The following is a 126454-nucleotide window of genomic DNA, read 5'->3' as shown; positions in this document are numbered from 1 at the left end:
GTTTTGTGGGGGCTTGAGGGCCTTCGGTTGGGGGTTCCTGCACTGACACCAGGGAACAGCCCTGCTGATCTCCAAGGCCGCTCCCATTCTAGGGATCTGTGAAGGGAATCCCTCCTCCCCCCCCCCCGTGTCTTATGGCCAATGTCAGCAGAACAGGAGGGCTCAGATGTACCCTCTGTGGAGGGCGATCTCTGCCATGGGGATCTCTTCGGAAGGGAGGAGGCAGCATCCCTCACTATGCCTGGCACCTCCAGGTGTTGAACCTGCGCACAGAGCCCATTCCGTGGATGGGGAGAGGGCAGGAGAGCCGGTAACCCACTTCCTGGCATGCTTCCTTGTAGGGGTCCAGAATCACCATGTTTAGGAGCGCAGCATTCCCCCGCCGCTCTGCCAGCAGATAGATGTGTCCATTGGCTGAGCTGCATCCTTCAAAGAACTTCTGAGCCAGGCCACCGTCCTCCACGGGGGTCCACTCGACGGTGCCGACGTCAAAGCGGAACACCACACACACACACCGATGGTGTAGAGGGTCCATTCAAGGCTGCCACACAGAGGTCATACCTGAAGGGAAGAGAAACAGGGCAGATGGGCGGGGTGGAGAGCACTGCTCTCTGGAGCTAGTTGGACCCACTGAAGGAGCTCCCCTGCCCCACAAAGGCAACCCCCCCCCCAGGGCCCTGGGTTGCCAGCAGCCAAAGAGCAGCTGTCGAGCTGTATGAAGAGAAGAGAAAGTAGAGTAGAATAGAATATAGAGTAGAATAGACCAGAATAGAATAACAGAGCTGGAAGGGACCTTGGAGGTCTTCTGGAGCACCCATTGGGGTGGCCTTTCAAACAGTAGCTTCGTTTACCTGAACCTGGCATGAGTAAGGAGTCTTTCCTCAAAACAGCACATCTGACGAAGGGCAGAAATGGCCCCATGGCCCCCTTTTGCCCTGACCTCTCCCCTTTGGCCACACAAGACACCAGGGAACCTCTAAGTCCCTCCACCCTCTGCAGCCCACACCCCTCCCTCAAAAGACCCCAGGAAAGCCGGCACAGCCTCACCTTGGCAGCGGTGAGAAACAACACCCCACATGTCCGTCTCTATGTCCAGCCGCTGAACTGCCCAGCAGACATCCCCAGTCTCATCCATGCCACGCACTGTAGATCCGTGTGCCCATACTGGTGGCTCCGGCTCGTTCCCCGGGGTGGATCAGGGGACTGGTGGGCTTCCAGGAGGAGTCCGCCAGGGCGAGGCGCTCGACACTGGGAGTGATGCCCTCTGGGGTGCTCCCCCCCCCATTACATGCAGGTGGAAGCCAACCCCCACTGTGGCAGGGGCTACTGCGAGCCTCCTCCATGACTGGCCCTCCAGCCAGCTGTCATCCCAGCTGTTGTAGATCCACACCCAGTCCACGGGGGCCCAGAAAAACTCCTCCCGGAAGTTCCCCCCCCCATGACAAAGAGCAGGCTGCCTGGTGGGGAGAAGGAAAGGCTCCCTCCGTTGCCCTCCCTGGGACCCTCGGCACATTCACAGGAGCACCCTGCTGAGCCTCCTCATGTGGGGCAGGCTGACTCCCACCCACCCACCCACCCACCGAGGGGGAGGGGGAGGAGCACTGTCTGGAGCCCAGGGTGCAAGGGGAGCCCCAGCTGTCCCCAAGGCCTGGCATCTCAAGGTGGGCTGCCTCAGAACAATCCCTTCCCTATTTGGCCAGGCACCTAATGGCCTCTCAAAGGGCTTCGAACTCCTTCGCTCTGACAATGAAAGGGACCCCCCTGATTTCTCCAGGCCCCACCCTGGCCAGCCACCTGCGGGGGGGGGGGGGGGGGCGCTCGAGCTCTGCCCTGCCGGCAACTGCCCAGAGCGCATTCAGAGACTCCCACTTGGGCACCTTCTAGCTTGCAGCCCCTACAGACTTGGAGCCAAGTCCCGAATTCAAATCCCAGCTCCCACTTCCTTCCAGGTCGTCCCTGGGCACTGGGAAGGGAGGCCAAAGGCCCACCAACCGTAAAGCAAGGAACCGGCTTCAGGGCAGGCAGCCCAAGAGCCTTTCCGATGAGAGCGAGGGGCCTTCTAGAGAGCAGAGCAAGCCAGGAGCTGCTCTGGCAGTTCTTCTCCCCTCCCCTCCCCTTGTTATGGGGCTGCAGCCCAGAGCCCACCCCGAGGGAAGGAGCGTTGCCCAGGACAGCCAAAACATACTGGGTGAGGTCTCTGCGCTTGAGTGGCGAGGAGGCCTGGCAGTGGAAGAGCTCCTGCTGCTCGTGGTCCCGTTTCCCGGCCATCACAAAGAGAGTCTCATACCTCCGGCTGGCAAGGGGGCTCGGACAGCATCCTGCCAGTTGGGGGGTGGGAAGCGGTCCAGCTCTTTCAGCAGCTGAGCCGGAGCGTCCAGCCCGGGGCGCTGGCTGCGCTTCACCAGGAGGCCAAGGGGAGGCTGAGGAAGGGGACCCACACCAGGCCCACCAACTCCAGGAAATCCATGGCCTGCCCGGGCAGCGCAGCCACTACCCACTGCATCACTGGGTCAAAGGCCACGTCCTCGTGAGCCACAAAGAGCTCATCGCTCTGCAGCAGCTCCATCAGAGTGGCTTTGGGCAGCTCCTCAACCTCGCCGTGGGTCATCACGTCGGCCCAGTGGCTGACGGCCACGTTGAGGGCAGCAGAGCCGAGTGCCGCGCAGGCAAAGTGCAGTGCGTAGGCCCCGAGGCCGAGGCAGTCGGAGACACGCAGCTCTTTCCAGAAAGGCCTCACAGGCGCCTCTTGGCAGCCTCCAGGGGCAGGAAGTCGGTCGTCTGCAGAAGGCTGGTGACATTGCCAGGGGCCATGCCAAGGCTGCCTGTCCGGGTGAAGTCCAGAAGTGCCTGGAAGGGCTCCCCCTCAACCCCCTGGGCCCAGATGTGCCGCTCTGCGCACTCCCAGACATGGCCTCAAAATAGCCGCTGTGGCGGGCCAGGGCCCACCGGTTGACTGGGAAGCACTCCCCCCCCCCATCTCCAGGACTGCGTCACACTCTGGCCTGAATTTCCGCCCACAGGGACGGATCCATGCAGGATGGCTGAAGCCAAACCCAGAATAAAACACCCTCCTCCTGTCCTGTGACCTTGGCTCCCATTCAAACCCCATGGTGAAAGGCCAGCAGAGCAGTGGCTGGGCCCGATACGGACACTCCAACCCTGAATACAGTAGAGACCAGCTTCCTTCACCCGGGGACCCACGTCCCAACCCCTCAACCCCACTGGCTGCCTGGTGCCAATCTCATTGGCCTGTCCGCATAGAGCAGTGGTTCTCAACCTCCCCAATGCCACGAACCTTTAATACAGTTCATGTTATGGTGACCCCCAACCATAAAATTGGTCTCTCAGTTCCTAAGACCATGGAAAATGTGTGTTTCCCGATGGTCTTTGGTGACCTCTGTGGCCCACAGGTTGAGAACTGCTGGCATAGAGCAAGGTATGACTGTTTCGATACAAGAGGAGGAGGAACACCACCAATCCTGGGGGTTAGAAATGGGTGATACGAGGCAACTAAGTGGGGAGCCGGTGTGGTATCGGGGTGAAGGTGTAAGGCCTAGAAACCATCAGTTCCAGTCCCGCCTTAGGCATGAGCACTGGCTGGATGACTTTTGCGCCTCTCTCTCTGACACGACAACACATCTCACAGGGCCGTTATGGGGGGGAAGAGGGAAAAGGGGCGGGAGTATTAAGAATGTGTGCCACACTTGAGTTGCATAACAGGGTGAAATGTCAATAGCTGCTCAGCTGAGTCTTTGACTCTTACCCAAACATTGCAGGGCCGGCATTTCAAGACTTAACCCTAGTGGGAAGGATGGGTTGGACTATGGCTGGGAGGCTACGTCTCCCTCCCAGCCACAGTCGGCCATGGAGCAGATCAAACTGCCCGAAAAACCATCTTTGACTGGCATTTGTGTTGTTCTCCTTTTTAACATCCTTATCTTTTGTGATTCAGCCTCCTTGGTGTTACCAAGTTTGTCCTCCGTTATAAAACTCTTAAAATTAGGAATCTTTTATGCAGCATCAGAGCAGTCAGCGACCTTCAGATCCTGTAAGAGCCTAAAGTGGATTTTAAAGGCTTTATTTTAAAGACCTCACTTTTACTCTCATTCAGACCGCACACCTTTCATGTTATTGGTCAGTGACAAAAGCTGGTAGGAAACCCCCTTAGAGATGAACCTCAATGGAAATTGGAAGGTGAGATTTCAGATTTTTCTTCCCTCAGGCTCTTTTACTCAGCAAAGTCATCCATTTTAGTGATTGTCCATTAAGTAGTCGGCTTAGTCCTCAACATGTTCTTCATCATAACCGTAATATGGTATTAAGTACAAAAATATTTACGGTCAAAAATTATCCCTCCATGAGTTGGCTTGGAAAATCTTGTATTTTGATATACACAATTGTTATCAACACACGTTGGGTTACTTTTCCAACAACTGCAGCCGGTGGGTATTTTTCTTTCAAACACAGGTTTTCACCACAGCCCTGTGACTGGCATGGAAGCCCTTGCTTGCCCTTGTCCCTTCCACAGAAACACAACTTGCTCAGAGAGAGGCGAGAAGTTGGAAAAGGAAGATCAGCCATTACTTGTTTGGCCCAGGATGTAAATGGAATAATTACCTTCTTGTGGTGGATCAAATTCTCACCCAACAAGGAAAGCTGGACAATTTGTTACCAAGCAAGCAGATCCAGGCCAGGTTCAAGATTCTGTCCCAGGAATCATTTGGAAGAAACAGCCGTTGTGACTCAAGCCCATTTAAATTGACACCATTTATATTTTTTTTCTCAATGTGCTCTTATCCAGGAGTTTCCACACTCTCCTACATTCAGCTTGTGAGAAGATTCAGGATGCGTTTTATTTGTCAAATAATAAACTCTCCTCCTTCAGTGAGGAATGAAAAGGAAGATGAATGATGACAAACAACACAAATTTTATCCCCTTTTCTTTATGACTAAATGTCCATGTGGCTGCTGGTCACTTGTCCTAGATGCCTTCCTGAGAAAACAGAGCTGTCAACCAAGATGAAGGCCCAGCGACACCGGACCAAACCAGGGAGCGGTCACATCGTTTATCCAGAAATTAAAGGAACGGGGACGGACCAGAATAGTCTGCCGTATTTTACCAAACCTTCCAATGTGCTTCCGATCGTTTACAGCAGAAAGAGGGTCCAAGCCTGCTGCAGACAAAAGGCATCGGCTCTCTTGTAAGACTTATTTCCTGGCCCACACACAGTCACACAAAATAAGGAAAAATATTATAAGGTCCTCCTCCTCCTCCTCCTATACAAAATGAGCATAAAAAAATAATTTCTCCTGCAAATGTGGCTCCTTTCCAGAAACCGCATTCCACTCCCCACAAGGTTTGAACCACAGACCGATTAGCCATCTTGCTGCTGAATGAAGGGGTTCGGAATGGCTTCCATCCCATCCTGCGGGCAGATGAGGACCACGGAGGTCCCTCTGCAGACCACCAGGCCCAGCTGCCGGGTGTCTTCCGTGAGTTTGTACTGGTCATCCGGATCTGAATGGGGAAGCGAATCAGAAAGCGTTAGGTGGGCAGGCAGACGCCAGGCTGGGGTCCCTGCCCTGGGCAAAGGCTCTGGCTCACAGAGGGGCAGATGCGGGAGCAGGAACTCCCCACCCGCCATGTCCCCCATGAGGCCACCTAGCTGGGTCATGAAGCGTCCGAGAGGGAAGCCCCTCCCCCGCCCGAGAGCGGCCAGGACCCCCCCCCATCTCCCGCCCCTCATGGGGAGAGCCGAAAGCCCCCTCCCCCCCGGGCCAGGGCCGCCTCCCTCCCTCCCTCCGGCCTGGAAGGACGGGGGGGGGCTCCGGGCACCCACCTCTCATGTACTCGATGGTGCCGTCCAGCACCAGGTTGAGCAGCGGATCGAAGCCTTTCAGGACGCCGCTGGCTGTGGGGAGAGAAAGGGAGAAATGCCCGGCACTCTCCGTGCGGCCCCAGGACGCCCATCCCACCGGCCGCCGCCGCCGCCGCCACTCACCTTCCCGGCCGCCCTGGAACTTGACGCGGATGGTCTTGTCGATGTACTTGGAGAGGTCCAAGATGCTCTCCTTCTTCTTCTTCTCCTTGTCCTGCGGGCGGAGCAGAAGGGCGTCAAGGTCCGGCGCCACCCGGAGGGGAGCAAAGCCTCCCTTCCCTCCCGCCCAAACACGCGCGCGCCCAGCGCCCCGCCGCCGCCGCCGCCGCCGCTCACCGCCATCTTGCTCTCGCCGGGGATCCCGCGCCCGGGGAACTCGTGGCGTCACTTCCGCCCACGGCTCCGCCGGGATTGCCCTCTCGCCTCTTCTCCAATTAGCGACGGGGAACGCGGTCACGTGGCCGGCAGTCGCCTCCGCGGGCCACCGAGACTTCCGGGGCTCTCGCGCGAGGCTGCTCGGGCCGACCCCCCGTTCCGCTCCGGCGCCGCGGCGAGACTGGAGAGGGGCTCCCGGGCCGCCCCGCCACGGCCCCCGCCTTCCCGCGCCCGGAAGCCTTCAGGGGAGGCCGCTCCGGCCGCGAAGAGGCGAAGCTCCCCGGCCGGCCGGGGAGGAGCTTCCTAGGTTGCTAAGTAACGGGCGTCCTCTTCCTCCCTAGCGCGGCTCTGCCTTCCTCTCCGCCGTTGCTGCCGCTGCTGCTGCCGCGGGAGACGAGAGGGGGAGGCGGCCATGGCGGCGGGCGGGCCGCGCGGGTGGGTGCTGGCGCTGCTGGTGGCCCAGGTGAGCCCCCCGGGAGGGGCAGGGGGGGGGAGAGGGCCCGTCCTTCCGTCCGGCGGGGCCCCGAGCTGTCCTGCCTCCCTCGCCCCAGGTCTCCGGAGAGTTCGGCGTGGTGCGCGTCTTCCCGGAGAAGGGCGGAGGCGGGAAGGACTACTGCATCCTCTTCAACTCGCAGTGGGCCCACCTGCCGCACGACCTGGGCAAGGCGGTGAGTGGGCGCCCGCGGGCGGAGGGCGGGCTGGGCGGAGGGAGGGAGGGGCCGGGACCCCGCCGGGCCGCCTGACGGAAGGGCTCCCCCCCCGGGGCCTCTCTCCCCTTCCTCCTCCCCTTCCTCCCCCGCAGTCCCTGCTGGCGCTGCAGGATCAGACGGTGTCGGTCTTGTGCGCGGCCTCCGAGGTGCCCGAGGGCGGCTTCGGCAACGCGGTGCCCATGGTGATGCGGGGCAACTGCACCTTCTACGAGAAGGTCCGCCTGGCGCAGGTGAACGGCGCCCGGGGGCTGCTGATCGTCAGCAAGGAGAGGCTGGTGAGTCTGCTGGCGGGGGGGGGGCCCTCCCGGTCTGGGGACCCTGACCTGAACCTTCCCCAGGAGGGAAGCGGGGGGGGGCTACCGTCCCCTTTGCCCTCTGTGATCTTGGATAAGGAAATGCTTCCACCAAGATGAAAGATGTAATGGAAGAAAGAAAGCAAGAAACTGTGGGAAGGTTAGAAAGCCAAAAGAAGACAAGAGATACCAAAGGAATGGCTTTCAGTTGCCCTACACAGCCTTGAAACTGTTTCCCCCGTGTCTGAGTTGCATCACGTGGCTCCCTTCTCCTCCTCAACTCCCAAGAATCGGTACACTCATCCCTTCGTTTTCATCCACTAGTAGCATGAAGTCCATGAAAGGTTTACCCAACCTTTTATAACAGTAGCTGTTCCTCTCTCCCTAATCAAACATCGGTTCAGCCGTTTCTGCAAGTTCTGCCGTGGTCGCAACCCTTTCGTGACGGTTTAAGGTGACTCTGTCCTGTCTGTATTGCCCTTTTCTTTGGTCTCCTCCTCGTGGCCTTGTGTTCATAAACACGCACGTCCTGTAACAATTTCAGCATCTTCGAGTCTCCCTATATACAGTAGGTTGAACAAAGCTGCCCTGATGCTTGTTAAATAGATGCTGGTGAGAGTAGATTTCGGGCCACAGAAATTGAGCTGGCGTTTCCTACGTGGAAACGTATTTAGGTGCTGCTTTCCTTTCTACTCTTCTCATCAGGTGCCCCCCGCTGGTAACCGGAGTCAGTATGAGGAAATTGACATCCCAGTGGCCCTGCTCAGCTATGCAGATATGCTGGACATAGGACAGGTGAGCCTTCTCCGTCTCTGTGTGCTCTTCCAGATAGCCGAGCATGAGGCCCTTCTAGGTAAAATGTTGGGGAAACTGAAAAGCAGGATCATTTTTTTCCAATGAAAGTAACATTGACCATTTAATTGATAAATGTTGGTAAATTGTGAAACAAATATAACCCCCCTCCCCAAGGAAAGAGTAGTGGTGGTTAAATAAATAGCACATCTTGGGGGGTTTCTTTTATTACTGGTAGGCTGTTGCCTTGCAGACTGGTAGGCCCTAAAGTATTGAATTGGAGAGATGACCATCCAGTTCCCCTTTGAAGTGGTTTGACTCTGATAGTGTCACCAGGTAAGCCTGGGGAGAATGATTTCCCCCTGCACCCCTGGAGGAGCACCGGAGGAGTCTAGCTGCAAAAATTGTGGGTTGCTTTAGTAGAGAGATGTCACTGCACTGCACAGTCCCTTTCTGGGACTGGCTGAGGTGGAGGTGTTGGGAGGTCCCTGCTGCCTCTCAACACCTTCACTGGACGGGTGGCCAAGGAGAGGGTTGCGCCCCTTCCTTTCTCTTTCATCTCTTAAAGTGAGAATAATAAACAACTCGGACTTTACAAATAAACATTTCTGACAGTTAAAAAAACAATCAGCATAGCCACCCTTCTTTTCAGTGACAGCCATAAGCCTTCCATGCATGGAGTCAGTTGGAGATGGGCTGGTTGTGCAGCAGCAGCAACCACAGCCCTCCCAGACGCAGTTCGGAGAGGTGTGTCTTGCTTTCCTTCACTGTAAAGAAGGTCCTCAATGGGAACCTCTAGGTCAGGTGAGGAAGGGGGGCCATGTCATTATTCTTCCACCTGTAAGGCCCTTTACTGGCTATAGCCACGCAGCGCGGCACTTCGGTCCATGCCATGGAGCGTAGAAATCATGGTCGCCTTGAAAGATGCAGACTTTTTCCTGCACCCACTACTGTTTGAAGAAAGTGTCTTTTAAAAAGTGGCAGTAGATTTAGGAGTTGATTTTGAGTTCCTTACCTCGGCCTTCCTTACCTCGGCCATGTCTCTGGGCACTCAAGGTAGGTTGCAGTTCTGAGATACGACACCACTGGAGGATGATGGGTTCCTGGCAACTTCACATTTGATTCTTCTCAAATCTTTGGCGTTTTTTTCTCAACACGTTTCTTTCAACCCTGTTGACTACTTGCAACAAAACACTTGATGGTTCTGTGATCGTACACCAAAATCTTAGCAATATCAAGGAATCTTCTGACCACCTCAGGCAAATGGATCCTCTGAAAGACTTTTTACAATTTTTGGCTTTTCAGAGTCCGTGAAATCTCTTTTTTGGCCCATTTTGCCTGAGGAAAAGAAGCTGCCTAATAATTATGCACACCTTGATACCGGCCGCTGAGCTCCTTGGGCCGTGAACACCCTCCCTCGTCACACAAATACGCATCACCTGACCTGCTTACTCCCACTAAGCCCGAGATCAAGCGTGCAGCCCACGGGCCGGATGCGTCACACATGCTGGCCACCCACCCCCGCTGTAGCAAAGGGGGGGGGGAAGTTGCCATATGCCACATGACGACAACATGTTGTTGTGAGTTTGATACCCCTGCACTTCCCAGTTCATACAGCTTGGAGATGGAAAACATGCATTAAAATGATGATATGGTCAAAATACTCACTTGCCTAATAATTGCGCCCACAGCATGCATACTTTGAATGTTGTAAGGCCCCCAGAGTCGTTTGAGGTGAGATGGGTGACAAACCAGTTTAATAAAAAGTAAAGTAGAATGAAATAAAAAAAAAGGTGGTGAAGGCTTGGAGGCTACCAGTCCTACCCAGAGGGGATAAAGGAACTGGGTCTGTTGAGGAAGAGGCGGCTGGGGAGGGACAGCAGCCTTCCAGTCCCGGGAGGGGGAGGAGGGGGGCGCCATTTTTCCCCCGGCGCCAAGGCGGACTTTTGAGATCCTAACTTGAGCTAAAGAGGCATATTTCCTTTGAGCTCTGAAGCCACGGAAGGAGCAGCCTCTCTCCTCCATCACTGGAGGTTACCCTGGCAGACCGGACAGCCATTGGCCTGGGGTGGTCAGGAGATCCCTGCCCTGGGAAAGGGGCTGGATGGGGAGTCCTCCGAGCTCTCTCAGGTTGATTCCCAGGGAGGAAAACAACATTGGCTCTGCGTTGCACTCGTTTACTCTTCCTTTCTCCTTCCCTCCCTCCCTGCCCTGTAGAGCTTTGGTCCTTCGGCCAAGGTAGCCATGTACGCCCCCGGCGAGCCCGTCCTGGACTATAACATGGTGATCATCTTTGTCATGGCGGTGGGCACGGTGGCCGTGGGTGGATACTGGGCCGGGAGCAGAGATGTGAAAAAGTAAGTGCAGAGGCGGCCCTGAAGGATGGGAGGGGGTGGGGCGTCTCGGTCTCCTGCCCCTTCGAACGGCCTCTCTTGGGATATTAGCTGCTCTGCCTCACGGTCTCCCCGCTGCTCTCGCTCGCTCGCTCGCACCTCTAACGGCCTGCGGGGGCCCTAAGCAGGACAGAAAGAAGCGTCTGTGTGTGTCCCCTCCTGTCCCTCATCCGGGGGAGGTGGGGGGTGTGTGTTGTTTCTGAACGGGGAGAGGGGTGTTAAGCCAGCAGGATTTCTGAGGCGCAGTTCGCCAGCTCAGCTGCGGGAAAGGAAGCGGTCAATGACTTCAGAAACTCCATGCATTTCGGCCCTGTGGAGCTCCCGTCCGGCCCGACTGTCTGGATCAAAGGGAGGGGGCCGCTGCCCGTCCAGCCACTACCGGGGGTTGACCAAACGCAGCAACAAAGCCGTCCTGCCGCAGCCACCAAGGGAAGAGCCGGGACTGTCCCCAAGGCAGGGCGGCAGCTGAATGGCCTCATGCCCGTAGTAGCGGGGCTAGCGGGAGGAGGAAGAGGCCGGCCGGAACCCCCAGCCTTCCTGGGCACAGGGGGAGGAGGAGGGGGGGACAGCCTCCTCTGAGGACCCCTCTCTTTTTCAGACGCTACATGAAACACAAGCGGGACGACGGGGCTGAGAAGCAAGAAGACGAGACGGTGGACGTCACTCCGGTCATGATCGGCGTCTTTGTGCTCATGTGTTGCTCCATGCTGATCCTCCTGTATTACTTCTATGACCAACTAGGTACCGACTGGGAGGCGGGTCTGGTCTCCGCGTCCTTTGGCCCCCGGGGTCTCTCTGGGTTCACCTGGGCTGGGGGGGAGGCTGGGATACTTTGGCCAGGACCCCCCCCCACCCCTTCAGGTCCCTGGGGGGGCTAAAAGGGAGGGAGGGAGGCCGCCTGGCCCGGGCAGCCCGGGCTTTGTCTGCTGCTGCTGGGACCAGGCCTGGTTCAGCCCCCGCGAGGGCGTCCCCTGGCGGAGTTCCACGGGCACCGTGGCCGGCAGTGGCCCTCCGGGTACTTCCCTGCCCTGCCAAAAGCGGCTGCTGGGGTTGAGGCCCGTTTCCTGCATCCAGACCGGAAGCCTCTCAAGGAGCCAGGATTCCTGGGAGCCTAAGCACCTGCAGTGCGTGCGTGTGGGGAGTGGGAGGGTGGGGGCGTCCATCTGTCCCCCCCCCCTGAGTGCCTGGCAAGGGGAATCCCTGGGGAGCTGCAGGTGCTTCCAGGAAGTGGCCAGGGCCCCTCCTGCTCCTCTGGTTGAGCTCCCTGGAAATAAGCCAACCTCCCTCTGGCCAAAATGTCCCCAGCCTGTCCGCCTCCCTCCCCACCTGTCAGGCCAGCCCTGCTTCCTCGGCTGACGTGGCTCCCTCCAGACACGGGGCCTTTGGCTCCCACCCGGTAGAGCAGCCCTGGGCCCCTTCAGCCGGGGGCAGAACCAAGGCCCACCCACCGCCAGGCTCTCCTGCTTGAGCGGACCGGAGCGTTGGCTTCACCCAGGGGAGGGGGGGAGGTGTAGGGCTGGGCGTTTGGGGTGGGAAGCAGGGCAGCTGGGCTCCCACCCTGCTATAAATGCCGGGGCCCCTCTGACCCCTGGCTTGGTCAGGCTCCCGGGGCCCCCTCCTCCTCCTCCTCCAAAGGCTTCCCCCCCCCGGTCTTCCTCTCCCCTCCAGTCTACGCCATCATTGGGATCTTCTGCCTGGCCGCTTCCATCGGCCTCTACAGCTGCCTTTCCCCCTTCGTCCGGAGGTTCCCCCTCGGGAAGTGCCGGTAGGTGGATGGCTGGTGGGGAAGGGTGGGGAGGGGGCTTCGGCCCAGCTCCTGCAGGGACCCTCCCTGGGCTCTGGCCTTTCAGCTGCCAGTGTGGGACCCTCGTGGCTTGGCTGTGGGCCCCGTCCAGACAAGGACGGCGTGGTTTGTAGCTGCCGCCTCTTCCCCAGTGGCGTGGAGCCTCCCCCCCCCCCCCGGGAGCCTTTTCCTAACCCACCTCCAGCTGCCCCAGACCGGGAGGCGGGCGGGATTCGATCTGAAGGAAGGTGCCGGGGGGAGGGGGTTGCAGGAAGCCCACCCACCCCTTTGGAAGTGCTTGGAGAGCGTTCCATGCACTAACACGCTCCTGCTGCACAGCCGGCTTCCGCCCCCTCCTCTGTGCCCACTGCTGCTGCCGGGCGATGCCCATGGCCTCCCTCTGCCTGCCTTCCAGCGTTCCCAGTAACAACTGGCCTTATTTCCACAAACGGCCCCAAGTCCGGATGCTGCTCCTTGCTGCCTTCTGCGTTGCTGTCAGCCTGGTCTGGGGTCTCTTCCGGAATGAAGACCAGTAAGCTCCCCTCTCCCCCCACCCCCGGGACTCCTTCCCAGCATGCTTTGGGTGAGGGCCAGCCTCCCTCCCTCTCTGCCGCACGACTTCTGTGCCCCTTGGCAGGAGGCAAAAGCGCAGAGGCTCCGGTGCCGCCGGGGATCGGCAACCCCCACGAAGACTCTGGTTGGGTCAGACCCAGAGAGCCCTGTGGTGCCCCTTGCGGAGTGGGTCCCCTGCGTGAGCCACGTGGTGGGGCTTGGAGGTGTGGCGCAAGGCCTCCACAGGGCAGGAAAGGTCAGCCACGTGTGGTGGGTCTTTCCCCTCCTCCCCCCCCCCTCCCAGGTGGGCCTGGATCCTCCAAGACGCTCTGGGCATCGCCTTCTGCCTCTACATGCTGAAGACCATCCGATTGCCAACGTTCAAGGTGAGGCAGCCATGACGCCCCCCCCCCGCCCGCCTTCTGCCCTCCCCAGCGGCTGCTGAGAACCTCTGGCTCCTCCTCCCTTCCCTCCCGGCAGCAACATGGGGGCACCAGACCCCAGGAAGGACACAGCTTGACAGCTCCGGCCGTCCTGGCTGGGGCAGGGCAGGGCAGGGCAGCAGACTTGCCAAGGACCGCTGGGGGTTTCCAGGGACTCCCCTCCCCCTCAGGAGGGGGCAGCTCCATAATGGTTACCGGTTGGCTACGGGAGATGAAGCAGAGCCGGGCAGGCAGCAGGCACAGGGGGGGACCCCAAGGCTTGTGGGGCGCCTCTCTGCTGCTCCGGAGCAAGAGAGCGGTGCTTGCAAACCAGATGTTCCTGCTTGATACAGAAGAGCAGAATTGACCGAGCCAGCTGCTCCCTGCAGAGCATCCCAGGGGGCCTGGAGCCGGATCTCCCCAGCCCTACCCCCCCCCCTTCAAAAGAGGCCTTGTTTTGACCCTTTCCGTCCCCAGGGCTGCACTTTGCTCCTCCTGGTCCTCTTCGTGTACGACGTCTTCTTCGTCTTCATCACCCCGTACCTGACCAAGGTGGGTGCACTGCTCCCCCCCCCCCCAAGCCCTTTGAGGAGCCGCCGTGCCTGTCGGGGAAGGAGAAGAGTTGGATTAAAAGCCCCCCTTTCACACGCCTGGCCTGCTGGGCAGCCCCGGAAGGCTTCCTGGACTGGGGAGGGGGAGGAGGAGGAGGGGGGGGGGGCAGAGGGCTGAGGGGCGGGCAGGAGAAGGGAGGAGCCAGAGCAGGCGTGGCTGGTGCTCTCCGGCTGCCTGGACTCCATTGTCCCGCCACCCCTTGCCAGATGCATCCATGCAAGCCAGAACTAACCAGGATGGGGAACCTGAGACACATCGGAAGGGCAGCCGGTTGAGAGGTCTGCCAGGGGGTCCCTGCCCTTCGGCCACCCCTCGGCTCTTCCGCTGGCTTAGAGGTTGAGGAGCTCAGCCCCCCAAGGGAGGGGGGGAAGGGGGACCCGGGGCTGGGTTCAGTGGGTTGGGCCGCTCTCCAGGCCGTCGGGAAGCTTTGGGGCCCACCCGGCTGACCTTGTCCTCCTTCCCGGCCCCTCCAGACAGGGGAGAGCATCATGGTGCAAGTGGCTGCTGGACCCACGGACTCCTCCACTCGTGAAAAGGCGAGTAGGGGCTGCTGCCGCCCCAGGGCAGGTGGGGAGGAGTCCTTGCTGAAAACGGGAAGGGGGGGGAAGGGTCCGGGATATGGGGGGTGGGGGAGGCCGGCTGGGCTTCCCTAAGAATGCCGAAGCCACAGTTGGTGCCAGGAAAGAGGGGGTTGGATGCGGCTTTGGGAGGACGGGGGTCTTGCTGGGTTTGCCAGTCCAAAAGGCCCTTGGGAGCCCCCCGCCCTGCTCCGAATGCAGCACACACAGACACACACACACACACACACAGCATTGTGTGTCCTGCCCTGGAGCCACCTCTGCGAAGGGGCCGGGCTCTCCTTCCTGGGAAGCTCCCTGGGTGGGGAGGCCGGATTCCGCTCACGGAGGATCCTCCGGGAGGGAGGCGCTTGGGAGCAGTGGGAGGAGGCTTCTCCGGAGGGGGCCGTTTTGTGTGGACTCGGTGAGGTGGGAACCGCCAAGGGCATCGCGGGAGAGTTGATCCACAGCCTCCGTCTGCCAGGAGCTTTTCATGCATCCGATGCCCTCCTCTCCCCTGGGCTGCTACCACTTTCACGCTCGCTCGCGAAGCCCCTGGAACGCCAGGCCCAAGCGCTGAACGCCCGGGGTGGGGGTTGGGGGGTGGGGAGAGACCCTGCAGAAGGGCGATTGCAAGCAGCGGTTGGCCGTGGGAGGGCCCTCCAGGGGGCCCCGGAAGACGGGTTGCAGGTGCAGGCAGCCCTTGTGGGGAGAAACCCACCTTTGGGTCAGTCGGGTCCTCCTTCCACCTTCCCCGTGGGGCAGGGGGACTGAGCACAAGGGGCTGGGTGGGCAACGTTTGGGGCAGGAGGGGGGTGTGTGGAGCTGCTTCCCCAGTAGAACCGGTGCCTCTTCCTTTTCCCTTCCCAAAGCTCCCCATGGTGCTGAAGGTTCCCCGGCTCAACTTCTCCCCACTGGCCCTCTGCGACAGGCCCTTCTCCCTCCTGGGGTTTGGGGACATCTTGGTGCCAGGTAGGAGACCCCAATCCCCGCAACTCCACCAACTCAGGGCAGCACGAGCCCCCGCTCCCTCCCTCCCACCCTCCCTGCTTGGCCAGGGGGGCTCTGGGTGAGGCTGCCCTGTGTGGCCGGCTGCCCCCTTCTTGGGCTTGGTGCCCTTGCTGGCCCTAGAACCAGGGTCTGGGGGGTTGGGGGGGGGAAGTGCACCCCAATGTCCCCAGCTGACTCTCCTCTGTGCGGGCTCCGCTGGGGGCTCCTGTGGGAAGGGAAGCCGACCCCTCCTCTCCTCTCCTCTCCCTGCGCAGGTCTGCTTGTCGCCTATTGCCACAGGTTTGACATCCAGGTCCAGTCGTCCAGAGTCTACTTCGTGGCTTGCACCATAGGTACGTTTGCCGCCACTGCCGCCTCCCTCTCTGGCTGGAGGCTGAGCGGCTGCCCCTCCCCAGGCCCAACCCAGCGGCCTTCGCCCGGCATCTTCCCCACCGACGGAGTGTTCCCTCCGGGTGAAGTCGCCCGACGGCCAGAAGGGCCTCCCAGTCTCATCCCCCAGAGCCTTGGGGGGCTGGGGCTTCCGAGAGGCTGGCAGAGAAGGGGGCTCCCCTCTGTTTTCCTTTTGGCCGGGGGGGGGTCTGGGTTCCTCGCCTCCGTTCCTGGCCTTCCAGCCGGGGTCTGCCCTGGCTGGAAGAGGGAGAGAGAGAGAGGGGGATCCCTGCCGCTTCCTCCTCCCTGCAGGTTACGGCATCGGCCTCCTGGCGACCTTTGCAGCCCTGGCCTGGATGCGGAAGGGCCAGCCGGCGCTCCTCTACCTGGTGCCCTGCACGCTCCTCACCAGCCTCCTCGTGGCCCTGTGGCGCCGGGAGCTGGCCACGTTCTGGACGGGCAGCGGCTTTGCGGTGAATACCAGTTTGATATGAACCTAGCGAGCCCCTAAGTAGAATTAAAGTTGAGTGGAGGTTTTGCCTCTTTGTTCTCCCTTCCTGTTCAGCTCCTCTGGGCTCGGCCTCTCTGCCCTCAAGGCCAGGCCTCCCTCCGCTCGGGGGGGGCAAGGGGCAGGAGGCTGGGGTGGAAAAGCTGTTCCCTGCAGGGCAGAGGGTGGGTGCCACCCCAAGGGTTTGTAAGTGGCCGGAGGGCGGGGGGGGGGAGCGGAGCAGGAGCTGCCCTCCGCTTCCCTTCCTTTCGGGGGCCCTTTTAGAAAGAACGGGGGGACCCCCCAAAAGAGCTGAAAATGGGGGCGTTTGCTGCAACTGCTGCTGCTGCTTCTGATGGATTTTAATGCATCTTATTTTTCAACATAGGCTGTCAAATAATTGTGATTTTGTGGACCTCCGGGGTGTGTGTGTGTGTGTCTTGGGGGACCCCCTCTGAGAAACCTGGCCTTAGAGGCTAGGGAGAGAAAGGTTTCAGCTGGGTCTCAGAAAAGACTCCCTAAGAGTCGCTGGGTGGTGGAGCCGGCTTCCTTGGCCGGGGGGTGGGTGGGTGGGGGGTGAGCTTTTCTGGAGGCAAGGGACGAGGAGAATCTCCAAGCCCCCTCACCCTCTGACCCTGCAGGGCAAGGCCTCCCTCCCTCCCTCCCTCCCTCCCTGACAGCAGCTGCCATTGCCAAAAGCCCAAGCCGCTTGGCGGGGAACATGGCAAACAGTGACAGACTGTGATTTGGGGCGGGGGAGGGGGGTTATGCGTGGTCCAGTGTGGAAGGCAAGCGGGCGGGAGGGGCTCGGGAAGGCCAAAATAGTGATCCTGTTGAAGAGGGAGGGGCCCTGGTGCACCACAGCCACCCCCTGACCTTAGAGGTTTCCCTGGGAAGGCATCCCTCCCCCACGGTCCCTCGTCAGCCGGACCCGATTGGGGATTTTTACCCAGCTATTATTGTAGGTTGCACGACTCAGGGTGGCTCACAACAGTCGAACGATAAGATCACTAAGCAGAAAGGGAATCCTGAGGGATTCCCTCTCTCTCTCTCTCTCTTTCCCCCTCTCCTCCTCCCTCCTCCTCCTCCCTCCCTCCTCCTCCCTCCCTCCTCCTCCATCCCGTCTTGTACTTTCTCAAGGGCTGCTATTGTGGCTGCCCTTCCCCCCCCCGCCTCTCTGACACACACACACACACACACACACACACACACACACACACGCCTTGAGGCTGCCATAGACTTGGTGCTGGCAGGGGTGGGGGTGGAGGTTTTATAAGAGCAAAGCTTGGTCAGTTTCTCCCTTTTGGGGATGAGCAATTCATTGGGACGAACCGTTCCTTAAATTGAGGAGTGGGCTTTCTGGCCAAAGGTTGAGGGGCTTGGTTGGCAGGCGAGAGCCCCTCCTGTTCCGCAGGAAGGTGAGATTCTTGAGGGGCTTCTGGGTGCTGAGAGCAGCAGAGCTGAACTGCCTGAGACCACTTCATTTAGTAACCCAGAAAGTTATCGTTTGGGGGGGGGGGAGGGACATGCCATGGTGAAAACCAGCCCGCCCCCTTCCTTCCACCCCGCCCCGTGGCTGGCGCTCTTCTTTCCTTCCCCTTCCGCTGCCAGGGAACGGCGGGAGGAGCCTAAAGGCTGAGCGGGGCTCTTGGGCTGCTGTTCCTGACGGAGGAGCCAGGATTTAGGGAGCGTCTGGAGAGCCTCTGCCCCCCCCCCCATGTCCAGACACCGTTGGGAGTCAGGACCCTCTGACCCTCTGCTTTTCTATACGCAGAAAGAGCTACCTCATCCTCCCTTAGTCGTCTCCCCCGCCAGCTGCCCTGCTCCCCCGAAGGGGGGGGTACCGCCAGCATCCCACCCAGAGGCCGACGGAGAAGCAGCCGCCGCCACTTCCCCCCCCAGAGAGCCCGCCAGCACCCCCGTGGGCCCCAAGGAGGAGGAGGAGGAGGAGGAGCCACACGCCCCTTTCCTGGAGGTGGAGCAAGAGCCGAAGGAAGAGGAGACGGATGCTGCTGAGCCCCAGCCTGGCCAGCCGACGGCCCAGCGGCCAGAGGGAGAGTCCCCAGGTGACCCTCTGAAGGACGACCCTCCGGGACAGATGAGCCCCCCAGCCGAGCATAGTCAGTCTGGCTAGACTCCCCCCCCCTCCCTGCCCCCCCTGCCCCCCAGTGCAGCTGAGGACTGGTTTGCTCCCCCCCCCGTGCGCTTGGGCCGTTAGGAGACGACTCCCAGGTTGGACTTTGGAGGGGGGGGGCGGCCCTCTGTGTTTTATACCAAATCCCTAATTCCGTTTTGAATATGGTGCTTTTACAACGGTTCGAATAGAATTTCAGCAACTGTGGAAGAGACAAATCAGGAAGCAGATGCCTTTCCTTCCCCCGTTTTAGTCTGCTGGTTAGTATTAATATCTTTATATTTAAAAAAAACAACAACTGTAGGCAGTAATTTGCACTCGTGTGGCCACGATAATCGCTTTAGCATACCTAGGGCTGCTGTGTGTGGGAAGACGCTCTTCTCCGGCGGTTTCCTCTTTTTAACACTCATCCCTCCGTGGGAGGCGCTCGGCAGGGCTGGTCGTCCTTCCCAGGGGCCCTCCGTTCCCCCCGTCCTCCATGAACGAGCCGGTCTCAGAAGAACCTCTCCACTCCGTCTCCACAGGCTTTCAGTTCTGTCCGTCTCTTCTGGGGGCTCGGGTGCCGGGAGAAAGGGGCGTCGGGGCCTGCAGACTAACACTAGGGGCCGGGCACCCTAAATTGCTGGCCCCTTAAGCTCCTCAGGAGGAGGTGGGGTGCCTTTCCCTGCTCTCTCGGGGGCTGTCGCTTCAGACCATCCAGGCCAGGCAGGGACCCGCAGCTCTTTGTGGAAGTGGCTGCCTCTGCCTGTGGCCGGCCTGCAGCTGCCCTGAGGCCACTTCCAGGGAACAAGGCCGTGCGAGAGGCAAGAGGTCTTCCTGCAAAGGGGCTGCCGGGGCCCCGCTTAGGCGCTGCAGCCCTGGGTCTTAGTCTGCTGAATCCCTGGAGGTGGAGGCAGTGGGCCGGGGTGAGTGGGGGCCCTTCTCTTCCTGGCCCCGCTGGGACTCGAGGAGAAGGTTCCTGACAGGCGGTTTGGGGAAGGAAGTGGCTGCAGCTCCCCCCTCTCCCGGCCCCCCTGGGGGTGGGGGGTGTGTGTGCCCATTGAGGCAGCAGGGGCCTGGCAGGTGGGGGAACCGGCAGCCTTCCAGGGACAATAGTCTTAAGACAGGGAGTGTTGGGTCCCCCTTCAGCTTCTCCGCCTCGGCATCCTGGGCCAGAGGGTTTCTGTGTTGTCTTTGTGTTTCAGTGTAGTGTGTTTGCATTCTTTTTTGTTGTTGTTGTTGTTCTTTGGACTGTAAAATGTAGCTTTACAAGCCTGCATATTAAACGTTGACTGGCTTCTGCTGAGTCGCTGGCTGGTCCCCTGCTTTTGGCTCTCAGCCGAGGAAGGGACACGGCAGCCTCGTTTCTCCCGATCTTTCGGGAGCAGTGGATGGAGCGGGCCCCGGGGGGGGCCTGGCTCTCTCTCTCTCTCATGCAGAACGACGGGCACTGTTTAGACACTACAGGATTTTGCCTTAATTTAAGCCATTTTATAAATAATGTACATGGAACTTTTATTTTACCGAAGCAGGTTAAAAATAAACTTGAAACTTGAGTTGCTCATTCCCAAATGTTACGCCTTAATTTTTTTTGGCTCAGCCTTCATGGAAGGAGGGTCTGTCAAGGGATGGAGAAGATTTGCAGGTTGCCCATATTTGGGGCCATGGAAGGACCCTTTTCCTGATTGTGGGTGGAGTGGAGGGCTCTGGGTGAGTTGGGGAGAGCAGCAGTGGGGGTCGGGGGACGCCGGGTCTCTGACATGGGAACAAGCAGGAGAAATCGGGGGCTGTCAGCTGGGCTCCCAAGACTCGCTACCCCTCCCACTTGGTTCCAGGTGGGGGCCTTCCCAGCCCTTGGATGTGATTCCAGCTGACTTGCAGTGACCCACCTCCTTCCTTTGTCTTCCGACTGGAGCCCTGGTCAGCAGCTGAAGAACGCCTCCTGAACTTGTGCCCCGAGGCTGTGGCCAAAGCATTCCTGCTCCTACCTGGGAGTAACCACGGGCAGGCTCTGGACCCCGGAGATTCAGGCGGTTCCCATCAGGCATCAAACACTTGGGAGTTCTCCCCCAGTGCAGGACCAGGTCGATGGGGGAGCCCATGTGGGCTATTGGATAGATTGGGTTTGCCCCCTGTTTAGGGGGTTTGCTGGTTCCATTATGCTCATGGCTTATCTTCACCTAGAACTAAGGAGAAACTTACAGTGAGAAGAATTAACCGGAGGAAGGCCTCCAGAACGTTTGGGTGTCCCATCACTGGATGCTTTTAAGAAGAGACTGGACAGCCACATAGGCCTGAAAATGGCATATGATCTCCTGCTCGAGCAGCGAGTTTCAAAGTCCCTTCCAACTCTGTAAGTCTGCTATCGTGTTTTGGTTTTTTTGCAAGAAATTTTTATTAAACAAACAACACACACACAAAAAATCATCTTACATTACATCTTGTAGAAAGTGTGTCAATTGGTTACAATTAGCTTTCGTGCATCTCTTCCACAGTCATATATATATATATATATCTTAAACACAAAATCATTTGCAATCTTCACAAGAAAGAGGTTCTGTTTTTCCCCCCTCTCCCAGTGCTGATAAGGCTCTCAAAGGACAGCTGTGGTAAACACTTTGTGCCCTTGGCTCTTATCACTTTTAGTTACGGAGTATTGAAGTACAAAGAGAGTGAAATCAAAGGAGAAATAGGAACAAATGCGTAGTTTCAAAAAACTAGCCTTTAGCCTCCGAGTAGCAGAATTCAATTATTTTCCTTTCACTCTCTTATGTTATCTCAGATTTAAGAGGGACAAAGTTCTTAAATGAAGTTTAATAGCAAATAATAGATGGTTTTTGTTAGAGTAGAGAGGGAGATTTTAATCCTTAGGTTGAAAAATAAAGCAAGAAAAAGTCGAAGAAAACCGGTCCGTTCACTTTAAGAAAAGGGGAGAAAGAAAGTTGCGAGCACTTCAATCCACAAAGTGTAATTACAAAAATAAAAGCATACTAACCAAAACAATCCAATGGAGATCAATTCCACCACTTACTACTTCTGCTTAAGGATTTAATTTAGCATAAAAAAGAAGTTCTTTTGGGCAACCTTTTTCAAAACAGAAAGGATTCACCAGATGATCACACTTTCTGTTTCCTTCCGTTCCTTAGCCGTCCCAACTTCATCACCCTAGGCTGCCTTTTATCACCAGCTTGAAGGCCTTCTCTTGTATCAATCAGAGACTTGCGTGGTCCCTGAGATCAGCAAGATGTGATCTTCCTGTTCACCGTCTCTTCGGGACGGTTTAGGTCCGATTGGACCACCCAGGGGCAAAAGTATCAGCAGCAGTCTCAGAGCATCGAGCCGGCATGTCAGTACCATTGGGACGTTGGTTCCTCCTGCTATCCTTTTTTGAGTGATTCATTTTATGGTAGCTTGCCATGGTAATCCTATTTTAGTTACAATTTGCAAATAGCTATATAAAATAATAAATACAAACCAAATTGAAAGACAAAAAGGACAAGTATAAAAAGTGGAAAGGGGGGCAAATAACTAAGGCAGAATATCAGCAAATAGCCTGAGCCTGTGAAGATGAAGGAGGAAAGCTAAGGCTCACAATGAAGAAAGGCGGCAAAAGTAAAAAATAAGAAAAAAAGCTTCTTCCAACATGTTAAAAACAAAAAAAGTCAAGGAAACAATTGGCCCATTGCTGGGAGAAGGTGACAAGCAACAGGGAGAAAGCAGAACTATTTAACTTGTTTTTTGCATCTATCTTTATATGAAGGGGAAAAACAGCCTATCAAAAACACCACCACAAAAAACAGATTAGGAACACATTAAAATAGGGAAGAAAATGGAGCCCCAGATCAGTTCAGATTACCAGGACCGGATAGATTACACCCCAAGGTTCTGAAGGAACTGGCAGACGAGATCTCGGATCCACTGAACAATATCTTTCAAAGATCCTGGAGCACCGGGGAACTGCCAGAGGACTGGAAAAGAGCTGATGTGGTTCCCATCTTCAAAAAAGGGGAAAGAGTAGATCCAGGAATCTACAGACTGATCAGCCTGACCTCAATAGCAGGGAAGATTCTGGAAAAGATAAGCAATGAATCAGCAAACACCTAGAAGCTAACAAAGTAATAACCAAAAGCCAACATTGGTTTGTCAAAAACAGATCATGCCGGACTAATCCTATTGTGTTCTTTGACAAAGTGACAAAATTAATGAACCATAAGAATACTGTTGATATAATTTACTTGGAGTTCATTAAGGCATTTGATAAAGTACACTGTAGCCTATACTAGATGTAGTAGAAGAATGTGGGTTGGACAGCATCACCACCAGATGGATTCGTAACTGGCTGACCAATCACACTCAACGTGTCGTCCTCAGTGGAGCTGCATCTACATGGAGGGAGGGATGCAGTGGGGGACCCCAAGGCTCTGTTTTGGGCCCAGGACTCTTCAACATCTTGATCAATGATTTGGATGAGGGGATAAATGGGGAACTCATCAACTTTGCAGATGACACCCAGCTGGCAGAAAGAGCCAACACTCCAGAAGACTTAAGGCTTAAGATACAGAAGGATCTGGACAGACTTGAACATTGGGCACTATCTAATAGAATGAAATTCAGTGGTGAAAAAAAGTAAGGTCCTACTTTTACGCAAGAAAAACAAAATGCACAGGTACAGCATATGTGGTACCTTGCTCAATAGTAGTAACTGTGAGAGGGATCTTGGAGTCCTAGTGGGCAACCGTTTAAATAGGAGCCAGCCGGGTGCAGCAGCTGCCAAAAAAGCCAACACAGTTCTAGGCTACATAAACAGAGGGATAGAATCAAGATCACGTGAAGGGTTAATGCCACTTTATGATGCCTTGGTGAGGCCACACTTGGAATACTGCACTCAGTTTTGGTCACCACAATGTAGAAAAGATGTGGAGACTCTAGAAAGAGTGCAGAGAAGAGCAACAATGATGATTAGGGGACTGGAGGCAGACATGACAGCAATGTTCCGATATGTCAGGGGCTGCCACAAAGAAGGGGGAGTCAAGCTATTCTCCAAGGCACCTGAGTGTAGAATAAAGAAGCAATGGGTGGAAACGAATCAAGGAGAGAAGCAACTTAGAACTAAGGAGAAATTAATTTCCTGACAGTTAATCAATTAATCAGTGGAATAATTTGCCTCCAGAAGTTGTGAATGCCACAACACTGGAAGTCTTTAAGAAGATGTTGGATAACCATTTGTCTGAAACGGTATAGGGTTTCCTGCCTAGGCAGGGGGTTGGACTACAAGACCTCCAAGGTCCCTTCCAACTCTGCTATTATATTATTCTATTCCATGGACAGAAGGCGGCAAACAAAGCAAAAGTGAGTGACTCCTGTTCTTTGTGTGCTAAGGTATCTGGCAGAATAAGTCACACAATGGTGCTGTGTGTGTGTGTGTAACAGTGCCCCAATATAATTGGTTAAGCCACCAACTCTTCATTATAATGCTGCCTTAAGGGACAGCCTTTTGTAGACTTGTGCGGCTGTGTCACAAATCTGCATGTTGAAGTATTTTCATTTGGCACTAGATTTTGGCAACGCAGTCAAGCCTTGTGGCAGGGGAACCGGGAGGGAGGGAGGGAGGGAGGGACACTAAGCCCCCAGTGCTGGCAGGCAGCTCTCTTCCTTCCACGTCCTGGGTTAGGCAGTGGTCAGACAGGCTGCCCTTTGGGGAGGGAGGGACAGCTGCTTTCTTCCTCAGACTCTGAGCTTGCCACCAGTGGCACTTAATTGGCTGTAGGCTGCGGAGGAAGCACCGTGCGCCCTGCCAGCCCCTCTGGTCCCATCTGGCCTCGCACCTGCAGAACCACGAATTCCCCTGGAAGGAAGCTCCTTGTAACCGGGAATGGCACCAAGCAGGGAGTGATCCAGCCCTGGCAGAGGACGGGTGTTTGTGCTGCCCTGGGATAAAAACCAGGTCTACCACGTGGCTGAGTTTGTACGTCAGGCCCAGATGAGCCAGGACAAGCCGCTGGTTGCCCAAATGGCTGTTCATCGGTGGGCTTATGGCTGCTCCAAAGGAGCCTATGCAGAGCCTGTTCCCAGTCAACCAATTTTAGGTAGTCAGGAGAACCTCTCGAAGAGGAAGGGAAATGGGGATGGGAAGCTCACCTTCCTTATCCCGGGGGGGGGGGGGTCAAAATTGTAGGGACCCCCTAGCTTGCTGGCTTTGTTATGAAGGGGACCTCTGCTCTCAGCAGAGCCCTGATTATGCTGGCTTATGGAGAGTCAGCCAGAGGACAACTTCAGTCTGGCTTCCTTTGGGGAGGGGGGACCCCTTCTGATTCCAATGGGAATTCACCTCCATGGATGGCAATCAGTTGCTTCAATGCAAAATGCAGCGAAGCCCCGTCCCCTGACTCCGGCAGCCTCAATAACCAGGCTGCTGGGGCCCACAGCATGCCTCCTCTGCTGGCACGGGTGGGGTGGGCCAATCCCAGTGGGGTGAGATGGTCCCTCGGGTAACCTGGACCCATTGCCATGGAGGGTTTTAAAGGTGATCACCAACACCTTGACTAACACCAGGAAGCAAATCGGCAGCCAAGCAGTGGTGCCATTCTTTGGGCTCCAAGAACCGCTCGCACCACCATACGGTATCAGCTGCAGCTTCCAAATGCTCTTCAACGGTAGCCCCATGTAGAGCGCATTACAGTAGTCCAGCCGTCAGATGACCTGAATGGCCGAATGCAGGGAACCCTGATCCAGGAGAGGACGCAACTGAAACCGAAACGGAAGCAGCACAAAGGGCCTCTTGGTCGCGGCTGCCACCTGCCGGCTTGAGAAGGAGTCGTGAGTCCAGGAGATGACCTGCCAAGTTGCGGGCCAGATCCATCTGGGGTTAGTGCCACCCCATTCTGAATTCTTTAACTGATTCTTTAATGACAAAGCCTGAATCTCCGTGCACCCAAAACCATTTGCTCTTGCCAGGGTTCGGTGGGAAACTGTTGTCCCCCATCCAGGCCCCCATAACCTCCAAGCACTGCGGTGGCCACAGCACCACTTGGGTCACAAGGGTTGGAGGTACAGAGTTGGGCATCATCAGTGTCCTGCAGGTACCTCCAGCCACGGTGATGGTTGGTTTTTCCCAGCAGCTTCATGTATTTGTTTGTTTGTTTGTTTGTTTATTTTATTTTATTTATTTAATTAGTTTGTATGCCGCCCACTCTCAAAGAGACTCAGGGCGGCTTACAGGTAAAAAAAAAAAAGAGGGGGACATACAAAAAATAAAAAACAACATTAAAAATTCCACAATATTCACATAACTTAGGATGGGGCTGGATAAATCAAGAGCCCCAGGCCTGCCGGAACAGCCAGGTCTTGGTCACTTTACAAAAGGCCGGAAGGGTAGTAAGGGTCCGGATCTCCACGAGGAGATTGTTCCAGAGGGCCGGAGCAGCTACAGAGAAGGCCCTCCCCCGGGGAGTCACCAGCCGACATTGACCGGTAGATGGAATCCGGAGGAGGCCTAATCTGTGGGATCTAATGGGTCTCTGGGAGGTAACTGGCAGGAGACGGTCTCTCAGGTACCCAGGTCCGATACCATGTAGGGCTTTATAAGTAACGACTAGCACCTTGAAGCGCGTCCGGAGACCAATGGGAAGCCAGTGCAGCTCGCGGAGGATAGGTGTAATGTGGGTGTACTAGGTACACCCACTATCACTCACGCGGCTGCATTCTGGACTAACTGAAGTCTTCGAACACTCTTCAGGGGCAGCCCCATGTAGAGCATGTTACAGTAATCCAGTCTTGAGGTGATGAGGACATCAGTGACCATCCAAAGGGCTTCCCGGGCCAGATAGGGTCGCAACTGGTGCACCAGGTGAACCTGGGCAAAGGCCCCCCTGGTCACAGCTGACAAGTGATGTTCTAGCGTCAGCTGCGGATCCAGGAGGACACCCAAATTGCGAACCCTCTCTGAGGGGCGTATAATTTCACCCCGCAGGCTAAGAGATGGAATAGCTGGACCATCCTTGGGAGGGAGCAACAATAGCCACTTGGTCTTGTCGGGATTGAATGCAAGCTTGTTCGTTCCCATCCAGACCCTGACAGCCTCCAGGCACTGGCACATCACTTCTACCGCTTCGCTGAGTTGGCACGGGGCAGACAGATACAATTGTGTATCATCCACGTATTGGTGGTATTTAATCCCGTGCCGGCGTATGATCTCACCCAGTAGCTTCATGTATATGTTAAAAAGGAGGGGGGACAGGACCGAACCCTGTGGCACCCCATAATTGAGGGGCCTAGGGGTCGATCTCTGCCCTCCAACCAACACCGACTGTGACCTGTCCGAGAGGTAGGAGAACCACCGATGAACGGTGCCTCCCACTCCCACCTCTTGCAACCGTCGCAGAAGGATACAATGGTCAAGGAAGAAGGTGGGGCTTAGCAGTGAGAAGACGGAGTTTCAGGCTACTCCTGAAATTCCCCTATTCCGAAGGAATTGGACGGGTCGTTTTCGATCCTAGCTGTCCCGAAGAGACAGTGAAGGTTTGGGGAGATCCAGTGACCTCAGAGACGTTCGCAGGTCTCTGGGGGGGCTTGGAATTCAACCCCTTTTGCCAGCTCCTTCTGGATTAGCTGTGTGCTAACCGAAACTGCAGGTCGCCCCTAAGAATGGTGGAAGTGATTTCAACTGGTAAGCTGATCTTATTACTCAAAGAGAGAGACGGTCCGCATTAAAATCTAAGCTAATTGAAACCAAAGAACAGAAGAATCTAGCGGCGAATTGGTTTTTCTTTAATGGATTTATGGCCGGTGGTTACCCTATTTCTTAAATGTTTTAAAGATCTTCAAAGATCTACTTCAACATTCTCTCTGACTCTCTCTAAGTGGGCTGTAAACTAACTTACTATAAATTGGCTTCTTACGATCTGACACTTTTATTGCTTGGCTGTGTTGGTCTAAGATCAGATAAGATCGCACAGCTCCCAGCGTGTTTTTACTTGCAAATATTTTAGACTGCGTCACAACATGGCGTCGATACATACTCCCAAAAGTTCATTTCAAATGTTTTTCTCTGCATTTCAAAAGTTGTTTGACTCATATGAAAGATTTGAAAAAAAATTGGACCATTTGACATTAAAATATGAAGAAAAAAGTAAGAACGTTGAATGTTTGAATGTTCCTGAAATACAAATGAAGAATGTGAGAAATGAAGCCTCTCAACTTGCTGATGCGCAGGGCGTCTGGGTTATTTCGGAGGGAGAAAGAGATGCAGCCATACAGAAGATTTATTTTAAAAGACAGAGCGCAGGAGGAATGAGAAGCATTAAAGAATCTACACTTTATGAAACATCATTTGCAGAATTTTTAATTCCACCCTTGAGAATTAAAGACAAATTGAAAAGTTTAGCAAGCCTGGGACAACGTTATTATTTCATCAGAGGCATCCTGAGTAAAAAGGTGCGAAGATATCCCTGTTTGGACTTGCTTATAAAAACATTTGGTAAATCTGTTCCACGAATGGCAATAGGATTAAGAAGGTTTTGTTATTGGAGAGACATAGGCTGATAGATGGAAGAATACAATTTGAAATTAGCTAAATCTAATTACTCTTATTTGTAATAGATATAGCTGAATAATAATTGATATTGATAGTAATGTATATAATGTGGAGTTGATATGATAAATAATAATTGGATATGAGAAGGGAAGGTTGGAAATATTTTTGGACCATATACAAAGGTTATTAATCACAATAATTGTTACTATTAAAAAATAAAATATATACAGTTAAATGTTAACTAATATGGGGAAAATGTTATGATATACGATATAATTACATAAAGAAGGGAGAATGATAATAAACTACATTGCATGGAAGATGGAATTTTTGGTATTAAATATTATGGATGTTCAGCTAAAACAGGATATGAGGATTTGATGTCAATGGAGGATTTTACAAACAAGTAAATGAAATGTCAGCATGTGGTTATGGACTAAACCTTTGGCATAGTTAAGGATGAAGGATGTTTAAATAACTGTAGTCAACTAAAAGTGGAGGTATAATGATGTCAATATGGTAAACACATGAGTTAAGATATTTGAATTATGATATGAATTAATTATAATATGAATTAATGGAAGAGATGCACCAAAACATGTAACCAGCTGATATGATATATACCTGTGTTACCCTTTTTTTTTTCTTTTGTTGTTTGTTTCGTTCTTTTTGTCTTTTTTTTTTCCTTCGATTTTTTCTTTCCCCACTGGTGTGGGCATGTATTGTTTAAGAAACAAAAATTATTATTATCATTATTATTATTTTTTAATAATAATTATAGTCAAATGAAAATGGATATATGATGATGGTGACATGTATGAATATTTGAGTTAAAATGCCTGAGTTAACATGAACTATGTTTCTTGACTGTGGAAGAGATGCGCAAAAGTCTATGTCACGCCCCACTCCATTCCATAATTAGGAAAGAAGACTAAGAGACTCCATGAGTTGGAAATCCAAAGTACTTTTACTAATTACAAATGGTAAGCGAGCAGTAGTGAAGCAAAATCTGAATAATATGGCGCGAAAGCAATTGATATATAGCAAAGCCCGTTCCCCCCCCTTAGGATCAAAGCTCCAGTCCAATCATAAGTCCTTCAAATGTCAGGTGTGAGATAACTTCAAAAAGACAGGCCAAGATGGAATGTGAAGGCCGTTGATGCAGGCGGGAAACACGTACGCATGCGCAATCCCAACGACTGGTACATCCTAGAACATTCCTCCAGCAGTCCTCCAGCACATCAATTAAAACCCTCCCACATACACGCCCCCCCCTTCCCGTTTCATGGCAGCTGAAGCAGCAGCAAAGCAGAAGCTGACATCCGGCCGTCCCCCGGAAAAAGGCTGTTAGGCCTGGAAGAAAAAACAAACAAAACAGACAAATAACAAACAAACAAAAGAGGGAAAGGAGAAAAGTCAAGGCTTGTCAGGATAAGAAGCATAAAATTTCCGCAGTAAGCGGGGGGCACGAACATGGGACTTATCAACCCATTCCGTGTGGGAGGGGGGGAAATGTTTCCAAGCTACAAGGTATTGGATGCGATTACGGTGCCGACGGGAATCCAGAATGTCACGGACTTCAAAATGACGTTCCCCATCAATAAGCAACGGAGCAGGCGGAGGGTCATCCGTGGGCCGTAGGTCGGACACCCGAACTGGTTTGATGAGGTTGATATGGAACACCGGATGGATACGGTTGAGATGTTTGGGCAATTGCAAACGAACAGAAACAGGATTGATAACTTTCACAATTGGGAAAGGGCCAACATACTTGGGACCCAATTTCTTAGACTTTTGTGTAGTATGCAAGAATTTCGTGGACAAATACACTAAATCTCCAACGTGGTACTCATAGGGCTGAGAGCGTTTCTTATCAGCCTGCTTCTTATGAGCCTTATGGGCAGCGTCCAAGGTGGAAAGAGTCAGGGGCCAAAGGCGACTGAGACGTTCACTCCAGTCCGCCACGGAAGGAACCTGAGGCTGGGCCGTAGGCAGTTCGGGAATAGGAACAAAATCCTGGCCGTAAACGACCCGGAAAGGGGTGAAGCCCGTGCTGGAGTGAACCGAATTGTTATAGGCCACTTCAGCATGTGGTAACAAGTCCACCCAATCGTCCTGTTGATAATTGATGAAACAACATAAATATTGTTCAAGGACAGAATTAGTACGTTCACAGCCACCATTAGTCTGAGGATGGTAGGCGGAGCTAAGGCCCTGGGCGGAGCCAATGCGTGTGAGGAACTCCTTCCAAAATTTAGATGTGAATTGGACTCCACGATCAGAGATAATACGGTCGGGAACCCCATGTAGCCGGTAGATGTGGGAAAGGAACAGTTTAGCCAACGCCTTGGCGGAAGGAATCTTGTGGCAAGGCACGAAATGAACTTGCTTGGAGAACAAATCAGTGACCACCCAGATGACGGTGTGCCCCTGGCTCTCGGGAAGCTCCACAATAAAGTCCATAGAAATCTCCTTCCAAGGGGCAACCGGGCGGGCGACGGACTGCAGAAGTCCCTGTGGTTTCCCCGGCGGCTTTTTGGCGGTAGCGCAAACCGGGCAACTGGATACATAAAGTTCAATGTCCTTTTTTAAAGAGGGCCACCAGAATTGTCTCTTTACGAGGTGCAAAGTTTTTACGAACCCAAAATGACCCGCCATCCTGGAGTCATGAGCGCGACGAAGGACAACAAGTCGTAGGGAAGCGGGGATGTATAATTTAGCACCAATCCACGGTAGATCGTCCCTCATGGTGCACTCGTCCCGATGGTTCAGGAACCAGTCGTCTTGAGGAAGAGCCGCTTTGAGGTCAGAAAGCAGATCGTGAGGCACGTCCTTTTGAGCTTTGGTCTGTTGACGCGTGAGTACCGGAGCTGCCAAGAGCGGTTGGACGATACTCAGTTTGGAACAATTATACTGAGGTAACCGGGACAAAGCATCGGCCATGAAGTTCTTTCCGCCCGGGATATACTTCAGAGTGAAATTGAAACGGTTAAAATATTGGGCCCAACGCATCTGCTTTGGGGAGAGACGGCGAGGCGTGCGCAACGCTTCCAAGTTCTTGTGGTCAGTCCACACTTCAAATGGGTGTTTAGAGCCTTCAAGGAAATGGCGCCAAGTAGCGAGGGCCCAACGGACCGCAAAAGCCTCTTTCTCCCAAACCGCCCAGCGCCGCTCCGTGTCAGTGAGTTTACGTGAGGTGTACGCGCAAGGTTGCAAGTTACCTTGGTCATTGGCTTGTAGCAGAACGGCCCCAACGGCGACATCACTGGCATCAGCCTGGACGACGAACGGCTGGTTGAGATCAGGATGTTTAAGAACTGGTTCAGCGGCAAAAAGGCGTTTAAGCTTTTCGAATGCCGCCTGGCATTCCATGGTCCAGTCCAAAGGCTTATTGGGTTTAGGCTTCGGGTCGCCTTTAGATTTGAGCAAATTAGTAATAGGGAGAGCAATGTTGGCAAAAGAGGGAATAAATTGACGGTAGAAATTAGCGAACCCCAAAAATTTTTGCAATTGTTTACGAGTTTTGGGAGCGTCCCATTCAGTGACCGCCTTCACTTTTTCAGGGTCCATTTCAACGCCATCAGGGGAGATACGGTAGCCCAGATAGTCAATAGTAGTTTGGTGAAACTCGCACTTAGACAACTTGGCATACAGGTTGGCAGCACGGAGTTTTTTCAAAACAGTGCGCACCAGATTGACGTGGTGGTCGTAAGAGCGGGTATAAATGAGGATATCGTCCAGATATACGATAACGCCCTTATAGAGGTGATCGTGTAGGATCTCATTAATAAATTGCATGAATACAGCAGGAGCCCCCTGTAGGCCAAAAGGCATAACCCGGAACTGGAAACAACCAAGAGGGCAGTTGAATGCGGTCTTCCATTCGTCTCCTTCCTTAATGCGTACTCTATAGTAAGCTTCTCGCAGGTCCAATTTTGTGAAGATGCGGCCCTTCCCCAGTTGCGCCAACAAGTCCTTCATCAAGGGGAGTGGGTAGAGGTTCTGAGTACAGATTGCGTTAAGGTTGCGGAAGTCACAACATAAACGAAGAGACCCATCTTTCTTCTCACGAAACAGCACAGGGGCCGCCACCTTGGGTCGGGCCGGTTCAATGAAACCACGTTTCAAATTTTTGTCAATGAAAGAACGCATCTCCTCCATTTCCCTGGGTGACATGGAGTAAATGCGGGGTTTTGGGAGTTTGACCCCGGGCAAAATGTCAATGGAGCAATCAGTAGGCCTGTGGGGGGGCAGGATGTCCGAAGATTGTTCGCTGAAGACTTCCTTAAGATCCAAATATTCTTTCGGGATTTTCTCCTCTCCTGCAATCCTCTCCTGCCCTCTAGCGGCGACTTCAGGAACGCTAGTGACGTCAGGTGGGTTTGGAGAGCCCTCCCCCACTGGAGGCACCTTCGAGCGAACACGCAAGCGGCCTGTCCGCCAATTTATGTGAGGGTTCCACTTCCGGAGCCATGGGATGCCCAAAATAAGTGGCCTGTCCATGCCAGGCGCGACCACAAAAGAGATTAATTCAGTGTGGGTACCCATTTTCATTTCCAAAGGCTCAGTAAAAAAATGGGCGCCCCCCCCCCCGCAACCGATCCGTCTATCTGGCAAAATACAAGCGGGGTTTTTAAAGTGCGCAATTTGATGCCCAATTTTTCTACCATGGCTGGGTTGATCATGGATCGGGAACAGCCGGAATCAAGTAAAGCTAGGAGGGTGGCAGGTGTCCCCTCAGGAGGAACTTTTAATTCAATAGGGAGTAGAAGGGGCCCCTTGTTTGAACTCACCCAGTGAGGTGATGTGTCGTCATCAGAGTCATCAGAAGAAGAGGAGTTAGCATCCGCGTCATCCTTCAATGGCTGGGCAAGAGGAGGGGGGTTGGTTTCCCCAGCGAAAGCCGTTTCCTTCTTTTTTTTTTCAGAGCCTCTTGCAGGTTTCTCTTCACGTCTGGGAGGGGGTTGGGCAGAGAGGGGCAATTTAGCCCGACAGTCGGGGGCGGTGTGCCCAAGCTTGCCACAGCGAAAACATGTTAAAGGTCTGGAGGAGCCAGAAGGGGGCCCTCTCGCGTCGCCTCGTCGTTTGGAAAGCGATTGAGTAGTAGGAGGGGGGAGGGACTTGGCAGCCCTTTCCTTCCGCTTCCTTCTTTCTTCTGTGGCATAGCGCAGACGAATTAAGTCAAGCTCGGCGTCTGCAGCATGTTCAAACCAAGTGATTAAACGTCTCGGTAGGTTACGATTGACACATTGTTGATAAATGTCTGCGTTCAACCCTTCAGCAAATCTGTCCAGAAGCGCATCCTCCCCCCAGCCTCTCATGTACTGAGACAGACACTGAAATTCCTGGATGTATTGGGCGACGGGTCTATCATCTTGGTCAAAGGTTAAAAACTTCAACTTGTTCCGCTTCTCAGTTAATGGGTCATCAAAACGTTGGCGGAAAGCATCCATAAAACGGTTGAAATTCCCCAAGAGGGGCGAGCCAGACATATGCAAAGCAGTCGACCACGTGGCCGCCTCACCATCCAAAGATAAAAGAACCATTCTGACCCTTAAGGTGTCAGATTCAAAGTCCCGGCCATAAATTTCCATGTAGTTAAACACCTGCATAAGAAAGGAGGGGAGGCTAGCAGAAGCCCCATTAAAACGCACAGGCAAGGGAGGGATTTTAGCCATTCGATGTCTTCGGGGGGAAGGCTGGGGGGGAGGTCCTCTTTGATCAGCAAAACCTCTAGCCGCAGGGGGTGACACGGGCCGAGGGGGGGGTGGGGGAGAATCCTGGCGTGGGTAACGTTGCCAATTTCTCCAGTCTCTTTCCTCCTCCCCCCTTCTTTCCTCCAAAAATGTTTGACCCCAATAATCAGGTAATTCACTCCGTTGGGGTTTTCTCATGGGCCCCTGGTGCTGATAGCCTCTCCATTCTCCTTCATCGCCCCCTCTTCTTTCCCCACAGTACCTTTGGCTCCAATAGTCAGGGAACTCACTCGCCTGAGGTTTTCTCACGGCACCTGGCTCCAGCGAAGTTTGTTGAGGTGGTCTTTGGGTGAGCCCAGCATTCCAGCTTGTCTCTATTTCTCTTTGCCCCACTGAAGTTGACCAACGGGGTGGGGGAGAAGGTTCAGGCTGACTGGAAATTTGCAGTTGAAATAAATCTTCGTGCAAAGGTCGGTCAGGCGGGCTGGGCTGGTGTAAAGAAAGGTCGGGAGGTCCCAGTTCACTGGAATCCGCCCCTCCAACGGCGCCCTCCTCCTCTCTGGTCGGAGAAGACATTATTTCCCTTCTCGGTAGACGTAAATCTCCTGGAAAGGGATATTTTCAGATTTTGCTTCTTGTCACGCCCCACTCCATTCCATAATTAGGAAAGAAGACTAAGAGACTCCATGAGTTGGAAATCCAAAGTACTTTTACTAATTACAAATGGTAAGCGAGCAGTAGTGAAGCAAAATCTGAATAATATGGCGCGAAAGCAATTGATATATAGCAAAGCCCGTTCCCCCCCCTTAGGATCAAAGCTCCAGTCCAATCATAAGTCCTTCAAATGTCAGGTGTGAGATAACTTCAAAAAGACAGGCCAAGATGGAATGTGAAGGCCGTTGATGCAGGCGGGAAACACGTACGCATGCGCAATCCCAACGACTGGTACATCCTAGAACATTCCTCCAGCAGTCCTCCAGCACATCAATTAAAACCCTCCCACATACACGCCCCCCCCTTCCCGTTTCATGGCAGCTGAAGCAGCAGCAAAGCAGAAGCTGACAGTCTATTTGTAACCAACTGATACACTTTCTATAGCATGTAAAGAAGGATGTTGTATTTGTTTTAAATTAAAAATTAAAAAACTTTAATAATAAAAAAAAAGGATACCATGGTCGATGGTATCGAAGGCCGCTGAGAGGTCAAGGAGCACTAGGATAGAGGAGTGACCCTTATCCTTGGCTCGCCAGAGATCATCGATCAGCGCGACCAAAGCAGTTTCCGTGCTGTAGCCAGGCCTGAAACCGAACTGAAAGGGATCCAGATAATCGGTTTCATCCAAGGACCGTCGGAGTTGAAAGGCCATCACTTTCTCAACAACCTTCCCTACAAAGGGGAGGTTGGAGACTGGACGATAGTTACTCAAAATGGCTGGGTCCAGAGAAGGTTTCTTCAGGATATTAGATATTAGATGTAGATATTAAAGAGGAGTGGGGAGAGCATCCAGCCCTGTGGCACAGCACGCGATGGGGGCTGAGGGCGGGGCCTCTCACTCCCTATTAACAATGATTGGAGGAAGGAGCTGAATCTGTGCGAGACTCTGCCGCCCAGCCCAGCCACCATAGGTGGCCTTGGTGGAAGGTATCGAAGGCCGCTGATAGGTCAGTGAGGATGGTCGCACTGCCCCCATCCTGTTCTCACCAGGGATCCTTGACAAACGCGACCAATGCCATCGTCTGCTCTGTTCTACTTGGCATGAGGAAATCTCCAAGTTCTCTGAGAAGATGTGTGCGTGGCTGGGGAGCCACAGCCTTCTGGGAAAAGGTTCTCGTGGAGACCCCCGTGCTTGGCCTCTGCTAGCCAGGAATGCATATGGGTGATTGCCACTTCACCTCTCCTTCCTCCTCCTCCTCCTCCTCCATGGCAGACTCAAGCGGACATCACCCATATGTTGTGAGCCAGCACAAACTCTTCGTGCTGTGTGAAAAGTTGCTTTCTACACCGTAAATCCCACAGCCTTTTATATTATAATAATTTGTGAATGGGCCAATAGCAATAGCAGTTAGACTTATATACCGCTTCATAGGGCTTTCAGCCCTCTCTAAGCGGTTTACAGAGTCAGCATATTGCCCCCAACAACAATCCGGGTCCTCATTTTACCCACCTCGGAAGGATGGAAGGCTGAGTCAACCTTTGAGCCGGTGAGATTTGAACAGCCGAACTGCAGAACTGCAGTCAGCTGAAGTAGCCTGCAGTGCTGCACTCTAACCACTGCGCCCACCTCGGCTCTTGGCCTTCTGCGGCCAATGGGGGAAGGGGTGTCAGTTAAACCGAAGAAGAGGTTGAGGCCAGCAACATCCTTTCATTCCTCACTAAGACTCCTCCCTGTGGGTCAAGGTGCTGTTTGTCGCCAGGCAAATCCCTTGGGGCATGGGGCTGACTTACCTGCAGGACCACCGGTCTCTGATTAATTCAGCCCACCCCCATGTGGCCAGATAGGTCCCTTTATCAAGCAGTGCCTCCCTGGTGGGACTCGGGAGACTCTGCCATGGGACAGGTATTCTGATACCGCATGCCCAGCGCAAGATCTGGATGACCTGCTGGCCTCTGGGCATTAGGGGCTCACTAGGTAGGCAGGGGAGGGCCCTTGGGGGGGGGGGGGTGCCCTTTTAGTTTTTGATTCTTGCTCTTAACAAGCATTTGCCTCAATCAAGTTTTCACTGGTTTTTTTTAGAATGCTCTAAATGCTTCACATAAATGGGACAATTGTATAAATAAGCAAGACAGATGCCCCAAAGGTGCTTTTTCCAAAAGGCCACTGGATTTTCTTGAATTTTTTTTTTCTTTGAAAAGATTTCGCTTCTCATCCAAGAAGCTTCTTGGACGAGAAGATAAACATTGCCACCCTTGTTGAACCCCGGTCACGTTTCTGACTCAGCTCCACCCCGTCCAAGCTGTTCTGGGCGGTTCCTGTCCCTTTAAGGGATCCCCCCCCCCTCCAGCCACCCTGAGAGACAGAGAGGGGATGGGGGTGAGAGCAGGCTGGGACCAGAGTTGCTTCGCGTAGGAGTGGCTGCTCAGGAGGTGAGTGGAGGCTGGGCGGGAGGGCAGCAGCCCAGCTGAGGGAGGGCCTGGGTGAAGGGCAACCAAGGGGATTGCACTGCCCAGCAAGTTGGAAGTCTCTTGGTGCACAGCCTGGGCAAACAAGGGGAAACCAGCAAAAGGGATGCGGGAGGGTCTCTCCAGACCCTGCAAATGGAGGTGGGGGGGGAAACGTGTGTGCAGAGAAGGGATGCTGGCTGGCAACACTGAGCTCCAGATCTGGCAGTGCCCAGAGAAGGGACAACAGAGCCCAACGGTGCCCTTAGCTGGGAGCCCCCAAGGCAGCAGGAGCCATGAATTTCTGGCCCATGCCCCTTGCGTTGGCCCCTCCTCATAGATTGGGAGAGAGAGGGGGGGGAGTTCCTGTTCAAAAGGCTGACCAGGAGTAGGATCTTCCCACTTTCCAAAAGGCCAGGTGGGAGGTGGGCTGTGGCCAATGCTTGTTAAGTGGTCTGGGGGCCCTCTCCCCGACCCACCCACCCACCCACCCACTGTAAGGTCTCACAGGAGCCAATCTTTCTCAGCCTGCCACAGGGGGAGGAGCAGCCCCAGGAGACTGTCCTGTCTCCTGGGAACCCTGGCCTGACTACCCCCCTTTCCTGCGTTTCCTAGTTGCGGGGGGGGGGGGGGGCTGAACCTGTTCTCCCAGCCGCTTGTTCCCCTTCCTCCTCTTCAAAGCCTGTGACTGCTTCCAACCTGAGGGTTAAGGTGACAAAAAAAGAGATCCAGTTTGCTCTGGGGGTTAAGGCACCAGGCTAAGCCAGGAGACAGTGAGTTCTAGTCCAGCCTAGGCGTCAGAGCAGCTAAGATACTTTAGGCCAGTCCGCCCCCCCCCCCCGCTCTAGCAACAAGCACTAGTGATGGATCAGCACTCAATCGATTGGGAGGGGGAACAGATCCTGCACCTGTGGGAAACACCTGAGGGGGGGGGGAGTATAGACATGGAAAATAAAACAGGTTGCGTTAACTAAGGTTTGATGCAAACAAACCTAACTGGGTCCCCCCTCTGGCTCTCTTTTGGGGTCACGAGACCCTGCCCGGGATCTGCCTCTGGCCTTGAGAGGAGGCGGCCAGGCTGCGGCTCTGAGGGTTTTGGCTCTGAGTTGCTTCCCCTGCCCTGCCTTGTCCCCAGGCGGCTCATTGACAGGCAAGGAGGCCAGGGGGGTGGAGAGGCCCCCATCAAGCTGGGCATTGTCTGCGGTCTGGACTGCCTCCCTTTCACAGATGGGCAGGGACGCCTGGCCAGGCAGCAGCCCCCCCCCTCCTTCACAGGCACACAAAGGCAGGCGGCCCTTTCCCACTGCCGTGCAGACAACCCCCCCCCTGCAAGTAGGGGGGGGGGGGCAGGGAGGAGCCACCTGCTGCATTGGATTTCTCCTCCCCCCCCCCCCCGCCTTAGCAGCCCTCAAAGGTTGCTTATGTGGCATGAAGGGAAGGTGCCTCTGCCAACTCCTGGCTTGGCTCCTGCACTGCAGGACTCCCCCCCCCCCCGATGGAGAGGGTCCACGGCTCCCCTGGCGGGAGAAGGGCTCCCAGCGTGGGCAGAAAGTCAGTAACAAGCCAGGAGGGAGCGGAAATTGGCTTATCGGAAGGCACCGACCCAGAGGCACCACCAAATTCTTCAGAGGAACCTACGTGGCAGACTGGCATCTCTAATCAGCCCCTGCCTCAGCTGCCAGCCCAAGGCTCCCCGGCTCCCCCCCACCCCAGCTTTTGTGGGCAAGTGCTGGGCATGGCGAGGGAAGTCCTGGAGGCAAGCCCTCCCATTATGGGGGAGGCCCCACACGGAGGCTCCTCTGGGGACAGAGAGCAGGTAGACAACTGGGACGGGGAGCCTGAAATCTCATTTTTAAAGGTGTTGGGTTTTCGTTTCGTGAGCGTGTATGTGTGCCCCCTCTTTGAATCCCGGCGACTCCCCGGACATGGCCCTGCGTGTCCCTTCTTGGCAATATTTCTGCCACTGTCTCCTTCCTAGGGCTGAAAGAGAGCGGTTGGCCCAGGGTCCCCCGGCTGGCTCTGTCTTAAGGCAGGACTAGAACTCTCAAGTCTTCTGGTTTCTAGCCTGATGCCCAACACCACACCAGAGCAGCTGTCATTGTTGTCACTGGGCTTATAAACCTCAGTGGGACTTTGCAAAGCTGAAGGAATAAATAATGAATCAATAACCAGCCATTCACGCTGCAAACTGGCTCTGGGCCCTGCTTCTCTGTTCAAAGGCTTGCAGAGGCCAACGGAGCCCTTCGGAGCGGTCTCTGCAGGTTACAAGGCATTCAGATGAACGTCAGGTAATTCCCTCAGGTAACTCTGGCCATGAGGCGCCTCGGCCTCTCTGCCTCCCTTGCAGAGGCTTCGTAGCTGGGTCAGGAAAGTTGTTGTTGGCTGGGGAGGCAACGAGAGTTCCCCCACGTGAGAAGTGGACATCCTGTGTCTCAACAGCCCTCGTGGGAGGCCGTGCTGGTTCTCAGGGCTCCAGGCCTAGAAGCAGAGAGAGGGGACTTCAGACCTGCTCTCTCTGTCTCCATCTCCAGGTCCATCCTGCTTTGTGGGGCAGCCATGGGACCACCAGGCGTCAACTCAAAGCTGGCACTGGACAGACAGACAGCACAGCCCCTGGTTGGCGGTGGAATCTGCAGGCGGGCTGCCTTGGCCACTGTCCTCACAAGCACCGCGGCAGCCCTGTGTATCGGCATCCTTGTTTGTGAGTTGGTTTGAACTGGATTTGAGGGTCAACCAGGGGTCCCCAATGGAGCTTAAAGTCCCCTACAAAACGTATGCCCCATTGTACTGACACAGAAAGAGCCCTTTGGTGGTGGGACCTCCTTGTCAGCCCAACAGAGCAGCCCCAAGCAGCCCCTCACATACCTCGACAGAGCTCCTTTTCCCCTAGACCAGCAGCACTTGGGGGGCAGAACTAGCAAAATGGAGAAGGTGCAGCTCCCGGGCCCTGCCAGCTGAACATGTTTAAGGAGAGGGACCTGAAGTGGGCCCACACTACCTGATCTGATAGGACTGGCCTCCTCTGGGAAAGGAGGCAGAGATCAACCTCATGGCTTGCCTTGGGGGAAACGGGAGTAGCAGGGGGGGGGCACTTGCAACATTCTGTCTGCAAGAACTGCAAAGGTGCGGCGGGGAGGGATCCGTGTCCCCTGGGGATGGCTGCAATTTTGCAAAGGAAAGGGCAGAAGCAGAGAACCTCTTGGCTAGACAGGGAGAGTCTGAATTCGGTGCTCATCTTGTGCCAGGACCTTCTGGGGCACCTGTGCCAAGAGGACACAGATAGAGCCGAGATGGCGCAGTGGTTAGAGTGCAGCACTGCAGGCTACTTCAGCTGACTGCTATCTGCAGTTCGGCTGTTCAAATCTCTCCGGCTCAAAGGTTGACTCAGCCTTCCATCCTTCCGAGGTGGGTGAAATGAGGACCCAGACTGTGGGGGCGATATGCTGACTCTGTAAACCGCTTAGAGAGGGCTGAAAGCTCTATGAAGCAGTATATAAGTCTAACTGCTATTGCTATTGCTACACTGGCAGCCGGCCTGCCCATCTTTTCAGCAGTAGCCCTCCTATTGCCGAGATCAGACAGCCCCAAAGCTTGGCAGGGGACTGGCAGCTAAGCAACTGCGTTGGCTGGCAGGGGGTAGGAGCTTGGTGGGCTGGCAGTGCTAGGAGGGGCCCTTGGCAACCACCAGGGCATTGGTGGCTCTCTCCCGCTGCAGTTTTCCTGGGGAAGCAAGAAACCCACTTCGAGCACATGGCAGAGCTGCGAGGGATCCCCTACCGGAGCAGTTTGCAGCAGCCCAGGACTGGCTACTCCCGCCTGCTGACCCCTATTCTGGAGCAGCTGGTAAGGACTCCTGCCTCCTCCTCAAGAGGGTGGTGTGCGGGTGAACCATTGGCAAGGGCCACCGGACACTGCTCCGGCCCTGAGGCAGGGTTGTCCACTCAGCGCTCCCCAGGAGAAGCCTCTCCCGCCCCCTAGGAAGGGTGGCCGTGCACAAGACGGGTCAGCTGCCCACGGCTGGCTGGGCTGTTCCCGGGTGAAGGCTGAGGGAAGGCATCCTGCCAGCCAGCTTGCGGTGTGCCGTGGCTCCTCTCAGCCCCAGGCCAGCCTCCCCTTTGGCTAATTGCTTGAGTGAGCATATGGGTCTTTTCTTGGGGCGAGGCTGCTCTGAGACCCCCCCCCCCGCCCATGTTCTGATGGGCACAGCAACAGGGTCACTGTGCTCCCTTGTTCTCCTGTCTGACTGTTCAGTTCAAAAGCAGCTTCCAGAACTCTCCCCTGGACGGCAGCTGCTCCAGGTGCACCATCTTGCAATACAGGTGGGCAGGGCCGGAGGGCTGGCCTGGGGGGAGCCTCTCCTCCACCCTCCCGCCAGAAAGAGAGGGTAAAGACTCCTTGCTGCTTCTGTTTGGCAGGGAGGGCAATGCCAGCCTCATTGTCCGCTTCCACCTCTGTTTCTCTGCACCGCCGCCCAGCCCTGGCATCGAAATGGACTTCCTGAGGCGGGGACTAGCAGCAGCTGTGGGCATTGAGGGCATCAGGATACCCACTTATGGCACCATCTCAGCTGCTTCCCTCCTGGGTAACCCTGCACTCTTTCTGGCCCTTTGCCCCAAGTTGTCGGGGGTGGTGTGTGCCCCTAATTAGCCCAATTTCTCCTGTATTGCTCACCTGCCCCCCCTTCTGCCCCCCCCCCTCTTTCCAGCAGGGCCGTGGGACCTCACCTTCTCGGGCACAGGACTCAAGTCAGGTAGACTGGTCGACCGTGGAACCGGTCCGGGACCCTAATATTTTGGGGGGCAGCTCCATCCCTCCCTCTGATGGGCAGCATTGGGGACTGGCGGCCCATTTGGCCCTAGCATGGTGCACGAGAGAAGAGGGGCACTTGGGGGCAGGAGCGAGACGGTGGAAAAGCAGCCAAACTGCTACCGCAAAATCCCAGGCTGCCGAGGGCAGAGATTTCCCGGCTCAATTACAGGGTGGGGTTGAGCACCATGGCTGGACTCCCCCCAATGCATCCCCACTCCTCCCCCGGTGTCTGTGCTGAAGGGGAAGAACCACCTCAGAGTCAATTCTGCCACTGTTTTGTTCACAGGAATCTGTCCAGGGGGGGCCTTTGCCTGCCACGATGGCCAGTGTGTAGCCCCAGGAAACCTGCAGTGTGACGGCTGGAAAGATTGCTCGGATGGTTCTGACGAGGCCGAGTGTGGTGGGTCCCTCACTGCTGGGGCTGCTAGGCTGCCTGCCTCTGCAAAGCTGGGCTTCTGTGTGCTCCCTCCCAAACTCCCTTGGGGGAGGATGGGCACAGGCTGCGGGTGCCTCCCCACACGGAGGGCTGAACCACGCAGAGGGAAGGACCCTTTGCAGAGATAATTGACCTTCGGGGGGGGGAGGGTCTCTAGAGAGGCTACCTTTCCAGGTGGGGGGGAATGAGGAAGGGCACCCGGCCTTGGGAAGCCAGAAGGGGGCTGTTAGGTTGGGGGGAGGTGCATGAGCTAATCCTCACTCAGTGTGACCAGTCAGGCCGGAGTGACCACAACCAGGACAACGGGTGTCTGGAAGGTTTCTTCTACTGGGTCAAAGACAAAGAACCCTCCTCTCTGACCAAGTGCAAACTGCAAACTTATTTTAAAAAAAACCTGAACTGAGCAGGGGGGGTGGGTGGGGCAAATGCATTTGGGGAGTTCCTAATTTGCTCTGAACCCCAAACCAGAGCTGAAGTCCCTGTCGTGCATTTCCTCCCTTTGTGGACTTCCAGGGTTTAATGGGGGGGAGGGGGCTCCGCTGGCCTCCCCTATTCGCCATCCCCCTCCCCTGCTCTCTTGCAGATTGCGGGACCCGGCCAGCCATGCGATCCGCCACTCGGATCGTGGGCGGATCAGAGGCGCTGCTGGGCGAGTTCCCGTGGCAGGTCAGCCTGCGAGAGAGCAATGAACACTTCTGCGGGGCAGCCATTGTGGCGGCCAGGTGGCTGGTCTCCGCGGCACACTGCTTCAATGAGTAAGCCCGGGAGCCCCCTGAAGTGGGGGGGCACCAAGGGGGAACGAGAGGCTGGCAGGGGGTGGGTGAGGCCAGAAGGAGCAGCTCCAGGATGGAAGGAGGCAGGCAGTGGGGACACCGGGGGGGGGGGAGGGGGGAATACAGTGGGTGTGGAGCTACAGCATGGGGAGGGGGAGGAGGGAGGGGGAGGCGGGGCAGAAGAAGCCCATATAGCTTCTCCAAAACAGAAAAAAGAAAAAAAAGAAAAAGTGATGGATGCCCAGTCAGATCAAAATGGCTGGAAGGAAGGAGAGCCACAACAGAGTGTGAGGTCACATGGGAAACAGGGACCTCGTCCCGGACAGGCATTCTAGGAGAGGGGGGGGGGGGCTTGCATTTTCCTGAGACCTCCTGGGGGGAGGGGAGCCAGGGGAGATTGAAGCTGTCACATCGCAGGTTCCAGGACCCCCGCACATGGATGGCCCAGGCAGGCACTGTCCGGCTGAGTGGCGGTGAGGGCGGCCGGGGGGCACAGGCCAAGGTGCTACGCATCCTACGGCACCCCTCCTACAACGCAGAGAGCGCCGACTACGATGCAGCCCTGCTGGAGCTGGCGGAACCCCTCACCTTCAGCAAATACATCCAGCCCGTGTGCCTGCCAGCCCCCTCCCACTGGTTCCCCCCCGGCAGGAAGTGCCTCATCTCTGGCTGGGGGTACCTGAAAGAAGACTTCTGTAAGCAGGGTCCCTGGTGGTCAGGTGGAAAATGGGGTGGGGTGGCACAGAATCCCCCGGGTCAGGGGCTGTCACTGAGCGGCCACCCTCAAAGGGGTGTTGCTGGGGCCAGGGTTTGTGCGGGGAGATTGAACGCTGTCTCCTCCTGCCACCCTCAGGTGTGGTAGAGGAGAAACTCCTCAGCGAGGCCAGAGTAACTACGCAACCATTGTGTGTGCCCCCCTGAAAAGCTGCTGGTGTGCCTACAGCAAGGGGGGAGGGAAATCCAGCCAGCCCATAGCTGCTGGTGCTGCCGCTGCAGACGCATACTCTGCCCCAATGCGGTGTCTCAGGTCCTGACCTCAGCACCCGACCCCGCTGGGCTGCCCCAGGAGCAAAGCCAGGACCCTCTTAGCCTTGTTCTCCCTTCCCAGTAGTGAAGCCGGAGCTGCTCCAGAAAGCCACGGTGGAGCTGCTGGACCAGGCTCTGTGCGGCGACCTCTACGGCAGCAGTGTGCTCACCGACCAGATGATGTGCGCTGGCTACCTGGAGGGCAAGGTGGACTCTTGCCAGGTAGCCCCACCCCTCAGCAGGCTTTGGACGGACCCCCCTTCATGACCTCCACTCCACCGTGGCCTTTTCCTTCCACAGGGCGACTCCGGGGGGCCCCTGGTCTGCCAAGAGCCATCCGGGCGCTTCTTCCTGGCAGGGATAGTCAGCTGGGGGATTGGCTGTGCGGAGGCCAGGCGCCCAGGTGTTTATACTCGTGTGATCCGGCTCCGGGATTGGATCCTCGAGACCACGGCCATATCCAGGGGCCCCACCGCCTCGGCCATCCCAGGCACTGGGCTCCATCCCTCGGCTCCAACAGTACGGCACCCCAGGTCCACCCTCAACTCTGCCTCCCCAGCCCCAAGCAGACCGGCAGCCACGAAACCCCAGTCCTCAGGTAGGGCAGCTGGCAGGGAGTGAGTGGAGGCGGGTCGGCCCCCTCCTGCATCCACCACAGCTGTTCCCTGTTCATGTGCAGAGTGTGGTCGGCGGCCTGGTTTCTCCAAACCCATGAAAATTGTGGGGGGCCTGGAAGCATCCCAAGGGGAGGTCCCTTGGCAAGTCACCCTGAAAGAGGGTCTCCAGCATTTCTGTGGGGCCGCAGTCATTGGGGAGCGATGGCTGCTTTCAGCTGCACATTGTTTCCACCAGTAAGTGTCCGTCAGCAGGAGCCCTTCGGCAGCTGGGCTCTCTTCTGGGGAGCTCCCGTTTGGGCCTCCACTCCAGTAGGGGGAGTAACTGAGCGGATGCTGTTATGGGGGGGGGTCTGTTCAGCAGGAGGTGGCAGCAGAGAACCCGAGGGAGGGGTGCCACCTTAGGGCTGAGGCAACCCTGGAAGTCACCTGCCGTCCTGCCTCACATCTGCCTCGCCCAAGACCGGCCCTACTCCCTCCAGCCTCGACCCGGGGGGGGTGGGGGGTGTGGCACGGAAGGGGCAAAGGGCCTGCTCTGCCTGTGGACTGACGGGGCATCGTTCCTCTTCCTGTATCGGCAGCACCAAGGTGGGACACCTCACTGCCTTCGCAGGCACCACCTCCCTCTCGGCCACAGAGACCTCTTCTGTGAAGGTCGGCATCCAACAAGTGGTGCTCCACCCTTCGTACGACCCTGCCCTACGGGACTTCGATGTGGCAGTGCTGGAACTGGCCAGGCCGCTGCGCTTTGGCAGATACATCCAGCCTATCTGCCTCCCACTGGCCGCCCACAAGTTCCCTGTGGGCAGAAAGTGCCTGGTTTCAGGCTGGGGCAGCCTCCAGGATGGCAACGGTAGGAAGAGCTTCCTCAGGGTAGGCAGGGAGTTCCGGTGGTGCCCTGTGGGTGGAAGAGCGCCCACCTTGCATACTGAACCCCGTTGGGCAAGAGCAGTCTTTGCCACACTCTGGGCAAGGTGAGCCAAGGTCTGGGGTGGTTCTCAACGGGGCCCAGAACTTTGGGCTAGTCCCTGCGAGGTCTCTTCCTCCTCCTCCTCCTTTTGGGCTTCCAGCTTCTCAGCCTGAGAACCTCCACCGAGCCGCAGTGGGGATCCTCGAGCAGACGACCTGCGAAGGACTGTACAACGTTTCCCTCTCGGACCAGATGATCTGTGCGGGGTTCCTCGAGGGGAAAGTGGATGCCTGCCAGGTACCAGGAGCACTTCTCCCCCACCCTGGCCCTTTCAGGACTGAGAGCCCCCACCCCCAGCCAAAAGCACCACAGGAGGAGAGGGGCATAAAGGCCGAAAGTGTCGTTTTGGAAAGAAGATACCACCGTTTCCCAACCATGTTCGAGTTCCTTTCTGTTTCCATAGCGGGAGTCTGAAGGACGCACAGCCAGGGGGCTCTTAGTGCTCTTTCAGCTTGATGGTTTTCTTGCAGACGTTTCGTGGCCCCACTAGGTATCATCAACTGTGCTAAAAGGGAAGAGGGTGCCTAGCACTAGTTGGGCTACGAAACGTCTGCACAGAAACCACCAAGCTCAGAGAGCACCACATGGCTCAAAGTTGAACACACTTCTGCTGTGTTGCCTGGACCCTTCGCATGGGTCCCTCCCAGGCCTGACCCCTCTCCCCACCCCTGCGGCTCAGAGCGTGGCCGCTGCCAGTTCCCCTGGACGGCTCTCCTTCCTTCGCCATGCAAACCAAAGGCCACACCGTGTTGTGCAAAGGCTCCCTGCGCCCTCTCGGCCTGGGTGGGGCCCTGGCGATGTGTGGCTCCCCTGTGCCGCTACTGCTGGAGCACCTCACCGGCCCCACTGGGCCAGATGCCAGCGCAGTGGGGGGAGCCCTTTCTCCTTGCTCCTGGCATCCATCTTTGGTCTTTGCCGCCTGCTCCACTTTCCTTCCCAGGGAACACACCCCAGGACTGCCTCCCTTTCCCACGCTGCCCATTTGCCCCCTTTTGTTTTGCCAAGCAGGGAAGTTGCTGGAGGGGGGGGGGGTTCCTGTGGCCTTTTCAGGCCCAGCTCCAGCCTGAGAATTCTTTCGGCCTTCTATGGAGGAATTGCCCTGGCTGGAAGAGATGGGGGGAATCCACCATGAAGGCCCTGGACCTCGCCAAGAGGGGCTTCCTCCCGCCTTCTTTCCAGGGGGACTCAGGGGGACCACTGGCCTGTGAGGAGACCCCAGGAACCTTCTACTTGGCTGGGCTGGTGAGCTGGGGCGCTGGCTGCGGGCAGGCCAAGAAGCCGGGAGTCTACACCCGGATCACCAAGCTCAAGAGTTGGATCCTAGGCATCACTTCGCCCCATCTCGGCACCACAGAGCCCCTCAGATCCAGGACCACCGCTGCCTCCACCGCCTCCGGCCCAGAGCAAAGGCCTACGCGCCTCGGCCCAAGCGCCAGCCCTGCCAGCTTCACCACACCCGGACAGGAGGTCAGCGCCTCCAAGGCCACCCAGCCACCAGGTGCAGAGCAGAAAGAGGCCGAGGGTGCAGGTAGGTGGGTTGTGCAACCCAGCGTGGCAGAGGGAGGCCAGCAGCAGCAGCAGCCCTCTTTCCCCTCCTCTGCCACAACCGCTTGCCAGGAAATGTTGGTTCAGACTCTACCTTGCCACGAGCAACGCCAGCCGTGGGTGGGAATTCTGGCTCCCTGTGGAGAGAGAGGAGCCGGCCCCTCCGCTGGGCTCACCTGCTTCCCCCCCCTCCGCCAGCCGTGCCCTGCAGCCCCTCCACGTTCAAGTGCTCCAGCAAAGTCTGCATCGGGAAAGCAAACCCGGAGTGCGACGGCCTCATCGACTGCGGCAACGGCTGGGATGAGACTGGCTGCAGTGCGTACCTCCCCCCCTCCCTCCCTTTCACCAGGGGCAGCAGCTGCTCCAGTGGGAAGGGGGGGCTTTCGAAAAAGGGACACGGAGATGTCAAAGGGGGGGGGAATCTCTCAGTAGGTTGCTGGGAAGTCTTTCTGATGAGGGGCTGCCAGCCACTTCCCCTGCGGTCTCCGAGAGCCCCCCGCTGTCCCCACCAGCGCCAAAAATGGGCCCACAGCTGTACCCCAGAGCGGCAGGGGGAACCCTGTGGCAGCACATGGGGGGAGGGGCAAAGGGGGAGGAGTGTGTGTGTGTGTTGCTGGATTGGGCTGCCCTCCCTTCAGCCACTGCTTTGGCCCTTTCCAGCAGACTGCGGCTTGGTCCCCGCTGCAGCCTTCAGCAAGATCGTGGGAGGAAGCGGTGCAGCGCAGGGCGAGTGGCCATGGCAGGCGAGCCTGCGGCTGCAGCGGAGGCAGCACGCGTGTGGAGCCGTGGTGATTGCTGAGCGGTGGCTACTCTCGGCTGCCCATTGCTTTGACGTGTGAGTGGGGGGGAGGGACTGGAGGAAGGCCCTTCAAGCCACTCCCTTCCCACCCACCCCCACCGGCCTCCCAGCAGGTTGGCCTGGCCACCCCAGGCCTCTTGGTCTCAGCAACCTCCAGGGCTGCCCTGGCCAGGCCAGTGTGGGCGCGGGGGGCTCTCCCGAGGCCTCTGAAAGGCTGACGGGCTCGCCTCTTGCAGCTACAGCAACCCCAAGACGTGGGTGGCTGTCCTGGGGACACCCTTCCTGAGTGGCCTGGATGGGCAAGTGGGGAAGATTGTCCGGATCCACAAGCACCCCTTCTACAACGGCTACATGCTGGACTACGACGTGGCCCTGCTGGAGCTGGCCGCCCCCCTGCGCTACGCTGGCTCCATCTGGCCCATCTGCCTCCCAGACCGCACCCACGTCTTCAGCGAGGGCGGGGCCTGTGTCATCACCGGCTGGGGCTCCACCAAAGAGGGGGGTACGGATGTTCCTGCCTATCAGCCCTGCCCCCCGTGGGCTCTGTCAGATCAAGGGTCTTCCAGGGATGCCCTGGCGTGGGATTCTTCAGCTCAGGGTGGAGATGTGACGTCGGGGGTCTTGGGGGGGGTCTTGCTACCTGCAGGCCTGGTGAGCCTGCGCCTGCAAAAGGCCGTTGTCCAGGTGATCCCGGAGCAGGACTGCCGGAGGTTCTACCCCACCCAGATCAGCAGCCGGATGCTCTGCGCTGGCTTCCCGCAGGGGGGCGTCGACAGCTGTTCGGTGAGTTCCATGCAGCAGCAGTGCCCCTACGGCCACCAGGAATGGCGAAGGGCAGTCCCTCAAAGTCACCTTCCCCCATCCCGTGCTCAGGGCTCGAACGCTCATGCTTCCCTCTTGCTCCGTAGGGAGATGCGGGGGGGCCCTTGGCCTGCAGAGAGCCGTCTGGCCGCTGGTTCCTGGCAGGCGTCACCAGCTGGGGCTACGGCTGCGCCCGGCCTTCCTTCCCCGGGGTCTATGCCAAGGTGACAGCAGTCCGGGGCTGGATTGCGCAGAACCTCAAAGCGTAACCCCGTACCCACTGGGGCCAAGAGGGGGAGGACCACAGAGACTGGCCTCTCACGGTCCCGATCCTGCCAAGGCCCTTTCCTGAAAAGGAGGACTCTGCCAGACAGGGCCCTGCTCCAGCCGCAGGTGCATTAAATGAAAATAACCCACTTGTGAATTTCCATGAGGTCTCTCTGGGTCTGCTGGGACGGGATGGTCTCTAGAACCCACAGCCTCCACAGCTGGTCAGGAGAAGCCCCCGCAATGCTCACCCAAGCTTTGGGATGGCTTCCCCTCCATTTCAGACAAGAGGAAACGTGGAAGGAGACTGAGGCCCAAGGAAGGGTGTGTTAGCCAGGGCGAGCTTCCCCGCATCGGCCCATCTGCCGCTTCCTCTCTCCAGCCCCCAAAAGGCAGGATGCACATAATGTGCTCAAGGAGGATGAACAAAACACACTCTGGCAGTTCACATAAGCCTGTAAGCCTGAACAAGCCTTCCATGTTCATTCTCAGCCTCAGGGACAATCAATGCACCACCCATCCTGGCTGAGCCCATCTTCTCCAAGGACAGATGCTGGCACTCTAGGGATGGAAGTCTCTTCCACTGCTGGCCAACGGAACAAGGCCCAGCCACCACACCCTACTTGGCTCAAGGCAGCTTCTCTTTGCTCCCACAAAGCAGAGGGGCAGTTTGCACTTCTTCAAGGAACCACCCCCCAAAAAAACCCCCAGAGGTCCAGCAGCCTAAATCAAAGCTGAGACAGGAAGCCCACTCGCTGCCAAGGGGCCCCCAGCCTCAGAGAACAGGCAGGGCAGGCCTGGCTTCTGCCAGCCTCCAGGAGGAAGGGAGCAAAGGTCCCTCGAAGGCCGGGCCTCAGCAACGCAACAGCACTCTGGCCTTCAGTTCCTCTGCAGCCCCCACGGGAGGGGGCTCCCAGAGAGCAGCCCCCCCCTGCCCCAATCCAGACACAACTCGGAAAGGGGAAATAAGGACTCCCCCTCTCTGAGCAACCTCAGCCTCTAGGGGCCGGCCGGCCTCCTCCTCTGACCGACACAGGCGAGGGGACGAGAGAGGGGCGTCTGGGTCAATGTTTTAATGGCTATCAGGCTGACCGATTAACAGTCCATCGCTCTCTCTCCAAGGGTCCTTGCCAGAGTCCCCCCTCACATGTTGGCCCGCTCCCTCTGCAGGCGGGAATTGTAGGCGCGGGAAACCGTGTTCCAGGCGTCCATGTAGCGGTCCATGCACATGGCGATGCACTTCTGCGGGGGGGGGGGGAGAGTAGAGGAAGGGTCAGCAAGGGGGAGGCGGGAGGGGAGCAGCAGGCAACTCACCCCCCCCCCGAGGGGCCTTTTGGGCCGCAGGGCTCACCTGCTCCGAGTTGTCCAGGGAGCTTCCGGGCTTCCCGATGCATTTCCTGAAACACTTGTCGGTCATCCTCTGCGCGGGGAGGGGGGAGAGAAGAAGTCACCGGGGGGGAAGGAAGGTCAGCCGCCGCCACCCCAGCCCCCCCCCCTCCAACCGCCGAAGGGTTCAGGATGAGGGGGGGGAGGGGCGGCCCTGGGAAAGGGGGCGGGGCCGCCGGCAGAAAGGGCCCCTCCCCCACCAGCAGCAGCCTCTCCCGGGGCTCTCCGCAAAAGGCCCCGACGGGAGAGCACAGTCGCCCGCGGGATCACGGGCCCACTCCGGGCCTCCTTTAGCCTCCGACCTCAAGCGCCGCCGGTCCGGGATGGATGGCGCCCCGAAGGAGCCCCGGCCCACCAGACCCGCCGCCGCCGCCGCCGCACGAGGGCCTCGCGGGACCCGCCGCAGGGCCCGCAAGGCGGAAGGCGGCGCCTCCTGCTCACCTGTAGCAGCTCCTGCGCGTTGGCCACGGCGATCTGCACCTTGACCTGCTCCATCAGCGCTCCCGGGTCCAGCCGGCCCGACGACGCCCCGGAGCCGAACTCGCCGCCCGCCGCCATCCCGCGCCGTCCCAGGAGTCTCCGCGACCGCTTCCGCCGGAAGCTCCGCCTCTTCCGAAGCCGGGCTTCCGGTCGCGCTGCCCGCCCGCCCCCGCTCGCGGAGTCCTCGGGCGCCCCCAGCGGCGGAGGGCGGGAGGGCGCGCAGTCGAGCGAGGGCTGCCGGCCAAGCGGGTCCCGGTGCCGCCGGGTGCCAGGCGGGGTGCGAGCGGTCAGGTGGGCCCGGGCGGCAGCCCTCCCGCCTCCGGGCCCGTTGCTGGCCGGCAGGTCCTGCGATGGGCGTCAGTAGCTTTGGCCGCGTTGAGTCCCGCGGGGCGATTGCAGGCTCCGATAATAGCAATTGCACTTCTATAGCGCTTCATGGCGCTTCTACAGCCCTCTCTGAGCGGTTTACAGAGTCTCTGGCGCCCAACAACCTGGGTCCTTATTTTCACCCGCCTGGGAAGGACGAAAGGCTGAGTCAACCTGGGGCCTGCCGGGACTCGATCTGCCAAACTGCAGGCAGCCGGCGATCAGCAGAAGTAGCCCGTAGTCCTGCACTCTAACCACTGCGCCCCCCCCCCCGCGGCTCTTGTAAAGGGGAAGCCCTGCAGCTGGGGGTTGAATTACCGGGGAGGGGGCTCCCTTTGCGCCCTCTGGGCTTGGCTGTTCTCTTGCAGGGCTTCCCTGACCCAACTGGGCAACATCACCAGCGCTGGCAGGAAGGAAGGGAGGGAGGGAGGGAGGGAGGGAGGGAGGGAGGAAGGAAGGAAGGAAGGAAGGAAGGGCTTCCTCTAGGCTCATGTCCTTGCTCCCTGGGGTGGGTTGGGGAGGGGTCTTAAGAGATTCTTTGGTCGGGCTGTTTGCTGTCAGCTGTTTGGCAGATCCCGGATTGGGGAATTGTTTCCTTCTCGATTGTTGCTCTTGTGTTAATGTTGGAGTTTAGTCTCTGCTCATCGTTGCCAGCTTCCTTGTGGGAGAAAAACACCCTCCAGCCCCCCCCCCCCCAAGTCCCCTCTCTCAGCCCCCCCCCCCCCCGCTTGCCTTTTTCAGTCCAGGCGTTTCTGCTCCACGATTGTGTTCCGCCCCAGTTGCGCTTTTCAGAGCCCGAAGCTCTGTTGGAGCCGCCTCTCCAAAGGGGGTAGCCAGAGAGCCCCAGGCGGGACCGCAGATGAAATGCATGACATGTTTGGATTAATATAGCACTGGTCGCCTTATTTTTAAACCCTTTCCTAATGCGCCACTGAATGCTGTATCAGCAAAGTTTTTAGGTTTTCTTATCCTGCCTTTATTATTTTTATAAGTAACTCAAGGCAGAGAACATGACTGATACTCCTTTGTCTTATTTCCTCCACATCAGCACCCTAAGGTAGGTTAGGCTGAGAGGGAGTGACAGGCCCAAAGTCACCTGGGTGGCCTTCATGCCTAAGGCAGGACTAGAACTCAGAATCTCCTGGTTTTTAGCCTGGAGCGTTAAATACTAAACGGAACTGGCTCTTCTTGAATTCTCCATTTTGACCCCCAGATCAGTTTGCCTGTCAGTTTCAGACCCTCTCGGTGCATATGTGAAGATGGGGCAGGGAGGGTCCCCAAAGTGCATTGCTTTACACTTACTTACGTTAAGCTACATGGGCTCGCAAACTAGCTTTTCATCCAATGTAAACTAATCTCTGTGTGTGTGTGGGAGAGAGAGGGAGAGAGGGAGAGTGTCCTCCAGTTTCACCCATAGGCACTCACAAGCGGGGCAGAGTTAATCTATCCATGGAAAATCATGAAACATCCAGCAAGCCAGAAAGGAAGAGCAGAAGGCGGATCTGAGTCGACAAGGGGCTGGTGGCTGGAGCTCAGCTGCCCACGTGGTCCAAAGGAAACTGGCATGCTGGAAGATGTCCCTCTGCTTGGCTCACACGATGTCAGAACCACAGGCACTGAAGCAACCTTGGTGTCACCAGAGGAGAAGCGACCAGACTTGAGCACGGACGTTCCGAGGATCAGGGATGGGAGCTGGGTCCTTCACGTCAGATCTTCTGGGCGGAGAAGAAATGGAGTCGCCACCGTGAGTAACCAACCAGCTGATTCAGCTGGTGCTCAGCTGCAGCCCCTGGAACTGTGCGTTGCTCTCAGTCCGAAGCCACACCACCCTGTCGGAGGCCCCTCCAGCCATTGGGGCAGAAGAAAAGCAAAAGCCAGACAGTTTGGGGTGATGTGCAACACCTGGTGGGCACCTTTTACTTGTGAGCGGTAAAAAATGGCATTGTAATCGTAGAGTAAAAAGGTAAACATGTATTTTAACATGTTTTAAACTGTTTTAATTATACATTTTGATGCTGTAGACCATGCATTCTTTGAGAGTCGGCAGCCAGAATAAATCTAGATGATGGTGGTGGTGGTGGTGATGGTGATGATGATGGTGATGGTGATGATGATGATGATGGACTAAAAATAATCTGTGAAATATGGGGGAAATTGTCCTTTGCACATGAAACAAAACAGGAGACACTGTTAATTCTGCCAAGAAAATGTAATCTTTCAACAATTTACAAGATGACTCTGCTACACGTCCATCACCGGATGGGCAAGACTGAAGTCAAGGGGACTTGTTACTTCGCAAGCAAAGAAGGAAAGCCTCTGTCTTGTCAACCATCCAGGCTCCAGCAGCTTCCAGGGCCTCAGTGGCCCCACTTGGTCTCAGGTGGAAATGTTCAATTGGGAATTGTCAGTGTACATCACACCCTTGGATAGCAATAGCAATAGCAGTTAGACTTATATAGCGCTTCATAGGGCCCTCTCTAAGCGGTTTACAGAGTCAGCATATTGCCCCCAACAACAATCCGGGTCCTCATTTCACCCACCTCGGAAGGATGGAAGGCTGAGTCAACCCTGAGCCGGTGAGATTAGAACCGCTGAACTGCAGATAACAGTCAGCTGAAGTGGCCTGCGGTACTGCACCCTAACCACTGCGCCACCTTGGCTCTTGGATGGCCCCCGGCAGCAGCTTCCTACAGAGGTTGAACAGCAGCAGGAACAACGTTGAACCTTGAGGTAACCCTGGAAGTGCTGATCACAACAAGCAAAAAAACCACACCGAAAGCAAGAAATAAGTCAGCTGCTGCTGCTGCTAGGAGAAATGACTGGAAAAGGGTGGAGTTTGGAAGAAAAAAGGCTACTTCTCACGTTTAGGAAGGTAGTAAGGAGCCAAGGAGCAGGGCAGACTGAAGGGCAAGGAGTCACATGATCCCAAGATTTAAGCAGGGAGATGCATCCAGGACCAAAAGGAAGATCGGTCCATGCCTTTGGCAAAGCAGCCCCTCGGTTTCCCTTCTCCCCCTCATCCTGCCTTGGAAAGATGGTCCAAGGTCTCTGAGGAGACGGGGAGCCTTGGACTCCAGCCTCCCTGGATGACCTCAGAGAGAGACTCTCTCTGCCCGCCTCCTTTCCTTCTTCCCCATCCTCTCCCATCTCCGGCTCCACCCGGGTTCTTGTCAGGTGTGCTCCTGGCCTTTCTCTTCCACCTGGTTCTCGGCATTGCCTTGGGGGGGCCCCTGGCAAACGGGAGCATCCAAGGGAATAAACGGCCCAAATAGCAAAATGTGAGAGGAGCCCTTGGAGACGGCCCTGGGATCATTCAGAAGAGGAGATGGCGGAATTATCAGAGTTGTTCCAAAACCCCCGATTTAGATTTCAAGGAAGCTGACTTTGCTCATAATAAGAGCTAGCGATTCACCAAGATAGAGAGAATGCCCTGCCCTCAGTCCGGCCTCCCCGTGTTCCATACCTTCGCCCTTGTGATTTCTCTCACCAGAGCAGAAGAATTTTGCATCCGTCCCTCTGAAGGAATTTCTCTGCCTGGAGTTTTCCCCCTGTTTCAGCTTCTCAAAATCCTGCTCAATCCGCATTTTGTTTTTTCAGAATGTTGTACACTCCCCCCCCCCATCTTCACATCACCTGCAAATTTAATTATTGTTGTTGTTGTTGTTTTCTAACCTTCAACCTCTTCCTGCTTGAAGCAGAGTCATCCATGCAGACTTCCGGGTTATAAGTCGTCAACCAATCCGTAGCCATCCAGGACTACCCCGTACACTTGGTCCGTGTACATTGCCAGCCGCACTACTTTCACACCATTGTGCAGTCAACTGAACTGGTCCCCCTGTTGCAAAAGAGGATGTTGGATTGATGTGACTTGATAAAACGGCCATCCAGCGGGCCCTGTGCACCAAGCGGGATCCATTTCTGACACTACCACTGTGGCCGTCCTGAGTTTCCATCTGTCTCTCTGCAGCCCAGATTTGGCTTCCAGGCCCTTCCTAAAGACATCCACCTTGGCTGAATTGCCTGCCTCCCAGCAGCTTCCTAAGACGTCAGCGATGCAGGTAGACAGGTCAGCCAGGGGGATCTATGCTCTCCTCCTCCTCCTCCTCCTCCTCCTGGCTGCCTGAACCATTGGCTGAAAGTATCCACGCCTTGAAGGGCCATCCTGGCTAAGAGAGGATGAGGGTCGCTGCTTCAAGAAACCTCCCTCCCTCTTCTCCAAGACTCAGCCCAGAAATTGTCATGGTGGATCACAATGGATTCCCATACCTCCCGTCTGCACGTCCGCTTGGCTGCATTAGGATCCCTGGTTCAACCCTCTTTCTTTCAAGGGGGCAGCCAGGAGATCAAGGGGGCACCGAGCACAAACTCACCATCATCCAGCCCCATGATCTGTTGGGGTCAACCTGCCGTCCATCCTTGAGACGTGGTGGGCAAAGGCAGGGCCCTGGTTGTCCTCCGCAAGGCTTTAAGAGCCAAGGTGGCGCAGTGGTTAAATGCAGCACTGCAGGCTACTGCTAGATCAGCAGTTCAGCGGTTCAAATCTCACCGGCTCAAAGGTTGACTCAGCCTTCCATCCTTCCGAGGTGGGTAAAATGAGGACCCGGATTGTTGTCGGGGGCGATATGCTGACTCTGTAAACCGCTTAGAGAGGCCTGAAAGGCCTATGAAGCGGTATATAAGTCTACTGCTATTGCTATTGCTTTAAGGCCTTTTGGCAGCCATTATGGAGGGTGGGGGAGACAAGCAGCCCGCCTTCCAGTGACCCCAGTGACGACCAGATGCTCCACAGCTGAGAGCTCGGTTGGTGAGGGCTGCTGCTGCTGCTGCTGAGGAGAAGACCACCCTACGGCCCAACAAAAGCCCTCTTGCAGCCCCTGGGTCTCCCTGGTTGGTCTTTCTGCGGCTGTGGAGGAGCCGACTCCTGTGCTGCCTGGGTGGGTGTGGCTGGGATTCCATGGGAACTGTGGGCTCCTCTCCTTGGCCCAAGTCATCCCTCAGAGCAACCGGCATGTGGTTGGAAGGCAGGATCTCCCCTTTGCTGGGGTCCGCATAGACATTGTCGGCCCTTTTCCGCCTCTGCAGAGCTGGTGAATTGGCTAGGATGTAAAATTTGAACACGGGGGACTGGCCGGGCTGCCCCAACACGGGTTCCACAAATTCCATTCTTCAGGTGCAACATCTGAGGGAACCCCCCACACACACACATGAGCACCAGTCCTGGGGAGCCCCTTGGCAGCAGCCTGTCAGTACAGCGCAGGCTGAGCAGAAGGGACAGCATGTTCACAATGAGGAGTAAATATTCTGTTCTGGGAGCTGTTTGGCAGCCACTGTGTGTATTTGAGGAGCAGATTCCACTGTTTTGCCATTCTGCCTTTGAAAGAAGGAAAGCACAACTCGAAAGGAGGTGGGGTGATGAACTCCCAAATGTCCCTAAAATATAGTTAATGCAGATGACATAAAACGGGAGGGGCTGCCTAATAAGACAGAAAGGAGGGCCCAAGCAGTGTGGGGGGAGGGGAGGGCGCCCTGCCCGGTCAGCTTGGAAGGATTTTTCCCTGCCCACTGAAGGTTGAAGGGGCTGCAGGAAGGGCCAAAGTGGCGTCCACGAAGCTGATCTCTCCAATCAGGGAAGGGGAGCGGCACCTTCTTTGTCCCATCCTGAGGAAGCCCCTGGCTCTCCTCCCCCTCCAGGAAACGGATCCAGGAAAGGGCCACGAGGACCGTGAGAGGTTGGGAGAGGGGGAAAGCGCCTCGAGTCTTCCCTTCGCCCCCTCCACAGTATGTGGCCACTCTAAGCTTCAGGGATCATCTGGCCCAGAGCTTCCCAAAAGCCCGGAGGAAGCCCAGCCCGGGCTGCCTCTGGGTTCCCCTCCTCCAGGGAAGGGAGCATTGGTGACGGGCAGGCGGCTGCCCGGGGCAGCCTTGGAGAGCGAAGGTGAGGACCTCCTTTGTCCAAACGGGGATCTCTCTCCCGCTACCCGCACCGCCAGTGGTCAGCCTCTACCCCGCCCCCAGCCCGCTTCCCTCCCTTTCTTCGGGTCGGGCCGTTGGAAGGGGCGGGTTGTGCTGAGCCGGGCGGCGGACGAGACTCCTTTCTCAGCCGCGCAGGGCTCCTGGCGGACCCTGGCCCCGCGGGACTGCAGCCCCCTTGGACGTTTGAGGACGAGAGGGGCGCTTTGGCCCTGGTAGCGGTCCTTCGTTTCTTCCCTGGAGCCGTCGGCCGGGCTGGGCATCTTCGGCTTGAAGCCAGCGAGAGGGCCCCTGTGCCCCAGCGGAGGGCGGGCGGGCTGTGGGCTCCCGGTCCCCGCATCAGTTTGCCTCAGTTGGCGCGGCTCCAGGGTCGCTGCCCGTCAAGCGGGACCTGAGGTCGCGCGCCGCCCCTTTTGCTCCAATTCGGGGCGTCCTGTTCTGGCGAGGCGGCGCTCGAAACCTGCCACCGGCCCCGAACGGAATGCGCCGCGCGAAATGTCTCCCCCGCAGCTCCGGCTGTCCAGGAGGGCGGCCGGTCGGACCTAGCGCGGGCTCACGTACGGCGCGGCAGCGGGAGCGAGCAGGCGGGCGGCGACGGCGGGTGGAGGGGGGGGGTCTCCAGCCCCAGAGGCGCTCGCGGGGCAGAGCGGCATCCCAGGCGCGTCGCACGCCCCGCCCGAGCCACACGGTAGCTGGCCGGCGTGGAGGAGAGAGCCAGCGGGGCGAGGAGGCAGGAATCGCCTCCCCCGATGCGCCACGGAGCCCTGCCGACGAAAAGGCCGGCTGGCACGGGTCATCCTGCCGCTCATCCAGCCGAGAGCTGCCGGCGTCTGCTGCTCCCTCTACCCGCCGAAGCCTAGTCGCTCGCCCTGCCCGGTAGGTGCCCGGCGCCTCCTCCCGCTTGGCTTCGGAGCGGCGTCCTGGCGGGAAAGAGGGACTGGAGGGCGGGGGCAGGAACCGCTGCTTTCTGCGGGAGACGGCGCCAACGACCCCACTCGCCGAGCACTGTAGCCGGCCGGAGGTGGGCAAGCAGGCGGGCGGCGGGAGCTTCGTTTGTCCGCCGCCGGCCCGCAGCAAGCTTGTCTCCTGCCGCAGCTGCCCGGAACTTCGGGCTCAGTGGCGGGGCGGGGGTGGCGCGACGCGGGGGCGTTTCTGCCCGGCCTCCTCCTGCGACTCCGCGGGCGAGGAAGAGGTCGGCGGCTGCTCCCTGGGGAGGCGCTTTCGGGGCCAGCCAGTCAGACCCACCGCCCGGCCCGCCGACTCCAGGGCCGCCGGAGCAGGAGGAGGCCGTTGTGGAGGCGGCGGGGGCAGAGGTGTCCCGGCTCGCCTTTAGGGAAGGGGGCTGCCGGGCGGGGGCGATCCTGCAGGGATGAGGGCCCGGCGGCCTGCGCTGCCAAATCCCCGGCCGGGCCGCTGGGTGGACCAGGGGCTGCTTCGGATCCTAAGCCCTCAGGCCGCGCTGCGCGTTACCTGCCGCCCCCCTCGCCGCCGCACCTTGTTGCTTCCCAGGCCAAGGGCAGCGTGTGGGCCGAGTGCCCCGTTTATCCCCGTCTCCCCCGTGAAAAGGCTTCTGGGCCGGTGGTGTTTTTCAGAAATCTGGGCTCTTCTTCCCTCGCGGGTGCCTTTCCGGCTGCTCTGCGGCGTTGGATCCGCAGCCTTCCCCGGTGTTTAGGTCTCTCTTCTCTTCCGAAATGCCCCCAGGCAGCGAGGCTTGTTTCCCTGTAAACCACTGGGTGCTCTTCGCTGTGCAGCGTCCCTCCAATTCCCCTTTAAACTTCTCTCCGCCCCCGCCCCCCCTTTCCTTCCTGAACCCTCTCCGCGGGTGGCTCCTCTGAACTCCAGCGCCCAGAGAGGGAAGCGGTGCCCCCCACACACACACACACGGGCGGGAGGGGGGAGGGTTGGAACTGTGGTGCACGTGAGGGGCCCAGGACTCCCCCCCCCCATCACAATGAAAGCAGGCATAGAGCAGAATCCCCTGCGACCGGGTGGGTGGGGGTGGTAGAGGGTTTCCCCTGGCTGCCTGTTTCCCCTGCAGCTTTTCTCCAATCCCGGGTGCAAATCATTCCATTTCCTGGTGGATTCTCTCTCTTCTGGCAAGGTGCCATCTTTGCAGGTTGATTTGGGGGTGAGGTTTGACACCCAGTTGTCTCTGCCCACTTTGTGCCATCTGTGACCCATCTGCACCCTTCTGGCGCATGTCCAATTGCCCAGAGCTGCCCAGCCCTGGGAAGGGCACATCGTTTGATCCAGCTCCCCCCCAAGCTCTGCTCCTGCCAGGGCAGTGGGACCGAGAGAGGCACTTATCCCACCCGCCCACTTCCCCCCCCCCCAGGCTGAGAGCCTGGCTAAGCACTCCTCTGGGCAGGGGAGGGGGTTGATCCTGTAGAAACTGTCCGAAATGGCTCCGAAGAGGCAGTGAGTGGGCCCAGGTGATGCAAACGCAGGCAGGTAGGCTGCCTCTCTCTGCCCCCCCCTCCCCCCGAGACCCGGCCTGTCCCAGGGCATCTCCTTCTGCTTAGCCAGGGCGGAGGAGGAGTTGGCCGCCTTGAGGATCCCTCCTGGCCTCCCAGTTGGGCCCTTTCCCTCTCCTGGGGCCTCCTCCCCCCCCCTCACCACGACAGACCATTTTAATGGGGAAGCTGATGGGCAGAGCAACCTTAGTCTGCTCTGCTGAGATTAAGGGGTGTTCCAAGCAAGGGGGGGGTAAAGATCAGGGCCCGGCCTGTGGACATCTGGTTTGTATCCCTTAAGAGAACATCTAGGGTGCCATTTGTAGGGTGAACCTCCCCCAGCCTTGTCTTCCATATCCTTTCCCCCTCTTTCCCCCTGACAGGGTCTCCTCTCTGGTGGGTCACGCGGGTCCTTAGGCAGCCCCTCCCTAGCTAAGGTGTGTTCCTAGTGTGGCTCGGCCCATGGAGGCGGGTCCCACACGCATTGCCTTTGTGCCCCTCCGATCCCTGGAGGGAAGCTAAGGGGTGAAGGGGAGGCTGGGCTCAACTGCTTGCCTCAGTCAGGCTCAGCCCTCCGGTCAACCACGGGGGGGGTCTTTGGGGGGGGTCTTCTTCCATGGATGCTGAGGACGGGCAACTGCCTTGCATCTGAGAACTGGGAGGACCCTCGGAGAGGATCAAGCAGTGTGTGTGTGTGTGTGTGTGTGCGGGGGACTGTTCCTTGAGCCAGGTTGCAGGGCAGAGAGAGCCAGGCTGGCATTTTTACGTGACCTCTTGGGCTTCAGGAATGCCAGCCTTAAAGATGGCAGAGGTCCCACAAGACTATTACCCCCTGGGCGCCTCTCCTCATTGCTTTTCCAAACCAGCCAAGCTGCAGCCCTCAAACTGTAGCTGTGCCTTGTATAATGCGCTCTCTTGATGGCACTGCCAGGAAGGAAGAGTGCGGGGGAGGAGATCCCACATGGCACATTTCTCAAGTGGATCAGAATACTTGCGATTCCTTCAGCTTGCTTCCTGCCTCGTCCTGGTAAGGGATCGATGGGAGGATGCAGAGATCAAGCAGGTCTGCCCTACTGCCTTTTAGCCCCTGGACCAAGGAGAGGCGGCCCTGAATGGATCCACTACCTGGGTGGGCATCCCCACCTGAGCTTTGCAAGAGGCTGCCCTCCAGGCTGTTACCTGGAGGAATAGACACCTCCAGGGAGAGACTTTCCCAATAAAACTCCTTGGTCTGTCAATCTGGCTCCTTCTCTGGGGGGGTAGGTGGTCCGGGCAGGGGGTGGGTGGGAGGGCTGCAGATGGAAGTGAAGGGCTAGTTGGGCAGAACAGGACCCAGCCGCCTCTCAGGGAGTTTCTCCACTGACCTTCCTGGAGGGGCCTCTCCAAGGCCCCCCAAGCATTTACTCTGCTGCCTCTTGCAGCAGCCGGTCTAAGACTGCTTAAAGGCCAGAGGGCACCGAGGCGAGGGGGGGAGCGTGAAGACGGTCAGGGTCTCTTCCCCCAATCCCAGTTGGCCCCAAGGAGCGGATGGAGGCTGCCAGCGGCTCCCTCCCCAAACACACAGGCAGCTTTTAAGACGAGAGAGGCAAATTCAGGGCACATGGAGAGAACATACCATGAGGAACCTCCAGTGTCAGAGCCAGTCTACCTGCGGATGTATGTGCTTTAAACCTCCAAGGGGCCCCTCATTTCTATTGCAGGAGCCTTGCTGCTTACAGCTCTGTCCCAGCCTCTGATTGCCTGAGGGAGTGTGTGTGTGTGTGTGTGTGTCTCCGCTTCCACCTCCCATGACTTCCCCCACAATGCGGGGCAAGAGTGCTTGCCTGCTCCCTCCCCCCATAGGCACATATTCCAGGCCTTGCTGGGTTGGAGGGCTTGAGGGTGGGGCGTCCTCCCTCTGCAGCTCTTCCTTTCTCCTGTCCGGCTGGAGGTGCCAGCAGCCCAAGGAAGGCCTTTTTTTACATGCCTTACATGGGAAGGGTTTGGGGGGGAGAGGGTCAACAGGTTGTGGGAGTCGGGTGGAGGTTAGGTGGGACCACAGATGGGTCTGAGAAATGGGGGGCCCGGACCCTCTGCTTACAGCTCCCCACTTTCAGAAAGGCACCCGAGGCTCCCATGCCTTCTCCCCCCCCCCCGCTCTTCTACCTGAGACTGAGACGGGTAGGGCTCAGGCTTCACAAAAGCCTTTGGGGCGGGGGGGGGCATCTTGGAAGGTCTGTCTTCACTGGATGGAGAGGGAGAGTTCTGGATCTGTAAGAAAACAACCAAATTCAGGGAGCACCAAGGCCCCCCCTTTCCAACCATGGTGACAATATTCTCCTCTGTTGGAATCTTAGCAGGGTCTCGGCTCAAGCCGTCCCCAGAAAGGGCTGCCGGCCTCTGCCTGGGAGCCTCCAGCCATGGAGCACCCCAGCCTCCGCGGGCAGGTTGACCCACGTAGCTCTCAGGGACAGGAAATCTGACCCCTGCGGCGCCAAATGGGCGTCTACTGATGGGCACCGTTTGGACTTCACTCTTGCAGCCACCTTCTGCCAGCATGTCCTCCTACGCCACCTCGGCTGCCCTTTTCTTGACAGGTTAGGTCAGAGTCCGGGTCCAGCATGGCATCTGCTGGCCTCTCTGGCTGCTTCCTCAGCCTCTGGCCGGGCTTCAGAGCTGACTTTGCTACCCTTCCAGCTGCTTTGCCCCTGCGTGTTGTCTGGGCGAAGGTCCCCCAACAGGCACGAAAGTCTCCCAGGGAACTTGGGGTGTTGGGAGAAGAGAGGGGGGCTGCCTGCGCAGTGGCTCCGATCCCCCCATTGCCTCATGAGGAAGTCCCCCCCACCCGCCGTCACAGAGAGGGAGACTAGCAAAAGTGGGGGGGGCAATTCCTGAATGGAGGCCCCAGATTCCATTCACTTCCCCCCCCCCCCCACCTTGGTGCCCTCCTGGCTGTCAGCCCTTTCGTCCCCAGACAAGGGGGGGGGGGAGCTGCGAGTGAAGGTGGGAGGCATCACTTGACTGGAGGAGGCCGCTACCTACCCACACCAGATTAGAGGTGGGGGGGGCAAATCAGAGGCTGGGCCGTTGGGGGTGACCCTGCAGATGGTTGTGGCACCCCACACATTCCGCCTTGGATATGGGAGGCTTTGCAGCTGGCAGAGGAGGCCCAGCCTAGCTGTGATCAGCCATGGGTACCCAGCCTCAGGCCAGTCCTTATGCCAAGATGATCCCCCAGCTCAGTTCAGGTAGGAGTTGGTGGCAAGGGGTGCTGAAACCTAGGCCTCCCCCCCCCACAGATCTATGGGTGCCAGCAGTGAGGAGAAGCCCTCTGTGCAGACGGTCCCAAAGCTGGGAGGGAGCCCCTGCTCTGGGCCGGCGACCCCAGGCCTCGGCATTGGCTAAACGAAGGCCAGACTCTCATCCTGCCTCCATCCTCTCCTTGCAATGCCCAGCTGCCCCTTCTGCTCCTTCACACACACACACACACACACACACACGGCCGCCCTGGTGAGCATCCCCCACCCCCAGCAGGCAGGCAGGCAGGCAGGCAGGCAGGCAGACGGCTGTTGAGCCTCCGAGACAGCAGGACCCAGGGGTCCTTGCGGGGCTCAGAGATCCCCCTCTTCCCCAGCACCTGTTCCTGGGCAGGACGGAGCCAAGAATGGCAGGGGGGGAAATCCCTCATTCCAGCCACCTCCCAAGAGCCTCCCTTAGAGGCTGGCAGGAGGAGGGGAGCCCCCGGCTGCTCCCTCCCTCCCTCGCCCTGCTCCCCTTTTGGGAGCTGCCTGGACGTCCCTCCAGGCTCCCGGCTGGCCGGGGAATGCTTCACTGCAACGAGGATCTTTTAAAAATAGCTCCGGCCTTGGTGACACAAACAAGGCAGCTCCCCTCCGAGGCTGGCAGCTGTTTTACCCACTGGAAGGATTTCAGGAAGAGCCAAGCTCCAGGAGCTGCGCATCCCAGAGGTCTCTGTGGGGAGACTGTCCAGGTAGGGAGAAGAGGGAAGGTTTTGCAGCTCAGGGGGTTGAACAGACGGGGGTCCTTGGTGCTCTCTCAGCCGGGCTGTTTTCTTGCGGAAGAGGTTTCATGGCCCATCAGAGTTAGAGGGGAGGGGGCTTTGCTCTCCACTGAGCTTCCAGTGCCTCGCCCTGACCCTCTCGGTGGGTGAGAGAGAGAGAGATTGGCTGGGCTGTTGACTGTTGGCTTGTTCGGCAGTTTCTTGATAGGGGAAATTGTTCACCATTGATGTTAATCCCGGAGCTAATCTATACCCGTCTGGGTCCCGATGGCTGGTGGGGAAGAGTTTCGATCTCTTTGCTCCCTTTTCGGCTTGTTGAGTGTCTCTTTGGCACAGGATGCAGGTCTCCCTTATGGGTCCCACTGGTGGCCAATTTGTCAGAGCGCCAGGCGTCCGGAAACCCCCTGGCGTTATTGGACTCGGGTGGTCTAGGATGGTCCCAGTTTCCCAGCTGAAACTCTGATCAAGAGTCTCCATATGTTGTGAAAGGGAAGAGTCTCCCCCTCCGTCTCTTCCGACTGCTCGTTGCTGTTCACGGGTGGCTTCTGCCTGTTTGCCCCACGTGCTGCTGGCTGCACCCATCGCATCGTATGTGGTAGAGGATTCTGGTTTCTCCCTCTGGGGCTGCTGGCTCTTTTGCTTCACTTAGGACACTTGGGGGCGGGGGGGGGGGCTGTAGTTGGTTTGTGTGCTGTGCTGATTCCATGTGGTTGTGGAGGTTGCTGAGAAATTTTGGATGTATGGCAGTGTGGTTTTCTTTACTGCGTGTGTGTTGGTTGTGCTACGTACCACGCAACCCAACATAGCAGGATCAACACAAGCTATAAATCCCTTGCTAGATGAACTCCAAGATTAACATCAAACCAACAATCAAAAAGTAAAGAACACTCCGACCCAGGAACGGTCAAAGGACCCAACAAAGGACCTCAAAAGCAGCCCCTCCAACACTGACAGGGCCAGGCAGCAGAACATAAACGGAGAGCCCCACTACCTTCTAACCCTGTTGATATTACCTAGTTGGGTAATGAAACGTCTGTAAGGAAACGGCCCAGCTCTGAGAGGAACCCTCAGATTCTCCAGGCTCTCGTCCGCTCTGCGCTGCCTGCTGTGTCTGGCCTGCTGCAAATGGGGCTTTCTGCAAACACGTCCCCCCCCCCCATGGAAGCTGGAAAGCACCACCCGCTTAGCAGCTGGAAACCAGAGCTTGGTCCTTTTTCCCCAGCTCAGCCCACACACCCCCCCTTGCCACAGTGACTCATGTCCGCTCTTGCTGAGAAGGGGAGCAATGGAGGGAGGGGAGCCTCTTGCTTCCCCGAGTGGATTTCTATTTGCTAGAATTGCCACTTGGATGACAACCCTGGGAAGCTTTTCTCCCAACGGGCGGACAGGAAGCCGAATCTATGCTGACAACGCAGAGGGGCCAAGAGGCTGCCCTGGGTTCCAGGCAAGGGCCCCTTACCTCCTGCCAGCCTGCCAACCTTTGGAAACCCCGCAGCATCGAGGAAACAGCCACTCACTGACCGCCGTGTTTGTGCTGCTCAGCCCAGCCAACTTGCGAATGGCTTAAAGGCCGGCAGACCCTCCGGCCTCGGCGTGGAACCCCCTGGAGAGCAGCCGATCTTTAGACTGGCTGCGTAGAGGCAGCTCCCAGGCAAGAAGCTCGTCAGCCTGAGTGAATAAACCCGGCGGTTTCCATGCCCAGAGCCATTCCTGCTCAGGTGGAAAACTCCGCCATGCCCCTCCATCATCCCTACGGTGTTGCCGGCCTTCCCCAGGCAGTGAGGCTCTGCCACCGTGGATGCAACTGGAGCCGGAAATCCCTGCTGCAGCCTGGCTTCAGGTGGCAGGTCAGCAGCCACCGTCTGCCAGCCGGGCAGCTTGTCCTTCTTCCCCCAAGCGGCCTCTGCCTGTGATTTCCCTGCCACCACAGGAAGCGCCTTTCCTCCGAGCCCAGCAGGGAGAATGGAGGCGCCAGGCATCCGCGCCTGCACAGGGCCCCTCCTACCTGGCTCTCTGAAGCAGGAGAGTCTGGGGTGTGGGGGTGTGGGGGGGGGATGCAGCTTCTCAGATGCTGCCCAGAGACCAGCTCCGAAGTGGGCCCTGCTCTTCAGCACCCCTCCACGGGGTGGGGAAGGGAGGGGAGCCCGGCCCATCTACTCCAGCTGCCTCTTCTCCTCCTCGTGGCCCACCAACTGCCCAAGGAAACGCCCTCCAAGGGATGGCCTTCAAGGGCAGCCCCGGTGCCACCAAGCCCTCGATCCCCTCACCACGTCTGCCCGTGAATCTGAAGCCAGCCAAGCCAGGATCCTCTCGCCACCGTAGGTTGAGAGAGAACCAAGCAAGGACCAGCCGCCCCTCTACAATTGGGGCACCAGCTGCCCCAGAAACACCCAAACTTCTCTCCACCAAATCTTCTGTTTTTAGTGACCTTTTAGTTGTTGTAGGTCCTGTGTTTCCCTCCCTCCCTCCCCCCCAGCAGTTGTGTGTCTGAATCTCTGCCAGCAAGAGTGGGGATCCCTTGCCTTGCGGTGTGTCTGCTATGGAAACCCTGGGCTGACCCACATCTGGTTCTCATCTGACCGGGGGGGGGGGTCTCCCCTCAGGCGACCCTGAAAGCCCCAATGAGGCTCAGACCTTGCGGGGGGGGGGGGGAGAGGCAGGGACACTAGCTGTGTTTGGCTTCTGCCTGGACTGAAAGGGTCCCTCTACAGCTGGTCAAAGCAGCCAAGGCAGCACTGGGCCCAAGGCAGCTCCCCTTCCTCCTCCCCTCAAGCACTGCGATCCTGACGTGATCCAGGCCTGTTTCCACCTGCGGAGCCAGCAGCTGCCTTTCCCCAAGCAGACAATCCACCCAGCGCTCCCTCACCTGCAAGGTGCTGGCCCGCTGCTAGGCAACCATGACCAAGGTAATTGGATGCCTCTCCTCCTCCGGGTGGGGAGGGGATGTGCCTCTGCCCCTCAGTCCCAGGCGGGGGGGGGCCTTGGGTCGTACCTGGAGGCACCTGGAGGGCGGGAGGTCTTGTTTCGGGCAGTTCGGGGCTGCGCTTAGTCACAGAACAGCCAGGGCGGGAGGGGGGTCGGGGGACGGTCCTTGCGTGGAGCCCCCTCAGGCTGGGCTGCTCCGGGGCGGGGAGCGAAGAGCGAAGAGCAGGCACAGCTTCATAGGGAACCTCGGCGCCTTCCGCGCGGCAGAGACGCGAGCCCCGGGGGAGCGCCTGTGCCAGATCTCGGCGCTGCTGCTATCCGGAGCAAAAGCCTCCCGGGGCCTCGCCTCCATTGCGGAAAGCAGGCCGGGACAGAGAGACCCATTTAGCGCCGTCGTCCTTGGCCCGGGAATCGAGAGCACCGCCCGGGAGGCTGAAGACGGCCGCCATCCGCGGCAGCTTCTCGGTCCCGTCTCCGCGAGGGAAGGAGCGGCTGCAGCCGAGGACGAGCGGGTGGGGCCGGCCAGGCTCCCTGCTGGTTTTCGGGCGGCGAGAAAGGCTGGAGATGCTTCCTTCCAGCCGGCACTGGGCAGCCCACGCGGGACCCAGCCACGGGCCTTCCGCGGGAGAAGGCAGCTGCAGTGGCCAGGGCTCCGAGGGAAGCGCGGAAGGGCTCGGAGACCCACAAGCCGGGACTCGGGAGGGGCTTTTCCCCGCTGGCCAGGAGCCCTTCTGAGCTGGGCCGCTTGGAGGGGGAGCCCACCTTCTCCCCATCCAGCCTTCTCCGAGGAAATCCTACCCCCCTCCTGCCCCCAAAGGGCGCGCAATTGTGGGGGGAGGGGATGTTGAACTACTGCTCCCCCTCCTGGCCTCGACTGAATTCTGCCACCTGCATAATGGATGGAGGGCCACCTGCCAGGTGCCTTCCGGCCAGTGCCCAAGAGGCAGATTCTGGATGCCCAGGTTGGCTCCCACCCGGCTCTCCCGATCTCCCTGCTGCCTGGAAGCCCCCCGACATCCCCCACCCACCCACCCAGCAGTTGAGCCTGGAGAGCTCACGCCCCCCCCCCCCCCCTGCTGCCCCACTTTCTCTTCTCTTGGTTCTTGGCCTATAAAAATGAAGGACTGAATTCCCCCAACCCTGAAATTGGGCTGTGTGTATGTAATCCCAGGGCATCTCATTGTCCTCATGCAAAGCTAAATGGGGCCCGTGGTGGCACAGTGGTTGGCGTGCAGACTTACTCTGGCCACAGTCAGGATTTTTATACTGGCCGCTATTTTGCTGGCATCTGAAATTAAAGATATTGTCCTCATGGTTCTTTGTGGTGAAGGTGGTTTAACGACTCTCAATGCGCTTCTTCCATCTGTTTCTCTCTGTCTGTCGGGGTCCTTTAGCAAACGCATCCGAGGTTGGGACCTTTCGCCAGCCAAACTCTGTGCTGCCAAGAGTCCCCTCCATGCCCCTAACCCCCCCTCTTCCCCCCCCCCCGCTTCTTCCCAGGTGCACCATCCATCACACCTGCTCAGTAGGGAAGATTTTCCTTGGGTTTCTGTTTCCATCTTCATTGTTTACAGATTTGGTTGCTACATGTCTCCTCCAACTACCCCTCTCTGGAACCCTTCATTAAGAGCCTTTCTGGGTTTTATGTCTTCGACGTCTCTTCTTGGCATTTTGTACAGTTTGTTCTGGCATCTTCTGTCCCCGGTGGACTTCATTTCGTAGTTCCTGATTCCTTATCAATGAGACTCAGAACTTCAGAGTGATTCCTGAGACCTTCCTTGAAAATTGAAAGTAGGTTCCAGTGATGTCCTTAAATATGAATTCTTTTGGTTGTTTAAAAATGTGTCAATAGTTAAAAAATTGTTGGATTGTCAGAAATTGAGAAGTTGTTCTTCATTTTGGCCTTGTGGTCCTTCTACCTTTTGCTTCTATGTCCTTCCTACGCAGGCAACTCTCTTCCTCTCCTCTGCTTTTCGTGTCCTGAGTAGTAGGGAGGGGGGATCTTCTGGCTGAAGGTGCCCAATTCATCTCAATTGGCTGATGCGTGAAATGCCAATCTGTTAGTGGTTTCGTTTCATCTTTTGCTGGGCTGGGCTTTCTCCGTCCCTGCTGCTTACACTCCACGTTCCTGCTGCAATTCTGCCTTTGCAACGTTGGGATTTCTTTCCTTGAGTGGCAGCATCAGCAACTAAATGTCCCGAACGCTTTAACCTACCCATGACGTCGTAAATCCTACGAGGACCCAGGAAGCTCCTTGGCGATTCTGATCTGGGGGCTCCACCCCCCAGCACTCTCTCCACCATCGGCTGGTGTCCTCTGTGTGCACGGAGGTTTCTTGGTTAAAGGCGCAGGTCTCCCACACGGCCTCCTCCCAAGGCCACGGCCTCTAAAGTGAGTTCAGCACCCAGCAACCTCCTGCATTGCTGCTGTCAAAAGAGGCCCCTGCCGGCTTCAGTTGGCAGCTGAGAGGACCGTCACATCTTGGGTGACCCGGCTAGGATCAGCCCCTTTATTTGGCAAAGGCTTGATTTGGCTTCTAGTAATCCACACCGTGCTTTCCAAATTCTCACGTGCTGATTTCACTACCATTTGTCCAGGGGCAGCCTGCCTTTCTGCACTTTGTAGGGCCCCCACTTTTCTGAAGAAAGGGGCAACCGGGGTCCCGTCATCCAGTTCTTCATCCTTCTGGCAGGGCAAAGGGCTTTGCAGGCCACCAGCATTCCTTCATTCAGTGCACTGGGCTGTGATTCACCCACCCCTGTCGAGGGGCCGCCCTCTCTCTTGGCAGGGTCCCCAGGGCTGCATTATCCAGTCCCACATCATGGGTCAGGAGAAAGGGTTGGCCAGTGGTCATTGAGAGAGTGGGGGGCAGTTCCAGGATGGGAGTCCATCTCTCAGCGTAGACCGTCTCCAGTCAACACACAGACACACACACACACAACCTGCCTGCTTCTCTTCAGGGCAGTGATGGGAGGCCTCCCTTCTGTCCATCATTCAGATTCCGGACAGCTGCTCTTCCCAGGGGAGCCCAGAAACATCAGGAGGTGGGGGGTGCAGGTGTGCTCTGGACCTGTTCAGAAAACAGCTGGACTGTTGCATCGTAGCCTTTTTGCTTCCCCATCCCTGCCGGGAGGACTCCGTAGCACTGCTGGCCCTTTGAGAACATTTCCCAAAGCTGTTCAGGAAATCTGTTTCTGCTTCTCTGCCCAGAGGGACACAGCTTGCACTGACAGCTCATGTCATTCTTCTCGTCTCCAGCAATAATAATAATAATAAAATGAAAGTAGAACTTGAAAAAGCAATTGAAAACGAGCAGGTTAATAGTGTAGGATTTCCAAACACAAACTGGAGTCCTGGCTCATAACCCACCAAATTTAATTGCGATTAAAAGGAAGCGTGGCTAACTGACGTGGGGAGGGGAGGGGACAAGTAATTGGAGATCACAGATCTCAACATACATAGAAAGCAAAACGGAAAGATGGCATAAACCAGCTCTGGGGGTCCCAGTGGTTATTAGCACAACGGGTGCCATACCAAAAAGCCTTTGACTACACAATCTCTGTGTTTACAAAGCCTCCATCCGTCAGTTGCAGGAAGCCCCCCCTGCCTGCATCTCATCTGCACACATACAACGCGGATACATTGCAACATCTTTGGCTCTTGGGAAGAACTCGGTGCGCATGAAGGCCAAAACTCAGGAACCGGCAGCTGTGATCTCTCAGTCGTGCACATTAGAATAACAGTAAGGTTTACTCGGAAGAGCTTACGTCCTGCCATGATACCACTAATAACGTCATCTGCTTATCCCAGGTCCCCTTCTAGAAGAAAATAAGAAAATATGAATACCTGCAGACAGAACAACTGTGGCAAAAGGCAAAAAGCATCATAGCAGACCAAAATTAATAGGAGTCCTAGGTGCTGACATCTGGACACCTTCGGCGTTGAGCGACTCGCCTTCAGCCGATAGCAAAAGGGGAAGGGGATGTGTGAGGGGCTTTAGGGAAGGAGGGGCAGTGATGCTGCCTGGGAAACACGAGATGAGGGGCAGGAGCCCCTGGTCACTGATCAACCAGGGAAAGAGACCGAGGGAGGACCTGCCCTAATGGGTCAAGGACATGAAAAGTGTCCAAGGAAAGTTCAGCACCTCCAGATCTGCAAGATTCTGTTCGTGCAGCTTTACAATAAAAGGAAGATTTAGACGACCGCTTCCCTTTCCCGTGTCTGGTTTGTCTGGGCCCCACCTCCACTCTAAAGGGCTTGATCACTTGAGGGAGGGTCTTCCTCTGTCCTCCCAAAAGCCACCAAAACCTGGCTGTTCCGGCAGGCCTGGAGGGCTGTTGACCCATGAATGAGGTCCAGCCCCCAGCTAAGTCGAGTGTACGGTGTGTTCTTTTTAAATTGTTCCTGTCTTTCCCCTATTTTTTATTTTGTTTTATCTTGTATTTGTAAGCCGCCCGGAGTCCTGGGGGGGTCGGGCGGCATATAAGCTTATTAAATTACAAAATTAATTAATTCTGCCACCCCCATTTCCTGCAGGTGAGCTACGGGTGAGAGCAAAAGCGCCCCTCCCTTCTGGCACCCTCATCCGCTGCCAGCTCAGTGAGTCCCGGGGGGGGGGGGAGGAGCTTTCTCTGCCTTGGATTTCCCCTGAAGCTTCCTCAACTGGGTCAGCAGCCAGCCGGGGCCCGATTGGGGCAGGCAGTGGTTTTTCTAAGGCTCCTGACGAGCTCCAGCTTAGCCTTCTTCCATGGGGAGGGGAGGCCCCCGTGGGGGGGGGACTGACGGAACCAGCACCAGAACACAAAGCAGGGCACTGGGACGGTCTTTCCTCAGGGGGGGGTGGGGGTCTTTCTTTTTTCTAAGCCACGCGGTTCATAGCTGCAGAGTCAGGGAGGTGACCTTGATGGAAGTCCTCAGGAGCTCTTCCCCAGGCAGAAGCTCCTTCCAGCCCAGAGCAGGGAGAGATAACGCTCTCGGCAGAGACTCAGAGAGGCACCTCCCTCATTCACTGCAGCAGCAGCAGCAGGAGGAGGCTTGGCACAAGCAGATTTGCAAGATTCTGTCCTTAAAGCTGAGTGCCCAGCCAGGGAGGGAGGGAGGGAGGGAGGGGGGGCATTGGCTCCTGGGGTTGCAGGGAGCAGAGGGAAGAAAGGGCCCCCAATGGGTCTTGGTGATGTCTTTGGGCTGCAGGGGAAGAGCCCCCCCTTTGCCCAGCCAAAAGAAACGGCTGCAGACCTCCATCCGTCTCCTCACCGAGCCTCTTCCATGAAGCCCACCCCCCCTCCCCCAATGCTCTGCCTGGGGAATCAGGCCAGAGAGTCAGTTTCACTGAGGAAGACCTGGCAGCCAAAGACGGGTGGGTGGGTGGGTGGGTGGGAGCAGAGCTCTGGAGCTCTTCCCACCTTCTGGAAAACCTACCAACAGCCCGGGGGGGGGGGGGGGGGCAGGGCCGGATTTAGATGAAAAGAGGCCCTTGGCTATTCCACTTGTGAGGCCCTTTCACCTCCCATTTTTAAGTTTGTAAATTACATGAGAGGCAATAAAATACATCATTACTGTGATAGATATCAATATATATATCAATATATATAGCTGGCCTCCCGACGGAGGGCGGCTCTGCTCTGCGGCAAAGGCAGCGAGGCCAGCCGCCTCCCCTGCTGCGCTCAGCTGCCCGGCTCGGCCCCCTCGCCCTCACCTGCCTGGCCGCTGGTGGGCTCCGCGTCAACGGGGCGGCTACTGGGAGCAGCCGTGCCTCTCGCCCGAACCGCCGGTGCCAGGAACGTGGGCGGGCTCCCCAACTGCCGCGGCGCTGGAACGATCTTAACCAATACATTTTTATGTTTGTTTATTAGTCCTATGCGTAGAATTTCTCCTTACTTTCGGTTCAGTGTTTTAGTGTTCACTGTTTTTAGAATAGTGTAATTTTAATTTTGCTAACAATTTGAATGTAGGCCCCTCTTGATCTCGAGGCCCTGGGCTGAAGCCTAGTTAGCCTATAGGGAAATCCGGCCCTGGGGGGTGGGTGGGGGGTGTTTCCCAGGCTCCATTTAGTGAAGTTGCCCTCGGGCAATAACAAGGGGTCCACCTCCCGTTTTTTTCTGAGCTTCTGCCCTCTCCCCCTCAGCTACAAAGACCCCACTGCCACCTCCGAGCCATTCGGCAGCAGTAAAAACAGAAGGCGACATGGAATAATTCAGGATCTTCACAAAGAAGAAAGCCAAGTTAGGGCTATTTCTGCAGGCTTGGCGTTATTTTGTGACTGTAGCTATTTATGGATCAAATGACAAAGGATGGATCCTGGAACACCGGATCCCATGTCTGGGATCTACAAAGACCAGAAAAGCCATTTGGGGCCGAGTAGCAGGGCGGGGCCTCGTGGGGAGGGGGGGGCTGTAGCAGGAGGGAGGGAGATGCTCAAAAAAGACACACACACACACACACACACACACACACACACACACACACACACAAAGAGGGAGTCCCGTGGGGCTTTGGAGGGTGGCCCAGAGCAGCTCTTGGGCCAAGCAGAGGGAGATGCTCAGAGCGAGGCCTGAGGAACAGCACGGGGTCTGCCCTGCCAGGGTCTGAGTAACACCCCTCCCTCCCTCCCTCTCTCTCTCCTCTCTCCTCTCCCCCAGGTGCGTGGGAAGATGGTAAGGGCTCTCTAGGATCATGCCCCGCCCAATGCGATGTGGCTTTCTCCTCCTGGCCTCCTGCTGCTCCCTCCTGAGCGTTGCCCCGGGGTGGGCCTGCCCGGCGCGCTGCGAGTGCGTCCCTCAGCTCAAGTCCGTCTCCTGCCATCGGAAACGCCTGACGTCCGTCCCGGAGGGGATCCCGACCGAGACGCGGATCCTGGAGCTGAACAAGAACCGCATCCGCTGCTTGAACGTGGGCGAGCTCTCCTCCTTCCCCATGCTGGAAGAGCTGGACTTCAGCGAGAACGTCATCTCCAGCGTGGAGCCCGGGGCCTTCGGCAACCTCTTCAACCTGCAAGTCTTGCGGCTTCGGCGCAACCAGCTCAAGCTGATCCCGGCGGGAGTCTTCCACAAACTGGCCAACCTGAGCCTGCTGGACCTCAGCGAGAACAAGATCGTCGTCCTCCTGGACTTCGCCTTCCAAGACCTGGTGAGCCTGAAGCACCTGGAGGTCGGGGACAACGACCTGGTCTACATCTCCCGAAAGGCCTTCTCCGGCCTGCTCAGCCTCCGGGAGCTGACCATCGAGAAGTGCAACCTGACGGACCTCTCGGCCGAGTCCCTCTCTCGCCTGCAAAGCCTGGAGGCCCTGCGGCTCAGGCACCTCGGCATCGGCCTGCTGGAAGACCAGAACTTCCGGAGGCTCGGCCGCCTGCGGCTCCTGGAAATCGACAACTGGCCGTTGCTGGAGGACATTTCGCCCAATGCCTTCCAGGGCCTCAACCTCACCTCCCTCTCCGTCACCTTCACCAACATCACGGCCGTGCCGACCGCAGCCCTGAGGAGGCTGGGGCACCTGGCCTACCTCAACCTCTCCTACAACCCCATCAGCACCGTGCCGAGGGGCTCCTTCCGGGAGCTCACCCGTCTGAGGGAGCTGCACCTGGTGGGCGCCCTGCTGGTCTCCGTGGAGCCCCAGGCGCTGTCCGGGCTGAGGCAGATCCGCCTCCTGAACCTCTCCAACAACCTCCTGTCCACGCTGGAAGAGAGCACCTTCCACTCCGTCAACACCCTGGAAACCCTCCGGCTGGACCAGAACCCCCTGGTCTGCGACTGCCGCCTGCTCTGGATCCTCCAGCGCCGGAAGACGCTGAACTTTGATGGGCAGCCGCCCATGTGCTCCTCGCCCCTGGAGATCCAGGGCGACGCCCTGCACGGCTTCCCAGACTCCGTCCTCTTCGAGTACTTCACCTGCCAAAAGCCCAAAATCCGGAACCGCCACCTCCAGCGCGTGACAGCTCGCGAGGGGCAGGCGGTGTCCTTCCAGTGCCAGGCCGAGGGGGAGCCCACGCCCTCCATCAGCTGGGTCTCTCCTCAGCATTGGATGATCACCTCCAAGAGCTCGGGCCGGGCCACCGTGTCGCCCGGCGGGACGCTGGCAATCCGCTACGCCCAGGTGCAGGACAGCGGCACCTACATTTGCATCGCCAGCAACACTGCCGGCAACGACACCTACTTTGCCATACTGACCGTCAAAGGGCCCTCCGCCGACGGCATCCCGGATGCCAACCGGACATCGTTGCTGGGCGAGTTCAACGAGACTTCCCACAACGACAGCCGGGTCTTCATCAAGTTCACCCTGGACCTCAAGACCATCCTGGTGTCCACGGCCATGGGCTGCATCACCTTCCTGGGGGTGGTGCTCTTCTGCTTCCTGCTCCTCTTCGTCTGGAGCCGGGGCCGGGGGCAGCACAAGAACAACTTTGCTGGGGAGTATTCCTTCCGCAAGGTGGACGGCCCCACCTCGGCCTCCGGGCAGGGGGGAGCCAGGAAGTTCAACATGAAGATGATCTGAGGGCTCCCTGGGAAGAGCGGCACCGCCATCGCTCTGCTCCACATCAGCCGAGATGCACAGCTGGGGGGAGGGGACACAGCAGGGTCAAGATCAAGGGCTTGTGGGGACCCACTCCCCACTCACGCTCTGCGCGGGCCCTTGTAAGGCCGGGCATTGCCCCAGCCCCGCCTCCCGCTTCTCCCCCGGGGGTGGGGCCCATGGGACCGCTGCTGGTCCAGATGCTCAGCCTGCAGGCTTGCCAGTGTTCCCTTGGCAAGCCCCCTCCCACTGCCTGGAGCAGATGACCGGAGCAGCTCTTCGGCTGGGTGGGAGGGCCTTTGTCCCCCTCAGGGCATCAGCGGCACTCCCCCCCCCCCCCACAGTCCGCCTCACTGTGCTTCCATCTCCCTCCCCCCCCCTGCATGTCTCTTGGCCAGGTGGGGAACACTAGCGGGTTCGGTGTGGGGCGGGGGTTGAGTCTGCGTTTTCTATTTCAACTATGCATTTTTCAACCACTGAGAGCATTCCGTTCGGGCTCGGAGGCCCCTCTTTTTTAGGAACAATTTTGAAAAAACCCAGGTTTAGTCGATGGGTTCGTTTTTAAACGGTTTTCTATGCGCCTTCACCGTCTTCCGAGGTGGCAGGGCTGCAAGGGAGGGGGGGCGCTACTCCGCCCAGCCTCCCCTCGCCCCATGCCAGCAGAGCTGAGCACCGGCAGCCGCGGCCCTGAAGGGTCTCCAGGGGGCAGGTCAGCAGAGGGCCCGCGGGCTGGCCGGGAGCACCTCCCTCTCCCCCGCCGGGATTCAGGGCTGGCAAAGAGCGGAACCTCTCCGAGATTCCCCCAAAGCCTCTCGGGCTGCAGCGAGACAAGGGCTTCCGCGGTGTCCTGAAGGGGGCGCTGCTGAGTGACGGCCGGCCTTCCCCCGCCTGCCTTTATGGGCGAGAGGGGGGGGGCTGAGCACGCCAGACTGGGGGGGGGGCTTCCGCGTCCCCTCCCTTTGGGGCGCAGCGCCCCGCCTCCTTCCCGGGCAGCTGAGGACAGTTTTCACACATGCAATCAGCCACCAGGTCTCCGGTCTTGGCTGAGCGAGGCGCCTGAACGCGCCAACAAAGAAGGCTTCATTAACAAGCCATAGTTTAACCAGGGACCGCTTAGCATGGCGCCCAGACCAGCTTGCATGCACGAGTGCGCCTGTGTGTCCCCAGCGGTGCCGCCGCCGCCGCCGCTACCTTTCCGGATCCTTCCGCCCAACATCCCTCCTGCAGCAGGGCGGCCACACCGGCCCTGATGGCGGCAGCCCGGGGAGCCTCCCCCCGCCCGGCAGAGCCACGGGAAGGGACTGGAGGCGCCTGCGGCTCCTTTGCCGTGGACCTCCGGGCAGGGGAGGCTGGGCGCGGCCCAAGGCAGAGCGGAGCCGCATCCGCCCCTGGGTGCGTCTCTGCCGCTGACGAACAGGTGGGCGGCCAAGGGCCAGAGGGCTTCCTGGGTGGGGGGGACTCAGCCTTCTGGGCCACAGGGGAGGGGCGACCCCGCCTGGAAGAAGCCGCGGGGGGAGAAGCGGAGACCCTCTTGTCGCTCCCCTCCCACGGCGGGGAGGGCGGAAGAGTTGCCCCCAGGCAAAGGCAGAGAAATGCGGGCTGACGAGTTTTCCCAGCTGGTCCTTCTGACCAAAGCGGGCCTCCAAAGCGGCCCCCCCCCCCCGTTACAGGTCTCCCGTTGGGGGAGAGGTCTCAGTGGGGGGGGGAGTGCGCCCCCCGCCACCGGGGAGGGTCCTCCTTCGCCCATATGCCCCTCCGTCCCCACTGCCCCCCCTCCCCAGGCACAACTGCTTCGGAGCTCATCCCACGCTGGGACGACAAGGCCCATCGTGCGAAGCAGCGCCCACCTCCCCCCCCCCCAGGCAGCATTTGGCTGCTGCCGGGTCTCTTTCGGGACAAGGGCCGCAACGCAGGGGCTGAGCCAGGGCTCCTCGCCTTCTCTTGTTGTGCTCCTGGACTGGCCAGGCCTGGGTTCAAATCGGCCTTCAGCCATGGGACCTCCTTGGTGACTTTGGGCAAGCCTACCTTGCAGGGCTGTTGTGCAAAAGGGCCACCAAAGGATCACAAGACTTGACTGGCACTGGCAGTATCTCCCCTCCCCCCGAGACCACCAATCGTAGACACCCCCCCCCGGCAAAAAAGGGGAGGTTCCTCTGAGCTGTCGGTGGGCAAGATTTCTGCCCCCCCCCCTTTCTGGCTGGGGCTCTGCTCTGCCGCCCCCCCGCCATAACAATCACCTTCCCCCCCAGCGGGAGGAGGGGCGCAGGTGGGGAAAAGGGGGTCCTGCGTACTAGGGGGGGGTCCCCTTTCCTCCTCTCCCCCTTCCTTCCCTCCTTCCTTCCCGAGTCCCCTCCCGGGAAGGAGAGCCCGTCGCAGCCGCCCAAGCACGCCTCTCGTCCTGCAGACTTAATAAAGAAGTCCGTTTCACACGAGCTCCGCTCCTCCTCTTTTTATTCGGGCTCCGAAGGACTCCGCCGGCGGCATTTGAGGCTTCCTCTTCCCCCTTTGCTCGCCCCCCGCGGAAGGTTTGCCAAGGGCGGTCGCCGGCTCTCCCTGGCGCTCCATTCCCACGCCACGGACGACACGCAAAGGCTTCGCGGGAGCCCGTGGGAGCGCGCAGATGACGCTTGTCGCGGGAACCCAATTCCGGGGAAGGCGCGCCGGGGAACCGGGATCCGCTGGCCAGACCCCCTTCGCCCCAGAGATCATCCAGCCTGACCCGCTCCGAGCCACGACCCGTCGGTTCATCGGACTCCCGGTTCGGCCTCTTCCAAGGCCCGGCGCCAAGCGGAGGGAGGGAGGGAGGGAGGCGCAGGGCCACGACAGGCGGGAGGACGCGAGAACGGACGACAGAGGGCCTCCTCCGTGGGAGACCCGCCGCGCCGGGGAGCGGATCGAGGGCCAAGATGGCGGACCCGCGCCAAACTACATCCCCCCGGCAGGCGCCGCGTCCCCCCTCCGATTGGACGCGCGCCGTTTCCCGAGGTGCCCCGCGAGGGGCGACTCCTTCGGGCGGCCGTTGGCGCGCGTCGCCATTTTGTGGGATTGAATGACCGGCGGCCGCCCGGGGACCCCCCGCTCGCGCCATGGCCTCCGCCGCCGCCGCCGCCCCCGCGACGCCCTCTCGCCCGCGCGGCTCTCGCGCCTGCAGGAGAAGGAAGAGCTGCGGCAGCTCAACGACCGCCTGGCCCACTACATCGAGCGGGTGCGCGCGCTGGAGCTGGAGAACGACCGGGCTGCTGCTGCGCGTCTCCGAGAAGGAGGAGGTGGTCACGCGCGAGGTGGGTGAGGCGCGTGGGGGGGGGCAGGAGGGCCCGCGTGGGGGGGGCGGAGGGAGAGGGCGCCGGGTGTGGGCGGGGCTGGGGGCGTGACGTAGGCTCCCCCCCTCCCTCCCTCCCCGCAGGTGACGGGCGTCAAGGCGCTGTACGAGGCGGAGCTGGGCGACACCCGGCGGGCGCTGGACGAGACGGCCCGGGAGAGAGCCAGGCTCCAGATCGAGGCCGGGAAGCTGCGCGCTGAGTTCGAGGAGCTGCGGCGGAGGTGGGCCCGGGGGGAGGGAGGGAGGGAGGGAGGAAGCGCCTGGGGGGATTTGGGGCATTGGAGCCCCGGGAGGCCGGGAGGGAAGCGGGGCAGCTGCCGGTCTCGCCTGGCGCGCAGCAGGAGGGGGAGGCGGGGGCTCCTGGCTGGGCCTCCAGCCCGGACTCGCCCCTTTCGCACAGGCGGCATTTTGGCTCCCCCCCCCCCCCGGGGTCAGGCAGGCCGTACCCGGCGCCGCCTCTCCCCCTCCCCGGGGGTCCCAGCCACTTGATGGGAGGGGGGGCTTTGGGGGGCCTTAGGCGGGGAGGGGGCGGGAGGAGAGGCCGGGGGGCGCCAAAGCCGCTGCTGGGTCTTTGCCGGAGGGGAAGAGCTCGCAGCGCTTCCTGCCTCTGCTTCTCCCCCATTTGCCCCCCCCGTGCAAAACGCCCCTGGGCGCCCTCCAGCTGTCGCAGCAGCTGCAAGGGGGGGCTGGGGGGTTGGTAGGCAGTTGTTCGTTTGGACAGCATGTCCCCCTGCTTGCTCTTTCTGGCCCCCCCGGGAGCCGTGAAGAAGGGCAGGTGCTGAGTTGGAGCCGTGTCTGTGCCCGTAACGGTGGAGCCACTTGAGCCCTGGGCAGCCCAGGGATGCTCGTGTGCTGCCCCTGCAGGGAGCCTGGGGAGCCAGAAGTGCAAGCAGCTGCACCCAGGAACCGCACCCTCCTCCTCCGCGCCAGCCTCTTCCCAAGGGGGGAGCCTCTCTGGGGGCGGAAGGTTGCCACCCGCCCCTCCCATTGGCAGGCCCTCCGCCCTCCCCATCCCCACTGGGGCTTCTTCAGGGCCCCTTCAGGGGCGCCCGTAGATTCCGGGAGGGGCCCCTGGGCTGTCCCGGGGCAGATGAGGTCTGAACGCACGAGACCACCCTCCTCTGCCCTTAAAACGGTTTGGTGGCATTCGCCCGATCGGATCCCTGCCGGGTTCTTGCACCATCAAGCCTCGTCAGGGGTCCCTGGAGATAACGCTAAAAGGAGTTTTTGCTAAGCTTGTCTGAAGCTTGCAAATCAGAATCCTGCGCAGATCCCAGTTTTATACTTTAATAAAGCTGCTTAATATTTGAAAGTTGGCCCTGACGCTCCCAAATTAAACACGGCAGGGGAAATCCCTGGTTATCCTCTGCTTAAACTCCTCCCCGCAGTGTTCCTGCCCCCCCAAGGCTTCTCTCGCCCGCGTGGGCCTACCTTTTCTCTGCCCACGAAGCAGGCTGGCCTGAGCTGAAAAGGGTCGCCCCACCTTGGACGCCTGGAAACCTCGTGCGGGGAGGCCGGAGGGGAGGGGGAGGCTGGCTCAGCTGGGCAACCTTGTTCTCTCCTCAGCTACAAAAAGAAGGAGGGGGAATGGTCCACTTCCCAGGGCCGCATCAGGGAGCTGGAGGTGCTCTTCCATCGGAGCGAGGCGGAGCTCACGGCCACTCTGAGCGAGAAGCAGAGCCTGGAGGCCGAGGTGGCTGATGCCCGGGCCCAGCTGGCAAAGGTACTGGCACGGCAGCCTGGAGGGCAACTGCCGAGTGGGAGCGGGGCAGGCGATGGGGTTTAGCCCTTGTAATGGTCCAGGCGGCTGGAGGGGGTTGTTCAGAATGGACCAGGGAGGAAGGGAGGGGAAAGCCCCACTGGGGGGGGTGCAGGGGGGGCTGCAATCCAAAGAGGAGGACGGGAGGGGACGGGAGAGAGTCCGGGGGGGGGGCAGCGGAAAGAAGGGGCCCAAGGGGGGGCTGTGGATTTTCCTTTCGTAAAGAGCTCTTGGAGTAGGGCCTGGGGGGGGGGACAACCTATCCAGAGGCATCGTGGATCCTGTGGGGAGCAGGGTGGGACTAGGTGGCCTCTGAAGTCCCTTGATTCTCTGCTTCTGTGACTGGGTGGAGCTGTGTGGGCCGCAGGGGCCTTTGGAGGGATTTACAGGCTTTCTCTCCCCACACTGGCCTCCCTTTGTCCAGAGGCCTCGGCCCAATAACCTCCCCCCCCCCCGCTTTCCCCGTTTGCTGAGGGGGTGGGGCTGTTTGGGGAGAGGTCTGCAGAAGGAGGAGGAGGCTGCACTGAGCTCCCATGGAAGCACAACAAGGAGGCCGTGGGGAGCCTCCCCCCCCCCCCCCGGGCTCAGTGCCAGCTCACCTTCCTCCTCGGAGGCTCCTTGGCTGCCTCCAGATGCGGCTGTCTGGTTTGCGATGGGTCCTCTGTGTGCGCCCTCCCCTGCTCCTCAGCCCACGGGACAGCCAGAGGGGCTGGGAGGGGGGAGAGCTGGTGCTCCGGGGGGGGGGTTCCCTGGGGGAGGGACCCTGGCCGCAGTGGGCATCTGCCCTAGACAGGACCTCTCCCCCCACTTGGCTCCAATGGCTGTCCGGAAGCTGCTCCTGGGGAAGTGGGGGGGGGTTCCCGTGCTTTCCTTGTGGGGGGAGGGCCAGTGAGCCAGGAGCCTTCTGGGGGGGAGGAGCCAGCGGGAGGGGCCTCCTCCTTGTCGTCTGCAGTCAAGGGGGTGGAGGTGGCCCCTGGGGAGGCTCTCCTGCCCACCCAAGCGAGCTCAACCTGCCTGGCAAAGGAGCAGCTCCCCCCCCCCCCGGACGCCAAAAGGCCCGGCTGCAGCCACCTGAGCGCTCTTGTCCGGCCTCCCCCCAGTCGGAGGACGGCCATGCCGTGGCCAAGAAGCAGCTGGAGAAGGAGACGCTCCTACGGGTGGACCTGGAGAACCGCTGCCAGAGCCTGCAAGAGGAGCTCGACTTCAGGAAGAGCATCTTCGAGGAGGTGGGCTGGCGAAGGGGCTGCCCTCGGGCACGGGGGGGGGCTGCTTCCTGGAGAGCCCCCCCCCTCCAAGGGGGGCCAGGCAGGCCGATGGTGCTGACCCAGCCCCCTCCCTCCCTCCCTCTCAGGAAGTGAGGGAGACACAAAAGTGGCAGGAGCGCCACCTGGTGGAGGTGGACAGCGGCTGCCGGAAGGAGTACGAGTCGAAGGTTGCCCAGGCGCTGGAAGAGCTGCGCAGGCAGCACGACCACCAGGTGCAGCTCTACAAGCTGGAGTTGGAGCAGACCTACCAGGCCAAGGTGAGGGGGGGGAGGGGGCGGTGGGCCAGTCCTGGGGGGAGGAGACGGGGGGGGCATCTTGAGACCATCCTGGGCCCTCCCTGGGGGGGCCCTCCCCGCTCGCAGAGGAGCCCACAAATAGCAGGCCCCGTGCGGCCCTTTCCTCAGCTGGAGAACGCCAGGCTCTGCTCCGACCAGAACGAACGGGCAGCCAGTGCCGCTCGGGAGGAGCTGAACGAGGCCCGCATGCGGATCGAAGCTCTCGGCTACCAGCTCTCTGGGCTGCAGAAGCAGGTGAGGCGCCAGCCGGCTCGAGGGGCTTCCGCGGGTGAGGTGGGGGTCGGTCCGCGTGGGGCTGCTTTGGGAGGGGCCCCCCGGGAGGGTCGTTCTGGGGAGCAGCCTCCGGGCGCCCCGCAAGAGGAAAGTGGGGGCCCCCTAAGAGTGTCTCCTCGCCCCCCCCCCCCGGTTCAGGTGAGCACAGCGGAGGAGCGGATGAGGGACCTGGAGGAGCTGATGGCCGGAGAGCAGGAGAAGCTGCGGAAGCTGCTGGACGCCAAAGAGCGGGAGATGACGGACATGCGGGAGCAGATGCAGCAGCAGCTGATGGAGTACCAGGAGCTCCTGGACGTCAAGCTGGCCCTGGACATGGAGATCAGCGCGTACCGGAAGCTGCTGGAGGGGGAAGAGGAGAGGTGGGCGTCCCCTGGGCCCAGAGAGGTTGGTGGAGAAAGGCCGGGGTCCCAGGGCCCCCCCCTCCTTGGCCAGGCATGACTCCCTGTTCCTGCTTCCCCGCCAGGCTCAAGCTGTCCCCCAGCCCTCCGTCCCGCCTCACCGTCTCCCGGGCCGCCTCCTCCTCCAGCATCTCGGGCACTCGGTCTTTGCGGAGCAAGAGGAAGCGGGCAGAGGCCGAGGAGCTGCCGGGGCAGACGCCCAGTGGGAGCGCCCGCGGGGGGGCCGGCACTGGCAGCCAACCTCCAGGTCAGCCAGCAGGCCTCGGCCAAGGGCAGCATCAGCATCCAGGGGGTGGACCCCGAGGGGATGTTTGTCCAGCTGAAGAACCATTCTGACAAGGTAGGTGCTCCCCCGACCCCACCGGGCTGCACCCCCCCCCGCCCCCCCTTCATGGCTCCGCTTCTTGGGCAGGAGCCTGAAAGGCCGCCTCCCTCCACAGGACCAGTCCCTCGGGAGCTGGAAGCTGAAGAGGAAGGTTGGGGAGGGAGAGGAGATTGCCTACAAGTTTACTCCCAAGTATGTCCTCCGGGCCGGGCAGACGGTGACGGTAAGTCTTGAGGGCCCTGTGGCCGAAGGGGCCGGGTCAACGCCGCAACCCTCGTATTTCTTCGGGGCCTTTTACAGCCCCCCAGGTCTCTGGGGATTCTGCTCCTACCCCCCACCCCTGGCACTCACTGTCGAGCGGGTGGCTGGTGCCAGGCTCTGAGCAGGCTGGCCAGGGTGAGAGAGCCGGGCAAGGGCCAAGCGTGTTTGTCTTCCTAGATCTGGGCCGCTGAGGCTGGGGTGGCACACAGCCCTCCCTCGGTGCTGGTCTGGAAGAACCAGGGCAGCTGGGGCACCGGGGACCAGATCCACACATGCCTGGTGAACTCCGAGGGGAGGTACGTTGGGGAAGGGGCATGGAAGGGGGGGATAGGAAAGGGGGCTCTGAAGCGTCTTTGGGGGGGGGGGCAGCCAGAGGAAGGAGATAAACAGGCAGCCCCAGGGAAAGAAAGCTCTCCAGAAACAGAGGGAGCTGCTCCGACCTGCACTGGGAGGTCCCCCCCCCCCAAGGTGGTGGGAGCACCCCCACGGCCCTCCCAAATCCCACGCCCAGAGTTGGCTCCCACTGTGCCCAGTCATGCTGGGGGTGGAATTGTCTGGAAGTGGGGATTTTGGGCTGTGGAAAGCCGTCCTCCCACTGGGGAAGAGGGGGCTGGGAGGCGTTGAGTCTCACCCTTCCGCCTCAGGTGCTCTGCAGAGACTGGCCTGTTCAGGGGAGGGGGCTCGAGGTGGGGGGTCGCTTCTGAACCCTTGTGTCTGGGGGGGGGTGGGGGGTGTTGCCCTGCTTGCATTGCTTCCCTGGTCTTGAGGATCCCCCGTCTGAGGCTTCTCCTCTGCTAGGAAGTGGCTGTGCGGACCCTGACCCAGTTGACCACCGGGCCTGCAGGAGAACGGGGAGGAGGAGGAGGAGGAGGAGGAGGAGGAGGAGGCCGAGTTCGGGGAGGAAGATCTCTTCCACCAGCAGGTAGCCTCCCAAAGCGGCTTCTCCCCGGGCCCCTCCCTCCCTCCCTCCCCTCAGCCAAGGGAAGCAGCTGTCCTGTGGGGCGGCCAGGCAGGGCCACTCCTGGGCAGAAGGTGTCTGCAGGGAGGTGGCTCCCCTTCTGGCCCCCTTCAGTGGGGGGACCCCAGGAGGCCTTTGGCAAGAGACCCCCCTCCCCCACAGCCCTCTCTCTATGGGGGGGAGGGGAGCCTTGGTTCTCTTCTGCCCCCCCCCCCCCGGAGCAGGGCAGAGGGATCCCGGGGACCCCCGTCTTCAGGCTGCCTTTCCTCTTCTCCTAGGGGGACCCCAGGACCACCTCCAGAGGATGCGCCCTCATGTGAAAGGAGGAACCCCTCGTCTCCCCCCCCCTTCCCCCTTCCTTCCTTTCCCCTGCATTTCAAGGAAACGGCATTTTTCTAAGTCTTCTGTGGCTTATTTTTACTTTGAGCGGAACTGAGTTTTAAAAAGCCGGAAGTGAGTCTGAGCCCAGGGTTTCCTCCTGCGGCTGCTTTTTAGCCCTGAGCCCGGGGGGGGGGGGGGGGGGAGGCAGGGCCTCTCCTGCGGCAGCTGCAGGGGAAAAGAACCCAGCGGGGGAGGGGGGGGGATTCCGAACTCTGGGCTGCTTCCTGCCTCCGGAGCCTCCTTTTCCCTCACTTCAGACCAAACAAAGCAGAGAAGGGGATGAGGCAGCCCGGCTGGTCTCTGGGGCCGTGGGGCGTTTGTGTGGCCTCCGTCTGGGCATCTCCGGCCAGCTTCCTGTTGAAAATCCCTCTTGTGACCCGGATGGGCCAGCGCTCGGGAGCCAGGGCAGGAGGACAGTGGGGACACACACACGCACACACACACACACAGCCCCTCCAGGGATGGGCAGCAGAGGACCGCTTGGAGAGGAGCTTGGAGAGGAGACGGGCTCAGGTGATGAGGTTGAGTCGTGGGAGGGGGGGGGCTGTCCGGCATAAACCATGCTGGCCTCTGCCGAGAGGCCTCCCCCTCCGGATCTCAGCCAGATCTTTCTTAGGGCTGGTGAAAGAAAAGAGCCCATACGGTGCCAGTTACTGGCTGGCAGATCATAGAAATGCCCCTGAAATCCCACCAACCTTTTGTAGGAGGGGTTGGAGTCTACGGTGGGTTGGGTTGCCAGAATCCCCGTTTCAGCTGGGATTCCTGTCCCTCGGGGGGGGGGGGACCCACCCCAATCTTAGCTCTCACAGTCCAGAAATGACATTTGTCTTTGGAACGATCATCTTCCTCTTCGGACACCAGCCTTGAAACACTGCCTTGGTCTTTATTTATTTTTTTACAGAGCACAAAATTTCAGTGAAAGAAAAAAGGCCTTGAGAATTTCATGGAACTGCATTCCCAAGGGCTGGTTGGTTGGTTAGTTAGTTATAGTTTATTAAACTTGTATGCCGCCCTATTCCCAGGGGGACTCAGGGCGGCTAACAAACCAATAGGGAAGGGGGGCAATACAGAGAAAACAAGGCAAGACAAATACAGAAAACAGATTAACAATTCGAGTGGGGCTCATCAGCCCCAGGCCTGCCAGAACAGCCAGGTCTTAACAGCTTTGCGGAAAGCCTGAAGGGTGGTGAGGGTCCGAATCTCCACGGGGAGATTGGCTGCTAGTCCATCATCTTGGATGGCCACTTCGAAGGGCTGAACTGCCCTCTGCCACCTTGGCCACTGTCCTGAGGACTGGACTTGGCTTCCTGATTGTGCCCCGTTGAGGCTGTGGAAGGTCTCCCTTGCTCTGGAATCGAAAAGAGCCTCGAGAGTATCCAAAATTGGGAAGACACCCCCTCCCAATTCATAGAGTGCAAAGGGACGCCTGACCCGAGTCCCCTCACTACTTGGGTGACTTTTCTGTGGCTTTAGCTCCAGGGGGGGGGGTGGGGCTTTTGGGGGCAGCAGCAAAGACGCGGCATCCAAGAGAATATTTCACAAGGGGGAGAATTGGATGTCCGAGATGGTGCTTAGCTGTAGCAGGATTGTGACTAGGAAATCAACACAAATAATGTTTAAGCAGTAAACCTGGAGATGTTTCAATGCTGCATGATGTGTTAATAACCAGTGTGAATTAATGTGTTTTAGATGTAGAAGCTCTGAGCCACGTTCTGTGGAGCTGCTAGTGTTAACAGCTCAGAAAAGGGGGCTCGATACGGGATAAAGCTGCATAAATTCCTCTATTCAACACACACGGGCACAAAAAAATACCCCTCAGTTTGCAGGAGGGTGGGAGGGAGGGAGCCCAGCCATGCTTCCTTTGTGATTCGGGATAGGGGGAGGGGTTCTCCTGGTGCAATGGCTGTGGGTCCTCTGGCCTCCCAGAGCATCAGCTGCCACCCACACCCTCCCCTCCCCCCTCTCCCTTGGGGCAGGCCTTCCCCATAACGGCCTCCAACATGGAGGGGCTGGGGGGGGTCACCCATTGACCTGTCCACAGGGTGAAGGGACTGGGGGCAGAGGGGGAGACTTTCAGCCTGCCTGCCTTCACCCATCGAAGTGCAGATATTTGGGGGGGGGGCATATTTGGACTGCCTTGAACTTCCTCCTTGGGTTCTTTGTGCTGCTCCCTGGAAGTGCCTGGGGGGGGGTTCAACCGGGGTTAGTTGGGAGATCCATTAAATCTTAACACCCCCTTGAAATACACTGGATATTGGGGGGGGCTTTGGACCCCCTCAGTTTCACCCTTGACATTTGCTTTCCTTGGCAAATCCATTGGGCGGCCAGACAGCAACAGGCACACATGGGGTGGGGGCGCCTTCCCTGCTGGGAGGCCTGCTAAAAGCCCCCTGCCCAGCTGGGCAGGGTCACACTACCTTTTGCAAGCAATGGGCTTTCTGAGAGGCCTGGTGAGGTGAGGTGAGCATCGATACAAAACCCATTTCCTTATATTTAGAAGTCTATTTTTGTAGCAGTGTGTTTTTTGTTTTTTTTTACTGGGGAGTTTCCCAAAATGGGAATGGCTAAAAGGATGTGCTCCTGGGGGGGGAGGGGGCACTTAGCGTTGGACCGTACATGATGTCTTCAAGGGGAAACTGACCTCTAGCGTTGTTTCTGTGTTCTTATGGATATGCATGCTCACTGTCTTTTTCAGCAATTTATAATAACATTTTTTGGACTGGAAACATTTTGTACAATGCTCAAATAAACGTTTTGCATTTTTATCTGGACTCTTGCTGGAAGCTCCCCTCCCCCTCGTTTTGGGGCAGAGGGATGCTGGGGAGGGCTGTTTCCTCTGAGCTGGGGGGGGGGGGCAAATCTGCATTTCTCCTGCGCTGCAGTGAGGGGCCCTTGGGCTGTTTTCAAGCCTTTGGACTGCCGCCCCAGCCACGGGGAGCTTTTCCTTCTACTCTACTCGTGCGTGCCCAGGCACCCCCGCCCCATACACGGGCTAGGAGGAAGTGCTGACAGAAGCCCCATCCCTCGCTCAGTGCGTAGCCACTGTGGAGACCCAGCCGAGAATCGCCAGAAGCGGATCTCTGGCTAGGTGGAGTCTGTGCAGCTGCCCCTCCCCCCCAGGCCTCCCTGGGGGATTTAAGCTCAGGAGGCCCGGTTGCACCTGGTCCTCCGTGCTGCTCCTGCAGAAACGGCCCCAGAGCAGCTCAAGGCTGAGGAAGGAGAGGAGCGCCGAGAAGAGCCACAGAGAGGATTGGGGCCCAGTGGCCGAAGCAGACTGACTGGCCTGAGGAGGAGGAGAAAGGAGCCTCGGGGACACGATAGCCGCCTTCTAATGTTCACAGAGAAGGGGGGGGGCAACCTATTCTCCAAAGCACCTGAAGGCAGGACAAGAAAAGGGAAACTCCTCAAGGGGAGAAGCAACCGAAACTAAGGAGAAATTTCCCCAGGACAATCTCAGTGGGACGGCTGCTCTCCAGGCCTTGTAGCTGCTCCGTCGCTGGAGGTTTTTAAGAAGAGACTGGACGGTCGTATGTCCGGAATGGCAGAGAGTCTCCTGCTTGGGCAGGACTACAAGGCCTCGGTGGGCCCTTTCACGCCTTACTCCTGGCCTTGTTCTGCGCTGGGCCGCGCTCCGCTAAACAGGGGCGCCGTCGGTCTCGTCAGGGCCGTTGCTCCACCTAAGCTCTCTGCTTGGTCAGAAACCGGGCGCGAAGGCGGGTCTCTGCCCCGGGATGGTGAAGGGTCGAGGTGGGCCGCTGCTCCTCCCCCAAAGAGCCAAGGTCCGAGTCAGGAAGAGGCCGGAGCTCGAGCTGGAAACCTCCGACTCAGCCAAAAGGAGCTTTGGATTGGAACTCGGTCTCCCCCTTGCAAGCCTCGGCTGAGCAAGAAGGCGGGAGGGGGGGGTTTCTTGGGACGGCAGGACGGACGTCCGAGTAAAAATCCTCTTCCAAATCCAGCCTCCCCCCCCCGCCCCCATTCCGACCGTCAGAAGGGGAGCGGGAGACCGAGGGACGCTCCCTCCCTCCCTCGCGGACCCCCAGACTCGTCGGGCGGCTCTTTCCAGCTGGCGAGCGGCCTGAGCGGCAGCGGCGCCTCCCTTCTGCCCCCCCCCCCAGCCCACTCTATAAGATCTCTGGCACGTGCTCCGGCCTGGCCAGACGCTCGGGGAGCAGCCGGAGGGAGGGCGGGGAGGGAGGGAGGGCCGGAGCCTGCGGGCCCGAGGCCGGGATGGGTCTGGCTGCCGCCCCCGGAGGAGAGCCGAGGGGGACACCTTGAAATACTTCGTGGAGGATCCGGGCACCGGGAGGCTTTACAAGCGGGGGCAGCTTTTGGGACAGGTAACCCGCCCTCCCCTTGGGGGCTGCGCGGGGCGCCGGGCGGCTGCAGCTCTTCCGAGGGCCGCGCCGAGAGACCGGCAAGCCCTCCTGAGGCGACGCCGTCAAGCGCTCCGGATCCCTTCAAAGTTTTGCCCCGCGACGGCGGCGGGGAAGGGGCGGCTGCCGCTCTCCTCTTTCAAGCCCCGAAGCGACGAGTGAGCCAGGTCGCAGGCGGGAACCGCCGCGGGGGACCAGACCTGCCCGGAGACGTCCTGGAGCCGCTCGGCTCCTCCGCTCGGTCCGCCTTTCCTGCGCGGCCCGGGAGCCCGAGCGCCAAGTCCTGCTTGCTATCGCCGCTGCAGCCACCGGGGGTGGGGGGCGTTGCTCGCCTCTCGCAGCCTTTCAAAGAGCGGCTTTTCCCCCTGGAACATCGGTTGCTCTTCTGCAAAACTGAAATGCTGGCCGGGCTGTAAGGCGTCTCCCGCCTTCCAAGAGTGCCCGTCTTCTTCTCCCGGACCGCCCTCACGGCAGAGGGCGGCCATCCTTCGCGCGGAGCTGGCTCAGATTCACTGAGTGCGACCGGCCCGTCCGAGGCCACTTCTTCCTCCTTTCCTAAGGATTGGAGAGGCCGGCCAGTTCAGACAGTTTCAGCCCTGGGGAGGGATCAGAGCTGGTGGTTTTTTTTGGGGGGTGGGAGGGAAGTAAAGTCTTATCTTCAGACCCAGAACAACCCAAGTGCTCTGGGAAGGAGGGGCCAGAGGCTGCTTCTGACTGACACCCCCCCCCTTCTCTGTGCCTCCCCACCCAGGGAGCATTCGGACAATGCTACAAATTTACCGACACGTCCACCAACAGAGTCTATGCTGTGAAGGTTCTCTCTCAACAGCGAGTCGCAAGGCTGGGAAATGGAGGAAAGGTAAGCGGGATTACCGGGGGCTTCTGCCAGATTCCTCTCCCGGGAGATCAGCTCCCATAAAGGGAGCGCCACCCCTCCTTTATTGGAGTCAACTTATAGGGAGCAGGGGTGGCATGAAAGTCTTGTAGAAGGAATGAATGGATCTTCCCCTGGCTGCAAGTTCCCTGGGCTGGATGAGGTGGGGCCCAAATTGGGGTGCCCAGCCAGGAGCTGAAGGCTACCAACTAAGAGGTTGGTCGCTGGCTACCCACCTGGAGGTCCCCTGCAGGCCAGGCTTGCCCACACAACGTCTCCTCTTCAGCTTCCTTCAGCTCTGCCAAAGAGTTTCTCCCTTTGCCGGCCCATCCAGTAACCCTCCAGAGGTGGACTCTTCTGTCCACTGACCATTGCTTGAAGACCACGGGCAATAAAGGTTCTGCAGGGCGGTGTAGATCAGAGGTGGGTGGCGGCCCCAGATGTTTTCTCTGGGATAAAGGGCCGGAGCCGAGGCAGGGTCCCACAAACACACACACACAAACCCCATGAGCCAAGGGCTGAAGGCGCCGAGAAGGGCTCACATGGCGCCAACTTCCTTTTAGGAGGGTGGGTGAGTGGGGCGAAGCTGTCTGCTGAGTTGAGAGGGAGGATCTGGGCTCCTTGGCTCCCTCTTCCCACAGCTGCTTGGCTCTTTCTTTCTTTTTTTTTCTTTCTTTCTTTCTTTCTTTCTTTCTTTCTTTCTTTCTTTCTTTCTTTCTTTCTTTCTTTCTTTCTTTCTTTCTTTCTTTCTTTCTTTCTTCCTTCCTTCCTTCCTTCCTTCCTTCCTTCCTTCCTTCCTTCCTTCCTTCCTTCCGTCCTTTGGGTAACGACCTTGGACGGCTTTTGTGGGTCTCCTCCCCAGGTGTGCTGGGTTTCAGCTGATTCTAGCACTTCTGCTCTTGCGCACGTGTGCACACGTGTGTGTAGGCTTATGACTTGGCTTTGCAGGTTCAACGCGAAATTGAGCTGCACAGCCGGCTTCACCACAGGAACATTGTGGGGTTCCGCCGACATTTCGCTGACCAGGAGAACATCTACCTGGTGCTGGAATACTGCAGTAGGAAGGTTAGAGGGGGAGGGGGGCCTCCTTTCTCTCCCTCCCAGGGGAAGAGTTAACGGGGGGGGGGGGGGGGGAAACTGGGCAGAAGCTTCCAGAGGGAGGAGCAGGCTGCCAGCCTGGGCAGCTGCTACAGGGTTTGCTTGCGCTGTTTTATACAATCTCACAAGAGGCCGGAGAGGTCAGGGCAAGAAAGGCCTTGGGGAGCTCGGAAGCAGAGCCCGGCCTGAGATCAGGGAAGCAGCCGCCGCTGCCCAAAGGACCGTGTGGTGGTCAGAAGCCTTAACAGCGCGGGGTTGCCTGAGGCACAGAACGCCGTCCTTCCTATGGGGAGACCCTCCTGCCCCTTGCGTGAGCCCCCTCCTCCTCAGCCCAGCTCTTCCTTCTAGTCCCTGGCCCACATTCTGAAGGTCCGGAGGACGCTGACGGAGCCAGAGGTGCGATTTTACCTGAAGCAAATTGCAAGTGGCCTGCAGTACCTCCACCTGCAAGGGATCATCCACCGTGACCTCAAACTGAGTAGGTGGCAAAGGCTCGGGGGTGGGTGGGGTGGGAGGAGCCCCAGTGCTGGGCAGTGGCCCCCAGTCTTCCCTGGGCTCCAGGGGTCTTCTTCCTGGGAAATCGCCATCCGGTGCAGCTTGTGGTCAACATTTAGGTTCCACCACAAAAGCGCGTAGGACAAAATCGCGCTCGACAAAAGCGCGCTGTGACGTCATCACAGCGCGACGAAAAAGATCGAAAAAATGTAAAAATAAAGCTAAAACCTTCCCCTAACCCCCCAAACCTAACCCTAAACCTAACCCTAACCCTAACTCTTAACCTAACCCTAACCCTAACCCTAAACCTAACCGTTAAAGTAACGAAAAACGTAACGCTAACCCTTATCCTAACCCTAATGCTAACGCTAACGCTCTAAAGCTAACCCTAACCCTTACCCTTACCCTAACCCTAACCCTAACCCTAACCCTTACCTTTATGTGAATCGGCTTGCTTTAATTTAATTTTTATTAATTTTTATTTGAATTTTTCGATCTTTTTCGTCGCGCTGTGATGACGTCAAAGGCGCGATTTTGTCGATCGCGCTTTTGGCGTCCGCGCTTTTGACGGGTCACGAACATTTATTTATCTATATGCCATCCTCCGCCCAGCACAGAAGCTCAAACAACAACCAGGACCAGAAAAAAGAGGAGGGGGGGAAATCCAGTCAAGGAAACGGCAAATGGGATAAAAAGGAAACAGACCAAGGACGACCTGCATGAGTCTTGCAAGCTGGCTGCAGCTTGGCGACTACTTTGCCTTCCTGGTTGCCAGCGCAAGAGGCTGGAGGGGCCACCCTGCCCAGGCCACTCCTCCTGGGGGGGGGGACAAAGATCAGGTCACACGGGGGAGGGAGGGGACCCTTTTCAGGAGCTCCACCTTTGCGGCTGAGGGTGATGGGAGCCCCCCGGGGTTGCCGAGGGCCAGGGAAGCTCTGGGGGAGGCAGGACGAACTTTTGCGGGCACTGTTGGGATGACGCGGCCCTCAGTCGCTCCGTGCCCCACATGCGCCCTTTCCAGGCAATGTGTTCATCACCGAGCGCATGCAGGCGAAGATTGGCGACCTCGGCCTGGCAACGCGGGAGGAGCGGGCGTGCTGGAAGAGAGGGTGAGTGTGGGATTGAAGGGGAGGGGCAGGACCCCTGGGGGGAGGGGGGAGGTGTTTGGCAGAAGCAGGGTGGTGCCCTTGGGCCAATCTCAGTGGGCAGAGCAGCCCCTTCCACCTGGCGACCCATGCCCAGGTTCATCTGCCAGATCTGAGGGCTGCCTGGGAAGCCACTGAGCGGCTCTGCCAGTCGGGAGCCTCGGAGGGCGGGGAGGTTCCTACGTGCCAGAATAGGCCAGCCCCACCTGCCCTCTGGACCCTGCGTTCCCCCCCTCCCCCAATTGAACCTTCCTCCTCCTCCTCCTCCTCCTCCAGCAACCCCCCCCCATGTGCTTAACCGGTTCTGTTATCGGGAACCTGACCCCCCCCTCCTCACCCTGCCAGGAGCTACATGTGCATTTCTGAGTTCAACTTTCTCCTCCACAGGGTGGTCTGTGGGACCCCCAATTACCTGGCCCCCGAAGTCATCGCTAAGAAGGGGCACTCCTTCAAGTCAGACATTTGGGCCCTGGGCTGCATCATGTACGTGAGTCCCACAGCAAAGGAGGGGGGAGCCTGGGCAGCACTCGGGGGGGGTCTGCTGGCCGTGGGGGGGGGGCTCAGGGCACATCTGCCTGTCCTTTTGCCCCCCAGGTACACCGCCCTTGCCGGCTTCCCCCCCTTTGAGATCACACAGAAGCAGGAACTGTTCCAGAGGATCCGAGAGGGGCGCTACCACTTTCCCAGCCACCTCTCCCCAGCCGCCCGCAGCCTGATTGGGAGGCTGCTGACCCCCCACCCGTCTGGCCGCCCCAGCCTGGAAGAAGTGCTCGGCGACCCCTTCTTCACCCAGGTGTGTCTGGCTGCCCTTCGGAGTAAGGAGGGCAAAGCGGGGGGGGGGGGAGGAAGTGGGAGGGGTGGTGTGATGGTGTCCTGATTGCAGCCAGCCCCCCTGGAGAGGACACGGCTGCTCTGAAGACCGGCTTCCCCTCGGTTGATTGAGCCTCTCGGGGCTGGAAGGAATTCACTTCCTTCTCCACAGAGATCCCCCCTCGCTCCTTCCCTCCTCAGTTGGCAAAGCCATGGGCCGCTCCAGTCGGGGGAGCCAAGGAACTCCCTGGAAGGCGATAGGCAATAATAATAATAATAATAATAAGGATGCTATAAAAGATTCTCTAAACCTGAATGAAAGCAATATTCAATCAGTCAAAGCCAGCAGAATGAAAACGGGATGAACAGAAAAGTCCGCATAGGATTCAAAATGCTCGTCAGAAGCGCCTTCTCTGCCCTTCTAGAATTTGAGAGGCAGGTGGAGCCTGGAGGAAGCTTGACCCAGAGAGGGTCTCCTCCTGGCTGCCCCTCCCCTCGCAAGGCAGCTGTCCCGGGGCTGAAGGGGCAGGAGGGCTGTGCTGGGTTCCCTCAAGAGTGGGGGGCTTGGGGGGGGCTTTCTGGGGAGGGAATTACTGGGGTCAGCTTGAGTCAGGGGTGCCCAGAAGGACTCCAGGGTTGGGGTCCAGAGCACCAAAGAGCCTCCAGCAGGTGAGCTGATGCCATCTGACCAGCCCCCCCCCTCCGAACTCTCCTGGTGCCCCCTGGTTAGTCCCCGAGGCTGCCCAGGCAGAGTGTGGGGCTAGTAATCCATCCACCCCCAGCCCCTCCACAGATTCTGCCCCCTGACCTCACCTGCCTGACCCCCCCCCCAGAAGGACTCGGGACCCCCATCCCTCCTCCTGGAGGGTCCTGGGCAGGAGCGTAACTCGGCTTCCGTCCTGCCTCTCTCCCCAGCACTTCACCCCAGCCAGGCTCCCCTCGCGGGCTTGTCGTTCTACCCCCATTTTTCCTTTCGCCAACCCGCTTGGGAAATTCTTCCGGAAAGCAGCCAGGCTCCTTTTCCGAGGCTTCCCTTGCCAAGACCCCCAGGCTGGTGAGTGCTCTTGGGAGGAGAAGGCAGCGGCGGGGGAGAGGGGATCGGCAGGGGGAGGAGAGTGGCAAGGGGGGCAATTCTCCTGCCCTTCTCCCAGTCCCTTTGCGGGTAAACTAGGTTTCTAGTCCTCAGTGTACTAATCGCGTTCCTCTACTGCTCCCCCCCCCCGTCCAGTGAGCCCTGCAGCCCAAGAACAGGAGGAGACGCCACAGGCGCAAAGCGTGGGACCTGTTGCCCCTCCCCACTTGGTAAGAAAGCCCCCCCCGTGCATCAGGGTCTTCTCCAGCGACGTTGTTCCACCACCTCTGCTTAGATTGGGGGCCCCCCAGGCGGCCTTTGCCAGGGTGTTGGTGGGGTCTCTTGAGAGCATCTCCTCTGGCGCCCTGCCAGCACCCACCTGGCTTCTCCCGGCATGGCACCCCCCCTCCCCCGGCCTTTGCAGAGGGTCCGGGTGGGGGGAGGGCTGCTCCCAAAAGTCACACCTGGAGGGCAACATCCCTGCTTTGTGGGATTCACTTTGTGGGCTCTCATGCTGCTCCCCAAAGGCCCCAAAGGAGGAAGCCAAAGAGGGGAGCACGGACCCCATGGAGGACCCCAGCTGCCTCTCCCCACTCTTGCTCCAAAGAGGCTCCCTGCGCAGTCGGCTGCCTGAAGGTGAGTGGGGGCGCGGGGGGGGGGGGCAGCGGGGATGCCAGGGGAAAGCAAACGCCTCCATCGCTGTTTCTCTCTCCCTTCCCTCCCTCCCTGGCAGATGCCACCTGGGGCCCTGGCAGAGTGCTGGAGAGCATAGACCGAAGGCTGTGCCACTGCTTGCAGACGGCCCCCCTGGGTAAGGCTGCTGCCTGCCCCCCAATCCTCCTGGGGTCTGCCTTATCTTCTGCCTCCCTTGGAGGGACTAGCCCGAAGGTGGGGCCCAGCCACCCAAGGGGCTTCCACCCCTCTGGCCATGCTGTGCCAGCTCCCCTCCCTTCCGTGTCATCATCTGGCAGCCCTGGGGGAGGGTGAGACCGCTCTGAGGCTGCCCCCAGCTCCCCCCCTCCAGAAGGAGCCGAAGACCCGGCTTTTGCGTGGGCACCGAGTGGCAGGGAAGGCTTCAGAGTTTTATACTTGTATTTGTTGCAAGCCAAGGTCGTTTTACATGGCGTAGGTAAAGAAGTGAATCCTGCCCTTCTAGGAAGGGGTGGCCGGGCACCATAACCAGGTGAGGAGCTCCGGTGCTCTCCTTGGCACAGAGCCTCCGTGGGCATTTTCTTGCTCCACCATAGAACCGCTCCGAATCTCGTAGGACTGGAAACCCAACAGGGGCGGGATGGGGGAGCAGGGGGTGCTGCGCCTCCCTCCCGCCCGGGCTGAGCAGGGCACCTCTCTCTGCAGTGGAAGAGCTGCCCGAAGGCCTGCGCGGTGCCCATCCTGCCCACATGGCCACCAAGTGGGTGGACTACTCCAACAAGTACGGGTTTGGCTACCTGCTCTCCAATGGCTCGACTGCGGTGCTGCTCCCCGATGGGACCCACATGGCCCTTTGCCCCCAGCGCCAGTGAGTGGGCCCTTTGTGAGTCAGGCACAACCGTGCCGTGCCTGGTTTGCATGAGGGCAGGAGCCCTGGAGGGGGGTCTCAGGGAGCCCCCAGTCGTGATCCTGAGGAGAAGCCCCCCCCCCAGGTGCTTCAGAGGCCTGGCCTGGTCCCTCCTGTCTGCAGCTGCTCCAGCGGGGGGTCCTTTCGGGTGCCCGGCCTACATTTGGGCAATGCCCCCTTTGGTTTCTCCCCCAGACGCATCCGCTACTGCAGTGAGGTGGAGGCGGCCGTGTCCTTTGGGTGGCGAGAGGTGCCACCCTGCTTGGCCCCAAAGAGGCGCATCCTTCTCTTCTTCACCCAGTACATGCAGAGGCGGCTGCAGGAGGTGAGAGGCTGTTGGGGGGGGGGAGCGGAATATGGATCAGCAGAGAGAGGGGGGGGCTGTGAGACCCTCGCTGTAGGCCCCCCGCTGACCCCGCCTCTTTTGCCAGGGGGCCCCACGCCAGACCAGCCCTGCCAGACCCACCAGGGCCCTCTCCCTCCTGCAGTTTGCAAAGTCCGACCAAGCCCTCCTGATGCTCTTCAGTGACGCCACCCTGCAGGTAAGAGGAGGCCGGCCCCTCACGTCCCCTCGGGTGGGGAGGGTGGCCGTGGGTCGGCTCCAACCCCCCAAAGAGGAGCTTAGAGACTGCGAAGACCAGCAAAGGAGGCCGGAGACCCCTTAAGCAGCCACCTTCCCTCCCCCCAATCCTCACTCCCCCCCCCCACCCGCCAGAGGGACAGCCTGCCAGAAGGATACTTGGGCACAAACATTAAACATGCCAGGTGCCGATGCTCCAGTCGCTGGGCACACGCAGCATCCATGACAGAGGCTGGGAAGAGAAAGGCAGGAATTGTCCACCGGAGACGATGGGCCTTCCGAGGCGGCCAGGGGGCTTTGCCTGGAGGGATAGAGGGGTGCCAGGCTGCTTCGCAGGAGGAGCAGCCGCCGGCATGTCTCTACCACGGCTCCTTCCCTCTGAGGCTTTGCTGGTCTCACAGAAAAGGGCGGCTGGGGTTGGGCTTCGGCTTCTGGACAATCCCAACCTCCCAATCCCTGAGATTCGGTTTCCATGGGTGCATTGAGCCGGGACGGTGGCAGATCGGAGCCAAACCGATGGCAAAATAAAATAAAACCCATTTCAAAAGCTCTACGGGGGGGCTTTCAAACGGCGAAGGCCTCGGCCGCTCCACAACGTGCAAAGCCGAGGGGTGGGACAAGGTTAAACTACGACCCAGGCATGGAGATGGGGCCTTCCCTAGCGGGTGGGGGACGGTGCCGGCTTCCTCTTGCCCAATTCTGCCAGCAGACCCCCCTGCCCTCCCTTCTGCCTCCCAGGTGAATTTCTACCACGACCGCACCAAGATTGTTCTCAGCCGCTCGGCCGAGGGAGAGGGCCTCTTGACCTTCGTGGACCACCAACGTTGCAGCTCCACTTTCCCTCTGGGCACCTTGGCACGGCAGGGCTGGACGCTGCCCCTGCGCGAGCGGGTGCAATACGCCCGGCACTTGCTGCACTGCCTCTAGCAGCCCCTCCCCCGCCCTGGCTCAACCGGCCAGCCAGAGCCCAGCCCTGCCTGCCACCACCTTCGCCGGGGGGGGGGGGGGGGCTGGGTGTCCTGGAGAAGGGTCTTCATGGCGCCCTTTCCTTCCAGGGACCCCAGGCAGCACCCACAGGCCTCCCACGACAACCGAACAGGAGCCCTGCCCCCAATTCCCAGGCAACAACTCTGGGCAAAAGGGGGCAGAGGCTGGGTCTCCCTCCTCTGTACCAGCATCTTCAGCCCAAGGGTCTCCGGTGGGGAACGGTGCCTCCCCCCAGGGAAAAGGGCGGCATATAAATAAACTTCTACAATCTACAATCTACAACAGGCTGGGGGAGGGTGCAGCCCAGAGGTCTCTTCAGCTGTTTGGGGGGGGGGAGGCTGTGCAAGCACAATGCGGTGGGGGGGGGGGGAAGCCTTGGCCATCCGGGTCAGACCTCCTGGCTGCTGGAGGGAAGAGTCCAATGGGTGGGCTGGGAGGGGCCGCTTGGCCGAAAGGGCAGCAGAAGTGGGAGGGGGTTCAGGACAGTTGCAGGACTGGGGGGGGGGGGGCTACAGAAGGGCAGGAAAGGAGGGGGATGTGCCAGAGAGAGGAGCAGGAACGTTGGGGGCACGGGAGCCCTGTGGAGTGGGCAAGGCAGGGCAGGCGCAGAGGGGGGGCGTTTGGGGGGGGGCAGGGCAGCAGAGGCTGGGAGGCTGCTTGGCCCAGGGTGGGTATCCTTAAGGCCAGCTGGCTCCCCTGGGCCAAACGGGGGTCCCTTTCTCAGGGCTGGCTTGGAGCAGCCCTTAAGGGAGGAGGAGTGGAAGGGCCCCCCCCTGGCTGGCTGCCACTAGTGGGGCGAGAGGGGCAGCCCCCTGATTCTATGGAAGTCTCCCAGGCACCCCAGGGGGCCCGAGGCAGGGTCCACGTTTGCCTTGGCAGTGCCAAGATTGTTGTTATTTATAAATGCCTGCGTGCCAAATCTTTTCGGTCTCACGGCAGCTTACAAGAAGGTTGTAACACAACACGATTAGAGGAAACCTGAAGTCAAATGACATCATGACACAACCACAAAAACAACCGGAGCAAAACCTCTGCTGTAAATATACAAACATCCACCCCCCCAGCCCCCTACGACCCTCCCGAAGGCTCTGACCAAGGGGGAACCCATCTTATCCTGCCCGGGTCCGGATTGGGGGGGGGAATCCCTCGCCCCTCCCCCCAGAGAAAGGCCATCCTCCGGCAGCGGCTTCTCCTGGAGGCCCGGGCAGCGGAGGGTCTCGGTGGGGAAAAGCCTGCACGCGGCCTCGCCCGCACCCAGCACCCAACATGCCCACCAGGCCAGCGGTTGAGAATGGCGCCCAGCAGCATCTTCCAAAGTGGCCCGGGCCCCGGAGGGCCAGCGAGGGTCCTGGGCAGGAGAGGCGGGTCCGAGAGGCCTCGGGGATACAGGGAGGAGCCAACTGCACGTCCCCCCCCCCTCCTTCGGGAGAGGCTCTGTTTCCCCTCCCTCTGGAGACGGAGCCAGCAGGAGCCCCCCGCCCCCCCTTCGGTCCTCTTCACCAGATGACGTCATCGGGTAGTTTGCGCTGCGGTGGGGAAGCGGCGGGAGGGGCGCTTCGCTTAGAAACCCTTCAGGGGTTTTCCTAGCAGCCTCTCTCCCCCCCCCGCCCCCATTTCCCTGGGGGGGGGAAAAGGCTCCAAAGACAGAGCCGCCGAAGGGCCGCCTCGCCGCTAGTGGCCTCCCGCCCGGCTTCTCCCAGATGTGGGAGAGCAAAGCAGCTGCCGCCGCCGCCAGTCCCCAGGGCCTCGGTGGGGGGAAAGGGCAGCAGGTGGCCGAGCCCCACTCGGAGCCCCAGCGGCGCACACGGCTAATTTGGACGCTGCTATTTAAATCGCAGGCAGGGAGACGGCAGGCACCGGCGCGGCGAGAGAAATGCCGCTGCTCAGGTCCGGCAACGCGCACTGGGCTCGCAGTCGGCTGGAGCAGCCCCGCCCGCGCTCTCCCAGGCCGGCCGAGGAAGGCCGCCTTTCCCGCTAGACCCCCGCCCGCCTGCCCAGCCCAGCGCTCCGGATCCTGGCTGGCGCGCAGATGGGGCACGTAGTCTAGATCCAGCAGGAGCCATCGGGGCCCGTCCTCCACCAGAACTACGGAGCGCCCCTCGCAGCCTGGGAGCGGAGGCCAGGCCGGGAAGAGCCCCGGAGTTGCAGGAGCGGGGCTGGGGGTCGCAGCTGCCCGCCTGCCTTCGCCAGAGCGAGGGACGAGCCTTGGTCCCCCCCCGCAGGACGGGAAGGCGCTGTGCTCTTCCCAGCCCGGAGGCCTCGCTAGCTCAAGCGGCGGCTCAGGCCTTTCTTCGGCTACAGATCCAGGGGGTGAGGGGGGGGGGCGGACGGCGCTGCTTTGGGAAACCGCGCCCCCACCCCCCGGTCGGCGGCGGCGCCGTCGCGCTCCAGGTTGCCGCCGAAGCGCCGTCGCCATGGGGCCGCCACCGGGCTGCCGAGCTCTTCCAGGCCCCGAGGACCAGACAGGCATCGCAGAACTTGATCTGCCTGGATGCGCCCCCAAAATAAACGGCTGAAATTAGCCCAGGTTAAAATTAGCCCGGCCTCTCGCCCTTCATCGGCGGCTCCCCCTGGAGGGGAGGGGCCGGCGGAGGCCCGGAGACCCCCTCCGCCTTGCATAAAAGGTGTTGGATGCTGGAAATCCAGCGGTCTTTATAGGATCGCTCTGAAAAACCCAGCCAAATGCTACTGCAGCGCAAGAGCCGCGGGGGCGCAGTGGTTAGAGGGCAGGGCTGCGGGCTACTTCTGGTCCTTTGTCTTCTCCAGATTAGCCATGCTCGATTCCTGGAAGCGGCTTTTAAATGTTTTAGCCTCCAGTCCCCCAATCGTTCTTGTTGCTCTTCTCAACCGGTTTTCTACATCCTGGTGACCAAAACTGGACTCAGGATTCCAAGTGTGGGATTCCATTTGAAAACCTTGACCCCCAAAAAGAGGCCACTACTCCACCAGGGCAGCCTGACCTGCAGGTGTCATTTAACAGAAAAAGAGAGTGGGAAGGGACCTCGGAGGTCTTCTAGTCCAACCCCCCCCCCCTGCTCAAGCAGGAGACCTTTTCAGACAAGTGGCCGTCCAGCCTCTTCTTAAAAGCCTCCCGTATTGGAGCACCCACAATTCCCAAAGGCCGTTCCAAGAGGTTGATCGCTTGTTGAACCTGGAAGAGCCTGGCACTCATTGGGACTCCAAAGTCTGCACCTCAGCCATGGGCCCAAGAGACGTCATGGAGCGAACCAGCCCAACTTCCTGACCTCACAGATGAAGCCAGAGAAGAGAGGTGGAGCGGGGGAGGGGTTGGAGGGCTGGGCTCCACCAAGCCAAGTTCTTTGGGATTAATGTTTATTTATTTAATTTATTTAATTAGTTTGTATGCCGCCCACTCTCAAAGAGGCTCAGGGCGGCTTACAGGTAAAAGGGGGGGGGGACATACAAAAAATAAAAAAAATTAAAAATTCCACAACATTCATAACTTAGGATGGGGCTGGATAGTTCAACAGCCCCAGGCCTGCCGGAACAGCCAGGTCTTGGTCACTTTGCGGAAGGCCAGAAGGGTAGTAAGGGTCCGGATCTCCACGGGGAGATCGTTCCATAGGGCCGGAGCAGCTACAGAGAAGGCCCTCCCCCGGGGAGTCACCAGCCGACATTGGCTGGCAGATGGAATCCGGAGGAGACCCAATCTGTGGGATCTTATAGGTCTCTGGGAGGTAACTGGCAGGAGGCGGTCTCTCAGGTAGCCAGGTCCGATACCATGTAGGGCTTTAAAAGTAACGACTAGCACCTTGAAGCCGCGTCCGGAGACCAATGGGCAGCCAGTGCAGCTCGCGGAGGATAGATGTAACGTGGGTGTACCGAGGCGCACCCACAATCGCTCGCGCGGCTGCATTCTGGACCAGCTGAAGTCTTCAAACACTCTTCAAGGGCAGCCCCATGTAGAGCGCGTTACAGTAGTCCAGCCTTGAGGTGACGAGGGCGTGAGTGGGAATGTGGGAATGATACCTCCCAGGGGAGGCAGCCTGGGTTTCCTCAAAGAGCCATGTTGCCATTTAGAACGTCTGGAACCAGCAGGACAAAAGACTTTCCAGGGTTGAAAAGATGGTGCTGGAAACCGACACTTTGGCTGGTAATTTGGCTGGTTGACAATCCACTGACTGCACCTGGCTGGGGGAGGGGGCCACACCCCCCACGCCAAATCTCCTTTTGGTTTTGCTCCAGGGGGTCAGCTGGCGAGACCCTCCTCTGCAGCCCCTCCGGAGCGCCAGCAAAGTTAACCAGAGACCCCTCCTGGCACCCCAACTGGAAGCGTCTGCGAAGCCTTAAGGACAAGATGGTTCCCTGGAGGAGGGGCTGGAGGGGCACTGAATGGACTATTTGCTGACCTGTTCATCCTCCGGGGCATTTGAGCTCTGCTGCCATTCTCTGAGACTGGAGCAAGGCCTTCGTGGTGTGAGCCACCCAGAACTGAGCTTCCAAGACCGCTGGCCCACTGCACCCCTTGCCAGATGTTACCCCTCCCCCACCCTGAGAAAGAGGCCCCCTAGGACAAGGTGTATCTCAGACGAGATCCAGGACTCCTTAAGTTACCATCATGCTCTGGGCACGGAAAGCGGCGGTTGGGGCCCGCTGGGTCCTCTGGGAAATCCATTCATGATGGAAGCCGATGTGCAACTGGGGGGGGGGCTGAATCCAGACCCCTCGCACGACCCGAGGAAGGCCCAGCCGGGTTTGCCCATTTCCCTGGCAGCCACTTTCCGTTCTGCAGGACCCAATCTGGGTCAGCCATTCCTTCCTGCCTCTCCCCAAAACAGCTGCCTGGAAGGGGGACTCCTGGTTGGTGCCAGGCACCGGATTTCTCTTCCTTCTGTGAAGGTGACCGATTGTGAGGCGAAGAGGGAGGGGCAGATGAGCCGAGCCCCCCCCCTCCTTCTGTCCACTGGGCTGCTCCCATGCAAGGCAGGCCTCTTGGGAGGCCCCACTGCCACAGCAGCCAGCAGGACCCCCCGCCCCCCGAGCCCCAAAGGACAGCAGCAGAGCCCAGCCAGCAGCCGTTTGCAACAGGAAGAGGCCGAGTCTGCCCCAGGCCACGGAGGCCCAGGAGGGAGGCAAAGGCAGGCAGGCAGGCTGGCAGGGTGCCCTGGAGCCTCTCACGGGCCCCCAGGGGGGCCTCTCTGCCCTCCCCCCTCCAGGACGGCAACCGGGGCAGCGGCTGAGGCACCAAAGACCGACTGCCTGCAGCTGAGATCCCCACCGGCCCAAAGTGGACCCCCTCCCTCCCTCCGAGTCTGGCTTCACACGGCCACAGCCTCACGCCGGGCGCCCTGGCCAGCATCTGCCCTGCGGCTGTCGGACAGGTGGGAACTGCTGGACTCATCCAAAGATCAGGCCTGTCCGGGCAGAAGGAAAATGCCAGCCCTTGCAAAACCGCCCCTCGCTCCCACTGTCCCCCTTGGCCCTTCCCAGGCGAGCATCACAGGCCGTGGGGCTGCCTCCTGTTCCCGGAGGGCTCTGCGCCCCTCAGGAGAGACTCCCTCCCACCTGGGAACCCACAGAGCCCCAGGGAAACCAGGTTGAAGCTGGCCTGAGGTGGGGGCAGACCCCTGGCTCAGAGGGGCAAGATCCCAGGGCACCCCAAACGCCGCCCTTCCCCCGTGGAAAGAGCAGAAATTCTCCCCAGAAGCTGCTGGTCTGAAGTGAGGCGCCTTCCGTCCACCCCTCGCATGCCGACAGCCCCCAGCGCCCCTTTCAGTACTGCCACCACAGAATGCGGGTGAGAAAGCCGTTTAATCATGCTTCCCCCACCTCCCTGTGACACGAGTGGGAGGGGGGGCAGCTTCAATCCAAGCACACCACTAAATCTACCACAGGGGCAGCCCCCGGGAGAGGGCCACGTCCCCGGCTGTCCCACGGAGGGGCAGCAGGCGCTCAGCACGCCGAGGGCAGGGGGCCGGGGGCCACGGCCAGCCCCTTGCTTTCCAGGAAGGCGTCCTGGGTGGGGGACCTTCCGAGGAACTGGAGCAGCATCTCCGCCGCGTCCACTGACCCGCCTGGCCGCAGGATGCAGTTCCGGTAGTCCAGCCCCACCTGCGGAGAGCAAGAGGGGTTCCGTCTGGGGGTCCTCCCCTCGGCAGGCAGGAGGGGGGGGGGTCTTCCCCAGCTGCGAGGGAGGGCTTTCCGTACCTTAGAGTTCATGACTCCCTCCTGCTTGAAGCGGGTGTAGAACATGTCCATGGAGTAAACCTCGCTCCACAGGTAGCCGTAGTATTGGGCGTCGTAGCCTCCTGCCAAGTGGCCGAAGGTGGCCGGCATGTTGGTACCTGAGGCCGAGGGAAAGAGGGCAGCCTCAGGCCCAGCTCAGCATTGGGGGAAAAGGCGCCAACCCCTCCCCTGGGACCGGGAGGCTTCCTCCCCCCGGCTCCCCCCAGAGGGCGGCTTTGCTTTAGACGGGCCCGAGGAAGGGGCCACCCAGTGGGGCCCCCACAACCAGACCTCCTGGCGGAAAGCGCCCCCCTACAACACACACACACACACACACACACACCGACCGCCCTCATGGATTCGCCTGCTGAGCCTCTCTGCAAGGAGAGAAACGGGTGGTCCCAGCAAACTCTGGCCTGTTCCAGGGAGGGGGCTGCCCCCTGAGTGACTTTGGGGTGGTAACCTGACAAGCCCCCGTCTGCCCCCTCCAGTCCTTGGAGGCCGGCAGGGGCCTTGGGGGGGCAGAGCTGGCCAAAGGGGGCAGGCCTCCAGCAAGGGCCTTGCTCAGCAAGGCCGAATTCGCCAGGGGGACGATGATGCCAGCCTGCTTCCCAAATCCCCCCAAAGCGGGGGGGGGGCGAGGGGGAAGGGCAAGTGCTCTGAGCATGCCCGGCTGCCTGCGGCCTCTTCTCCCTGCCTCTCACCCGGCGTGGCTGGGACCCCCAGGATCTCTCGCAGAGCCGGGCGTATTCCTCGGCGGGATCCGCTTTCGGCTGCCTGTGAAGCGCCTGATCGACCTTGGCCAAGACGATCTGCCGCAGGTTGAAGAGCCCTGAGAAGCCAAGGGGGAAAAGAGGGCGTTGGCCGCAGGGCTCCCCTAGGCTCCCCAGATGGTCCACGCCCCCCCCCTCTCTGGGCCAACAGCGGCCGGTGCCCTCCCAGCTGAGGAGGGCTGTGCCCTGTGGGGTGGCAAGACTTCACTGGTGCTGTGGGAGGCATCCCTTGTGCTGCAGTGCAGCTGAGGAGGAAGGGTCTTTGCAGATCCCCCCAGCCCCCCCCCCCCCAGGCAGCCTCTTGGTTGAATGGGGCACCCGGCTCAAGTCGGGTGACTTCTGCCCATTGGGGCCCTTCGGCCCAGCCCCCGTCCTCCCCGTGGCTCTGCAGGACAGCTGGGGCAGAGCCCAAGTGGGGCCCGGCCTACAGAGAGGCTGCAAACACTCGAGTGGCTCGTGGGGGGCAATTCGGGCTCTCTGCCGCTATCTCTCCCTCCCACGGCCCTGGAGCCCAGAGCTGCCCAAGCGGAGAGCGGCCCCTTCCCCACCAAGCCCGCTCCCTCCCTCCACAGACCCGGCGGCCGCTCACCGGTGTTGGCCTGGCGGAGCGGATGAGCTTCTCCAGCAGTTCGGAGGGATGCGCTCGGCCGTCTTGTAGTGCCTGGCCATGCGCTGCAGGGGCACCTTCTCCCCACACCCAGTTCTCCAGCATCTGCGACGGGGCCTCCACGAAGTCTCGCTCCACGTGGGTCCCGCTGAACATGGCAAAGTCGGCCTGGGAGTGGGGGGGGGAGGAGGGTCAGGGGGGCAGCCTCGGGGCAGGACGGGACTCCCCCTCCCCGCGGCCTGCGCCTCACCTGGGAGCACAGCTGGTGCATGACGTGGCCGAAACTCGTGGAAGTAGGTCTCCACCTCGTCGTGCTGCAGCAGGGAAGGCACCTCCTGCGTCGGCTTGGTGAAGTTAGCCACCATGGCGGCCACGGCGGTCTGGCGGCTGCCGTCCGGCAAGAGGCAGCCGGGCTGCAGCCCAAAGCAGGCCGCGTGCCCGTATTTGCCCTCCCTGGTGCAGACAGGAGCCAAAAGGAGGTCAGAGCAGCCCCGAAGCGGACGACGGTTTCCAAAGACTCACAGCCGCCCCTTTCGCCCCCCCCCCAAGGCTCCCCCTGCCAGAGCCTGCTCTGCTGGAACCCCCCCCGGAGGCTTTTCAGGAGAGGCTGGACAGCCATCTGTCTGGAATGACACGCGGTCTCTTGCCTGAGCAGCAGGCTGGGCTAGAAGACCTCAAAAGGTCCCTTCTGTTAGCTGGTTATTTTTGAAACACTGGAACGGTGTGCTGATTCCTCCCCCCCAAAAAATGGTTGCTACCCATACGCAGCCTTTGAAAAAGCGAAGGGCTGTTTCTGAAAATAAGCCTTGGATGATGAATATTGTTTTGCTTTGCTATAAACCTTTTCCCAGGGGTGCTATAAAAAAAGGCTGCGGATGAATTTGGCCTCGGCGTCTGTTGCTCCCACCGTTTCCCTGCTGGCCTCACTCCTGCGTTCAAGAAAGAGCAGGTGAGGCTCCCAGGTGAGGCAGGAAGCGGTTCTGCCCAGGACTCCTTCCTCCCTGGGGGGGGGAGGAAGACGAAGCCAGAACCTCCACGAGGTCCTTGCCCGCCTGCCAGAAGGGAAAGCAGCCCCCGGGGGCCCCACCAAGTCCCTGGGCTGCAGGAAGGACGGAGACGCCAGCAAGCGCAGAAGAACCAGCCGGCTCTTTAGGCCAGCAATGCCGAGAACAGCTCAGCCGGCAGCCTATGCGAGGGGTCAACCTATACTCCAACACAACACACACACACACACACACACACACACACACACACACACACAGGAATTCCACAGAACGTGCAAACGATCATACAACGTCCTTCCTTTCCCCAGATCAGCGTCTGACATGGGAGAAAAGATGCCAGGCGCTCCAGCCGGCCTTAGGGGAAGGTCGAGGGGCAGAGAGGGGGGGCATTGCTGCTGCCACCTGCTGGGTGGCTGAAAAGGTCAGGGAAGGCCAGAAGGAAATCCCCACAGGCTTCAAGGGGCCTAGGGAGGCCTTTGTGTTGGAATGGCCTTCAGGGAACGGGCATCTCCTTGTCCTGGTAGACCCCAAAGGGCAGGCCAGGAAGCCTCAGGGTGGCCGGAACGTGGTGACGCTCCAGGCCGGAGGGGGGGGAGAGACAAGGTGACATCCCCTCCCTTTCTTTTGTCACCCGCTGTGTGGAACAGCTTGCCAAGGAAGCTGGGACTGGGAGAAGGCGAGCAGGGCTTGGAAACGGGGGGGGGGAGAGACTTGCGCTGGGCTCTCAGGACCCAATGGCCGAAGCCGCACGGGGCCAGCAGGAAGGCCAAGAGCAGAAGACCCCCCCCCACCCCAAAGGTCCACGGGAAGAGCCAGCAGCCTCAGCAGCCCCAGGGAAGTGACCCCAAGGCGCAGGGCTTCTGCCACGGACAGCCGAGGCAGATAAACAGCCGCGGGCAGAGCCCTCCTTCCCTGCAAAGACCCCGATTGGGAAGGTCCCCCCTGGCCCTCCGGGGAGAGGAGGGAGAGGAAGAGGACGGAGGCCGCTGCGGCTGCACAGGGGCCTTCCTACACCCAACCCGGAGCTCTCCCTGGGGGGCCTCCCCCACCCACCCTCCTCCTTTGGGCGAAGAAGGCCCGGCTTTGCTGGGAAAGGGGGAGGGAGAGAGAAGCGGAGGAGGACCAGGACTCAGCCGCAGGGGCCACGGAGACCCCAGTGGGAGGCTTGAAAACAGAAGGTGGGAGACTGACCCTCCTGAAAAGAAATCAAAGCGATTTGAGATTTTGTCAATTTCTCTCTCCTTTTTCCAACCTTTCCATTCGAAGCCCTGACTCCCGGACTGTGTGCCCCCCAGGGCACTGAAGCAACCTGCAAGGCGGTGGCAGCCTCCCTGGGTGAGGGGTGGGTGAGGCTTGGAGGGCACCAGTGAGGACCGGTCAGCAGAGACAGAGGGGGGGAGGCTCTGCAGGGTCTTTTTAACTCACAAGGGAAACACAACGACATTCGGCGTCTGCCAGATTCCACCAGCCCAGGTGCGACTGCTGAGATGTTGGGGGTGCCACAAACCGAGAAAGCCAGCCGGCCTCTGCCCTCTGTGGCCAAAGGAGGCCCCGGCCCCTCGGTTTCACAAGGAGCTCTCAAAGCATCGCCTGTCTCTGCCCGCTCCTCCGCTTCCCAGGCCAGGGCCCGAGGGGAACGAACTCCTGATCGGCAAACAGCGCCCTGAATTTGGAAAGGGGCAGCCGGAGCTCTGCAGGGAACCCCAGAGGCTCCGCGTTGAAGGCGGCCCAGCAGCCCAGAGCGGATCGCGTCCCACCGCCTGCCCCGCCCCCCCCCCCCCCAGGCTCACCGCGGGTAAAGGTCCAGGTAGAACTGGCCAAGGGTCTCTCCGGAGGCCAGGTCCTGCACGGTGTAGAGCTGGACATCCTCGTGCCAGGCCCGGGCATCCTCCTCCCGGCGGAACGTCAGCCCCAGCAGCTCCTGGTAGATGCCCAGCAGGCCGTCCGTCACCACTTGCATGGGGAAGAACTCCTTCAGCAGGTTCTGGTCCACGCTGTACTGGGTCTCTTCCACCTGGTTCATGTAGTAGCGCATGTCCCAGGCGTTGATGCGCCCGTCGAAGGGCAGCGCCCGCTGCTCACACTCCCTCTGCTTCAGGCCCAGGATGACCGCTCGCTCCTTCTCGCCCAGCGGCTTCAGCTTGGCCGCCAACTCGTCTGCAGGGAGCCCAGGAGGTGAGCAGAGACCGCCCACCCACCGGCGCCAAGGCCCGGCCCCCAACCCTTCCGAATTTCAACCTATAACACATCTCCCCTGTGCCCCCTGCCCCAGCCCACCCCCCAGCAGCCGGGGGAGCTCAGGCCTCTCTGGAGGACGGAGCCCTCGGTCCCTCAGCAGCCAGAAGATGCCGAGGCTCCCCTCCCATCTCTCGGCTGACGGCTCCTGGCTGGTGCCCTCCAGACTCCCCCACGCCTCACCCAGAAGGAGGCCACCGTCTTGCACTCCTTGGCCATGTTCATCTCCAGCACAAAGGCCGCGTGGGTCTCAAACCCCAGGAGCGCCGACTTCTGGGCCCGCAGCTCTACCAGTTGCTGGAGGATCCGGCAGTTCTCCTGTGCCATTCGGAGGGGGGGGAGGGGGGAGCAGGTTCAGCCTCTGGGAGGGGGGGGCTTCTGGCCCACCAGCGCAGGTGCAGGGAGGGCCCCCCTCCCCATACCTCCTTGCAGCGGGAGTTGAACCGCTCCTCCATCCGCCTCCGGGTCTCAGGCACGTGGCACTTCTTCATCAGGGGAAAGTAGTGGGGGTACTTGAGGGTGACCTTCAGCTTGCCGTCCTCCGCCTTCTCCAGGGAGCTCAGGAAGTCCTCGGGGAGCCCCCCTGAAGGGAAGGAGCCCTGTTAGGCGGCCTGGGCCCCGGACAGCCGAGGGCGCCTGGGGAAACCCCCGAGACGGGCGCTGGCACGGCTCTGGCAAACTTTCCCCTCTTCCCCTGCACGCTGAATGGGCGCAGCCCCCCCCCAACCCCCACCCCCTGGGTGACTTTGGGCCCCGACCTCCAGCCGCCAGGTCAGGGGAGGGGGACCGAAAGAGGGGCTGCCAGCACGGCAGGGCAGGAGGAGGAGCGGGAAGAGGGGGGAGGACTCGCAAAGGCAGCCCGGCTGTAGGGGGGCTCCAAGCGTGGCAGGAGGGGCTCCCGGGCAGAGGCGGTGAGGAGGGGCCAAGAGGGCATCCCAGCAATCCCCCTCCCGCCCTCCGCAGCCGGGGGGGGGGGAAGAGGAGGAAGAGATTCGGGGGGGGGGGGAAGAAGTGGGTCCAACCTCCAGGGAGAGGAGGGAGGGCGGGAGGGGGAGGGGTTCTGAGGAAGAGAGTCTCTGTAGCTCAGGATTCAGTCGGGGGGGGGGGGGGGCTGGTGCTCTCTGAGCTCCCCTGTTTTTCCCCCCAGGCCGGTTTCAGGACCAACTAGATAAGCCTCATCAGTGCTGGACGGTGGAAGTTTACAAGCTTCCCAATTGACGTTGTTGGCTTCAGACAGACGTGCTCAGCCTGTGAGGGCCTTCCTTGGGCCAACTCTTATCCCTGAGACGGCTGCAACGGGGCCCCCGGCCCCTCACTGAGGGAACACGTGGCACCCCACCATGGCCGCGGCCAGGCCCCTCCCCACCATGGCCGCCAGGCCTCTCTCGCCGCAGCCTCACCCAGCTCCTCCCGGGTAAAAGCCAGGAAAGTGGCGTCTTCGTTGAGGTTTTTGCTGAAGTCGATGCAGAGAACACTCAGCTTCTTCTTAATCTCCTTGATTTTCTGGGAAAGGGAGGAAACGACGTGAGCGGCCCCCCCACCCCCCTCCCCCCCAGGAAAGCTTCCAAAGCAGCCGCCCTGCCTTAAAAGCCTCCCTGCAGGGATCGGAGGGTGGGCAGCCTCCTCACCTCCTGCACCTCCCCGGCCAGGTGGAGGCCGCTCCGTTGGCCCAGCTTGACCAGCCTCTCCAAGTAGCGCTTGGCTTCCGGCTTCAGGGAAGCCCGTCCAGCTTCTCCTGGGGAAGGAAAGGGGTTTCTGGCAGAGCAGGAGACCCCACCCGCCCAGGGCCGCCCCTTGGAGTGCTTGCCAATCTCCGGCCCCAGCTGTCCAGGGCTGCGATGGCCGCTGGGCATGAGAAAGGCTGAGGAGGAGGAGGAGGAGCCGCAGCTAAAAGAGCCACGAGGCCCAGAGAATGGGAGGGTGGGGGGCGCTTGGGACGGAGATCGGGGCAGGGGTGCCAGGCTCCCGCAGAGACGGCTGTGAGAGGGGCGACTACGCCTTCTCCGCTGGCCAAGGACTCTTGGCTCAGCCTTCTGGCCGCACACACCGCCCTGTCCGGCTTTGTCAGGGCCAGTCTGGGCCATCCCTGATTCTGCCCTGGGCCGGGGAGGGCCAGGGGGGCCCCAGAACCAGCAGAGACGGCAACCGACCTGCAGCCAGGTGATGCGCTGGTAGACGTCCTGCCGCATGCTGGTCTCCACGTCAAACTCCGAGAGCTGCTTGTCCGCCTCGGTGCTGGCCGTGCGGATCTCCCGGTTGGGGGAGACGTGTTGCGGGAAATCCAGCATATTCCGCTGCACTGCAGGGGGGGAGGGGCACTCAGGCTGAGTGGGGGGGGGATCCGCCGGCACCCCCACCCAGCTTACCTGTCCCCACCCACCAGCGCCCCTGGCCCACCTGTCTGCCCCCTGCCCGGCTTACCTGTCTGTGCCAACTAGCCCCACGGGCCCACTTGTGTGCCGCGCTCCCTGGCGCTCCCCGCCTAGCTCCCCTGTCCCTGCCCGCTAGCGCCCCCTGCCCATCTGGGTGCCCCCCGCTCGGATTACCTGTCCCTGCCTACTCGTGTGCCGCGCTCTCTAGCGCCCCCCCCCCGCCGGGCCCACCTGTCCGCGCCCACCAGCGCCCACCCGTGTTCCGCGCCGCCTGGGCTCTGCCCGCGCCCACCTGTGTAGTCCAGCTCGGCGGCTGCCAGGGCGCGCAGCGTGTTTTGGTAGGAGACCTCGGGGCGCTGGAGGGCCCCCACGGCGTCGTACACCTGCCGGGTGCGGGCGATCAGCTGGGCGGCGGCGCTGCTGATCTGTTCGGCGCCCAGGTCCCATCGCAGGCGGCTGCCGCGGGGCGTCGGGCCGGCCGGGGCGCTTCCTGGCCGGGAGAGAAAGAGGGCGCCGTCGGAGACCCCCCCGGGCCCCTCCCCGCCTGGGCGGCCGAGAAGGACCCCCGCCCCAGAGGGAGGGAGGGAGGGAGGGGAGGGGGAGGGAGGCGCCCGCCCGCAGTTACCCGTCGGGGGAGCCATGCCGCGTGTTGGCTCTCGGTCGAGGGGAGCCGGACAGACCGGGACCTCCCCCTCGAGGGCGGAGCTCTCCCCCGCCCCGCCCTCCCCCCGCCCAATCCGGTCCAGTGGTGGGCTGTTCCGTGGGCCCGGCGCTCCGAGGGGAGAGGCAGGCGCTCTGCCAGCGTCCCAGCCCCCACCCCCGCGGACCCCGGGCGCGCCACCGAGAGCCCCTCCCCTCGTGGGCGCCCGCGTGCGGAAGGCGGGTCCCGCGTGCCCGGGCTCCACGAGCGAAGCGGACCTGGGAGGGAGGAGCGCATCGCGCTCTCTGCGCGCGGGACTCGGAAGCGACCTCCGTCAAGCAGCGGCGGCTCCTCTACCCTTTCCTAGCTCCGGCGAAGGCGACCTGGAGGCCGGCGACTGGCGGAACTCCCCCCGGCGCGCAGGCGCGGTGCCCTGGCCCGGCCTGCCCCGCTCGCGCCTGCGCAGTCGGCCGGAGGGCGGACAAGGGTCCGAGCACGCCCGCCGCCGCCTCCGCCGATCCTGCCGCTGCGCTGCGGCGACCGCCGGGGTGAGCCGCGCCGGGCCGGGCGGGGGAGGGACGAAAAGGGAGGGGCCGGTGTGGGGCGGGGCCTCCCGGGTGTCGTTTCGCTTGGCCCCAGCGGGGTCCCCCCGTGTCTGCCTGTCTCCCTTACACCCCCCCCTACCTCCCCCTCCCGCCGCAGGAAGCGCCGCCGCCGCCGCCAGGGAGAGGGAGAGGGAGAGCCGGGCCAGCATGGCGGAGCAGAAGCGCCTGGCCTTCGCCATCATCGAGTTCCTGCAGGGGCAGCTGCAGCACGGCGGCCTCTCCCCGGACGCCCAGGAGAGCCTGGAAGGTAATGAGGGGGGGGCGGAAGGAGGGGGGCTTCCCCGTGGGGGGAGGGGAGGGGGGGTTTGGCAGGCGGACGCCTGACGGGACCTCCCCTCTGTCCCCCCCCCCCCCCCCCCGCAGTGGCCATCCAGTGCCTGGAGACGGCCTTCGGGGTCTCGGTGGACGACAGGGGCCTGGCCATCTCACAGAAGCTCCCGGAGATCTTCGAAGCCGCCGCGGCCAAAGTGAGCGCCTGGGGGGGGGGAGGGGGGCGGTCAAAGGTCCGCGGGCAGGAAGGGGAACCGGCCGGCTTTTGCTTCCGCGTTTGGGGTTTTTGTAGTTTTCCCTCCGAGGTACGAGACGGCCGGAGAGCCCCCCAACTTTTGACCCTTGCGGCCCATGGAAGTTGACCTCTCGCCCAGTGCAGTCAAAGGGGGGGGGCCGGGGCAGAACGGAGTGCCTGGTGGAGGGGGGACACGTTTGGGGTTCCTTAAGACTCCTGAGCCCTGGGGGATCTGGGGAGCAAACTCCAGCGAAAGGGGAAGGAGGTCAGAAGCCAAGGAAGATCCGTGTTCCTGATTAGGGAGCTGTAGTTGCTGGGTGCCTCTGCCTTGCGCAAGGACCCTCCTATTCCCAGCCTCCCAAGCCCTGTGACGGGGATTGACGGGCTGCTCCTCCCAGGGCCCCACCGGCTCTTCCGGTCTAGCAAGGCAGCCCAGGCGCCAGCTCTGGCACAGGCACTCGGCTCCCACCTTCCCAGGCAGGAAGAGGGCGGGAAGAGGGCGTGCAAGGCTGGCTCCTCAGCTGCCCCGGGAGAGGCCCAGCCTTTCCTCACCCGGTGCCCTCTAGGGCGTTAGGCAGCAGTTCCCATCATCCCCGGCCAGTGTTGCCGTTGAAGAAGACTGGCAGGGACCTTTGGAGGGGAAGCAGCAGGGGAGGTGACCGCCAGGGGAGGCCATCGCGGGCCCTTCTCTGGCCGGACGTTCTTGGGTAGCCCCTCTGAGCCCGGAAGCCCCGTGCTTGCCAGAGCATCCCTCACGCACCACAAACACCCCCCCACCCCCCCCATGCCTCCTCCGCCACAGGAGCCGCTGCAGGGTTGCCCCGTTGCCGAGCCCACCACTCCTTCCGAAGAAGAGGCGGCTGAAGCCGAGAGGCTGAAAACTGAAGGTGAGCCTCTGGGGGGTGGGGGGGGGTGGAGCCCCCTCTTTGTCCCCGGCACCCGGGGGGGGGGTGGCACAGGCAGCAGGGGGCTCCCCAGCACCTGGACAGGGGGCACCAGGGGGGATTCTGGGAGGACGTCATTGTCAGGCCCCCAAAGAACAAGGAAGACACGCCGAGCGCTTCCTTTTCTTGCTCCTCGCCTAAAGGCGGAAACCCTGCGAAAACGCCAGCGGCTGCCCGCATCTTCAAAGCCTTGCTGGGGAGGGGGCCGCCTTGTCTCCCTCCCTCCTGAGCAAACTGCCCAAGCTTCTTGCTGCTGCTTTGCCCTCCGGAGTGGCAGCCCCCTCCCTCCCCAGCCATGCTCCCATTAAAAGCTTTGGGGGGAGGAGGGGGGGCTCCAGCTGACTGCAGCAGAAGAGAGGCCACAATCCCTGATGGAGGCTGCAATCCTTACCCTGTGCCTCCTGTGCCTCCAGCGATTGGGGGGCGGGAGGGGGGGGGCTTCCTTTGAAGGAAGGAAGCCGACTGGCTGTGGGAGGTGAAGGGAGGAGCCCCGGCTTGCCAGCAGTGGCCCCCCCAGGCGAGACCCGGGCGAAGGCTCCCCAGAGCGGCTACCAGGCAATGCTGAAAGGGGCCCGGGGGGGGGGCAGGATTGCCCCCTGGCCAAATGAGGCAGCTCGCCCCCTGCTTCTTCTTTCCAGGAAACGAGCAGATGAAAGTGGAGAATTTTAAAAGCGCCGTCTCGTTCTACGGAAAAGGCCATTGAACTCAACCCGTCCAACGCAGTCTATTACTGCAACCGGTGAGGGAGGGTTCCTGCCCCACTTCTCCAGCACCTCCACGGGAACGGGCTGCCTCAAATGGCGGTGGGAGGGGGGGGTGTTGAAGCGGCTGGGGGCCCTGGGGCTGCCTGGGGCCCAGCTGGGAGACCCTCTCGCAAGGAGCTCCTCCCCCCTCAGGGCTGCCGCTTACAGCAAACTCGGGAACTATGCCGGGGCGGTGAGAGACTGTGAGAGAGCCATCGGCATCGACCCCAAATACAGCAAAGCCTACGGCAGGATGGGGTACGTGGGTCCCAGCGCTGCCCTCGCCTCTGGCAGGGGAGGGGCTCCGAGCAGGAGGGAGAAAGGCTCCTGCCCCCCCCCCGGACCTCCTGAGAGACCCCCCCCTCTCCTTCAGAGGCCACGGAGAGCCCCCCCTCTCTTCTCCCGCCAAAGCGAATCCCCCTGGCTCCCGGGGAGGGGCGTCCTTGGGTTTGGTGGGTCTTTGCGTGGGAGGGGCACCGGTTGAATCCTTGTGCAAAGGCGGCAGGTAACATTTGGGGCTGCCCCCACTCACCGAGCAAAGATGGCCGGAGGGGAAGGGAGCAAAGAGCCTCTGGGAGCTCTGGGGCTCTGGCCGGCAGGAGGCCCTGGGGCAAGGGGGGCAGGGGGGGGAGGCTGCCTCTTTCGCCACCCTCCGTTTCCTCCGCAGGTTGGCCCTGTCCAGCCTCAACAAGCTCTCGGAAGCCATCTTCTACTACCGGAAGGCGCTGGAGCTGGACCCGGAGAACGAGACCTACAAGTCCAACCTGAAAGTCACCGAGCAGAAGATGAAGGAGGCCCCGAGCCCGGTGAGCGGCTGGGTGGCTGGCCGGCTGGGGAAGGTGGCCATGGCGCTCAGCCCCTTTGCCCCCGGGTGCCTGGCAGGGGTTCCGCTCTGATGCCCCCTTTCCCTGTTTCCCCACAGACGGGCAGCGCCGGAGGGTTTGACCTGGCTGGGCTGCTTAACAACCCCGGCTTCATGAGCATGGTGAGCGAGGGAGCCCCAGGGGCTTGGCTGGGCGGGGGAGCCTGGGCTGCACACGCCGGCTGGCCTCAGGGTGGCTGGCTGAGGCGGGTGCCCAGGTGAGGCCGAGGGCCAGTGAAGCTGCCCGTGTGGGGGGGGGGGGATGTTGGAAGTGTGGTCCTGTCGGAAAGGCCAGGGAGGCTTCCGGGCTGCTCTCTGACGGGGGCCTGAATGGTTCGGCTCTGCTGAGTCAGCCATCTCCCTCCCTCCCTCCCTCCCTCCCTGCCTTCTCTCCCTCCACAGGCCTCCAACCTGATGAACAACCCGCAGGTGCAGCAGCGTGAGTCCCGCAGGGCTGCTTGGCCTCTCTGTCCTTCCGGAAGGTCCGCTGGGGGGGGAGAGGGGCGGTTCAAGGGCTGCAGGGGAACCTTCAAAGGGGCTGGGAGCAGAGGGGGGGGAGGGTCCCTCTGAAGCCCACCAGGACAGACAGGTGTTAATGCTTTCCCTAAAGAAAGGTTTCCTTAACAAGACTCCCTTCCCCTCCTCCGGAGGCAGTTCAAAGCCAGGAATCCTAGTTAAGATGGGGCTGGATTCCGGTTTAGTGTCTCTGCCGACCCCTTTGCTCTGCTCTGCCAACCCTGGTTTCCTGCAGGCCGGCAACCAAAATTGAGTTCTCCTTAAAATGGCTGCCTGCCGAAGAAGGAGGGGCTCTGTGGGACCACCCCCAAAATGGAGCGCCCAGGAGACACTGCAGCCCTGGGAGGGGAGGGAGGGAGGGGAGATTCCACCCCCGTTATCCATGGGGTGGGAGGGGGAGCCTTTCCTGGGGAGGTTTGACTTGAGCAATCCAAACGGGGGCTTTGGGGCGGGAGGTGGGGTGGATTCCTGGGAACCCTCTGCCTCCCCCACCCCCAGGTAGCCTTTCCAGAGGCCCTGTGCCCGGTGAAAGGATTTCCAGCCCCACGGTGGGATTGTTTGGGCCTCAGCAACCCCTTGGCTGGGGTGCTGCTGGGGATCCTCTCCCTGACCACATGACTGACCCAGGTGGATGGTCACGGATCCCCCTCCCCCTCTCTTGCAGCATGTCCGGGATGATTTCCAGCAGCCAGAGCCCCATGGCCGCCCCGGGAGCCAGCACTGCCCCCCACGATCTCGCCAGTCTCATCCAAGCGTGAGTAGGGGGGAGCGCTTCTTCGGAGCCTGGAGAGCAGCAGCTGGCCTGACCCCCCTCCTTTGCTCCTCCGGTGTCCCTCCCCTGATGACCCCTCCCCACCGAGCCCCATGGGAGATTTCCCCTCTAGCCCCCTCCTGCAACTGTCGGGGGTGGGGGGAGCTCAGTGCCCCTTGACTGGGCTGGTGGCCCTCAAAACAGCTCCCTAAAAAGAGGCAGCCTGAAAGAGCCACTTTCAGGGTTCTGTCACGAGCTCTGCTGGTGGCCACAAACAGCCCTGTGTGAGCGAAGAGGTTGCCTTTCCGGCCCCCCTGGGAAAGTTCTGGGAAGCCCCCCAGCATCTCTTGGCCCTTCGGACTCCCTCTGGATCCCTCGGAGCTGCCCGAGGGCAGAAGCACCCGGCTCTTCCTTTTGGGAGGGGGGCGGGAGGAGAGGGCAGGGGAACGGCCAGTGTGGGTCCCAGCCCACTCTCAGCTGGTGCCCTAAACAAAGGGCAGCACAGCAGAGCCCCCCCCCTGCCTCCCCCCCCCCCCCTGCCCAGTTGGGAGGGTCCCTCAGGATCTCAGTCAAAGCCTCCCAGCCCTTCTGTGGGTCATGGGCTCCCTCCGCCCGGACTCTCCTGGGGCCCTTAGCCATCGGACGCCGCCTTCCTCCTCCGTCTTTCTGGCAGGGGAGCTCTTCTGTCATGTGTTTCTCCCCCCCCCCTTCCAATTGTCTTCTGGTCTCAGGGCTGGACCTCCCAACTCCTCCATGGCTCCTCCCAGGACTTGGTTTCCTGTCCCAAACCCTCACTGCTTTGCTGAGCCAGGCCCGGTTGATTTGAATCCAGAACGTGGCCCAATTCTTGAGGTGGGGTCTGAGCAAGGACTGATACAGCAGAATGATGGCTCCCTGTGATGGTGTAGCACTTATTTCCCTCCCTCCCTCCCTCCCCCCACACACACACTTCTGCTTGCCTCAGTTGCAGCCAACTGGCTCTGCTGGCTGCTGCCCTGTTTGGCCCCTGGAGGTCCTTCCCCTCTGCCCGTCCACCCGATCCGTCTGCCAAGGGAAGAGCTCTGCTGTCCTTGTCCCTGGCAAACGCCATCCTCTTCCTTTGCCCAGCTTACCTTGCCCACCAAGAAAGCTTCGCATTTCATTGCTATCTTCTACAGCTCTCGCCCCACTTTTATGGCATCGTCAGATCTATGAAGCACTAGACTTTATCCTCCTCCTCCTCTTCCTGCCTCCCCACCCCGGCCCCTTCCCCGAATTGGAGCCATTGCAAAGTGTTTCCCCAGCAGCTCTTGGGCCGGTTCTGTGCCCACCCGGCTACTGTGCTGTGCAATAGGAATCATCGCAGCCCCTGGTTGACACGGCTGTTTTCTCTCCTGTGGTGTCCAGAGGCCAACAGTTCGCTCAGCAGATGCAGCAGCAAAATCCGGAGCTCATAGAACAGCTGCGCAGCCAGATCCGGAGCCGGACCCCCGCGCTAGCAACGAAGAGCAGCAGGAATGAGGCAGCTGCCGGTGAGGGGAGGGGGGGGGGGCATCTGTGTCTGCCTAAGGGGAGGTGCGAGTGGCCTCAAGGAAAGTGGGGGGGGGGGCTTAGCAGAGGAAGAACTTAGGAAGAAACTCAAGCGGTTACAAGGCCCTTTTGCACTTGCTGGATTCAGCTCGGCTCTCCCTGGGAAACCAGGCGGGAAATACAACCAGAGCAGCTGAATCTGCTTGAACTGAGTGTCTGAAGGCACAAATTTCCCCCTGCCGCTTCTGACTTCTGGCCCATTAGCGCTGGTCTTCCCTGCGTTTCTTCCGAAGGCTCCGGCTTCTTTGCCTGCCTGGTTTTTTAACTAGGCAGCGTCTCTTCCACTCTTTCTCTGTGGTCCTTCACAAATGACACTTTCTCCCCCACGGTTTTTGTGGCTCATTTACCGTATTTTCAGAGTGTAAGGTGCACCTTCCCCCCTAAAAGAGGGTGAAACTTTGGGTGCGTCTTATACACTGAATTTAGCCCCACCCACAGGTCCCAACCCTTTGGCCCCTGCCTCCCAGCAATTTGCCTCTTTATTGCAAAGGGGGAAAATCCCTGCAGCCTGGAACAGCTGGTGACCGGAAGGCCCAGGCTGAAACTGAAGTGAAACTTGCTGGTTGCTCCAAGAGGCAAATCGCTGGCAGGGGCAGATTCTTTTTCCCTTGTGCTAATCAAGTTGTTTGCTGTTTGCTGCAAGGAGGTAAGTCAATAACTATAAGTGCCTATAGAACAGTGGCGGCTAGCCTTTTTGGCTCCCGTGCCAAAAGCGGGAGGAGCGCAGGGGGGGTCGTGCATGGGCATGCCACACCTATAACGCTATGTGCATGACCCAGCACACAGGCACGCGTGACCAGCACTCCCCCTGCCTGCCTTTGGCGCACTTATTTTGCCCTCCCCAGGCTCCAGAGGCTGTCTAGAAACCTGCGGAGGGCGATAACAGCACATACACACACACACACACACACACACACACACACACACACACACACACACACGAGGCCCTCTGGAAGGCAAAAAAATGGGCCTACGGGGAGCCCAGAAATTCGGGAACGGTGACTTCCGGTTTGTCTGTAGGGCCATTTCTTGCCCTCCGGAGCCTTCAGGGAAGCCTCCTGAAGCCTCTGGAGAGCTAAAAACGGCCTCAAAGGAAGACTGAAGTCAGCAGGGCAGTGCGCGCTGGAGCTGACAAGGCAACGCCTGGCATGCCCTACTCCACGTGCCACCTGTGGCCTGCCACAATTCCACCATCACGGCTATAGAATGTTCAAATTATTAGACTTATTTTTTTAAAGGCTGCTTTATTATTGTTCTAGACAGCCTAACAAAATGAAGCTTTTTAAGATAAATGCTTGATCTGAAGAGGCCCCGTGCTGTTCTATCTTCTTTTAAATAGCAGAGAATAGCTATACTTAATAGCTATACTTCCAGAATGCACACCAATTTCAACAGCCTCTGTACAAGCGTAGTCTGAAATGAAACACTACAAACAGCGTACATTGTCAGTGCTGCTTGTTGCAAGGAAGTTGAGGTAGATATTTTCCCCTCGTTTTCCTCCCCAAAAGCTAGGTGCCTCTTATACTTCACAGCGTCTCATACTCTGAAAAATACGGTACTTTTGCATAGGGAGGGGGAAGGAGCAGGGAGCCAGAGAGGGCCAGTGGCTGGAATGGGGCCCTTGCCCTGGAAGCGGGGAAGCCTCTTGAAGGGAAATCCATGCAAGGACTCTGAGGGAGACCCCATGAAGTTGGAGATCATCCCTCGGGAGCAAAAGGGCCAAGGAAAGGGGCACCGAGTGGAGAGGCTGGCAGGGAGGGCGGCCACCTGGCACCTTGATCAGTTGCTCCATAGCTGCAATGGCCAGGGGCCTCCCTGGACCTGTTTGCATAACTCCACAGCTGGCCAGTGAACGGATGCCAGGTGGGCAGACTTGGGTGGCAGCTGAAGGCCCCGGCGTCGTCCAACCCCCATTCAGGGCAGGAATGCAAAGGGAAGCCGCCTTGGTGAATGGCAGCCTATCCAGGCTGGGGGAGCAACCAGAGCTGGGGGGGGGAGGCCATCTGCTCCTGGACAAGATCTGCTTATGTTTGTCTCCCATCTTTCAGGAGGACTCTTCTCCTGGTCAGGAAGACCCCCTTTGCCCCAAGGGAAGGACCAGCTGAAGAGCTTCCCAGCTGCTGCCGCCACCAGCCCAGCTGTTCCTCTGCTGGAAAAGCCCAGGAAGGATTGTGGGGGGGGGGGGGGGGAGCCAAGCCTGATCCGGCCTGCATGTTAGAGACTGTTTCGCATAGCTTCCCTCCCTTGCCTCCTCCTCCCCCCACTCCTTACTCTCTGGTGGACTTTGCCAGGGGGGAGGAGAGCTACTGACCACAGATCGGCATCTCTCCCCACCCCCACCTCCAAGGCAAGCTGTGGGGCTGTCAACACCAGGCCTTTCCTGTCGCTCAGAAGAAGACACAGACACCCAAGACTGCGCCATCCTCCAGCAGGGAGAGTCACCTTTTCCCAGCCAGGATTTCCTCCTCGTCACCACTGCTGGATCCTGGCTCACCAAGGCTGGGTGGCCCCCCTCTTGGGAAGAGGCCCAGTTGACTGGACAGGAGGGGAGCTGGTGGGGCTGGCATTGGTGGCCGGGAAAGACGGGAGGGCTCTCCTCTGCTTTTTAGTGGGACGTTTGTTTTTAAGAAGGATCGGGGCTAGTCTGGTGTGACTTTTCTGTGATCAGGCCGGGGGCTTCTTTCAAAAATTCATTTCTCTCGATAGCGGCCTGGGGAGCCTGCCTGCCTGGACTGGCTAACAGGGCATTTCCTGCCCAGCATGAGGGGTGCCAAGAAGCCTCGGCCGCATGACCAGCATAGGGCCAAGCCAAGCATCTCCCCCCTGAAGCCAGGACTCCTTGTGGCCAGGACTCCCCTCAGCATCGGGTGTCTAGAGCATGGCTCTCACCTGTAGAGGTGCCTCCTGGAAGGTGTTTGTGGCTGCTCTCATTTGAACCTCTTGAATCTCCCAGATCCCCTCCAGCCAGCAGGATGGGCCAGGTGGCAGCCCAAGGACCTTGGGGGGGGGGAGGAGGGCCACCTTCCTTAAGTGCCATCTGCCAGAAGCCCCCTGGAGACTGCCCTGCCCTCAACCAGGTGCCCCTTTGCTGGCCGGCCAAAGGCTCTGGAGAGAAGAGCAATGGGCCCTGGAGCCTTCTGATGCCCTCCTGTCAGCCCAGGTGTGCCCGCCCCACTGGCGGCCATGGGCAGAGCCTTGTCACGTGCCCCTCTGATTTCTCATCCAGCCCTTGCCAGGGGCTGCAAAAGCCATCTTGTGGGCCGGCTGGGCACTGGGGCAGGTGCAGATTTTAGGGCAACCAAGTAGGGAGGTGGCGGGTGGAGTCCTACCCGGGGCCCCTTCTGTGGGTGCCGGGAGGGGGAATCTGCCAGGCTAGAAAGGTAAGTGATGGGGGGGGGAGGTGCTTCCAATAAGCAGGGAGGGGCTGAAGAATCACCCTCTTGTCTCCAGCAATGGCTTTTCTTTGATGTAGGGAAATAAACTTCTTTGGACACTGTCGGCTGGTACCTGGAGGGCAAAGGGAGTTGGGTGCCTCGCCTCCTCCAAAACGGCTGGGGGGGGGGGGGGGTGTTCTGGTCTGTGGGAGGAAGGGAGGGAGTGGGGCGGGGACCTCGGGGGTTGTCCCCGCCCGAGAGCTGCCAAGGGTTTTTTTTGGTGGGGGGAGCAGCCCTCTGCGCAACTCTCCTACCCGGCCAGAGCGCCGGGACAAGCTCCGGGGAGGGGGAGGAGGGTTCTCCGGCACGTTTTTCGACCTCGGCAAGAAGGCTGCCGGGCTGCAACTGAGATCCTGGGACTGGAGGTGCGATTTCCGCGAGGAGCCCGGGCGGCCCCTTTGCAGACCCTGCATTGCCCCGCGGAAGCGACCGGCCTTCGGGCTCGCCGCCCCCAAGCGCCCCCTCGTGGGGGGGTGGTTCTTGGCGCTCCGGAACCTCCTCGCGGGAAAGGCGTTCCGCCCGGACGCCTTTCCGGCGCGCACCGGGGGAGGGGCTTCCCTCCCGCGAGCGTCGCTGTGACGTCATCGGAGGGCGGCGGCGGCTCCCTCGGGCGGCCATGGAGGTGGTGGCGGCGAAGGTGCTGTGCCTGCTGGGGACGCTGGCGCTGATGCTGGCGGGCGCCCTGCTGCCGGTGAAGGTGCTGGAGGCGGACCCCGAGCGGGCGCAGCGCTCCCGGCGGGCCCTCGGCCTCTGCAACGCCCTGGGCGGCGGCGTCTTCCTGGCCACCTGCTTCAACGCGCTGCTCCCGGCCGTCCGCCAGAAGGTACGGCGGGGGAGGGGGGTTCCCCGGGTCATCTAGTCTGGCCCCGGGCAAGGGAGGGGGCGCCCCGAGGGGCCTCCCCGGCGTTTCCTCCGCCCGCCCGCCCGCCCGCCTCCCTCCCTCCTTCCTCAGCTGGGTCCGCCTGCGGTGAGGCACCGGTTGGGCGGCAGGAAGGAGCCCAGGAGGCCTCCGGGCTCCCCGCTTGCTCGGCTTTCCAGCCGTTGGTTTTGCTGGCCTTGGTCCGTTTGATCGGGATCGGTCTGGACCTTTTCCTCCCTGGTTTCCCCTCCTCTCTCTCTCTCTCCGCCTTGCAACCGTTGGGCTTCCGAGCATCTATTTGGGAAATTTACCTTTGAAGGATTTCTGGCTTCCGGGATCTCCCGGGGCCCCGTTTGCACGTCTACCGATGTCTCCTCCTGACCGCCCCCCCCCCCGCCGCCGCTCCCCTCCTTCCCCGGCTCTCCCCTCCTTGTCTTTGCCATCAGAGCTCGGAGGCCCCACTCGCCTCGCGCCTTCTGGCGACAGCGACGGTCTCGCAGGGTCCGCTGGAGGAGGGGGAGGACTGAAGGGCCCCTACAGCCACGGCTGCTGAGTCGCTTGTCCACCCCATTCATGTCCCGCTTCTCCCCTCCGTTGGCCCTCTGTTTGGCTTGAGCGCCTGCAGCCCACTCCCCCCCCCCCGCCAGACCTTCCCCGTTCGACCAGACCCAGGAGAAGAGATCCCTCCCTCGGCCTAATAGAAAAGGAATCCTGCGAAATCCAGTGAATGATCTCCTGTCTCTTCCGTCCCTTTCAGCTCTTTGTCTTTAAACTCCACTGCTTCCCAAGTTTCAGTGGAGCCTGGGCAGTCCTCGGCCTCCCTTCTTGCTGAAGGTTTCTGCAGAGCTGAAAAGGCGGAGAGGGAGGGGGAGCGGTTCCGAATGCAGGCCCCCCCTCCCCCCCTCCCCCCTCCCCCATAAGAGGGCTGGTCTCACCAGAGCAGAAGAGAATCTGGACGGTCGGCTTCTGTCTTGCAGCTCCAGGAGGTTTTGAAACTTGGGAACGTGACCACCGACTACCCCCTGGCAGAGACCATCATGATGCTGGGCTTCTTCCTGACGGTGTTTGTGGAGCAGCTGGTCTTGACCTTCCGGAGGGAGAAGCCGTCCTTCATTGACCTGGAGACCTTCAATGCCGGCTCAGACGTGGGCAGCGACTCCGAGTACGAGAGCCCCTTCATCGAGCCTTCCTGGGGGGGGCACGGCCCCCGGGCCGACCGTGGCTGCCACAGCCACGGGCTGGCCATCTACGAGCTCTCGCGGTCCAGCCCCCTGCGGCTCTTCAGCCTGGTCTTTGCCTTGTCTGCCCACTCCGTTTTTGAAGGCCTGGCCCTGGGCCTGCAGGAGGAGGGCGACAAAGTCATGAGCCTCTTCCTGGGGGTGGCCATCCACGAGACTCTCGTGGCCGTGGCCCTGGGGATCAACATGGCCAAAACAGGGCTGAAGATCAAGGAGGCGTCCAAGCTGGCCGCTGCCGTCAGCCTGATGATCCCCCTGGGCATCGGCATCGGCATGGGCATCGAGAGCGCCCAGAACGTGGCCAGCAGCGTGGCCTCGGTCATCCTGCAAGGAATCGCCGGGGGCACCTTCCTCTTCGTCACCTTCTTTGAGATCCTGGCCAAGGAGCTGGAGGACAAGAACGACCGGCTGCTGAAAGTCCTCTTCCTGGTCCTGGGTTACGCGGCCTTGGCGGGCCTGGTCTTCCTCAAGTGGTGAGGGGCCTCCATGTGGCATCCCAGGAACGGGCCGAACCCCCCCCCCTGCGTGTGTGCCCGGAGGAGGAGAGCCAGGCGGTGGGGGGGGGGGTCACCAAGAGGCACATTGTCCCGAGTGCTGGACTCTTCCCTGGCCATTTCCTCACATCCATTGGGGGGGGGGGTAGAGCTGGGAAGGCGGTGTCCTCTTCAGCCGAGGTTTTTGGCCAAGACCTCGAAGACAGCCTGGCACGGCGCTTGATGGAGCCACTTTGCCCTCTGGCAGGCACAAGGGGCGGATTGGGGGGAGGCTCTGCCCTCTTACTGAAGGGAAACATTTGTCTTCGCCAGGCGCTGCCGGTTCATTTCCTGAAAGCTGGTCTCCTCCTCCTCCTCCTCCTGCCAGGAGCTTATTTGGCACCTGGGGTTGCCAAGGCTTCAATTAGGAAAGGGCTGAGCTGCCCACAAGGCCCGGTGTCATCCCTGACTTGCAGAGGTCCGTCCTGCCCTTCGGAGCCGCCAGGTTCCTTGCTCTGGGGTGGCCCGGGGGCCAGTTGTCCACTTCAGGAATACTTTTGTTTTATGCAACTTGAAGCTCCTCGTTTGGCTTTGTGTGTGAGAATCAGAGCGTCTCCCGCGTTGGGCCAGATTTGAGCCACACGGTTGAGGAGCAAAGATTTCCAGGCGCATCTGGGCCTCTTTGGGCTCCTCGGAATGGGGCAGGAGGGCTGAAATACTTGCCAGGTCGCCCTCCCCTTTGCCCGTCTGCAGCAGAGGCCACGGGAACTGCCCGCCTGGATGGGTCCGTCTCCTTTGCGGACCAGCGGGTCCCCTCTGGCGCCCTCGGGGTGGCCGCCTCTGCTGGCAGAGTGTTGGCCCTCTGGCCGGTCTGTCTGGTTGGCTTCTTCCTCCCAGGCGCTCGATCAGGGCGGGGCGGGGCCTGTGCCTGGCCTCCCTCTGCTGCTTCCGCAGTGGAGAGACTGCCAATGCCTGCCGGGGCTCTAGCTCAGGGACACCCCCCCCAGCTACCATCACCCCAAGGACGGGCCTTCCTCCCCTTGGGCTCCGGAGAATGCGCCCATCCTCCTCCTCCTCGCAGCCTCAGGCAAAGCAGAGCTGGACCCTCTGCGCACCAGACAGAGGCTGTTGGGGCCAGGAGGTTGCATGAGCCGGGGGGAGGGGGAGAAGGCACAACCGAGGACCACCCACCACACTCCTGATCGTTTGGCTGAGGGGATGCGGTTAGGGGAGAGGCGCCTCCCCCTTTCCCCCCTCAGCTGCAGCTGGGACCCAAAATTGCACCCCTGGCTGGCTGGGTACGAGTGGGCACCTTCCTCCCCAATTGTGGCATCAGCCTGGCTGCTGGCAAGGCTTCCTGAGGCCCTCAAAGGTGGTGGGGGGGGGAGAGAAGGGGTCTGCTTGTGGGTTTGTGTGTGCGTGGGCATTATTTATTGCATTCCTGCTCTGGGAAAGGATCACACCCGTCTGGTTGGGTTGTTGTGTTGCACTTACAATAATCTCCGTTGTGCTGAAATAGTCAGCCTCTGCAGGCTGAAATAAACCTCCTTTACTGCCCCTTTTGTGACCCTGTCTATTGTGGGCAAATCACACTGGGGGAGCCGGTGCCCTCCTTTCTGTGGGCCAAATGCTGTCAGAGCCCCAGAAGCTTCTCGCCTGGGCAGGAGGTGGGATGGGCAGAGAGGAGCTCAGCCTCCTTTTGGCTTCCCTGCCTCTCGAGGGAGGCTCTGCTCCTCCCCGCCTCCCAGAGGGAGCTGTGGGCCGGCCCTGCCCAGCCTCAGGGGCCTCGGACCGAGCGCTCAGCATCACCACCCTCCCTTCACGGCTTCCTTCCCTCTGGGGTCCCTGGGCCCCTCAGCCTCCTCCCAGCCTTTTGGAACGGCCTGGTCCAAGCATCGGGGGGGGGGTCTCCTCCGGTGTTGCACTGCATTGTGTGACGTGTTGGGAGAGGAATCGGCCCTTAGCGGCGCTTGGCACACAGCAAGGCGTGGGGGTGCAGACGAGGGGACTTTTGCGGATGGGGGCCTGGCTGACCTCTTGGCCCTGAGGAATTGGGGGGGGCGCACAGCTAAGTGGGGCCCTGGTGGAGCTTCCCCTTGCTCCTTCCTGTCCTCCGCCTTAACTGGGCTGACCTGGTCCGAGTCTCTTCCGGCCTCCCGGCCCTTGAGCCTCGTACAGGTCCAAGGGAGCCTCCCCAGAAGAAGCCGCAGGGAAAGGAGCTTTTGGCAACCTGGTGGGGGGGGTGGGGGGTGGAGAGACCTCTGAGGCTCCGTGCCAGCAGGGGCACCCAGGAGGTCCCTGCAAGGGAGGCCTGGCCCCAGAGTCCTGGCTGTGGCAGCACCTCTCCACTTGAGGCTGCGCCCTGATCTGGGACTCCCTGGTGGCGGCTGCGGCCAAGGCGGCCTTTGCGCGGCTCCAGCATGCAGACCAGGGGTGCCCCTTTCCGGGTCAAGAGGACCCCCACACAATCGTACGGAGGTCAGCCCTCCCTCTGACTGTTGCAGGGTGCTGCATTTGGAGCTGCCCACCAGGCTCCCCTCCAGGAACAAGGAGGTGTGAATCTCACCCACGGGTAGAGCTGCAAAGAAGTCAGTGGCCAAGTGGGCAACAGGGAAAGCCTCTGCACTGAGACCTTGGGGGGGGGAGGGGGAGGGCTCTGGCCGTCAGTCCAAGAGGGGTGGGGGTGGGGGCAGGGATGAGAAAGGGAGGAGGAGGAGGGTCAAGAGAGAAGATCTGAGCCCACCCGGTGAAGGAAGTGGGCCTCTCTGCTAATTGGGTTGGGGGATATTGGCATCCAATCATCTTTCCGGCTCTCCTGCCATCCCTCTTGGTTGGCCTGTCCCAGAAGAAGCCCCAAGCCAGGAAAGAGCTGCCCGGGGGCATCGGCCACTTCCAAGAGGCGACTCTCAACGTCTTTTTGCGAGCAAGACCGGAGTCGATAAGTGTGGTCTTGCCAAGAGATTGTCAAGTGATACTGAAACTTCCGGCGATGGTGATTCGATTCCCCTGTTAATGCAGCCTAGGATTGCATTGGCTTTTCCGGCTGCTGCACACGGGGCTGGCTCATAGTTAAGGGATGCCAGGCTCCCTCCCGCCATGACTGGAGCA

The 126454-nt window shown here is 59.7% G+C and overlaps 10 protein-coding genes across 11 annotated transcripts; 7 read left to right on the top strand and 3 right to left on the bottom strand.

Moving 5' to 3' along the window:
* Window positions 1-4834: 4834 nt before the first annotated feature.
* Window positions 4835-6296, bottom strand: LSM7 (LSM7 homolog, U6 small nuclear RNA and mRNA degradation associated). Its single transcript, XM_014072419.2, has 4 exons — window positions 6216-6296; window positions 6003-6093; window positions 5841-5912; window positions 4835-5518 (listed from the first exon to the last, which is right to left on the bottom strand). The coding sequence occupies exons 1-4, from the start codon at window positions 6219-6221 to the stop codon at window positions 5376-5378; spliced, it is 312 nt and encodes a 103-aa protein (XP_013927894.1). The 5' UTR covers window positions 6222-6296; the 3' UTR covers window positions 4835-5375.
* A 102-nt stretch (window positions 6297-6398) lies between these two features.
* On the top strand, window positions 6399-19914 carry SPPL2B (signal peptide peptidase like 2B). 2 transcript variants are annotated; one of them, XM_087703428.1, is made up of 15 exons: window positions 6399-6717; window positions 6806-6922; window positions 7057-7239; window positions 7963-8052; window positions 10267-10406; window positions 11041-11183; window positions 12111-12207; window positions 12641-12757; window positions 13082-13163; window positions 13677-13751; window positions 14285-14347; window positions 15241-15340; window positions 15634-15711; window positions 16061-16221; window positions 18010-19914. In XM_087703428.1, the coding sequence occupies exons 1-15, from the start codon at window positions 6667-6669 to the stop codon at window positions 18367-18369; spliced, it is 1857 nt and encodes a 618-aa protein (XP_087559554.1). In that variant the 5' UTR covers window positions 6399-6666; the 3' UTR covers window positions 18370-19914. The 2 variants fall into 2 exon arrangements, with proteins under 2 accessions (XP_087559554.1, XP_087559555.1); XM_087703429.1 differs by having other exon boundaries at window positions 16061-16270; window positions 18010-18144.
* Window positions 19915-36601: 16687 nt separating this feature from the next.
* TMPRSS9 (transmembrane serine protease 9) lies at window positions 36602-49122 on the top strand. Its single transcript, XM_087703427.1, has 20 exons — window positions 36602-36660; window positions 39207-39376; window positions 40391-40518; window positions 40927-40994; window positions 41091-41257; window positions 41381-41425; window positions 41771-41884; window positions 42504-42675; window positions 43111-43388; window positions 43802-43941; window positions 44020-44317; window positions 44399-44570; window positions 44915-45186; window positions 45404-45540; window positions 46483-46831; window positions 47047-47163; window positions 47512-47683; window positions 47884-48149; window positions 48294-48430; window positions 48556-49122. Exons 2-20 carry the CDS (start codon window positions 39232-39234, stop codon window positions 48715-48717), a joined length of 3339 nt encoding a protein of 1112 aa, XP_087559553.1. The 5' UTR covers window positions 36602-36660; window positions 39207-39231; the 3' UTR covers window positions 48718-49122.
* Window positions 49123-49769: 647 nt separating this feature from the next.
* On the bottom strand, window positions 49770-50702 carry TIMM13 (translocase of inner mitochondrial membrane 13). Its single transcript, XM_087703471.1, has 3 exons — window positions 50543-50702; window positions 50067-50135; window positions 49770-49957 (listed from the first exon to the last, which is right to left on the bottom strand). Exons 1-3 carry the CDS (start codon window positions 50657-50659, stop codon window positions 49859-49861), a joined length of 285 nt encoding a protein of 94 aa, XP_087559597.1. The 5' UTR covers window positions 50660-50702; the 3' UTR covers window positions 49770-49858.
* A 6866-nt stretch (window positions 50703-57568) lies between these two features.
* LINGO3 (leucine rich repeat and Ig domain containing 3) lies at window positions 57569-76166 on the top strand. The gene is made up of 2 exons (XM_014061255.2): window positions 57569-57793; window positions 72934-76166. The coding sequence occupies exon 2, from the start codon at window positions 72968-72970 to the stop codon at window positions 74783-74785; it is 1818 nt and encodes a 605-aa protein (XP_013916730.2). The 5' UTR covers window positions 57569-57793; window positions 72934-72967; the 3' UTR covers window positions 74786-76166.
* Window positions 76167-77805: 1639 nt separating this feature from the next.
* Window positions 77806-84153, top strand: LMNB2 (lamin B2). Its single transcript, XM_087703425.1, is given in 15 exon segments — window positions 77806-78038; window positions 78040-78084; window positions 78207-78343; window positions 79689-79845; window positions 80982-81107; window positions 81233-81403; window positions 81551-81676; window positions 81854-82074; window positions 82179-82349; window positions 82351-82453; window positions 82554-82661; window positions 82877-82999; window positions 83498-83545; window positions 83547-83621; window positions 83936-84153. Coding segments are annotated over 15 exon segments (1839 nt in total). The 5' UTR covers window positions 77806-77852; the 3' UTR covers window positions 83978-84153.
* Window positions 84154-87576: 3423 nt separating this feature from the next.
* Window positions 87577-96981, top strand: LOC148049994 (inactive serine/threonine-protein kinase PLK5-like). The gene is made up of 16 exons (XM_087706087.1): window positions 87577-87618; window positions 88196-88375; window positions 89163-89270; window positions 90234-90350; window positions 90732-90861; window positions 91900-91987; window positions 92411-92506; window positions 92618-92816; window positions 93749-93887; window positions 94062-94135; window positions 94433-94541; window positions 94639-94716; window positions 95262-95424; window positions 95659-95788; window positions 95895-96005; window positions 96782-96981. Exons 1-16 carry the CDS (start codon window positions 87577-87579, stop codon window positions 96968-96970), a joined length of 1953 nt encoding a protein of 650 aa, XP_087562213.1. The 3' UTR covers window positions 96971-96981.
* Window positions 96982-102783: 5802 nt separating this feature from the next.
* On the bottom strand, window positions 102784-111012 carry THOP1 (thimet oligopeptidase 1). Its single transcript, XM_087703424.1, is given in 19 exon segments — window positions 102784-103102; window positions 103199-103335; window positions 103921-103950; window positions 103953-104048; window positions 104579-104596; window positions 104599-104622; window positions 104625-104679; window positions 104681-104764; window positions 104847-104879; window positions 104881-105049; window positions 107391-107757; window position 107823; window positions 108019-108153; window positions 108258-108418; window positions 109236-109338; window positions 109464-109567; window positions 109982-110134; window positions 110500-110697; window positions 110833-111012. Coding segments are annotated over 19 exon segments (2043 nt in total). The 5' UTR covers window positions 110849-111012; the 3' UTR covers window positions 102784-102943.
* Window positions 111013-111307: 295 nt separating this feature from the next.
* On the top strand, window positions 111308-117273 carry SGTA (small glutamine rich tetratricopeptide repeat co-chaperone alpha). Its single transcript, XM_087703426.1, is given in 13 exon segments — window positions 111308-111395; window positions 111550-111699; window positions 111816-111919; window positions 112760-112844; window positions 113540-113592; window positions 113594-113640; window positions 113798-113902; window positions 114312-114450; window positions 114567-114629; window positions 114909-114949; window positions 115687-115776; window positions 117160-117242; window positions 117245-117273. Coding segments are annotated over 12 exon segments (939 nt in total). The 5' UTR covers window positions 111308-111395; window positions 111550-111599.
* A 4104-nt stretch (window positions 117274-121377) lies between these two features.
* Window positions 121378-123432, top strand: SLC39A3 (solute carrier family 39 member 3). The gene is made up of 2 exons (XM_014061245.2): window positions 121378-121599; window positions 122613-123432. Exons 1-2 carry the CDS (start codon window positions 121393-121395, stop codon window positions 123348-123350), a joined length of 945 nt encoding a protein of 314 aa, XP_013916720.2. The 5' UTR covers window positions 121378-121392; the 3' UTR covers window positions 123351-123432.
* Window positions 123433-126454: the final 3022 nt, after the last annotated feature.

This window comes from Thamnophis sirtalis, unplaced genomic scaffold, assembly GCF_051295495.1.
Source record: "Thamnophis sirtalis isolate CommonGarterSnake01/CBP01778 unplaced genomic scaffold, rThaSir2_p1.2 scaffold_1, whole genome shotgun sequence".
In the NCBI taxonomy this organism is placed as follows: Eukaryota; Metazoa; Chordata; class Lepidosauria; order Squamata; family Natricidae; genus Thamnophis; species Thamnophis sirtalis.
Note: the sequence above shows the minus strand (reverse complement) of the source record. Positions and strands in the feature narration are given on the sequence as shown.

Coding starts and splice junctions, on each gene's coding strand:
- LSM7 (XM_014072419.2), bottom strand. Junction 5,913..6,002: donor GTTCCAGGGCGGCCGGGAAG/GTGAGTGGCGGC, acceptor CTCTCCCCACAG/CCAGCGGCGTCCTGAAAGGC. Junction 5,519..5,840: donor CACCATCGAGTACATGAGAG/GTGGGTGCCCGG, acceptor TTCCCCATTCAG/ATCCGGATGACCAGTACAAA.
- LOC148049994 (XM_087706087.1), top strand. CDS start 87,577: ATGGCAGAGAGTCTCCTGCTTGGGCAGGACTACAAGGCCTCG. Junction 91,988..92,410: donor CGGGCGTGCTGGAAGAGAGG/GTGAGTGTGGGA, acceptor TCTCCTCCACAG/GGTGGTCTGTGGGACCCCCA. Junction 94,717..95,261: donor CTTGCAGACGGCCCCCCTGG/GTAAGGCTGCTG, acceptor CTCTCTCTGCAG/TGGAAGAGCTGCCCGAAGGC.
- TMPRSS9 (XM_087703427.1), top strand. CDS start 39,232: ATGGGACCACCAGGCGTCAACTCAAAGCTGGCACTGGACAGACAGACA. Junction 42,676..43,110: donor GCGGCACACTGCTTCAATGA/GTAAGCCCGGGA, acceptor GTCACATCGCAG/GTTCCAGGACCCCCGCACAT. Junction 48,150..48,293: donor GGGCTCCACCAAAGAGGGGG/GTACGGATGTTC, acceptor TGCTACCTGCAG/GCCTGGTGAGCCTGCGCCTG.
- SPPL2B (XM_087703428.1), top strand. CDS start 6,667: ATGGCGGCGGGCGGGCCGCGCGGGTGGGTGCTGGCGCTGCTGGTGGCC. Junction 6,923..7,056: donor CGCACGACCTGGGCAAGGCG/GTGAGTGGGCGC, acceptor CCTCCCCCGCAG/TCCCTGCTGGCGCTGCAGGA. Junction 13,752..14,284: donor TCACCCCGTACCTGACCAAG/GTGGGTGCACTG, acceptor CGGCCCCTCCAG/ACAGGGGAGAGCATCATGGT.
- SLC39A3 (XM_014061245.2), top strand. CDS start 121,393: ATGGAGGTGGTGGCGGCGAAGGTGCTGTGCCTGCTGGGGACGCTGGCG. Junction 121,600..122,612: donor TCCCGGCCGTCCGCCAGAAG/GTACGGCGGGGG, acceptor TCTGTCTTGCAG/CTCCAGGAGGTTTTGAAACT.
- LINGO3 (XM_014061255.2), top strand. CDS start 72,968: ATGCCCCGCCCAATGCGATGTGGCTTTCTCCTCCTGGCCTCCTGCTGC.
- TIMM13 (XM_087703471.1), bottom strand. CDS start 50,659: ATGGCGGCGGGCGGCGAGTTCGGCTCCGGGGCGTCGTCGGGCCGGCTG. Junction 50,136..50,542: donor ACGCGCAGGAGCTGCTACAG/GTGAGCAGGAGG, acceptor CTCCCCGCGCAG/AGGATGACCGACAAGTGTTT. Junction 49,958..50,066: donor CCCTGGACAACTCGGAGCAG/GTGAGCCCTGCG, acceptor CCCCCCCCGCAG/AAGTGCATCGCCATGTGCAT.